The sequence below is a fragment of the Astyanax mexicanus genome, unplaced genomic scaffold (assembly GCF_023375975.1).
Source record: "Astyanax mexicanus isolate ESR-SI-001 unplaced genomic scaffold, AstMex3_surface scaffold_39, whole genome shotgun sequence".
NCBI lineage: Eukaryota > Metazoa > Chordata > Actinopteri > Characiformes > Acestrorhamphidae > Astyanax > Astyanax mexicanus.
The window spans coordinates 682,077-826,255 of NW_026040049.1; the positions used below are offsets into that span (position 1 = coordinate 682,077).

The 144,179-nt window shown below is 38.8% G+C and overlaps 11 protein-coding genes and 1 long non-coding RNA gene across 16 annotated transcripts in view; 3 read left to right on the top strand and 9 right to left on the bottom strand.

Annotated features, from left to right (window-relative positions):
- Positions 1–21,053: 21,053 nt before the first annotated feature.
- On the top strand, positions 21,054–22,166 carry LOC125794087 (probable serine/threonine-protein kinase clkA; the record flags this gene model as incomplete). The annotated part of the gene is made up of 1 exon (XM_049473556.1): positions 21,054–22,166. A coding segment is annotated over one exon (1,113 nt), but the record flags the coding sequence as incomplete, so codon positions are not given.
- Positions 22,167–22,901: 735 nt separating this feature from the next.
- On the top strand, positions 22,902–29,139 carry LOC111197019 (MYC binding protein). Its single transcript, XM_022686422.2, has 5 exons — positions 22,902–23,026; positions 24,926–24,998; positions 25,608–25,656; positions 27,089–27,218; positions 28,877–29,139. The coding sequence occupies exons 1-5, from the start codon at positions 23,012–23,014 to the stop codon at positions 28,919–28,921; spliced, it is 312 nt and encodes a 103-aa protein (XP_022542143.1). The 5' UTR covers positions 22,902–23,011; the 3' UTR covers positions 28,922–29,139.
- Positions 29,140–29,591: 452 nt separating this feature from the next.
- LOC103044288 (gap junction alpha-9 protein-like) lies at positions 29,592–35,647 on the bottom strand. Of its 4 annotated transcripts, XM_049473534.1 has the most exons (3): positions 35,479–35,647; positions 33,173–33,432; positions 29,592–31,566 (listed from the first exon to the last, which is right to left on the bottom strand). In XM_049473534.1, the coding sequence occupies exons 2-3, from the start codon at positions 33,413–33,415 to the stop codon at positions 30,313–30,315; spliced, it is 1,497 nt and encodes a 498-aa protein (XP_049329491.1). In that variant the 5' UTR covers positions 33,416–33,432; positions 35,479–35,647; the 3' UTR covers positions 29,592–30,312. The 4 variants fall into 4 exon arrangements, with proteins under 4 accessions (XP_049329491.1, XP_049329492.1, XP_049329494.1 ...); XM_049473535.1 differs by lacking the exons at positions 33,173–33,432; positions 35,479–35,647 and adding an exon at positions 32,893–33,070; XM_049473537.1 differs by lacking the exons at positions 33,173–33,432; positions 35,479–35,647 and adding an exon at positions 32,353–32,581.
- Positions 35,648–40,306: 4,659 nt separating this feature from the next.
- Positions 40,307–47,162, bottom strand: LOC103044580 (serine/arginine-rich splicing factor 10). The gene is made up of 6 exons (XM_007241263.4): positions 46,972–47,162; positions 44,649–44,753; positions 43,917–44,020; positions 43,565–43,718; positions 42,914–42,964; positions 40,307–42,008 (listed from the first exon to the last, which is right to left on the bottom strand). Exons 1-6 carry the CDS (start codon positions 47,034–47,036, stop codon positions 41,642–41,644), a joined length of 846 nt encoding a protein of 281 aa, XP_007241325.3. The 5' UTR covers positions 47,037–47,162; the 3' UTR covers positions 40,307–41,641.
- A 509-nt stretch (positions 47,163–47,671) lies between these two features.
- fabp10b (fatty acid binding protein 10b, liver basic) lies at positions 47,672–52,571 on the bottom strand. Its single transcript, XM_022686424.2, has 4 exons — positions 52,398–52,571; positions 51,258–51,430; positions 50,887–50,976; positions 47,672–47,912 (listed from the first exon to the last, which is right to left on the bottom strand). The coding sequence occupies exons 1-4, from the start codon at positions 52,468–52,470 to the stop codon at positions 47,862–47,864; spliced, it is 387 nt and encodes a 128-aa protein (XP_022542145.2). The 5' UTR covers positions 52,471–52,571; the 3' UTR covers positions 47,672–47,861.
- A 361-nt stretch (positions 52,572–52,932) lies between these two features.
- LOC111197018 (4-galactosyl-N-acetylglucosaminide 3-alpha-L-fucosyltransferase 9-like) lies at positions 52,933–55,981 on the bottom strand. Its single transcript, XM_049473543.1, has 2 exons — positions 55,463–55,981; positions 52,933–55,236 (listed from the first exon to the last, which is right to left on the bottom strand). Exon 2 carries the CDS (start codon positions 55,226–55,228, stop codon positions 54,137–54,139), a length of 1,092 nt encoding a protein of 363 aa, XP_049329500.1. The 5' UTR covers positions 55,229–55,236; positions 55,463–55,981; the 3' UTR covers positions 52,933–54,136.
- A 933-nt stretch (positions 55,982–56,914) lies between these two features.
- slc9a1b (solute carrier family 9 member A1b) lies at positions 56,915–78,348 on the bottom strand. Its single transcript, XM_049473526.1, has 12 exons — positions 77,352–78,348; positions 69,078–69,541; positions 68,659–68,909; positions 67,453–67,670; positions 67,135–67,337; positions 65,879–65,968; positions 65,485–65,555; positions 62,400–62,576; positions 61,654–61,750; positions 59,544–59,645; positions 58,341–58,413; positions 56,915–58,192 (listed from the first exon to the last, which is right to left on the bottom strand). The coding sequence occupies exons 1-12, from the start codon at positions 77,605–77,607 to the stop codon at positions 57,888–57,890; spliced, it is 2,307 nt and encodes a 768-aa protein (XP_049329483.1). The 5' UTR covers positions 77,608–78,348; the 3' UTR covers positions 56,915–57,887.
- Positions 78,349–82,199: 3,851 nt separating this feature from the next.
- Positions 82,200–84,064, bottom strand: LOC103045213 (uncharacterized). Its single transcript, XR_453929.3, has 3 exons — positions 83,852–84,064; positions 83,285–83,341; positions 82,200–82,968 (listed from the first exon to the last, which is right to left on the bottom strand). It is a non-coding gene; the product is annotated as an uncharacterized LOC103045213 (long non-coding RNA).
- A 418-nt stretch (positions 84,065–84,482) lies between these two features.
- On the top strand, positions 84,483–90,819 carry ctss1 (cathepsin S, ortholog 1). Its single transcript, XM_007241265.4, has 8 exons — positions 84,483–84,610; positions 86,532–86,650; positions 86,745–86,867; positions 87,353–87,511; positions 88,254–88,478; positions 89,166–89,328; positions 89,669–89,774; positions 90,542–90,819. Exons 2-8 carry the CDS (start codon positions 86,534–86,536, stop codon positions 90,636–90,638), a joined length of 990 nt encoding a protein of 329 aa, XP_007241327.2. The 5' UTR covers positions 84,483–84,610; positions 86,532–86,533; the 3' UTR covers positions 90,639–90,819.
- gpd1c (glycerol-3-phosphate dehydrogenase 1c) lies at positions 90,744–103,719 on the bottom strand. The gene is made up of 8 exons (XM_049473544.1): positions 103,594–103,719; positions 102,899–103,076; positions 100,592–100,732; positions 98,986–99,124; positions 98,377–98,489; positions 97,511–97,744; positions 95,243–95,349; positions 90,744–93,818 (listed from the first exon to the last, which is right to left on the bottom strand). The coding sequence occupies exons 1-8, from the start codon at positions 103,632–103,634 to the stop codon at positions 93,722–93,724; spliced, it is 1,050 nt and encodes a 349-aa protein (XP_049329501.1). The 5' UTR covers positions 103,635–103,719; the 3' UTR covers positions 90,744–93,721.
- Positions 103,720–108,442: 4,723 nt separating this feature from the next.
- On the bottom strand, positions 108,443–115,198 carry golph3l (golgi phosphoprotein 3-like). 2 transcript variants are annotated; one of them, XM_049473547.1, is made up of 6 exons: positions 115,042–115,198; positions 113,757–113,947; positions 111,040–111,171; positions 110,813–110,927; positions 109,518–109,699; positions 108,443–109,391 (listed from the first exon to the last, which is right to left on the bottom strand). In XM_049473547.1, exons 2-6 carry the CDS (start codon positions 113,934–113,936, stop codon positions 109,140–109,142), a joined length of 861 nt encoding a protein of 286 aa, XP_049329504.1. In that variant the 5' UTR covers positions 113,937–113,947; positions 115,042–115,198; the 3' UTR covers positions 108,443–109,139. The 2 variants fall into 2 exon arrangements, with proteins under 2 accessions (XP_049329504.1, XP_049329503.1); XM_049473546.1 differs by having other exon boundaries at positions 113,757–113,953.
- Positions 115,199–139,944: 24,746 nt separating this feature from the next.
- Positions 139,945–144,179, bottom strand: part of LOC125794076 (induced myeloid leukemia cell differentiation protein Mcl-1 homolog) — a 16,954-nt gene continuing 12,719 nt past the window's right edge. Inside the window, exons 2-3 of the mRNA XM_049473549.1 lie at positions 140,577–140,827; positions 139,945–140,096 (exon numbers count right to left, since the gene is read on the bottom strand). Coding sequence (XP_049329506.1) covers positions 139,983–140,096; positions 140,577–140,827 — 365 coding nt within the window. The 3' untranslated portion in view covers positions 139,945–139,982. The remainder of the gene's footprint in view (positions 140,097–140,576; positions 140,828–144,179) is intronic.

Below are 144,179 nucleotides of genomic sequence, written 5' to 3' on the forward strand. Positions count from 1 at the left end.
CCTAGAACAACGTCCACAACAGATTCAACTTCAACTATAACGTCTAAAAGTACTAGAGCTCCTCCTACACATAGACCTAGAACAACCTCCACAACGGATTTAACTTCAACTACAACGTCTAAAAGTACTAGAGCTCCTCCAACACATAGACCTAGAACAACCTCCACAACAGATTCAACTACAACGTCTAAAAGTACTAGAGCTCCTCCAACACATAGACCTAGAACAACCTCCACAACGGATTTAACTTCAACTACAACGTCTAAAAGTACTAGAGCTCCTCCAACACATAGACCTAGAACAACCTCCACAACAGATTCAACTTCAACTACAATGCCTAAAGGTACTAGAGCTCCTCCAACACATAGACCTAGAACAACCTCCACAACAGATTCAACTTCAACTACAACGTCTAAAAGTACTAGAGCTCCTCCAACACATAGACCCAGAACAACCTCCACAACAGATTCAACTTCAACTACAACGTCTAAAAGTACTAGAGCTCCTCCAACACATAGACCTAGAACAACCTCCACAACAGATTACACTTCAACTACAATGTCTAAAAGTACTAGAGCTCCTCCAACACATAGACCTAGAACAACGTCCACAACAGATTCAACTTCAACTATAACGTCTAAAAGTACTAGAGCTCCTCCTACACATCGACCTAGAACAACCTCCACAACAGATTCAACTACAACGTCTAAAAGTACTAGAGCTCCTCCAACACATAGACCTAGAACAACCTCCACAACGGATTTAACTTCAACTACAACGTCTAAAAGTACTAGAGCTCCTCCAACACATAGACCAAGAACAACCTCCACAACAGATTCAACTTCAACTACAACGCCTAAAGGTACTAGAGCTCCTCCAACAGATAGACCTAGAACAACCTCCACAACAGATTCAACTTCAACTACAATGTCTAAAAGTACTAGAGCTCCTCCAACACATAGACCCAGAACAACCTCCACAACAGATTCAACTTCAACTACAACGTCTAAAAGTACTAGAGCTCCTCCAACACATAGACCTAGAACAACCTCCACAACAGATTCAACTACAACGTCTAAAAGTACTAGAGCTCCTCCAACACATAGACCTAGAACAACCTCCACAACGGATTTAACTTCAACTACAACGTCTAAAAGTACTAGAGCTCCTCCAACACATAGACCTAGAACAACCTCCACAACAGATTCAACTACAACGTCTAAAAATACTAGAGCTCCTCCAACACATAGACCTAGAACAACCTCCACAACAGATTCAACTTCAACTACAAGGTCTAAAAGTACTAGAGCTCCTCCAACACATAGACCCAGAACAACCTCCACAACAGATTCAACTTCAACTACAACGTCTAAAAGTACTAGAGCTCCTCCAACACATAGACCTAGAACAACCTCCACAACAGATTCAACTTCAACTACAACGTCTAAAAGTACTAGAGCTCCTCCTACACATAGACCTAGAACAACCTCCACAACGGATTTAACTTCAACTACAATGCCTAAAGGTACTAGAGCTCCTCCAACACATAGACCTAGAACAACCTCCACAACAGATTCAACTACAACACCTAAAAGTACTAGAGCTCCTCCAACACATAGACCTAGAACAACCTCCACAACAGATTCAACTTCAACTACAATGCCTAAAGGTACTAGAGCTCCTCCAACACATAGACCTAGAACAACCTCCACAACAGATTCAACTTCAACTACAACGTCTAAAAGTACTAGAGCTCCTCCAACACATAGACCCAGAACAACCTCCACAACAGATTCAACTTCAACTACAACGTCTAAAAGTACTAGAGCTCCTCCAACACATAGACCTAGAACAACCTCCACAACAGATTCAACTTCAACTACAATGTCTAAAAGTACTAGAGCTCCTCCAACACATAGACCTAGAACAACGTCCACAACAGATTCAACTTCAACTATAACGTCTAAAAGTACTAGAGCTCCTCCTACACATAGACCTAGAACAACCTCCACAACGGATTTAACTTCAACTACAACGTCTAAAAGTACTAGAGCTCCTCCAACACATAGACCTAGAACAACCTCCACAACAGATTCAACTACAACGTCTAAAAGTACTAGAGCTCCTCCAACACATAGACCTAGAACAACCTCCACAACGGATTTAACTTCAACTACAACGTCTAAAAGTACTAGAGCTCCTCCAACACATAGACCTAGAACAACCTCCACAACAGATTCAACTTCAACTACAATGCCTAAAGGTAGTAGAGCTCCTCCAACACATAGACCTAGAACAACCTCCACAACAGATTCAACTTCAACTACAACGTCTAAAAGAACTAGAGCTCCTCCAACACATAGACCCAGAACAACTTCCACAACAGATTCAACTTCAACTACAACGTCTAAAAGTACTAGAGCTCCTCCAACACATAGACCTAGAACAACCTCCACAACAGATTCAACTACAACGTCTAAAAGTACTAGAGCTCCTCCAACACATAGACCTAGAACAACCTCCACAACAGATTCAACTACAACGTCTAAAAGTACTAGAGCTCCTCCAACACATAGACCTAGAACAACCTCCACAACAGATTTAACTTCAACTACAAAGTCTAAAAGTACTAGAGCTCCTCCAACACATAGACCTAGAACAACCTCCACAACAGATTCAACTACAACGTCTAAAAGTACTAGAGCTCCTCCAACACATAGACCTAGAACAACCTCCACAACAGATTCAACTTCAACTACAATGTCTAAAAGTACTAGAGCTCCTCCTACACATAGACCTAGAACAACCTCCACAACAGATTCAACTACAACGTCTAAAAGTACTAGAGCTCCTCCAACACATAGACCTAGAACAACCTCCACAACGGAGTTAACTTCAACTACAACGTCTAAAAGTACTAGAGCTCCTCCAACACATAGACCTAGAACAACCTCCACAACAGATTCAACTTCAACTACAACGTCTAAAAGTACTAGAGCTCCTCCAACACATAGACCCAGAACAACCTCCACAACAGATTCAACTTCAACTACAACGTCTAAAAGTACTAGAGCTCCTCCAACACATAGACCTAGAACAACCTCCACAACAGATTCAACTACAACGTCTAAAAGTACTAGAGCTCCTCCAACACATAGACCTAGAACAACCTCCACAACAGATTTAACTTCAACTACCACGTCTAAAAGTACTAGAGCTCCTCCAACACATAGACCTAGAACAACCTCCACAACAGATTCAACTTCAACTACAATGTCTAAAAGTACTAGAGCTCCTCCAACACATAGACCTAAAACAAAGTCCACAACAGATTCAACTTCAACTATAACGTCTAAAAGTACTAGAGCTCCTCCAACACATAGACCTAGAACAACCTCCACAACAGATTCAACTTCAACTACAATGTCTAAAAGTACTAGAGCTCCTCCAACACATAGACCTAAAACAAAGTCCACAACAGATTCAACTTCAACTATAACGTCTAAAAGTACTAGAGCTCCTCCAACACATAGACCTAGAACAACCTCCACAACAGATTCAACTACAACGTCTAAAAGTACTAGAGCTCCTCCAACACATAGACCTAGAACAACCACCACAACAGATTCAACTACAACATCTAAAAGTACTAGAGCTCCTCCAACACATAGACCTAGAACAACCTCCACAACAGATTTAACTTCAACTACAACGTCTAAAAGTACTAGAGCTCCTCCAACACATAGACCTAGAACAACCTCCACAACAGATTTAACTTCAACTACAACGTCTAAAGGTACTAGAGCTCCTCCAACACATAGACCTAGAACAACCTCCACAACAGATTCAACTTCAACTACAACGCCTAAAGGTACTAGAGCTCCTTCAACAAATAGACCTAGAACAACCTCCACAACAGATTCAACTACAACATCTAAAAGTTCTAGAGCTCCTCCAACACATAGACCTAGAACAACCTCCACAACAGATTCAACTACAACGTCTAAAAGTACTAGAGCTCCTCCAACACATAGACCTAGAACAACCTCCACAAGAGATTCAACTTCAACTACAACGTCTAAAAGTACTAGAGCTCCTCCAACACATAGACCTAGAACAACCCCCACAACAGATTCAACTTCAACTACAACGTCTAAAACTACTAGAGCTCCTCCAACACACAGACCTAGAACAACCTCCACAACAGATTCAACTACAACGTCTAAAAGTACTAGAGCTCCTCCAACACATAGACCTAGAACAACCTCCACAACAGATTCAACTTCAACTACAACGCCTAAAGGTACTAGAGCTCCTCCAACACATAGACCTAGAACAACCTCCACAACAGATTCAACTTCAACTACAACGTCTAAAAGTACTAGAGCTCCTCCAACACATAGACCTAGAACAACCTCCACAACAGATTCAACTTCAACTACAACGTCTAAAAGTACTAGATCTCCTCCAACACGTAGACCTAGAACAACCTCCACAACAGATTCAACTTCAACCGCCACAACAGACTCAACTTCAACTATAAAGTCTAAGAGTACTAGAACTCCTCCAACACATAGACCTAGAACAACCTCCACAACAGATTCAACTACAATGTCTAAAAGTACTAGAGCTCCTCCAACACATAGACCTAGAACAACCTCCACAACAGATTCAACTTCAACTACAACGCCTAAAGGTACTAGAGCTCAAACACATAGACCCAGAACAACCTCCACAACAGATTCAACTTCAACTACAACGTCTAAAAGTACTAGAGCTCCTCCAACACATAGACCTAGAACAACCTCCACAACAGATTCAACTTCAACTACAACGCCTAAAGGTACTAGAGCTCAAACACATAGACCCAGAACAACCTCCACAACAGATTCAACTTCAACTACAACGTCTAAAAGTACTAGAGCTCCTCCAACACATAGACCTAGAACAACCTCCTCAACAGATTCAACTACAACGTCTAAAAGTACTAGAGCTCCTCCAACACATAGACCTAGAACAACCGCCACAACAGACTCAACTTCAACTATAAAGTCTAAGAGTACTAGAACTCCTCCAACACATAGACCTAGAACAACCTCCACAACAGGTTCAACTTCAACTACAACGTCTAGGAGTACTAGAGCTCCTCCAACACATAGACCTGGAACAACCTCCACAACAGATTCAACTTCAACGTCTAAAAGTACTAGAGCTCCTCCAAGAGATAGACCTAGAACAACCACCACAACAGATTCAACTTCAACTATAAAGTCTAAGAGTACTAGAACTCCTCCAACACATAGACCCAGAACAACCTCCACAACAGATTCAACTACCATGTCTAAAAGTACTAGAGCTCCTCCAAGAGATAGACCTAGAACAACCACCACAACAGACTCAACTTCAACTACAACGTCTAAAAGTACTAGAACTCCTCCAACACATAGACCTAGAACAACCTCCTCAACAGATTCAACTTCAACTATAAAGTCTAAGAGTACTAGAACTCCTCCAACACATAGACCTAGAACAACCTCCACAACAGATTTTTCTTCAACTACAACGTCTAAAAGTACTAGAGCTCCTCCAACACATAGACCTAGAACAACCTCCACAACAGATTTAACTTCAACTACAACGTCTAAAGGTACTAGAGCTCCTCCAACACATAGACCTAGAACAACCTCCACAACAGATTCAACTTCAACTACAACGCCTAAAGGTACTAGAGCTCCTTCAACAAATAGACCTAGAACAACCTCCACAACAGATTCAACTACAACATCTAAAAGTTCTAGAGCTCCTCCAACACATAGACCTAGAACAACCTCCACAACAGATTCAACTACAACGTCTAAAAGTACTAGAGCTCCTCCAACACATAGACCTAGAACAACCTCCACAAGAGATTCAACTTCAACTACAATGTCTAAAAGTACTAGAGCTCCTCCAACACATAGACCTAGAACAACCCCCACAACAGATTCAACTTCAACTACAACGTCTAAAACTACTAGAGCTCCTCCAACACACAGACCTAGAACAACCTCCACAACAGATTCAACTTCAACTACAACGCCTAAAGGTACTAGAGCTCCTCCAACACATAGACCTAGAACAACCTCCACAACAGATTCAACTTCAACTACAACGTCTAAAAGTACTAGAGCTCCTCCAACACATAGACCTAGAACAACCTCCACAACAGATTCAACTTCAACTACAACGTCTAAAAGTACTAGATCTCCTCCAACACGTAGACCTAGAACAACCTCCACAACAGATTCAACTTCAACCGCCACAACAGACTCAACTTCAACTATAAAGTCTAAGAGTACTAGATCTCCTCCAACACATAGACCTAGAACAACCTCCACAACAGATTCAACTACAATGTCTAAAAGTACTAGAGCTCCTCCAACACATAGACCTAGAACAACCTCCACAACAGATTCAACTTCAACTACAACGCCTAAAGGTACTAGAGCTCAAACACATAGACCCAGAACAACCTCCACAACAGATTCAACTTCAACTACAACGTCTAAAAGTACTAGAGCTCCTCCAACACATAGACCTAGAACAACCTCCACAACAGATTCAACTTCAACTACAACGCCTAAAGGTACTAGAGCTCAAACACATAGACCCAGAACAACCTCCACAACAGATTCAACTTCAACTACAACGTCTAAAAGTACTAGAGCTCCTCCAACACATAGACCTAGAACAACCTCCTCAACAGATTCAACTACAACGTCTAAAAGTACTAGAGCTCCTCCAACACATAGACCTAGAACAACCGCCACAACAGACTCAACTTCAACTATAAAGTCTAAGAGTACTAGAACTCCTCCAACACATAGACCTAGAACAACCTCCACAACAGGTTCAACTTCAACTACAACGTCTAGGAGTACTAGAGCTCCTCCAACACATAGACCTAGAACAACCTCCACAACAGATTCAACTTCAACGTCTAAAAGTACTAGAGCTCCTCCAAGAGATAGACCTAGAACAACCACCACAACAGATTCAACTTCAACTATAAAGTCTAAGAGTACTAGAACTCCTCCAACACATAGACCCAGAACAACCTCCACAACAGATTCAACTACAATGTCTAAAAGTACTAGAGCTCCTCCAAGAGATAGACCTAGAACAACCACCACAACAGACTCAACTTCAACTACAACGTCTAAAAGTACTAGAACTCCTCCAACACATAGACCTAGAACAACCTCCTCAACAGATTCAACTTCAACTATAAAGTCTAAGAGTACTAGAACTCCTCCAACACATAGACCTAGAACAACCTCCACAACAGACTCAACTTCAACTATAAAGTCTAAGAGTACTAGAACTCCTCCAACACATAGACCTAGAACAACCTCCACAACAGATTCAACTTCAACTATAAAGTCTAAGAATACCAGAGCTCCTCCAACACATAGACCTGTAACTAAAGCTGAAAGCGGCGAATTACATGATCCAAGCAGCAGAGAGCAGAAGGCTTCAACTACAACGTCTAAACGTACTAGAGCTCCTCCAACACATAGACCAAGAACAACCTCCACAACAGATTCAACTTCAACTATAAAGTCTAAGAGTACTAGAACTCCTCCAACACATAGACCAAGAACAACCTCCACAACAGATTCAACTTCAACTACAACGTCTAAACGTACTAGAGCTCCTCCAACACATAGACCAAGAACAACCTCCACAACAGATTCAACTTCAACTATAAAGTCTAAGAATACCAGAGCTCCTCAAAAACATACACCTGTAACTAAAGCTGAAAGCGGCGAATTACATAATCCAAGCAGCAGAGAGCAGAAGGCTTCAACTACAACGTCTAAACGTACCAGAGCTCCTCAAAAACATACACCTGCAACTAAAGCTGAAAGCAGCGAATTACATGATCCAAGCAGCAGAGAGCAAAAGGCTTCAACTACAACGTCTAAACGTACTAGAGCTCCTCCAACACATAGACCTAGAACAACCTCCACAACAGATTCAACTTCAACTACAACGTCTAAAAGTACTAGAGCTCCTCCAACACATAGACCTAGAACAACCGCCACAACAGACTCAACTTCAACTATAAAGTCTAAGAGTACTAGAACTCCTCCAACACATAGACCTAGAACAACCTCCACAACAGATTCAACTTCAACTATAAAGTCTAAGAATACCAGAGCTCCTCCAACACATAGACCTGTAACTAAAGCTGAAAGCGGCGAATTACATGATCCAAGCAGCAGAGAGCAGAGTGCTTCAACTACAACGTCTAAACGTACTAGAGCTCCTCCAACACATAGACCTAGAACAACCTCCACAACAGACTCAACTTCAACTATAAAGTCTAAGAGTACTAGAACTCCTCCAACACATAGACCAAGAACAACCTCCACAACAGATTCAACTTCAACTACAACGTCTAAACGTACTAGAGCTCCTCCAACACATAGAACTAGAACAACCTCCACAACAGATTCAACTTCAACTACAACGTCTAAACTTACCAGAGCTCCTCAAAAACATACACCTGTAACTAAAGCTGAAAGCGGCGAATTACATAATCCAAGCAGCAGAGAGCAGAGTGCTTCAACTACAACGTCTAAACGTACCAGAGCTCCTCAAAAACATACACCTGTAACTAAAGCTGAAAGCGGCAAATTACATGATCCAAGCAGCAGAGAGCAGAAGGCTTCAACTACAACGTCTAAACGTACCAGAGCTCCTCAAAAACATACACCTGTAACTAAAGCTGAAAGTGGCGAATCACATGATCCAAGCAGCAGAGAGCAGAGGGCTTCAACTACAACGTCTAAGCGTACTAGAGCTCCTCCAACACATAGAACTAGAACAACCTCCACAACAGATTCAACTTCAACTACAACGCCTAAACGTACCAGAGCTCCTCAAAAACATACACCTGTAACAAAAGCCGAAAGCGGCGAATTACATGATCCAAGCAGCAGAGAGCAGAAGGCTTCAACTACAACGTCTAAACGTACCAGAGCTCCTCAAAAACATACACCTGTAACAAAAGCCGAAAGCGGCGAATTACATGATCCAAGCAGCAGAGAGCAGAGTGCTTCAACTACAACGTCTAAACGTACCAGAGCTCCTCAAAAACATACACCTGTAACTAAAGCTGAAAGCGGCGAATTACATGATCCAAGCAGCAGAGAGCAGAAGGCTTCAACTACAACGTCTAAACGTACCAGAGCTCCTCAAAAACATACACCTGTAACTAAAGCTGAAAGTGGCGAATCACATGATCCAAGCAGCAGAGAGCAGAGGGCTTCAACTACAACGTCTAAGCGTACTAGAGCTCCTCCAACACATAGAACTAGAACAACCTCCACAACAGATTCAACTTCAACTACAACGCCTAAACGTACCAGAGCTCCTCAAAAACATACACCTGTAACAAAAGCCGAAAGCGGCGAATTACATGATCCAAGCAGCAGAGAGCAGAAGGCTTCAACTACAACGTCTAAGCGTACTAGAGCTCCTCCAACACATAGACCTAGAACAACCTCCACAACAGCTTCAAGTTCAACTATAAAGTCTAAGAGTACTAGAACTCCTCCAACACATAGACCTAGAACAACCTCCACAACAGCTTCAACTTCAACTATAAAGTCTAAGAGTACTAGAGCTCCTCCAAAACATACACCTGTAACTAAAGCTGAAAGCGGCGAATTACATGATCCAAGCAGCAGAGAGCAGAGTGCTTCAACTACAACGTCTAAACGTACTAGAGCTCCTCCAACACATAGACCTAGAACAACCTCCACAACAGATTCAACTTCAACTACAACGTCTAAACGTACTAGAGCTCCTCCAACACATAGACCAAGAACAACCTCCACAACAGACTCAACTTCAACTACAACGTCTAAACGTACCAGAGCTCCTCAAAAACATACACCTGTAACTAAAGCTGAAAGCGGCGAATTACATGATCCAAGCAGCAGAGAGCAGAGTGCTTCAACTACAACGTCTAAACGTACTAGAGCTCCTCCAACACATAGACCTAGAACAACCTCCACAACAGACTCAACTTCAACTATAAAGTCTAAGAGTACTAGAGCTCCTCCAACACATAGACCTAGAACAACCTCCACAACAGACTCAACTTCAACTACAACGCCTAAACGTACCAGAGCTCCTCAAAAACATACACCTGTAACTACAGCTGAAAGCGGCGAATTACATGATCCGAGCAGCAGAGAGCAGAAGGCTTCAACTACAACGTCTAAACATACTAGAGCATCTCCAACACATAAACCTAGAACAACCTCCACAACAGACTCAACTTCAACTACAACGTCTAAACGTACCAGAGCTCCTCAAAAACATACACCTGTAACTACAGCTGAAAGCGGCGAATTACATGATCCGAGCAGCAGAGAGCAGAAGGCTTCAACTACAACGTCTAAACGTACTAGAGCTCCTCCAACACATAGACCTAGAACAACCTCCACAACAGACTCAACTTCAACTATAAAGTCTAAGAGTACTAGAACTCCTCCAACACATAGACCTAGAACAACCTCCACAACAGATTCAACTTCAACTACAACGTCTAAACGTACCAGAGCTCCTCAAAAACATACACCTGTAACTAAAGTCGAAAGCGGCGAATTACATGATCCAAGCAGCAGAGAGCAGAAGGCTTCAACTACAACGTCTAAACGTACCAGAGCTCCTCAAAAACATACACCTGTAACTAAAGCTGAAAGCGGCGAATCACATGATCCAAGCAGCAGAGAGCAGAAGGCTTCAACTACAACGTCTAAACGTACCAGAGCTCCTCAAAAACATACACCTGTAACTAAAGCCGAAAGCGGCGAATCACATGATCCAAGCAGCAGAGAGCAGAAGGCTTCAACTACAACGTCTAAACGTACCAGAGCTCCTCAAAAACATACACCTGTAACTAAAGCTGAAAGCGGCGAATTACATAATCCAAGCAGCAGAGAGCAGAGTGCTTCAACTACAACGTCTAAACGTACTAGAGCTCCTCCAACACATAGACCAAGAACAACCTCCACAACAGATTCAACTTCAACTACAACGTCTAAACGTACCAGAGCTCCTCAAAAACATACACCTGTAACTAAAGCTGAAAGCGGCGAATCACATGATCCAAGCAGCAGAGAGCAGAAGGCTTCAACTACAACGTCTAAACGTACCAGAGCTCCTCAAAAACATACACCTGTAACTAAAGCTGAAAGCGGCGAATCACATGATCCAAGCAGCAGAGAGCAGAAGGCTTCAACTACAACGTCTAAACGTACTAGAGCTCCTCCAACACATAGACCTAGAACAACCTCCACAACAGATTCAACTTCAACTACAACGTCTAAACGTACCAGAGCTCCTCAAAAACATACACCTGTAACTAAAGCTGAAAGCGGCGAATCACATGATCCAAGCAGCAGAGAGCAGAAGGCTTCGACTACAACGTCTAAACGTACCAGAGCTCCTCAAAAACATACACCTGTAACTAAAGCTGAAAGCGGCGAATTACATAATCCAAGCAGCAGAGAGCAGAAGGCTTCAACTACAACGTCTAAACGTACCAGAGCTCCTGAAAAACATACACCTGTAACTAAAGCTGAAAGTGGCGAATCACATGATCCAAGCAGCAGAGAGCAGAGTGCTTCAACTACAACGTCTAAACGTACTAGAGCTCCTCCAACACATAGACCTAGAACAACCCCCACAACAGATTCAACTTCAACTACAACGTCTAAACGTACCAGAGCTCCTCAAAAACATACACCTGTAACTAAAGCTGAAAGTGGCGAATCACATGATCCAAGCAGCAGAGAGCAGAAGGCTTCAACTACAATGTCTAAACATACTAGAGCTCCTCCAACACATAGACCTAGAACAACCTCCACAACAGATTCAACTTTAACTATAAAGTCTAAGAGTACTAGAACTCCTCCAACACATAGACCAAGAACAACCTCCACAACAGACTCAACTTCAACTATAAAGTCTAAGAGTACTAGAACTCCTCCAACACATAGACCTAGAACAACCTCCACAACAGCTTCAACTTCAACTATAAAGTCTAAGAGTACTAGAGCTCCTCCAAAACATACACCTGTAACTAAAGCTGAAAGCGGCGAATTACATGATCCAAGCAGCAGAGAGCAGAGTGCTTCAACTACAACGTCTAAACGTACTAGAGCTCCTCCAACACATAGACCTAGAACAACCTCCACAACAGATTCAACTTCAACTACAACGTCTAAACGTACTAGAGCTCCTCCAACACATAGACCAAGAACAACCTCCACAACAGACTCAACTTCAACTACAACGTCTAAACGTACCAGAGCTCCTCAAAAACATACACCTGTAACTAAAGCTGAAAGCGGCGAATTACATGATCCAAGCAGCAGAGAGCAGAGTGCTTCAACTACAACGTCTAAACGTACTAGAGCTCCTCCAACACATAGACCTAGAACAACCTCCACAACAGACTCAACTTCAACTATAAAGTCTAAGAGTACTAGAGCTCCTCCAACACATAAACCTAGAACAACCTCCACAACAGACTCAACTTCAACTACAACGTCTAAACGTACCAGAGCTCCTCAAAAACATACACCTGTAACTACAGCTGAAAGCGGCGAATTACATGATCCGAGCAGCAGAGAGCAGAAGGCTTCAACTACAACGTCTAAACGTACTAGAGCTCCTCCAACACATAGACCTAGAACAACCTCCACAACAGACTCAACTTCAACTATAAAGTCTAAGAGTACTAGAACTCCTCCAACACATAGACCAAGAACAACCTCCACAACAGATTCAACTTCAACTACAACGTCTAAACGTACCAGAGCTCCTCAAAAACATACACCTGTAACTAAAGTCGAAAGCGGCGAATTACATGATCCAAGCAGCAGAGAGCAGAAGGCTTCAACTACAACGTCTAAACGTACCAGAGCTCCTCAAAAACATACACCTGTAACTAAAGCTGAAAGCGGCGAATCACATGATCCAAGCAGCAGAGAGCAGAAGGCTTCAACTACAACGTCTAAACGTACCAGAGCTCCTCAAAAACATACACCTGTAACTAAAGCTGAAAGCGGTGAATCACATGATCCAAGCAGCAGAGAGCAGAAGGCTTCAACTACAACGTCTAAACGTACCAGAGCTCCTCAAAAACATACACCTGTAACTAAAGCCGAAAGCGGCGAATCACATGATCCAAGCAGCAGAGAGCAGAAGGCTTCAACTACAACGTCTAAACGTACCAGAGCTCCTCAAAAACATACACCTGTAACTAAAGCTGAAAGCGGCGAATTACATAATCCAAGCAGCAGAGAGCAGAGTGCTTCAACTACAACGTCTAAACGTACTAGAGCTCCTCCAACACATAGACCAAGAACAACCTCCACAACAGATTCAACTTCAACTACAACGTCTAAACGTACCAGAGCTCCTCAAAAACATACACCTGTAACTAAAGCTGAAAGCGGCGAATCACATGATCCAAGCAGCAGAGAGCAGAAGGCTTCAACTACAACGTCTAAACGTACCAGAGCTCCTCAAAAACATACACCTGTAACTAAAGCTGAAAGCGGCGAATCACATGATCCAAGCAGCAGAGAGCAGAAGGCTTCAACTACAACGTCTAAACGTACTAGAGCTCCTCCAACACATAGACCTAGAACAACCTCCACAACAGATTCAACTTCAACTATAAAGTCTAAGAGTACTAGAACTCCTCCAACACATAGACCTAGAACAACCTCCACAACAGATTCAACTTCAACTACAACGTCTAAACGTACCAGAGCTCCTCAAAAACATACACCTGTAACTAAAGCTGAAAGCGGCGAATCACATGATCCAAGCAGCAGAGAGCAGAAGGCTTCAACTACAACGTCTAAACGTACCAGAGCTCCTCCAACACATAGACCTGTAACTAAAGCCGAAAGCGGCGAATCACATGATCCAAGCAGCAGAGAGCAGAAGGCTTCAACTACAACGTCTAAACGTACCAGAGCTCCTCAAAAACATACACCTGTAACTAAAGCTGAAAGCGGCGAATTACATAATCCAAGCAGCAGAGAGCAGAAGGCTTCAACTACAACGTCTAAACGTACCAGAGCTCCTGAAAAACATACACCTGTAACTAAAGCTGAAAGTGGCGAATCACATGATCCAAGCAGCAGAGAGCAGAGTGCTTCAACTACAACGTCTAAACGTACTAGAGCTCCTCCAACACATAGACCTAGAACAACCTCCACAACAGATTCAACTTCAACTACAACGCCTAAACGTACCAGAGCTCCTCAAAAACATACACCTGTAACTAAAGCTGAAAGCGGCGAATCACATGATCCAAGCAGCAGAGAGCAGAAGGCTTCAACTACAACGTCTAAACGTACCAGAGCTCCTCAAAAACATACACCTGTAACTAAAGCTGAAAGCGGCGAATCACATGATCCAAGCAGCAGAGAGCAGAAGGCTTCAACTACAACGTCTAAACGTACTAGAGCTCCTCCAACACATAGACCTAGAACAACCTCCACAACAGATTCAACTTCAACTATAAAGTCTAAGAGTACTAGAACTCCTCCAACACATAGACCTAGAACAACCTCCACAACAGATTCAACTTCAACTACAACGTCTAAACATACCAGAGCTCCTCAAAAACATACACCTGTAACTAAAGCTGAAAGCGGCGAATCACATGATCCAAGCAGCAGAGAGCAGAAGGCTTCAACTACAACGTCTAAACGTACCAGAGCTCCTCCAACACATAGACCTGTAACTAAAGCCGAAAGCGGCGAATCACATGATCCAAGCAGCAGAGAGCAGAAGGCTTCAACTACAACGTCTAAACGTACCAGAGCTCCTCAAAAACATACACCTGTAACTAAAGCTGAAAGTGGCGAATCACATGATCCAAGCAGCAGAGAGCAGAGTGCTTCAACTACAACGTCTAAACGTACTAGAGCTCCTCCAACACATAGACCAAGAACAACCTCCACAACAGATTCAACTTCAACTATAAAGTCTAAGAGTACTAGAGCTCCTCAAAAACATACACCTGTAAATAAAGCCGAAAGCGGCGAATTACATGATCCAAGCAGCAGAGAGCAGAAGGCTTCAACTACAACGTCTAAACGTACTAGAGCTCCTCCAACACATAGACCCAGAACAACCTCCACAACAGATTCAACTTCAACTACAACGTCTAAACGTACCAGAGCTCCTCAAAAACATACACCTGTAACTAAAGCTGAAAGTGGCGAATCACATGATCCAAGCAGCAGAGAGCAGAAGGCTTCAACTACAATGTCTAAACGTACCAGAGCTCCTCAAAAACATACACCTGTAACTAAAGCTGAAAGTGGCGAATTACATGATCCAAGCAGCAGAGAGCAGAAGGCTTCAACTACAATGTCTAAACATACTAGAACTCCTCCAACACATAGACCAAGAACAACCTCCACAACAGATTCAACTTCAACTATAAAGTCTAAGAGTACTAGAACTCCTCCAACACATAGACCAAGAACAACCTCCACAACAGACTCAACTTCAACTATAAAGTCTAAGAGTACTAGAACTCCTCCAACACATAGACCTAGAACAACCTCCACAACAGCTTCAACTTCAACTACAACGTCTAAAAGTACTAGAGCTCCTCCAAAACATAGAACAGTAACTAAAGCTTGATTTCCTGTTTTAGTGCCCCCTAGAGGCCAATCCATTTAAAACTAGATAATAGAAGTTCCCTAGATACCTATAGTGTGTACATATCATAATGATTGGTGAATCTTTAGCCTGTCAAAATCCAGCTGTACTGGGTGTACAAATTTGCAGAGAAATCTACAGGAAAGTTTACATCATAATTATACCGACCCGTATTGTACAACTCAAATGAAACTTTACAGGCAAGCTCAGAGTCTACTTCTTAACACATCTGTGAAGTTTCAGTTAATTTTTTTGGAGTATGTCTTCTTGAGTTTTAGATTTAAAAAAAAAAAATATCGATATGTGTTCATTTGCATTTTATAGCTAATTGGCATGCAAATCACAAAATTTTTAATTTAATTATTGACAATGAGCCTCTCTTGAATTGCATATTGATTTTTACAAGACAATTTCTCAAAAGTAGGTTTAGAACATTATGGTAATTAGCCAAAATCGTAGACGGAGCCTAGTGGTTCTATGACCTTTTTGATTTGTCATGACCCAGGGAACAATAAAAAAAAGGTTTAAAAAATGAGAAAATTTTTGTTTCCGAGATTTTTACGCAAACACGTTTCCACGCGCTATAGCGCCCCTTGAGGCCGATCGATCTCATTTCAAGCACCTGAGTAGCGGGAGGGAGTACTACCAGATGGTTTCATGCCTCTAGGCCTTACAGTTTAGCTGTGTTATCAGTTTTATGGCAGAAAAAGTATACTACTACTAATAATAATAATAATAATAATAATAATAATAAAAATCAGAACAAATACAATAGAGTTCCAGCACTTCGTGCTCAGACCCCTAATCACCTGCTCCAACTTCAACAACAACGTCTGCAAGTACTACAGTACTACACCTCTACAACAGCTGCTACAAGTTCGAGATCAACTACATCTATACCCATCATATCAACCACAGCAAGAACATCTACATCTTCTCAAACAACAACAACTGTTTAAATTTAATTACATAAAATTAGCCTTTTGTACTTAAACTCATTTTGTTGAAATAATAAACAATTCAATTTCTTTCTGTTCTCATGTTTCTTTAACTGAATTTACAATGAATAAATACTGAAATGAAGCCGAGCATTTACAAGAGCAGAGACTGACATGCCAATAAAAATTTAAAAACTATTTTTAATCATTTGAAATTAAAAGAAAATTTTATATAACAGTGAATAAAGATTAAAATAGGTAAAAACTAATCTTGCTATTTAATTGACACTAATAACAACTAGGGTAACATCTAGGGGGGAAAGTTTGATAAAGAACTTCAGGCTTGGAAAAGCGAAAGTTCTATGAGTATACCGATCATCACAGTTCTAACAACAAAAAAAATGCTTGAAATTTTTGATAGAAATGGATCCCTTCAGGGGACGTGTAATTTAGTTTAAAAGTGAAAAATTGACTTTTTTCCAAGGGTTGAAAAGACGTTGGTTTAAAGACTAAACGTCTAATTTAGGCTGACACTAAAAGGTGAAAAGACATTTTTCCAGTGGTTGAAAAGATGAATGTAGACACACATTATTTTTTGGTTAATTAACAGTAAAAACATATTTCATGTAGAAATGTCAATTGTTTATTTTATGTTTAATGATCTTTAAATTTTTATTTAATGCCACTTGTGTATGAAAACCTTTCACCCCCCCCCCCCCCCCCCCCCCCCCCAACAACCTACTGTTGCATAAGAAATTATTTGTAAGCTTATAGCTCTTAACTTTAAAATTTTAAGACATCCATGCTGTCCGTGCCACAACCCCGGACAACACACAAACCTTTCACAAATTGTAACCATGGAAAGTTTTTAAACTTAATGAAAAAAAATATTTATGATTAAAGAACCTTCTCGCTATCTAGTTAGCTAGGTTATCTAGTGTTAAACATGCAACAGTGAGGTTAAAATAGCTTTCACATGTCACCACATTTCAATATTTCAATAAGATCTAAAGAAGTTTCATAAACTTTTATCATACAATTTAAATCTAAACGATGAAACAAAAAAAAAATAACTATATACCATTTGCACTGATCATTCCTCACGGTCGGCCAAACAACTGGCTTTTTAACCTAACCAATCTATGCTAACTAGCTTAATGCTAGTTAACTCGGGCTCAGACTCCAACAAGGGTCCTATTTAACCTGGTTTGGTAGTAATAAAATGACACAAGTTACACAATAAAACTCAAAAATTGCAGAGTGGTGTTTTTTTTTAAACTTTACCTCATCTTAGCCTTATCAGCTAACCAAGCTAAGCTAACTAACCGGGCTAGTGTTAAGCTAGTTTAGTTACCTCAGGCTCTGGATCCACCACAAGTTCTGTTTAACTTAGTTTCATAATAAAAAATAAAATATATCTAGCTAAAGTTACACAGTAAAACCCAATCAATTGTCTTTTTTCCTCACAGTTACACAAAGTGTTGGTTTATTTTATTGGTTTATAACTATAATCTTGGTATCTTGGTATTAGACTTATCAGCTAACTAGGCTAAGCTAACTCGCTAACCGGGCTAGCGTTAAGCTAGTTCAGTTACCTCAGGCTCTAAATCCACCACAAGTTCTGTTTAACTTAGTTTCATAATAAAAAATAAAATATATCTAGCTAAAGTTACACAGTAAAACCCAATCAATTGTCTTTTTTTCTCACAGTTACACAAAGTGTTAGTTTATTTTATTGGTTTATAACTTTGTAATCTTGGTATCTTGGTATTAGACTTATCAGCTAACTAGGCTAAGCTAACTCGCTAACCGGGCTAGTGTTAAGCTAGTTCAGTTACCTCAGTTACCACAAGTTCTGTTTAACCCAGTTTTTTAATAAAAAATAAAATACAGCTAGCAAAAGTTGCACCATAAAACCAGGGAATGCGCTCTTTGCACAACTACTTCCCCATTCTCATCAGTGCTGCTCCAGCGTTTCCTGTTTGGCTTTTCCAATACACTCCTTATGGCAGTATTTTCAGCTGGTGTTTACAAGAGCTTCTAAAAATTAACCTCAACGTCCAGGAGACCAGTAAAGCCCACCACTAGTCTAATAATAATAATAATAATAATAATAATAATAATAATAATAATAATAATAATAATAATAATAATAATAATAATAACATTTATTAGACAAATACTAGCTATAATAATAAAAATGCTGGCTATAATAATGCCAACTATTATAATAATGATAGTAAAAATAATAATAATCACTATAAAAAGAATCATATACATGCTAGCAATAATAATATTAATAACAATAAAAATACTACCTACAATAATAATAATAATAATAATATTAATAACAAAAATAAAAATAGTCAAAATAATAATAATATCTAGCTACAATAATGATAATAATAATAATAATAATAATAATAACAATAATAATAATAACAATAATAATAAATATCTATAATAATAATAAATATCTATAATAATAATAATAATAAATATCTATAATAATAATAATAATAATAAATATCTATAATAATAATAATAATAATGATAATAATAATAATAATAATAATAATAATAATAATAATAATAATAATAATAATAATAAAAATATCTAGCTATAATAAAAATGCTAGGTGGTGGATCATTCAGGCAAGTACGTTTAGCTGATCTCCTCTCCAAATCACGTGGAGCCTGGGTGCTGTCACGTTAATTATTCCATTTAAAAAGCAGTGGCACTGCATGCTTTGCCAGTCGTCTCCAAGCTTCTGACGTTTTTGGTTTAACCAGGTAGTCTGGTATTAAATGTTTGCTACAGACCTTTCATACGGCGAAATGGTGAAGTGGTCCTGACTGATGTTCATCAGTCACTGTTTATTAGATCACTCTGAGCAGGGAAGCTATGAAAGCCTAAAGCTTCCATAAAACTTAGCAGACGCCGTGCAAAAAGGAACACAGCAGTGCTGAAAACGGCTTGAAAACCTCACGCTGGATACTCATTTTGACCTCTTGCTAGTACAAAATGTACGTTTTGCCTATACAGGCGAATGTAAACAATACAACCGGAAACGTCCGAGCCGCAACTTCTGCTACAACCTCAACTACAGGTCCAACAACCACAACCACACCTCCAACGACCTCAACCCCAGCTCCAACATCCTCAACTACAGGTCCAATAACCACAACTACAGCTCCAACAACCTCAACCCCAGCTCCAACAGCCTCAACTACACCTCCAATAACCACAACTTCAGCTCCAACAACCTCAACCCCAGCTCCAACAGCCTCAACTACACCTCCAATAACCACAACTACAGCTCCAACAACCTCAACCCCAGCTCCAACAGCCTCAACTACAGGTCCAATAACCACAACTACAGCTCCAACAACCTCAACCCCAGCTCCAACAGCCTCAACTACAGGTCCAATAACCACAACTACAGCTCCAACAACCTCAACCCCAGCTCCAACAGCCTCAACTACAGGTCCAACAACCACAACTACAGCTCCAACAACCTCAACCCCAGCTCCAACAGCCTCAACTACAGGTCCAATAACCACAACCACACCTCCAACAACCTCAACCTCAGCTCCAATAGCCTCAACTACAGGTCCAATAACCACAACTACAGCTCCAACAACCTCAACCCCAGCTCCAACAGCCTCAACTACAGGTCCAATAACCACAACTACAGCTCCAACAACCTCAACCCCAGCTCCAACAGCCTCAACTACACCTCCAATAACCACAACTTCAGCTCCAACAGCCTCAACTACACCTCCAATAACCACAACTTCAGCTCCAACAACCTTAACCCCAGCTCCAACAGCCTCAACTACAGGTCCAATAACCACAACTACAGCTCCAACAACCTCAACCCCAGCTCCAACAGCCTCAACTACAGGTCCAATAACCACAACTACAGCTCCAACAACCTCAACCCCAGCTCCAACAGCCTCAACTACAGGTCCAACAACCACAACCACACCTCCAACGACCTCAACCTCAGCTCCAACAGCCTCAACTACACCTCCAATAACCACAACCACACCTCCAACAACCTCAACCCCAGCTCCAACAGCCTCAAATACACCTCCAATAACCACAACCACACCTCCAACAACCTCAACCCCAGCTCCAACAGCCTCAAATACACCTCCAATAACCACAACTACAGCTCCAACAACCTCAACCCCAGCTCCAACAGCCTCAAATACACCTCCAATAACCACAACTACAGCTCCAACAACCTCAACCCCAGCTCCAACAGCCTCAAATACACCTCCAATAACCACAACTACAGCTCCAACAACCTCAACCCCAGCTCCAACAGCCTCAACTACACCTCCAATAACCCCAACTACAGCTCCAACGACCTCAACCCCAGCTCCAACAGCCTCAACTACACCTCCAATAACCACAAATACAGCTCCAACAACCTCAACCCCAGCTCCAACAGCCTCAACTACACCTCCAATAACCACAACTACAGCTCCAACAACCTCAACCCCAGGTCCAACAGCCTCAACTACACCTCCAATAACCACAAATACAGCTCCAACAACCTCAACCCCAGCTCCAACAGCCTCAACTACACCTCCAATAACCACAACTACAGCTCCAACGACCTCAACCCCAGCTCCAACAGCCTCAACTACACCTCCAATAACCACAACTACAGCTCCAATGACCTCAACCCCAGGTCCAACAGCCTCAGCTACACCTCCAATAACCACAACTACAGCTCCAACAACCTTAACCCCAGCTCCAACAGCCTCAACTACAGGTCCAATAACCACAACTACAGCTCCAACAACCTCAACCCCAGCTCCAACAGCCTCAACTACAGGTCCAATAACCACAACTACAGCTCCAACAACCTCAACCCCAGCTCCAACAGCCTCAACTACACCTCCAATAACCACAACTACAGCTCCAACAACCTCAACCCCAGGTCCAACAGCCTCAACTACACCTCCAATAACCACAAATACAGCTCCAACAACCTCAACCCCAGCTCCAACAGCCTCAACTACACCTCCAATAACCACAACTACAGCTCCAACGACCTCAACCCCAGCTCCAACAGCCTCAACTACACCTCCAATAACCACAACTACAGCTCCAATGACCTCAACCCCAGGTCCAACAGCCTCAGCTACACCTCCAATAACCACAACTACAGCTCCAACGACCTCAACCCCAGCTCCAACAGCCTCAACTACACCTCCAATAACCACAACTACAGCTCCAACGACCTCAACCCCAGCTCCAACAGCCTCAACTACACCTCCAATAACCACAACTACAGCTCCAACAACCTCAACCCCAGCTCCAACAGCCTCAAATACACCTCCAATAACCACAACTACAGCTCCAACTACATAAACTACAACTACAATCACAGCAACAACTACAGCTGTATCCACTACAACAACCATGCAAGAACAGATCCAGTTCTACCATGAGATTAATTCAAATCCTTAACTACAACTGATACAAGTGTAGACCGTGTTGGTGTGGTATTGAGTACAGTGTGGTTACTGTAGACCGTGTTGGTGTGGTTTTGAGTACAGCATGGTTACTGTAGACCGTGTTGGTGTGGTATTGAGTACAGTGTGGTTACTGTAGACCGTGTTGGTGTGGTATTGAGTACAGTGTGGTTACTGTAGACCAAACACCAACACCAGAAATGAAAACATTGACTGAAGTGACATTGCAGCAACGTTAGAGGAATGTTTAAATACGTTAAAACGATAACGCCGGCTGAACCTTCGACTATGCCTGCTTTACCTCCGAACACATCTGCTGCAACTTTAACTTTTTTTTTTTTCTTTACCTCAGTGTACTGGTTTAAAGTTACTGGTTTAGGAATAATTCATTGCATTTCACAATTATAATTTCATAATTTTTATTTATTTATTTATTTATTTATTTATGATTTATATTATATGAAATAATATTATATTATATTGTAATTAAATTATAATCTTTTTATGTACTATTTATTTATTTTGATTTATATTTCATAATTTCTATATTTTATGTGTTGTTTTATATATAGTTTTTTTATTTTTATATATTTTTTTATTTTGTTAAGCTATGTATTTATTATTTTATTGTATTCTTTTTTACATTAACATATATAATTTGTTGTGAGTGTATGTGGGCGGTTCTTGGTTGCCAGGGCGACGGTGTGTCGTGTTCCGGTGTTTGGCGCGGTGGGGTAGCGCGCATGCGCGGGCTTGGAAGGTAAGTTAGAAGGTTAGCAGCGGAGCTGAACTCCTGAACTCTGAGAGGAATTAAACCCGGAATGGCGCATTACAGGGTGAGTACCGGTCCAAACAGCACCGAACAGAACCGCACAGCGGTACACAGCCCGCCCGGACCCGAACAGCCGCGGAGTTTAGGGGAATTTATGGTATTTATGGTAGTTAATACCGGCGGAGAGATGCAGGAAGCTAAAGCTAATAATTTACCTCAGAACCGCCGCGGGTTCCGACCCAGCTCACAGCTCTTCCCTTCTCCAGAACACCCTCACAGCTCCCGAACCGCGGCCCACAGGTTCCGACCCAGCTAATATACCAGAACCGTCGCGGGTTCCGACCCAATGCAGCCCGTTTTACAGCTCCAGAACCCAGCTCAACTCTACCGACCACCTTAACCAGTTTAATTACTACTAATTACCTGTCCAGATACTAATTACCAGTGTAGATACTAATTTCCAGTTTAGATACTAATTTCCAGTGTAGATACTAATTACCAGTTTAGATTAGGGGTGGGCGACATGGCTCTAAAATAATATCACGATATTTCAGGGTATTTTTGCAATAACGATATACTTGGTGATATAGGAAAACAGAAATAATTTGTTAATTTTAGTAATATAGTATAATAGTATAACAGTATAATCATAATGTGGCAAAATAAATAATATAGCATAAAATAATATAATCCAGCAAATAATATAGCAGAATATTTAGTGCATGCATATAAACTGCAAACTAAAACAATTATACAATAAATACACCTAAAGCTTCACAGTAAATAATAGACTACTTTTAAGACAGAACAGCCCTGTTATCACGATATGGATTTTTATATCATGATATTTCTGTGTCACGATATATTTTATACGATGTAATATTGCCCACCCATAGTTTAGATAGTAAATTTCAGTTCAGATGCTAATTACCTTTGTATATAGTGATTACAAGTGTAAATACTAAATACCAGTGTAGTGTAGATACTAATTACTTTAAATACTAAGGACCCATTAGGGGTGGGCAATATTATGTCGTATACAATATACCCTAAATTTCCTTCGGGATAAATAAAGTATCTATCTATCTAGTGACAGAAATATCATGATATTAAAAATCCATATCGTGATAATAGGGCTGTTCTGTTTTAAAAGTAGTCTATTATTTACTGTGAAGCTTTAGGTGTATTTATTGTATAATTGTTTTAGTTTGCAGTTTATATGCATGCACTAAATATTCTGCAATATTATTTGCTGCATTATATTATTTTATGCTATATTATTTATTTTTATCAGATCTTTACCTGCCTGTATAACCAGACCCCTCCCCCCACTGCACACCTGTGTCTGAGCCAGCTCACCTGATCCCACGATAAGTGATGATTATCTGACCAGTCCTTCACCTGCGCCTTTATTTTTTTTTTCTAACTGCGTTTTGTGTGTAGAAGTGCTGAGTGAAATAAATATAAATAAAGAATTCTGGTCTGATGCTGTTATACACATTTATAACTTAAAGAGAGACTACACACACCGGTACAACTTTATAACTTTATCAATTTATTGAAAATATATTAAAATTAGCTTAAATCAATGCATTTCACATATACATATAGTTATACATAGTTTTTTTTCCCAGATTATCAAACAAACATGAAGATAATCTGAGTAAATATAGGAATCACTTTTAAAATGATAATTTCATTTATTATGGGAAAAAAACAGGCCTGATAACTGCCAGAACTGCACTATCAAGAGATCACTTCATGTCTGGGTATCTGTTCGTGACCTCAAGCTCAGGAGTACTTGGGTTCTGCAGCAGGACAATGAACCAAATCACACAAACAGCAAGTTCACTGTCTCTGAATGGATTAATAAACTAAATGAAGGTTCTGGAGGGTTAAAGTCTGATTGAGATTGAGTATTATTGTTAATTTATGTATTTATTATATGAATGATGTGTTTCAGGCTGCAGAGTCGAAGCGTGAGCAGTTCAGGAGGTACCTGGAGAAAGCTGGAGTTCTGGACAGTCTCACTAATGGTGTGTTCTGCTCTATACAGCTCTATCTGTTATAGTTATAGATGTATACAGCTCTGAAAAAAAATAAGATTCCACTTATGATGATGATCACAAACCATCAAACCACCAAACTGAACTGCTTGAATTTTTGCACCAGGAGTAAAGCAGCATAAAGTTATCCAAAAGCAGTGTGTAAGACTGGTGGAGGAGGAGAACATGATGCCAAGATGCATGAAAAAAACTGTGATTAAAAACCAGGATTATTCCACCAAATATTGATTATTTCTGAACTCTTAAAACTTTATGAATATGAACTTGTTTTCTTTGCATTATTTGAGGTCTGAAAGCTCTGCATCTTTTTTGTTATTTCAGTCATTTCTCATTTTCTGTAAATAAATGCTCTAAATGAGAATATTTTTATTTGTAATTTGGGAGAAATGTTGTCTGTAGTTTATAGAATAAAACAACAATGTTCATTTTACTCAAACATAAACCTATAAATAGCAAAATCAGAGAAACTGATTCAGAAACTGAAGAAGAGCTCTCTATTATAGAGAGCTTTGTATAATACTATATTCCGTATATTTTTGTAGAGTGTTCCGTCACTAATCATTTCCCCTTTTCTAACAGTGCTGGTGGCTCTGTACGAGGAGACGGATAAACCCAACAATGCTCTGGAGTATCCTTTATCCTCTGCTGGGTTACATGTAGAGCTTTATATCACAATTACATTGTTTTACTCAATACTATATAAATAAAGGGCACACCTTAACAAATTCACTTTTAAATGAAATTATCCAACATCTCTGCTGGATTTTCTCAGTCAGTTTTATGAGGTAGAGTCACCTGGAATTCAGGCTTTCAGTTAACAGCTGTGCTGAACTCATCAAGAGTTAATTACTTGAATTTCTTGTCTCTTAATAAAGTGTTTGAGAGCATCAGTTAAAGTAAAGTAGTTAAGAGGTAGAGTTACAGGTATACAGTGAATAGTGAATATTTGAGTAATGTTCTAATCCAGATTATGAGAAGCAACAACTACTCAACTAAATAAAGAATAAATTACGTTAAGAAGAAATGAAGGTCAGTCATTTAAAAAAAAAGAAGAATTTCAACAACTGATAATGATGAAACTGGCACTTATCAGGACTGTATATGAAAGGAAGAGCGAGAGTTTCCTCTGTTGTACAGGATAAGTTTATCAGAGTTTAATCTAAATACTTCACAGAGTATTTTGGTTTGTTTAACACTATTTTTAAGTTACTACATGATTCATTATGTGTTCCTTCATAATCTGATACATCACTTTACTATTCATTTACTGTGTAGGAAAGCTGTGTCCAAACTTTTGACTTGAGTAAAGTATCTGTACATTACTCTAGTTTCCAGTTATTAATATCAGAACTCTGGAATTAATGCACTCCTCAGAGATACGATAAATACAGATATCCAATTATTGTCCAGTTCTATTCAGATGGTTGTTAGATAAGGTAGTATGGAGTTAAATTAGTGCTAAATCTATGCAAATAAAGAAAACATATTCTGTAAATATTATACTACCTGCAATGATACACAACACATGTTATATTTCTTTAAGAGCAATGTATTAGAAAAACTGAACGCTGTGTATTTATTTAAAGGTTGCATATATATATATATTTATATGTTTACATATATATTTGTAAAACACACCCTGTGTGTTAGATAGTTGTGTTTTATATTTGTAAAGCGAGTTGTGTTTGTTTGCAAGTAGTATAATATTTAAAAATAAGTTTTCTTTATTTGCGTAGTTTTAGCACTAATTTAGCTTCATAAGGTCAATCAATCAATCTTTATTTTAACTCGGATGTACATTGAGGAAAACCCTCATTTTTAATGTAGCCGAGCATTTACAGAAACAGGGATGGCAGAGAAAATAAGAGCAAAATGTAATTATTTTAAAATAACGGTATATAGTGTGTAAAAATAGATACAAAAATAAAAATGTAATTAGAATAAAATACAAATAATAATTAAAAGGTAGTGTTGGCAGGGTGTGATGTCTGTAATTGTGAGCGGGCAGGTACCTGAGTTCCCGAGAGAAGCGTTGTGGTCCTGAGTCAGATCTCCCGCAGGTTTATACGGCTGCACCTGAGCACAGGTGAGCCGGACTCCGGCGACGTGGAGACGCTGTGTCTGGAGCTGACGGAGCTGCAGCAGAAATACGACGCTCTGCTGGAGGAGAACCGAGACCTGAAGAACCGGGTAAAGCTGATTATACACTAGATAACTTCAAACAGACTCCGAAAAAAGACGTTAAAAGACTAAGTTCTGATTCTCATTCACATCTAAAGACTAACGCTACGTTCACATTAGCAGGCTAAAGTGACTCAAATCTGATTTTTTCACGGTTGTGTGAACATGCCAATTATGATTTCTTTTTTTCTTTTTTTTCACAAATCAGAATTAAGTCACTTTAGCTACATTCACATTAACAGGCTAATGTGACTTAGATCTGATTTTCTGATTCATGGTTGTGTGAATGTCACTTTGACTACGTTCACATTACCAGGATTAAATTGACTCAAATCAGATTTTTTAATAATAATAATAGGCTCAGGTCTAATTTTTTTTCACGGTTGTGTGAACGTACCAAATCTGTTTTTTTTTTCTTCAAGTCATTTTGACTTTACCAAGATAAAGTGATTTTTTGATCAATGTGGATCAGATCTGATTTTTTTCCATGACTGTGTGAATGTTCCAAATCTGATTTTTTCAACTCAGATTTGAGTCCCTTCGGCTACGTTCACATTAGCAGGCTAAAGTGACTTTTTTCACAGTTGTGTCAATGCACCAAATCCAATTAGTTATAACTATTATTTCCAAATCAGATGAGAGTTATTTGGCTACATTCACATTACAAGGCTGCAAAAAAGAAAATTATCATGTAAAAAGTGATTTTTTTATATTTAATCAGGTTATATTTGTTCGATTAAAGTTCTGATTTTGTTTGATAATCAAAAAAATATCAAGTATGACAAAAAAAAAGCAAAGGCCAAAGAAATCTGTAAGGGGCCAATACTTTTTCCACACCTTTACTGTGTATACTTAAAATTATAATTTTAAAAAATAATGTCCTGTAATATCTTCAAGAATATCATTATCACAAAAAATCATTTTGATTTATCAGATTTATAGACTATAGTAATCAGAGTGTGCTGCTTACATCACAGAACAATTTTATAGACTTTACTCTGATCTCAGAATAATCCGATTTTGCTGTTTACACAACTAATAGAATAAGCGTATAGCTGCATAAATCTGATTATAATTGGATGTCTGATTACATGTGAAGAAACAAAGAGCCCTATCTGGATGGGATTAGTTTTTTAGGCGGTTCTGGGTAATTTTCTCTATTTTATGTTTTTTTTTTTTATCCTCTGTGATTTTATTCCCGTCCAGAACGATCATGTTTGTGTTTTTCTCAGACGTCCTCTGAGAAAATTACAGGCTGAATTATCTACTGTTTTTCTCTGAACTCCGTGCTCCTCCGGTAATTTTAGTCCTGTCCGGACGCACATCTCTGAGTTTCGTCTCCTCGCCTTTAATAAAATAGATATTTATCCACTGCCGCGCACCGTAATTACACTTTGGGTGCGCCACGGTTTCCATGGAGATCCACGTTAAAAACACAACAGCGACTGGAAATGGAGGAGCTACTGAACACCGATGATGTCATGTGATCGAGAAAGATTAAAGCCTAAAAACTCACTGGTCCTCCTGTTTTTACAATTGCATTCCGAATTCAGAAGTTGTATCACAGAGTAGAAGTGTGAAATATTTTACACAGACTCCGCTTTTGGATAATTTTGATATTAAGGTTCTAATGTTCTGATGGTTCTGTGTGGTTCTGTCTCCTGCAGCTGCTGCAGTACGAGCCGCCGGTGGAGGATGGAGCAGCAGAATGAGGATCAGGAGGATCTGGGTTTAGTTATTGAGTTTATAGAGTTTATAATTAACGCTGTGTGAAGAATGAGGGGGTAATATTTCAGTTTTTTGATTCCTGCACTTTTATATTACGTTTTTTACAAAACTGGGAATGGTGAATTTTTGTTTGTAAAACGAATGTGGTATTGAATTTAGTTTCCTAAACACCTACACTAAATATATTATTGTTTCTGCATCACTTCCTGTGTCTGAGACTCGTTTCTGTTCCTTAAAGAAGAAAAACTAGAATAGGAGAACCTCTGTCTTACACTATACACAAGGCACTCGTGGTTCAAATAGAAATAAAAAACACTTCATGCTTCCTATACTTTTATTGAGATGCTGATTTCATTTTCCAGCAGGACTTGGCACACTGCCAAAAGAACCAATTGGTCTTAAATAATATTCTAATATTCTGGCTGTAAGATATAGTCATCAACAATAAAATAAATAAACGCTTAAAATACATCACTCTGTGTTTAATACATCTATATAATGTATGACTTTCACATTTTCAACTGAATTACTGAAATAAAAAGTCACATTTCAATGATTTCAAATATTAATTTTTTTGAGATGCATTAGTATTGTGTGTGTGTGTATATATATATATATATAGTGTGATCAACATAACAAAGTGTACAAAAGTGTACAAAACCAATTTCATTATTACGCACAAACTTTTCCTATTTGTTTAAAAATGAATGTGTTGTTCACAAGATGCTGCTGTGAGTCACTACATGATGTGGTGTTTTTTCTTTTGAGAAATTAAATTATTATCTGAAAACAAAGAGAAAAAACTTTAGCATTATATATTCTAAATATAACAACATGCATCACAAAATCCACTGATGAATATTACTGATGAACCCAGGCTAATAATAAGTTAATTCCAGTCATTTCGTTATTAAAGCAAAGTTTCTAGAGTTGAAACACAACCCTTAAAACCTGAATCCAGGTGTTTGATTTAGTCCCATTATCACAGGTGTATAAAATACAGACCCTACAAGTGAAAGAGAGGGGGCGGAGCTAAGAAGGATGACACTGGGTCGGAAACCGAAGTTGATGTGCTTGTTAGATTGTATTCTGTACGTTATTTAATCCGGTTACTTTCGGTTATAAGTCTGAACTGTCCAAAAAAGTGTTTACTCTGCAAACCAACCAGACTATTGATCGGTAGATAACATTTTTCCGATCAAATTTTTGTCCTTTGGTCCAGACGGTGGTCTGAAAATTAAAAATCTCTGGACTGATCAATAAGTGTTCCGAAACGGTAGTCAGAGCTGCCATCAAAACAGCTTCTGTAGGTGGAACGTGGAGACGTCTCAGAACTTGTCCCTGGGTTAGATAATGCTTTAGGGCAGGATTTTTTTCAGATCTGCAGGTCTGTGGCAGCTCTCCTGCTGCTGACACTGCTGGCCGGCGATGTCCTGCGGTTAGCAGATAGAGCAGGACTGTGGCGTGAGTCCGAGCTCCTGTCCGCTGCAGAATCTGGCGTCTGTGGTCGACTGGACCTTCTGGAGTCCAGTTTAGGGAAGGACCGGCAGTGGACTACAGGTTGACCAACTCGTGGGTGAATTCCTGCGCCCGCTAAGCTGCTGCAGGACTCTTCGCTGTCGGAAGCGTTGCCTTCCATCACAGTACTGCAGTTCCATGGACCGCTGACCTTGCGGGCTCTGCGGGTGGTGTTAGTTGGACAGGTGGTGGGACAGGAGGCGGATTCAGTTACCAGAAGCGTTGGGTACTCTGAACTTTCGGTCTCAAGCTCCTGGGAGTCCTCAAGGAGTTGTTCGGGTTTGTCCGCACGAGAGCGAGCCTCGTTGCTGGTGTTGTTGGAGTTGCTGTTGTGTTCTGTGGGACTTGGACCGCTGGTCTTGGGGTCCTTCTGACCATCTGATCCTGGTCTTCCTCCGGCATGACTCTCCAGCTTGACAGGCTGGAATACAGAAGACCCGCTAACCAGAGGTGGGTAAGCCGGTCCGTTGGCTTGCTTCTCGTGCAGCAGCGTGTATCCACTCGGTGCGGTCGGGATCGTCGATTTGCGCCCTTGGCTGATGCACACTTGGTGCACCACTGAGTTCTTTTTGGACTTGGCACCGTAGCAGTCATCTAGATCATCCTTTAAGTGCGGGTAGAACTCGAGAATTCCCTTCTTGATCTTCTTGTACGCAAGGTGCAAGATCTCCAGCAGGCTGAGGAAAAGGGAAACAGCGGCGATGATCTGCATGAACACCATGAATACGCTTTTCTCGGTTGGACGAGAGACGAAGCAGTCCACCACGTCCGGGCACGGCTCGCGCTCGCACTTATACAGCGGCTGCAGCTGGTTCCCGTACAGGAGTTGCTGGCCGAGCATGAACCCGACCTCCACCACGGACCGGGTCACTATGTGAGCGATGTAGGTCCTCAGTAACGACCCCCGTAGAGGAGCCTTGTTCAGTTTTCCCTGCTCTATCTGCCTCATCTCCCTCTCTATCCTCTTACGAGCCTCGGCATGATCCGGGTCCAGTCCCTCCAGCTCCCGCCGCAGCGCCACCTTCTTGCAGTGCCGCTCTTTCTCCAGGGCTCTCAGCTGGTAGATGGCGTGGCCCATGTAGACAAGCGAGGGCGACGAGACGAAGATCACCTGTAACACAAACTTATAATTAGTCAGACAAATTTAGCTAGTGCTAAACTGTTACTCAAACATTATTCTAATATTTGACATTTAGTTTATTTGTAATCCAGCAGTTCACATTACTGGTCCTGACTGCTCTGCTCCAACACACCGAAATATACACAGGAATGGAACTCAGGATAACCTAAGGACCACCTATCTACGGTTCCTCTTCCATTGCAGGGCTGGAAGGTTCTGTGGACAATGTAGAATTTGTTAGTAAGTTGGTTGGTTGATTGGTTTTATAGTTAGTTTGTTGGTTGGTTGGAATATTGGTTGGTTGTTTAGTTAGTTGGTTGGTTGGTTAGATGGTTACTGACCTGCAGGACCCAGTAGCGGATCAGGGAGATGGTTGATTAGTTAATTAGTTAATTGGTTGGTTGATTGGTTAGATGGTTTCTGACCTGCAGGACCCAGTAGGGGATCAGGGAGATGGTTGATTGGTTAGTTAGTTAATTAATTGGTTGGTTGGTTAGATGGTTTCTGACGTGCAGGACCCAGTAGCGGATCAGGGAGATGATTGGTTAGTTAGTTGGTTGATTGGTTAGTTAGTTGGTTGGTTGGTTAGATGGTTACTGACCTGCAGGACCCAGTAGCGGATCAGGGAGATGGTTGATTGGTTAATTAGTTACTTGGTTGGTTGATTGGTGAGATGGTTACTGACCTGCAGGACCCAGTAGCGGATCAGGGAGATGGTTGATTGGTTAGTTAGTTAATTAGTTACTTGGTTGGTTGATTGGTTAGATGGTTACTGACCTGCAGGACCCAGTAGCGGATCAGGGAGATGGTTGATTAGTTAATTAGTTAATTGGTTGGTTGATTGGTTAGATGGTTTCTGACCTGCAGGACCCAGTAGGGGATCAGGGAGATGGTTGATTGGTTAGTTAGTTAATTAATTGGTTGGTTGGTTAGATGGTTTCTGACGTGCAGGACCCAGTAGCGGATCAGGGAGATGATTGGTTAGTTAGTTGGTTGATTGGTTAGTTAGTTGGTTGGTTGGTTGGTTAGATGGTTACTGACCTGCAGGACCCAGTAGTGGATCAGGGAGATGGTTGATTGGTTAGTTAGTTAATTAGTTACTTGGTTGGTTGATTGGTTAGATGGTTACTGACCTGCAGGACCCAGTAGCGGATCAGGGAGATGGTTGATTGGTTAGTTAGTTAATTAGTAACTTGGTTGGTTGATTGGTTAGATGGTTACTGACCTGCAGGACCCAGTAGCGGATCAGGGAGATGGTTGATTGGTTAGTTAGGTAATTAGTTTATTGGTTGGTTGATTGGTTAGATGATTACTGACCTGCAGGACCCAGTAGCGGATCAGGGAGATGGTTGATTGGTTAGTTAGGTAATTAGTTTATTGGTTGGTTGATTGGTTAGATGATTACTGACCTGCAGGACCCAGTAGCAAATCAGGGAGATGATTAGTTAGTTAGTTGGTTGATTGGTTAATTGGTTGGTTGATTGATTGGTTAGATGGTTACTGACCTGCAGGACCCAGTAGCGGATCAGGGAGATGGTTGATTGGTTAGTTAGTTAATTAGTTACTTGGTTGGTTGATTGGTTAGATGGTTACTGACCTGCAGGACCCAGTAGCGGATCAGGGAGATGGGAAAGGCCCGGTCGTAGCAGACGTTTCGGCAGCCCGGTTGCTTGGTGTTGCAGATGAAGTCGGCCTGCTCGTCGTTCCACACGTCCTCGGCGGCCACGCCCAGAACCAGCATACGGAAGATGAAGAGTATGGTCAGCCAGATCTTCCCCACCATGGTGGAGTGAATGTGCACCTCCTCGAGGATCCCGCCCAGGAAGTTCCAATCCCCCATCTTCACTTACATCACCACTGTAGGGGGAGGAGTCACAGCGGCACAAATCATATCGCTTAATAATAATAAACAACACTAAAATACTATACATTATCAGATCCACCTTAAAGGAGAACTACGGTGTGAAATGGACTTGGGTTACAGTGAAACAGGATAACGAGTGTGAACTTTTGTGGAATAGCCCTCCTCCACAATGCTAGTGATAGGGGCATAGAGCTACTCGTGAGAAGAAATCACTATTTTTACACCATTAACAAACTCAAAGAAGCTCCAAACTTTATTGGTAGAATTCTGAGGTCCTGATATTTAAAACGAGGCACTGAGCACTACTTTGAATTTGTTAACGGTGTACCTCTATGCCCCTATCACTAGCAACAAAAGTTCATACTCGTAATCATGATTCACTAAAACAAAACTCCATTTCACACTGGATTTCTCCTTTAAGATGAAAATACAGAACCAGTCAAAAGTTTGAACACTCCCCTCTCATGCATATTTTTGTAACAGTATAATTTTCTATTTAACTGTAGATAAATACTATTATTCTTATTACCTAATTCACACGATTCAAGTTATTCACCTAATTGAGTCAACTGATTCATCTAATTTACCTGGTTAACCAAATTCTACCTGATTATATCTTGTGCAGTGTTTAACTTTATCATTTTCTAATTAATTGTAGATTAATAATATTATTCCATATCTGTTCCTTCGTAGTTCTGATACCTTCAGTATAAATCTGCAGTGTATACAGTAATACAAATATAAATGAAAACAGTGCACACATTGTGGTGTCTAAACTTGACTGGTGCTATAAAAAAATAATGTTTATATAAACTTCACAGCATTTTTATTTGCATATGTTTACAGTTTAAATAAGAATATAATCAGGATTGTTTTGGTTACTGGATTCAGCTGGAGTAGATAAAGCTGCTGATCCAGGAGAAAACATTCTGTACACTGGTAAACACACACTGCTCAATCAGCTGGGATTACTATAGTGTTACAGAGACTTTATACATACTGTATATCTACTAGTGCATCTCAGAAATTTACAATATTATTAAAAAGTTACTTTATTTCAGTAATTCAGTTGAAAACGTGAAACTCATATTATATAGATGTATTAACACACAGAATGATCAATTTTAAGCGTTTATTTCTTTTATTGTTTATAATTATGGATTACAGCCAATTAAAACCCCAAAATCATTGTCTCCGAAAATCTGAGTATCATATAATACTAATTGATACCTTTGGCAGTGTCGGCAGTGTGCCAAGTCCTGCTGGAAAATGAAATCCACATCTCCATAAAAGTTGCAAGCAAAACTTAAGTACCTATTGGCCTTATTAGAGAGCACTTAAAAATGATGAGTTTCTTTGATTTTACCAAATTAAAAACCTCTGGAATATAATCAAGAGGAAGATGGATGATCACAAACCATCAAACCACCAAACTGAACTGCTTGATTTTTTACACCAGGAGTAAAGCAGCATAAAGTTATCCAAAAGCAGTGTGTAAGACTGGTGGAGGAGAACATGATGCCAAGATGCATAAAAAAACTGTGATTAAAAACCAACCAGGGTTATTCCACCAAATATTGATTATTTCTGAACTCTTAAAACTTTATGAATATGAACTTGTTTTCTTTGCATTATTTGAGGTCTGAAAGTTCTGCATCTTTTTTGTTATTTCAGTCATTTCTCATTTTCTGTAAATAAATGCTCTAAATGAGAATATTTTTATTTGGAATTTGGGAGAAATGTTGTCTGTAGTTTATAGAATAAAACAACAATGTTCATTTTACATTACAGTATAAATATAATTACAATAACCAAAGCAGCACACTATATGGTTTGATGGTTTGTGATCCTCCATCTTCCTCTTGATTATATTCCAGAGGTTTTTAATTTGGTAAAATCAAAGAAAATCATCATTTTTAAGTGCTCTCTTGTTTTTCCAAAGCTGTATATATACATTTTTATACATTTGGTCTAGTTGTTCTGGTGTAACTCTACCTGCTGGACAGTAACAAATATTAATACTGAGATTATTTACTCACCTCAAGATTCAACAGTGAAGAGCGAGAACTGATCAGTGCTGAATGGTGTTGGAGGAAGTCATAATACTCTAATCCACTGGAGCTCATCCTGGAGGAGATAACGATCAGTCCGGTCTGAGAATAATACACTGTGGAGATGTAGAGCTGTAGAGATATAGAGCTGTGGAGATGTAGAGCTGTGATGTGGAGATGTAGAGCTGTGATGTGATTCTCTGATGCTGTGAAGATGTAGAGCTGTGATCTGATGCTGTGAAGATGTAGAGATAGAGCTGTGGAGATGTAGAGCTGTGGAGATGTAGAGCTGTGATCTGATGCTGTGAAGATGTAGAGATAGAGCTGTGGAGATGTAGAGCTGTCGAGATGTAGAGCTGTGATCTGATGCTCTGATGCTGTGAAGATGTAGAGATAGAGCTGTGGAGATGTAGAAACGTAGAGCTGTGATGTGGAGATGTAGAGCTGTAGAGATATAGAGCTGTGGAGATGTAGAGCTGTGATCTGATGCTCTGATGCTGTGAAGATGTAGAGATAGAGCTGTGGAGATGTAGAAACGTAGAGCTGTGATGTTGTGGAGATGTAAAGCTGTGGAGATGTTGAGCTGTAGAGATGTAGAGCTCTGATGCTGTAGAGCTGTGGAGATGTAGAAACGTAGAGCTGTGATGTGGAGATGAACAGCTGTGAAGATTTTGAGCTGTAGAGATGTAGAACTGTAGAATTGTAGAGCTGTAAAGCTGTGATGCTGTAGAGTTGTGGAGATGGTGTGTAGATGTAGAGCTGTAGAGTTGTAGAGCTGTGTAGATGTAGAACTGTGATGCTGTGATGATGTTGTGCAGATGTGAAGCTGTGGAGATGTAGAGCTGTGATGCTCTGATGTTGTGATGCTGTGATGATGCTGTGTAGATGTGAAGCTGTGTTGGGGTCAGCGCTGGTTTTATACCGGGTCTGGTGGATCAATAGAGCTCAGTGTAGCAGGGAAACCCGCGGCTCGTCCAGCAGAAACACCAGGATCTTCACTCTTTACTCCCTCAACACATTTAATCCAGCGCTGTTTACCTTTATTACATCTACACCATAGCAACACTACAGAAACCTCTAATAAACACATTTTGGCAACCGCCTTAGCAACAAACTCCTATACTTTAGCAACATTTACTTTGAAACTCTGACACCTTTGAAACCACCATACCAACCACTAAGCAACACCTTAGCTACCCCCTACTAACATCTTAATAACCAACAGCTGAAGTGTAGGAAGACCATTAAATTCTTGTTAACAGCATAGCGACCTTCAATCAACACACCTAAGCATGTCATTTCTACACTGTAGCAACACCCTAGCAACCACCTAGCAGCACCTAAGAAACCAACTCCTATACTTCAGCATAAACTTAGTGACACCTTAGCAACCATCTTACCAACACCTTACCAACTACCAAATAACATTTGCAACTACCTTACCAACAACCTGTTAAGTAGCAAATAACATTGTAGTAGCCAACATCTACACCATAGCAACACCTTAGGTACCACCTAATAACATCTTAGTAACCAACACCATAGCAACCAATAGCGAAAGTATAGGAAGACCTTCAACTACTTGTTAACAGCATAGTGACCTCCAATCAACCCACCTTGGCAACTACATGGCAACACCTAAGCAACAAATTTCTACACTGTAGCAACACCCTAGCAACCACCTAGCAGCCCCTTAGCAACCAACTCCTATACTTCAGCAACACTTAGTGACACCTTTGCAACCATCTTACCAAAAACTTGTTAACTAGCAAATAACATTGTAGTAGCCAACATCTACACCACAGCAATACCTTAGCTACCACCACATCTTAGTAACAGACATCTACACCACACCGTAGCAACCAACAGCTAAAGTATATGAACTGCTTAGCAAATGCTTGTTGACATCTTGACCACCAACTGAAAACACCTAAGCAACCACCTTCTATACTTTAGCATCATAATGATACCTTAGAAACCACTCAGAAACACCTCAGCAGCCAACCCCTACATCACAGCAACAGTCTATACAGTTACCTGTAATTTTTTTATGAACTACCTGGAACCTGCGGCAGTTTAGCCCCGCCCATTCTACCTACAACAATTTAGCTCCGCCCACACACCCAGCCCATGTGCAGTGTGCAGAACTGCATTACAGATTAATCTGCTGTTAATAAAACACGCTATTGATTATTATTTACAGTTTGCTTTGATGTGATAATTACTTAAGTAACTAAATTAAAGACAAAGTGTGTTTTTGATTAGTTTTTCTGATAATAAATAATTCTGTTTTTAGTCTGTAAGTGGTGTGAGCTCAGCAGCAGTAAATAATAATAATAATAATAATAATAAATAATCACAGTGCTCACATGCAGAAACCCCGCCCCCCAAACTCACCAATCAATACCCTCATCAATCGGTCACGTCCGATTTCACACATGAGCTCCCCCTCTGATTACAGTCCGATCAATACACGGCACATCTCTCTACAGCACCAGCCGCCGGCGATCAATCAACCCGGCACGAGATCAAACCCCCTCACTCTGTTATACAACACATATAACCTCCACATATAACCTCACTTATATACAGAGGCGGGAAAAATATATAACCTCTTTATTTCTGCATTTTTATCATACTAACATTTTTCAGATTATTAAATAAACTAATATCAGACAAATATAACCTGAGTAAATATAAAAATCACTTTTTAAATGATAATTTCATTGTTTAAAGAAACAATCTATCCAAAACTATCTAGCGCTGTGAAAAAAAAGGTATTTAAGGTGGAATATAAAGAGGTGATGATCATAAACTAGAACTTCATAAACTAGAGCATCTCATATAAACCTCTATTCCACGATAAGAAAGGTAATGGAGCTGTTATAGAAAAACAGTAGCTATATTTAAGGTGGAATTAAAAATAATTTAGCACCTCATATAAACTTTCTGTTCCACCTTAAATATTTTACCAGTTGTAGCGTAACCACAAGGTGAAATATAAACAGACAAAGACAATAGAGAACATCAGCTTCTAATATAAACTTCTCATTCCACCTTAAATGATGCAGACGTTATAGTATTACAGCAGTAGTGCTTAAGGTGGAATATGAAGAGAACAAGTTGATCAAGAACTTAAGCACCTCATATAAACGACCTATTCCACCTTAAATATTTCACCAGTTGAAGTATAAGAGATGCAGTCCATAAGGTGGAATATAAAGAGAACACAATAAAAAAACCTTTTTGCCTCTCACATTCATTTCTTATTCCACCTTAAATGCAACACTAGTTGTCGCGTAGCAGCAGAATTTAAGGTGGAATATAAGCAGAAACATTTTGCTTAAAATTGTGAAGCAGTTGTACATTTAAGGTGGAATATAAAGACACGTCAATTACTTTAGCACCTCGTGTACACTTACTATTCCACCTTAAATGGTGCAAAAGTTATAGTATAACAGCAGAAGTAGTTACGGTGGAATATAAAAAGAAATAGATGAACTTACGAACTTTAGCACCTTATAGAAACTGCCCGCTCCACCTTAAATGGTACAGAAGTTATTGTAGAACAGAAGCAGTATTTAAGGTGGAATATAAAAAAAAAAGAAGTGTATGAATACGAACTTCAGCACCTTAAACAAACTTCATATTCTACCTTAAATGGTGTTGAAGCTGTAGCGGTACAGGTGCAAAATTTAAGGTGGAATATAAAAAGTGGGTGGACAAACTTCAACTTCAAATAAACTTCTCATTCCACCTTAAAAGAGTTGCACCAGTTGTAGTGTAACAACAGCAGTATTTAAGGTGGAACATAAAAAGAAGATAAACAAGAACCCCTTACAAAAACTTCTCATTCCACCTTAAATACTGCAACAGTTTTAACAGAACAGCAGCAGTATTTAAGGTGGAATATAAAGGGAGGACAATGAACATGAACTTGAACACCTTAAACTAATTTCCCATTCCACCTTAAATGCTGCACTAGTTGTCGGAATTCAAATTGGGATTACAAAACAGAGGACGGTCAACATGAACTTTAGCAACTTTTATAAGTTCTTATTCCACCTTAAATAGTGAAGCGGTTCTCGTATAACAGCAGCAGCATTTAAGGTGGAATATAGGGACGTCTATAACTTACTAGATTTTCAGCACCTTACTTACACTTAGCATTTCACCTTAAATTGTGCAATAGTTATAGTGTAACAGCAGCAGTATTTAAGGTGGAATATAAAGCTGCCAGAGGTGGTTCAGCTGGTTCACTCTCAGTGTATCTATGGCTGTATATCAATGTTGTGATTAGAGGCGCCTGTTATCAGTAACAGCATTATTAAAGACATAACGTTCTGATTCAGGGACAAAACAAGTTCATCAAGTTCTCTCACACGCTCTATTCTTACCAGCTTCAGTCTCTTTCAGAATGAGTCATGTCCCTTTTATGCAAATAAGCTGTTCCTGGCCACGCCCCATGTTAGCTTGTGCTAAAGGGCAAAACACAAACGTTATTTCATGCTTAACTGCCATAGAGGCACAAAACTATATCAATATTTGAAATTTGAAAGTAGGTACAGATCCCTCCCTCAGACAAAGTCTGCTGGCTAATACTGCTGTATACTACAGTCTGAGGTTCTCAACCAGCAGACCAAAATAGAAACATTTGTTCAACTGATAAAACTGATTAAATTAAATGTTGAATTTAATCTTATCTTATCAAAACATAATTCACCGTTGTTATTTGATTGACCTTCTCATGACGAATCAGACGTGAGTAAACTATTAGCATCTGGAATCTTCACGGATATGAGAGTCGACTCTGGTGTATCTGAAAACGCTTTCGTTTATTTCTCGGCATCAATGTAAAAAGCTCTTATTCACAGATAAAACATCATCTGAGCTTCGACAACAAAATTAGAAAAGTTACAGTAAGAAAGTGAAATCTCAGAACCATCCCAACACGGTTACGATGTAAAAATAAGACATTTCGCCCCAAAATCCTCGCTCTGACCTTCGCACACATTTCGGAAACCTCCTGACTCCATCGCTCTGTCCGTTGTCCGTGGAATCCGTTGGAACACACATGAACAAGTTCACAGCAACAGCTTTCGTTTCCTAATTTAATTCAGGATTTTTTTTACATCGTATCGTAAAAACGTTACTCCATGCACATTTGAACTGCAGCTCTACATAAATAGAAAGTAAACAAACACCAAAATGTGTTACTCCTACAGCTCAGATCAGGACGACATTCATGATTTTCAGAGTTACGCCAAAAAACAAACTTCACGCGAGGAAGAGAACGCAACCGTACGTCAGTGTACAAAATCGTACATTATTGCGATGGTTAAAACACTCAGTAGCCAGGGGGCGATAGAGGACACATAAATCATAGTGCTTACAAACTGTATAAGAAGGTTATGTACATGAGAGAAGAACTAAAATAGTAACATTGCTTTAGCGCCCCCTTTTGGCAAACCTCAGAATGCAGCTCCCCCTTACAAATTTCATTGTGACATTCTTCACTGTTTAGCTTTAGGCGTTTGCGTCCCTGCGTGAAGTACGTTTTAGGGTTTTACTTTTTATTACGTTTTATTTCACTCCAGCTCCTCCCACTCAGTTGGAGAGGTAACTTCCAGAAGCAATGAAACGTATTCCTTATCCATTCCTTGTAAGAAAACAAAAAACAACCTAAACAATATTCAAACAAAACCATATCTAACAAACGGAAATAGAGTTAACCTCCAGCTCCGCCTTACTGAGCTTCAACAAAGCAGGAGGAAACCCACGACCTCCACGTTCACATTGACGCTTAAAACGATAGTTCGCTAATTCTCAGATTCCCCCAGTTACCCCCATGTAACCTGCATCACACTGCACGGAGGTGTTTAGTGATCTCTAACGGAATTTATTTTGTGGTTTTATGACACTGAATAATACACAATTGCTGTACCATGCAAACTGAAGAGGTGGAGGGTTATAATGAGTTATTAGCTACATATTAGCCTCGTCGCTCCAGCAGTGTAAAACCGAACCAGCACCCCTCAGCAGATCCACCACTACCTCAGGCAAGGATTACAGTGAGGGAAAACTGGGGGGATTCTGACAGAACTATCGCTTTAAAGAGATGCATCAGCTACTTCAGACCTGGCAGAGTTCCTCAGGACTGTCGCCGGGCCCAGGATCTGGAGCGCGATCTTGAGCGGGACAGCGAGCGAGAGGCTGAGCGAGAGCGTGAACGCGAGCGTGGGTGGGGTGGAGAGTGGGCGTTGGAGTTTGTGTGAGGGTGAGCGTTTGATGGAGACTGCGTCTCCTGAGCTTCTGAGTCCTGGGCGTCCGGTCGAGTGTCCGCAGATTCTGCCTGCTCCGGTGGACTCGGGGACCTGGAGCCCGAGTGGGCGTGGGCACGGGAGCGGTTCTCGCCCGACTCCCGGCGGTCGGTCCGCTTGGGGCGGGGCTCAGATGGGGAGGCCGAACGACTGTGGCTGTCTGGGCGAGATCGGTGGCGATCCCGAGACGATCGGCGTCTGTAGAGACAAGAACACAAACACAGAGTCGGTAACTACACAAGTCTGTCGGCGTAACAGGAGTTAACGTAAGTATGGTACAACGTATTGGCACCGGCCATGGTCGGTCCAGGGACAGAAGTGATCTGGAATCAGTTGTAGATAGCCTCTGGTTGGTAGGGTAGTAGGGCTGTAACTAAATCCTGAACTTTAGGGACCCACTACTATTATTGGTTGCAGCTAGTCGCAGGTTAATAGGGTTCATCCAGTAGGATTACCAGTAGCTAGTCACTGGATAGTATGGTCCCACCTTCGGGATTTGTGGTTGTCAGATCCTGGAAAGAAGGGAGCCACTGGGGATATTTTTGTTGCTAGGGTCCTATGCCAGGATTGACTGTAACTTAGCTCCTGGACATTAGGACCCACTGCTGGGATTGGCTGTAGCAAGTCCCTGGATTGTATGCTTATACCAGAGGTATTTTTGCAGCTAGTCCCTGGATAGTACAGCCCTGTGCATGAGACTGGTTGTAGCTAGCCCCTGGACATCAGGATGCTGGGAATTGGACATTAGCCCCTGGACATTAGAGACTTACTGCTGAAAATGGCTATTGCTATCCCCTGGACATTAGGAACGCAATGCTGGGACTGGCTGTAGTTGGTACCTGGATAGTAGGGTCCCACTGGAGAAATTAGCTATAGCTAGACCCTGGATAGTAGGGTTCCTGCAGGAGGATTGGCTTTAGCTAGACCCTGGATAGTAGGGTCCCTCCCAGTGTAATATAAGTGATATGTACTTGTCCCTGCATTGTATCATCCCACCAGTCAGGACAGTGGTGGCTAGTCCCTGGACATTAGGGACTGACGCAGCAAGAACTGCTATGGATGGTCTCTGATAAAAAACGTAAATATTTCAACCAACAACCCACCGTTCATAATCTCTACTCCTGCTGCGCCTGCTGTACCGCCGTCCCCTCGACCTGCACCAAAACACAAACAGTTTTAATTTACCTTATTACAGAAACATCCTTCAAGTTTAGAGAAACTACAGCTACTGTAAAGTTCACTGCTGCTAGTAGATTCACATCAATAGCATTGAATATTAATCAGAGCAATGTTACTCAGAATGTTGGCAAGGAGAAACAATAAACGGAAAGTTTAAGTTCTTTTTTATTCTTTATTACTCTTCTACTCTCATAAATTAAAATAAGTAAAGCCTTCAGGATCAGGTTTTACTCTCTGTAGTAATTTACTACCTCTCAAATAACGGCCTATTTTCCAGCTGAAGGATACAAGCTGTACAGGGCTAGGATAGTCATTTGATAGTCATCGTAGTAAAACTGTCTGGTTTCTCGGTGTAAATTTTACCCAGAGTCCTGAAGTGCTTCCTGCGCTGACCCATGAGCCATGACCATTGTGGATCTTTGGACGTGAAAATATGACCTCAACTTTACATTAAGTTTATGACCTTGACTTTTTATTTTAGCGTTTCTATTCTTTTCAAGCTGAAATACTCCGTTTAGAGGGCGCTGGTGAGCAAGCTGCTCGTCTTTGCTGAAATGTACAGTTATGGATCTTACTCTCGGGGGCTGCGAGACCTCCTGTGGCGCCCCCTGCTGGACGGACTGTGGGAGCCCCGCCGGTCGTAACTGCGGCTGCGGGAGCGCCGGCGGCGGCCGTCTTCATGCCGGGAGGAGGGAGAGTGGCGCTCTTTAGCCTTCATCTGACCTGGAGCTGAAATAAAAACACACACAGTGAAGATGAACGAAATGCTTCTCTCAATAAACAAAACTAGTTCTTAGGAATGCTATGATAAATAAATAAAAAATATATGTTTGTTTTTAAAAACAAGTGTACAAAAATCTTTTACCAGAATAAAACTATATGTATTATCTAAAAAAATATATGCGTATGAGGCTGTGAGAGACTCACTCTTTCGGTCTCCCTGTGCGAACTGGATCTCGATCTGGCGTCCGCAGACCCACTTCCTGTCCAGGCTGTGCATGGCGTCCTCAGCATCCCGCACATCCTCAAACCTGCTCAGCTGTTAAGGAACCTGAACCCACCTACAACACTACACTACCCATAATGCCCCAGTACACATCAGTCATGGCGCACACACATATTTTGAATATTTGAGGAGTTTTTTTTTAAAAGTTTATCTAATAGTGCTCCACCTTTACAAGAAAATCTAAATCGAAACTGTAAAAATGCACCGATTCCAAAACTACAAAACTGTTACATCACAGTCTTCACTCATTATATATACACAAACATATATACAGTAACCCCCTTAGTCAATACAGTGTTGTTGATACTGGAGAGAAGCTCATCTCCTCCAGATTCCAGGTCATGTGTCTCATAATGCTAAAGCTAAAGCTAGCGATGCTACAAACTGGACTTCTACAGCTAAAACAAACTGTGGTGTTAAACTCACATCAGATAGAAAATACTGGAATATTTTTATACCGCTAAGACTCGACATAGACAAGACTGGTATATTACTTGGCGCGTGGCTAAGAGCTAACAAGCTTCAGCTTCTTTAGCATGCTAACGGCACATTGCGCTTACTATAAACATAAATAACAAACAAACAACTGAAAACACTGAACAACAAATATTACTGTAGATTTTAATAACGCAGTAGAGTGCAGTAAAGGATATTGGACGTAGGCGAATCCCCGGGGGCGACGGGAGTGAAAGTCCAGGGGAATGTAGACGTCTGTAATCGGACCGTACCGACCGAACTCTCTCCGCAGGTCCTCCGGTCTACATTCAGATACAACGTTTAATTAAAACACACAAATACTACCCAATAACATTAATAATATCCTGTAAAAGGGGCCAGTTTAGAACCACTATGTGTATGATTATTATAGCACTGCTGAAGTACATGTATGATTAGAATAGCACTTCTGAGGTAAATGCATAATTAGAATAGCACTGCCGAAGTACATGTATCATTAGCATAGCACAGCTGAGGTAAATGCGTGATAAAAATAGCACTGCTGGGGTAAATGTTTAATTAGCATAGCATTACTGAGGTAAATGTATGATTAAAATAGCTATGCTGAGATAAATGTATGATTAGAATAGCATTGTTAAGGTAAATGTATGATTAGTATAGCAGTGCTGAGGTAAATGTATGACTAGACTAGCACTGCTGAGGTAAATGTATGAGTAGAATAGCACTGCTGGGGTAAATGTATGAGTAGAATAGCACTGCTGAGGTAAATGTGTGATTAGAATAGCTTTACTGATGTATATTTATAAGAGGGATAGCAATCCTGAGGAAACGGTGTGATTAGGATAGCAATGATGAGGTAAATGTGTGATTAGAAAAGCACTGCCAAGGTTAATGTATGATTAGAATAGCACTGCTGAGGTAAATGTATGAGTAGAATAGCACTGCTGAGGTAAAAGTATCTTTAGAATAGCAATATTGAAAAACAATTGATTAGAATAGCACTGCTAAAGTACAAGTATCATCAGCATAGCACAGCCGAGGTAAAGGTGTGATTAGAATAGAACTGCTCAGGTAAATGTATCATTAGAATAGCAATATTGAAGTAAATGTATTATTAGAATTGCCCTGCTGAGGTAAATGTATGATTAGAACAGCACTACTGAGGTACATTGTTTGAGTAGAATAGCACTGCTGAAGTAAATGTATAATTGGCACTGTAATACAATGTTAAGTGTAATTTACATTGTAATAAATGTTTTTAATTGTTTTGTTTTGTAATTTATTTAGTTCAATAACCAACAAAAACATACTTTTAAGCTATTTAATACATTTAAAAAATATATTTTATTTTTATTTCTGACAAAAAGTGTATTTTATTATTATATGTAAATATTAGAGTTTCTCAGGTAAATGATGAGTTGCTGCAGCTCCAATCTAAATATACCTGAACACTGGATAATAAGAGACTATGGATGAATGTCAAATAGCTTCTTACACCCTACCTAGTGCACTACATATCCACTGACTTTATCTATTCGCTTAGTGTAAAACCTGCTGTTAGTGACTGAAAGAAATATATTATTTCCTTATAATGCTTTGTAGTGCCAGCAAAACTGTATTTCCCAGCAACAATATAGTTTTAGCATAAATTCTTCCCTTTTATTTTTAATATCTATTCATTATTTACTGAACAGTTTTAAACCTTTTGTTCCTAATCACCATCAGAAAGCCTGTGACTGTTTTAAATAAAGTAATACTTTATCTTATTATTATTTGTTCTTACTTTTTATTCGTGTTCATTTTTTTATTATTATGATTTTAGCTTATTATTATTCGTTTTACTATTTCTTATCACTCATTATTTTATAATTTACTTTTACTATCATTTTTTAATATATTTTATTAATCTATATCAAATGTAATTTAAATTTACAGAGTGTATTTCTTTTATTTAATATTATTTTTTAGCTATATTTAATTTCTTATTTAATGTTTCCAATCCTTTTTATACTGGAAATGGGGTTCATCCAATGTATTCCTGAGTTGAAATAAAGGTTGATTTATTGTTTTTAATCTGTTTCAACATACTTTTAAATATTGTATATCGCAATTCGCAATTTCATTTACAGAATTAAAACTTTTTTAGAGGAAACTTTTACTTTAAAAAAAAGTCGTTTAGAACTCGGTCCCTCGGTTAGTGTAGTGCACTCTGTAGGGAGCATGGGGCTGTTTGGAACGCGCCCCGCTAGTGTTTAGCAATGCTAGGTTAGGGTTAGTATAGAATATAAAGGAATATAGTGGAGTACAGAGGAGTATAGTGGAGTAATAAAGCTGCGCTGCGCTGTTCAGTGTTAATTAACCTCAGCGCGTGTTAATAAGCGCAGTTATAACGGGTTTATAGCGGTAATTAACGCTGTAATCAGTATTTATATCTGTGTCTATGAGCCCGCGCGCTGCTAGCGGCGCTGTGCTATGCTAAGCTAAGATAGCCCCGGGCCCGGTTCGGGTTCGGTTCCGTACCTGGAGTCGTCGGAGATGTTCCGGATGAACAGCGAGCTGTTCTGCGCTCTCATGTACTTCGCCATGCCTGATCAATAACCCCCAGCCCGCCGATACTAATCAATACTGATCAGATTATTAATCCCGCGCTGCTCACGCGCTGCAGCTCCAGCAGCCCCGCGCGCTCACTCCCACACCGCCCCCCGGCGGCCGCGCGCTCAACTGCAGCCACACTTCACAGTAAAAGTCCATCAAAAGACTTTTATTTTTATATAAAAGAATAATCCCACAACTCTAACTAACATAAACACAGATCACACTCTCTTTATTTAATTACTTTTCATAAAATATATACAGCAATAAATAACAGTCTATCACTATATTCATATATCTATCATTTTATGAATTATTTTACAGTACACTATATTAATATAAACAATAAACAACATTTTTTATATAATCTAAATATTATATAGCTGTTTATAATATTAATATTATGTAGACAATATACATCATGTTATAATATATTTTTGTTTTTAAAATCTTTTAAATTTTGCATTTTATTTACAAATTTAATCATGGAAATAATGTAATTAATATGCACAACATTTTGTTTCTTCAACAAAGATCACACCTTATTTATACTGATGTTAACAATTATATAAATGTTACACCATATGTATTTTGCAGGGAATAATTGTAAATAATAATAAACAACAAATTTTTCTTTCAGCGTGTTTTATTTTATTTTTGTTTAGAAGTCATAAACAAATTAAACATTTTAATCTGTATAATTATTATGCTTACCTGCTGAACTACAGTGATCTACAATTCAACACAAACATGTAAAACTCTTATATTGTAATGTAAACGTGGTTTAGTTTCATTAATTTATTTTTTTAAGGTGAATTTCAGGCTCTCCTGCTTTTCCTGATGAGGGTCGCAGAGCCAGCCGTCATAGTCTGGAGATCAAAAAGGAAGAGAGAGAGAGTATACTGAGTATAGTGAGTATAATGAGTGTAGTGAGAATGGTAATAGAGTAAGCAGAGCTTGTATATAGAGTATGAGTATAGTAAGAAAAAGCAGTTCTAAATCAGGTCTCTGGCTTCCTCTCCCAGAATGACCTTCTGGACCAGAACCAATCTGGGTTCAAAAAAGGACACTCTACCGAGACGGCTCTGTTGTCTGTGACTGAAGCGTTGAAAACTGCCAGAGCTGCAGGTCAGTCCTCAGTGCTCATTCTGCTGGACCTCTCGGCCGCCTTCGACACGGTCAACCACGACTTCCTCCTAACTATACTCTCAAACATGGGGATCGCAGACAATGTGCTGTCATGGTTCAGATCATACCACACTGGGCGCTCGTTCAAGGTGTCGTGGCAAGGACGGCTGTCCTCAGCCCGCTCCTTATCCACTGGGGTTCCCCAGGGTTCGGTACTGGGACCCCTTCTCTTCTCCATATTCACCACCTCTCTTGGTCAGGTTGTCCGCTCACACAGATTTTCCTACCATTGCTTTGCTGATGACACCCAGCTATACCTGTCGTTCTCACCTGAAGATAACTCAATCTCTGCACGGATATCGCAGTGTCTCTCTGACATATCCTCATGGATGAAGGAGCATCACCTTCAATTAAATCTCTCAAAGACTGAACTTCTGGTTATACCAGCAAAACCATCTTTTCAACACAACCTCTCTATAAGTATCGACTCTCTCTCTCTCTCACCCACAAAGGTTGCTAGGAACCTGGGTGTTATGGTTGATGACCAACTCTCCTTCACGCACCATGTGGCCTCAGTTGCTCGATCCTGCTGCTTTGCGCTCTATAACATCCGAAAAATTAGACCGTTCTTGACGCAACAGGCCACCCAACTCCTGGTACAAGCAGTCGTCATCTCACGCCTCGACTACTGCAATGCCCTGCTAACTGGCCTCCCGTCCTGTGTAGTAAAACCACTCCAGATGATCCAGAATGCAGCAGCACGTCTGGTCTTCAACCAGCCAAAATGGGCACATGTCACCCCGCTGCTCATTGAGCTCCACTGGCTACCAGTTGATGCTCGCATCAAATTCAAAGCTCTTACAATCACCTACAAGGTGATGACAGAACAGCTCTTTCCTACCTGCACTCACTCCTGAAGACTTACGCTACCTCCCCCCCCCTGCGCTCCTCCAATGAACGTCGCCTCGCTTTACCAAACATTCACACAAAGCAATCCAGACTGTTCTCATACAGAGTTCCCCAATGGTGGAACAAACTACCTTCCACTACCAGATCAGGAGAATCTCTCACTATCTTTAATAAACTCCTGAAGACAGAGCTCTTCAAAGAGCACTTACTCTCCTAACACCTCTAACTAACTACCTTCTACTACCAGATCAGGAGAATCTCTCACTATCTTTAATAAACTCCTGAAGACAGAGCTCTTCAAAGAGCACTTACTCTCCTAACACCTCTAACTAACTACCTTCTACTACCAGATCAGGAGAATCTCTCACTATCTTTAATAAACTCCTGAAGACAGAGCTCTTCAAAGAGCACTTACTCTCCTAACACCTCTAACTAACTACCTTCCACTACCAGATCAGGAGAATCTCTCACTATCTTTAATAAACTCCTGAAGACAGAGCTCTTCAAAGAGCACTTACTCTCCTAACACCTCTAACTAACTACCTTCTACTACCAGATCAGGAGAATCTCTCACTATCTTTAATAAACTCCTGAAGACAGAGCTCTTCAAAGAGCACTTACTCTCCTAACACCTCTAACTAACTACCTTCTACTACCAGATCAGGAGAATCTCTCACTATCTTTAATAAACACCTGAAGACAGAGCTCTTCAAAGAGCACTTACTCTCCTAACACCTCTAACTAACTACCTTCTACTACCAGATCAGGAGAATCTCTCACTATCTTTAATAAACTCCTGAAGACTGAGCTCTTCAAAGAGCACTTACTCTCCTAACACCTCTAACTAACTACCTTCTACTACCAGATCAGGAGAATCTCTCACTATCTTTAATAAACTCCTGAAGACAGAGCTCTTCAAAGAGCACTTACTCTCCTAACACCTCTAACTAACTACCTTCTACTACCAGATCAGGAGAATCTCTCACTATCTTTAATAAACTCCTGAAGACAGAGCTCTTCAAAGAGCACTTACTCTCCTAACACCTCTAACACACTAACTACTTCTAACCTCATTTCCTTCTTCCCCTCCTTCACTCCTCTATCCTATTATTCCCCTTTGACCTCCTTTTATCCCTATCCAAAGATGTTTTACCTTTAAACTTATTTTACATTGTACTTGACTATTGTAAGTCGCTTTGGACAAAAGCGTCTGCCAAATGTAATGTAATGTAATGTAATGTAAAAAAATGGTGAGTAATGTGTGTATAATTAGTATAGCAAGTAGAGTGAGTATAACGAGTATACTTAGTATAATGAGTATAGTGGGTATTATGAGTATTATAAGTATAATGAATATATAGAGTATAGTGAGTATTCATATAGTGAGTATACTGGTATAGTGAGTATTATGTGTATAATTAGTATAGCGAGTATAATAAATATAGTGAGTATAGTAAGTATGGAGAGTATTGTGAGTACAGTGAGTATGATGAATATAGTGAGATTAGTTAGTATAATAAGTATACAGAGTATTGTGAGTATAGTGAATATGCTTAGTGTGTATAATGAGTATAGAGAGAACTATTGCTTAAATCAGGATGCATTGATTTTGCTTTTAATAAAAAAAGCATTTATAAAACTAACAATTAATGTATTTGTATTGAACACACAGTTATTGAACACTGAACATTTATTTCTTCTATGAATTTAGATTATTCCATCTTTTCAATGTTTTTTTTTTTTTTTTCAGATGAATAATTTCAGAAGTGATAATTCAGTGCCTCCCCAGCGCTTATGATTACTGACCTCCACCATGTCCTCTCCCTGGATCTCCCTCACGATGGTGAGTTTATCTGTCTCTATAATCATCTTCCCATCAACCAGCCGAGGCGTCGCCTGTAGATCAGAGAGAAAACAGGAGAATTCAGCACCTAAAAGTACTAAAATTACTCACATCATCTGAGTACTGCGCTTTTCATTTCAAAAAGTGTGATTACATCACAAAACACGGCTATTTACACCTATTATACCTTTAACACATTCAGCCTACTGCAGTTAAGCCCCGCCCACTCATACGGTCTACTGCAGTTAAGCCCCGCCCACTCACACAACCTACTGCAGTTAAGCCACACCCACTCACCAGAAAGCTGATTAGCCCGACCGATTTCATTGGTTACCTTGAACTTCATGCCGTTCATGGTGGTAAACTCCGCCTCCTGGCCGATGGTGAACGAGTTGGTGTTGGTGCGAAGCGGAGTTTTAACGGAAACCTCAAACTTTTCTCCGTCCTGCTTTATAACGGTAACGGGTTTCACTTCCTTCATCATCTTCACCATCAGATCAGGAGCAGCTGGAAGACACGCCCCCTTCATCAACCACTGGCCACTTTATCAGAAACACCTACCGTCTACATCCATCCACTGGCCACTTTATCAGAAACACCTACCGTCTACATCCATCCACTGGCCACTTTATCAGAAACACATACCTTCTACATTCAACCACTGGCCACTTTATCAGAAACACATACTTACTACATCCAATCACTGGCCACTTTATCAGAAACACATACCTTCTACATTCAACCACTGGCCACTTTATCAGAAACACCTACCGTCTACATCCATCCACTGGCCACTTTATCAGAAACACCTACTGTACCTTCTACATTCAACCACTGGACACTTTATCAGAAACACCTACTGTACCTTCTACATTCAATCACTGGCCACTTTATAAGAAACACCTACGTTCTACATCCAACCACTACCCACCTTATCTATCTATCTATCTATCTATCTATCTATCTATCTGTCTGTCTGTCTGTCTGTCTGTCTGTCTGTCTGTCTGTCTGTCTGTCTGTCTGTCTGGCTGGCTGGCTGGCTGGCTGGCCACTTTAAGAAACATCAACCTTCTACATCCAACCACTGGCCAATTTATCTACATCTATCTATCTATCTATCTATCTATCTATCTATCTATCTGTCTGTCTGTCTGTCTGTCTGTCTGTCTGTCTGTCTGTCTGTCTGTCTGTCTGTCTGTCTGTCTGGCCACTTTAAGAAACATCAACCTTCTACATCCAACCACTGGCCAATTTATCTACATCTATCTATCTATCTATCTATCTATCTATCTATCTATCTATCTGTCTGTCTGTCTGTCTGTCTGTCTGTCTGTCTGTCTGTCTGTCTGTCTGGCTGGCCACTTTAAGAAACATCAACCTTCTACATCCAACCACTGGCCACTTTATCAGAAACACCTGTCGCTACAGTCTGACGGTGAGCAGGAGGTGGAGACGAGGTGTTGGAGGAACTCACCGATGGCTTTGAGGAATTCTCCCGGGTCGCTCTGCTCATAGATCTCCCACTTTCCACTGAAATCCACCTCCATCTTCAGAACCTCAGCAGCAGCAGAACCTCAGCAGCAGCAGAACCCGAATCAGATCCCGAGCCGTGTCTCGTATCACTCTGCTCTCTGCAGTCTGATGGAAGAGTGTGTTTGTGGAAGGGTCGGACGTGTCGTTACTAACTGTATCGTTAACAGGAAGCTAATTAGTTCCTGTGAGACGGTGCGGCTCCCCTGTTCACCTGTCGCTGCTGTGTTTACAGGTGCACACCTGGGTGACGACCCCCAAACCATTACGTAAACACCCACAGCGGGATACACACTCTGCTAAAGAAGCTTCTGACAACACGTTCATCTGCATAACAACAGAAAACATTCCTGACCTTTAATGATTATTGCAGCAAAACTGGGAATTAACTTAAAATAACTAAATAATGCATCCTGGATTACTGCAAACGAGGGAATACAGTTCTGTCTCAGGTAGATATGTAAATGTACACAGGTGTGGTCTGATTAGACTCTGGGTGTAAAGTGCTTCCCCTGCTTCACAATGAAAAGGCTTTTAAAGAGGACTTCTGGGTAGGGTGTCTCTTGACTAAGACAGTTTGTCCAGTTGACATCAATCTACCCAGATAACATCACTAATTGGCCCAAAAAGACTCGAGCCAAATGTGTTTTATGCTTGGTAACCAGGTTACTGGCAAAAGTGTCACTGGCAGACTACCATGCTGTACTAAGTAACCAGGGTGATTGCACAAGCAGAATTCAGCTTGGATATAAGTCGAGTATTTGGGCCACAATCAGGTATAGAATCAAACCAAAGAGAACTTCAAAGAGTGCTTTTCCACCGATGTAAAACCAGCACTTTTCTGGTTTTTGCGAACCTAATTTTGAACCGTTTGTCACGTTTCCACCAACAAAAGTAGGTCCTGGAACCAGGAACATTTGTTCACAGCGTGAACCAAAGAGTACTAGGTTCTTTTGTGTGAACCGTGACCGCTATTGTTCACCGTCACTGCTGATGACATATGATGGGACGTTTTGACAGCTCCACTAAAACCGTTGGAAACGTGGGTTGGTTCGCTGAAAAGCACCACGGTTCTTGTAAGCCTCAACGGAACTGGTTAAAGAACCAGAGTTTGTTTGGTGGAAAAGCGCTGCAAGAGGACAATCCATCAATTAGCCATCAACGCATCAACGAGTCTTGAGCTAGAAACAATTCTAGTTCTAGATGTTATTCTTCAATCACAAATAATAGGAGGTCAAAGTTTTAATCAATCTTAAATTGGTTTATTCATATTTAAAAATAAGTGTTTTAAAAGACCCTAATTTAAAATAAACCTAAAACAAAAAATCACTGATTATCTCTGCAACCTAATAACAAACACTTGGTATAGTGTGGAAATCGTTTCTGCACTGTAGAATCTGACAGGAATAGAAAAGGAACCTATTAATAACACTATTCTAAGAAGGAACCGATGAAGAGAACTCTACAAACAACAAGGATTATTGTAGTAACGGTTGTATTGGTTAGCAACACCGCATCAAATGCTTGGAATGAAAAAAGAACCTTTAAGCTGTGCCATTTTATACTCAGGTTACTCTATGCTAGCTTACCCCAGTACCATTTATTAAGGTTTTTAAACACACTGTAGACCTTATTTCGCCTTATATGATCACAGATACGACAGGCATGCTCCAAACCAAAAATTTAAGTCTTTGGAACAAAGTGCTTTCTCCAGGAGAAGTACCGTTCATACATCTCCTGGTTCTGGTCCACAAGTTTGAGATGTTCTGCCAGTTCTTTTGATGTTTTGAAGTCGTGAATGTGGATGAAGGAATCTGCTGGTAGATACTCCTCGTAGTTCTCCCTGGGAGGACCGAGAACCACAGGAACTGTACCGAACTTTAGTGGGTTGAAGACCTTCTCTGTGATGTAGTCTTTATGAATAGAGTTCTCAAACGACAGGTAGAACTTGCAGCTGGAGATCACGCTAAAGTAATTATTATCGTCAACATGCCTTCCGAAGTGGTTTCCGTACCCCTCCACTTTGATGTGTTGGCTGAATTCAGTAAAGTATTTCACTCTCCAGAGCCTGTTCTCCCAGTGGCTGACAATCCAGCAGACCAGCTTGTCTTTAGTTGGGATTTGGAAGGGCTCGTCCTCTTCAGAAATTCCCACCAATTGTCCATAGGGAACCCAGATGTCTGAGTCTCTGCGGTAACTGGAAGTCAGATTAAACAGGTTATCCATACTGGGAACGCTTGCCGAAAAGTCTGGAGACTCCATGTTCATCCAAACCCATCTCTGCAGCGGAGGTCGTTCCATCACCAGAAGGCTTGACACATCTCTGTAAATGTCCCTGTGATGGAACATGACCGCATGGGCTCGGCCATAGGCGCTTCTGTCATCTGTTAAATGACAACCTGTGATGCCGTACGTTGGACCACAGGACTCAGAATTGAAACGGAACCCAAAAGACCACGGCCAAACCAAAACGATGGTGTTGGGACTGGAGGCGTTCTCTTCCACAACTGCTGCCTCTTTTGGTGATAATTGATTCCTCTCTGAAGTGCAGTTCAGGGCACTGGTGAGGTTCAGCCTCTCGAAGTCTTCAGTCTGGAGGACGTTGAGGCATGCATCTGTACAAACTTCATGAACCGGCACTGCTGCAACCTTGGTGCATGTTAACCAGCTCACAGTCGGATTGTAGTACACAATAAATATTCCTACAAAACAGAGCAGAAGAAGAAGGATCCCCAGAAGGTTCTGAAAGGGTCCCAGGGTGGTTTTGGGGATCATCCTTTATCCTAAAACGAGAAACAAGAAGATTATAATGAAGAAACTGGAGCAGAAGATGTCAAAAACATGGAATACTGTTTCAAATAAAACTCCAAACATGGTGTATAAAGTTTCACACACTGTCTCTGTAACACAGACCCAGCACAACTGATGATTTGGACACAGGTGGATCATAATTGGATAAAAATAAAATCTAGTTAAATGTGACGTGGTTGATATTTGCTAAGATCTTACCTTTAAGCAGACTGAAGTGCTGTCCAAAGCTCCTGACCTTCTCAGGGTCTTTCAAGTGCAAAATGTAATTGTCAAACTCGTCCAGACTGTCCAAAAAAGCTCTTGGATGTTCCTTAGCTGGGGAACCCACCTCATAGTTCTACTACTTCCATTTACTAGCCATTTTATTATCAACCCTGACTTTAACCTACTGGGCTACTATTTGCAACTGAAATCCAGTGGCATCATTTAGTCTGAAGGTGAGCAGGAGCTTTTAGGAACGTCCAGTTCACACTGCTCATAAATTTCCCATTTTTCTGAAATCCACCTTCATCTCCTGAACCCCAGCAGAACCAGAACCCAGATCAGATCCAGATGAGTGTCTCGTATCTCTCTGACACTCTGCAGTGTGAGCAGAGAGTGTGTTTATGGGGAGAGTCTCAGAGCACTCTGAACAGAGAGAGTGTTCTTGGAAGGACTGGTGATACTGTGCCGTGAACATGATGGTAATTGGGTCTTGTGGGGATGCTGTGGTTCCTATGCTCACCTGCTGCTGTGATGTTTACAGATGTACCCCTGGGACATGACCTGCTTTCACACCTATTTTTGTTTGGTCTGGACCTTCAGGATTTTTAGTTTCGGTCCAAACCAAAACAGCAGATGTGAAAGGTCTAGGGTCCGGTTGCTTTGCAGTGTAAAACTGTTTTTTGGACGGTTCAGACCTTCAGACCAATTACAAGAAGGGCTTTTTCACACCTGTAGTTGGTTTCTCTGGTCTAAATCAGTTAATGAGTTTGTTTACTTAGACTGTTACTGTCTCAGTTTGGTTTGGTTTCAAACTCGTTTTTTTAATGGTACGTGGTACGCTCAGATGAGTCACACTACCATGAGCAGAGAACGCAGCACTTTCAGTGATCAGTGTGTAAACAGTTTAGTGTGGAGCAGCAGAAACAGTGTTTTTTTTATAGCTATGGTAATAATCTGGCTAATAATTCAGGTTATTGCTGCACCTGAACAGCAGTTTAGCTCAAATAAAATGAGTATATTTGATAGTTTGGTCGGATCAAGGTTGAATCCTATTTGGAACCGGTCCGAGACAACCTCCTCTAGCGGGTCTCAGTCCGGTTGATTGGGTCCGAAACAGAGTTTAGGCGATCAGTCACTAAACTGCAGTATGAAACCAAAACTAAATGTAATAAATACAGAACCGAATACAATGTAACACAAACATCAACCTTGGTTCAGACTTTCAGGTGCAAAAATGCCCTTTTTCGCTGTGTGGAAGCAGACCTTCTTAGGGTACGCTGGGTTGAACGAGGGTGTGGTGCTCTGTCCAGGGGTTCTCCTTCGTCCCTTGGCCTTAATTATTCCGGTAGATTTGTGGACACACCACAACCCTGACCAGAACAAAGTGGATAAGAAGATCTGATGGTTGGTTTAAAAGTAAAGAAACAGGATCAAAGTAAACCTCAGGAAGAGCCAAAGAGATTCTTTATTTAATAAAAAAAATACACAAATATCAAACACAACTGCTGATCAAACACTCTGCAAACTCCACACTTAACAATAAATACTGTTAACCTGAGTATAATCATGTGATAACAGCACATGACCACTTATAATATACACAAATAATAGAGCTCATATTTTATATACTGCCCAAACCCACCCGTGCTCCTACACCAGGGTTTATATGGCATGCCGATGATGAAAATACATCGGAAAAACATCTACTACAGTTTTCTTTAGGAACTACTTTTTGTGAGGAACTCTCTGCATGTATCCCTCCACCATGAATTAAAATTAATGATTAAAATTAATTATTAAAAAAAAGAAACTATCAAAAAAATATATATATATCTTTTAGAATAAAAGAGAGTGTTCTTGTGACTGTGCTTTTAAGAGTGATGATGTAAGTTAATGAACTTTGTTCTGATTGGCTGTCCTTAATTGAGTGCAGTCTGAGATAAAACACTCTTTATAACTTAACTGTGAATGAGCGGAGCTAAAGTGTTACAACATCAATTGGTGGGGGAATGCTGCTATTTGCTGAATAGGTGTAGGCTAGATAAATGGGTGGAGCTACACTGCCATGCACTAAATAAATGGGTGGAGCTACACTGCCGTAGACTGAATAAATGGGTGGAGCTACACTGCCGTAGACTGAATTAATGGGTGGAGCTAAACTGCTGTACACTGAGGTAAAAGGTGGGACTAAAATGCAGTAGACTGAATTAAAGGGTGGGGCTAAACTGTTGAAGGCTCAGTAGGTGGGGATAAGTGCCTGGGCCCGCATTCTCCACCAATGTGAGCAAATCTGACTCTGTAAATTTCTCCAGAACTGTAAGGCAAAGTGCTTTTTAAAAAAACAAAGTCCACAATAGTCCTCACAGTTTCAGTGAGTTTATGTACGAATATTGTCCGAACTTTTTAAGATGTCATTATTTTACACCTCCCACTCTCTGTGCTCTTCGTCCTCCTCGTCTATTTTATTGGGGCCGGGGTCGCTCAAACATCGCGGCAGCTTCTGCTCATCCACGTCCAGAGCAAAAGTTACGCTGGGTTTACGACCTTTCCCCCGGCCGGATCCCGCCAGAGACTTTAGAGCGCCCCCTACAGTCTGCGGAGGACTGTCTGCGGTCTTGTCCGGAGACATCCCTGAGTCTGCAGGAGCTGAGGGAGGGACCGACTCCACACTGACGATAGGTACACTGACTGCTGCGCTGGGTCTGGACTCCTTCACCTGGTTACCTGGTAAAAAAAAGACAGAAAAGAACCATCAACACAAATAAACCCAATCCTACATATTAACCTATACATATATGGTCATGTCTCAAAGCAAAAAAGTACAAATTACACATAAAAACACATTTATAAAGAAGGAAATAAAAGAGCTCACCGGACTCAGTCTTCGCTCTTCTCAAAGGGGGCGACTCCTGCCAGTTAGCCGGAACAGTCAAATAGTGACTCATCTGCAACACAACCAAACAATTAGAATATAATCTCAACATGTGGAGTATAATCTAAACTGGTGGAGTATAATATGAACAGATGCAGTATATTCTGTACAGTCTGATATAATCTGAGATATTGAGCTATAATCTGAACAGTTGGAGTATAATCTGAAAATGTGGACTATAATATAAAATGGTGGAGTATAATCTGAACAGTATATTCTGTACAGTCTGATATATATATGAGATATGTATATATGTATGATATATGAGACATTGAGCTATAATCTGAACAGGTGGTCTATAATATGAACAGTACAACAGTACAATTTTATCAGATGGGGAATAATCTAAACAGATGCAGTATATTTTGTACAGTCTGTTTTAATCTGAAAAACTAAAGTATAATCTGAATAGTTTGAGTATAATCTGAACAGGTGGAGTATAAACTGAATAGTTGGAGTAAAATCTAACCAGATGGAGAACAATCTAAACAGATGTACAGTAGTATATTCTGTACAGTCTGATATAATCTGAGAAACTGAAGTATAATCTGAGTATCTGGTAATCTGATAATCTCTTGGAGTATAATATGAACAGGTGAAGTATCATCTGACCAGGTGAGGTATAGTCTGAACAAGTGGAGTGTAATCTGATCAAATGGACCGTAATCTGAAAAATTGGAGTATAATCTGAACAGGTACAGTATAATCTGAATAGTTGGAGCGCAGTCTAAATAGGTGGAGTATGATCTAAACAGATTGAGTACAATCTGAACAGAAGGAGTATAATCCAAACTGTCAAAGTATAATCTGAACAGTTGGAGTATAATCTGAGTAGTAGGGGTATAGTCTGAACAGAGTACAATATGAACAGAAGGAGTATAATCTAAACTGTAAAGTATAATCTGAATATATGGAGTATAATCTAAACAAAAGGAGTATAATCTGAACATATGGAGAACATTCTGAACAGAAGGAATTTAATCTGAAAAACTGAAGTATAATCTAAACAGAAGGAGTATAATCTGAAACGTTGGTGTTTAATCTAAATTGTTGAAGTATAATCTGAGTAGTTGGAGTATAGTCTGAACAGATGGAGTATAGTTGGAGTATAATCTGTAATTTGTAAATCTGATTGAGTCTTACCCTCCGGCCCATCTCTAATCTTTGCTTCTGGAGTTTCATTTCGTTCCAGTCGTCCTCTTCTTCTTCCTCCAGAAATAGTGCATGTCTGCTGTACGAGCGCAGCTGCAGAAATCACTGTGATTAATCACCATAATCTGCACAAATCACTGTGATTAATCACCATAATCTGCACAAATCACTGTGATTAATCACCATAATCTGCACAAATCACTGTGATTAATCACCATAATCTGCACAAATCACTGTGATTAATCACCATAATCTGCACAAATCACTGTGATTAATCACCATAATCTGCACATATCACTGTGATTAATCATCATAATCTGCACAAATCACTGTGATTAATCACCATAATCTGCACAAATCACTGTGATTAATCACCATAATCTGCACATATCACTGTGATTAATCACCATAATCTGCACAAATCACTGTGATTAATCACCATAATCTGCACAAATCACTGTGATTAATCACCATAATCTGCACAAATCACTGTGATTAATCATCATAATCTGCACAAATCACTGTGATTAATCATCATAATCTGCACAAATCACTGTGATTAATCACCATAATCTGCACAAATCACTGTGATTAATCACCATAATCTGCACATATCACTGTGATTAATCACCATAATCTGCACAAATCACTGTGATTAATCATCATAATCTGCACAAATCACTGTGATTAATCACCATAATCTACACAAATCACTGTGATTAATCATCATAATCTGCACAAATCACTGTGATTAATCACCATAATCTGCACAAATCACTGTGATTAATCACCATAATCTGCACAAATCACTGTGATTAATCACCATAATCTGCACAAATCACTGTGATTAATCACCATAATCTGCACATATCACTGTGATTAATCATCATAATCTGCACAAATCACTGTGATTAATCACCATAATCTGCACATATCACTGTAATTAATCATCATAATCTGCACAAATCACTGTGATTAATCACCATAATCTGCACATATCACTGTGATTAATCACCATAATCTGCACAAATCACTGTGATTAATCATCATAATCTGCACAAATCACTGTGATTAATCACCATAATCTGCACAAATCACTGTTATTAATCACCATAATCTGCACAAATCACTGTGATTAATCACCATAATCTGCACAAATCACTGTGATTAATCACCATAATCTGCACATATCACTGTGATTAATCATCATAATCTGCACAAATCACTGTGATTAATCACCATAATCTGCACATATCACTGTAATTAATCATCATAATCTGCACAAATCACTGTGATTAATCACCATAATCTGCACATATCACTGTGATTAATCACCATAATCTGCACAAATCACTGTGATTAATCACCATAATCTGCACAAATCGCTGTGATTAATCACCATAATCTGCACATATCACTGTGATTAATCACCCTAATCTGCACAAATAACTGTAATTAATCACCATAATCTGCACATATCACTGTGATTAATCACCATAATCTGCACAAATCACTGTGATTAATCACCCTAATCTGCACAAATCACTGTAATTAATCATCATAATCTGCACAAATCACTGTGATTAATCACCATAATCTGCACATATCACTGTGATTAATCACCATAATCTGCACATATCACTGTGATTAATCACCATAATCTGCACAAATCACTGTGATTAATCACCCTAATCTGCACAAATCACTGTGATTAATCACCATAATCTGCACAAATCACTGTGATTAATCATCATAATCTGCACAAATCTTTGTGATTAATCACCATAATCTGCACAAATCACTGTGATTAATCACCATAATCTGCACATATCACTGTGATTAATCACCATAATCTGCACAAATCACTGTGATTAATCACCATAATCTGCACATATCACTGTGATTAATCACCCTAATCTGCACAAATCACTGTGATTAATCACCATAATCTGCACATATCACTGTGATTAATCATCATAATCTGCACAAATCACTGTGATTAATCACCATAATCTGCACAAATCACTGTGATTAATCATCATAATCTGCACAAATCTTTGTGATTAATAACAAGAAATAACAATGAATTGTGTGTTTTTACCCTCTGGCTTGTTTTTTGTAGGTTTGCTCTGAGAATCTTCCGGATTCGCTGCTCTCGCTCTTTAGAGACATTCATCACCGACTTCTGCTTCTCAGCACTGCAACACACACACACACACACACACACACACACACACACACACACACACAGATACACAAACATACACACAAACATGTAAAATGAATTGTGTTATTTGTATTTTCTGCTTAGATCTTTAAAACAAACTTTTTAAACACATTATAGACCCCATTTTAGTGAGCTATAGGCATTAATTGTTCACTGATTAATAACTCATCATTGCTCATCATTCTCTTTAAGAGTAGATCAGGTGAGCTCTGACTTTGGTGGATTGCTATTGTAACGGTGCAGCTACCTGGACGTGTTCAACAAACTCTTCTCAGCAGAGGAAACTGAGCTGCTGGTTGACGCTGTGAAGGAGCTCCAGCAGCTCATTTACGGGAACAGCAATGTTATTTTATTTACTATTCTGTTTATTGTTGATGTAAAAGTTGGGTTTGTGCTGCTGTGTGTTCATGTGTGTGTAATAAGTGGGGGTGTACGCTCGGCTCGGCACAGCGCCTGTGTTACCGAGATAGCGATGAACGTCTGACTGTTGGCGTCTGTCTAGGTTGTATTCAGTCAGTGGAGCTCCTGTGTTTTCTGTTACCAAGATAAACAAGATAAAACTCCAGAACTCCTGAGCTAAAGGTCACTGGGTTCCCAGGATGAACAGTTCCGGTACTCACAGCAGGGAGGCGCTAGAGGGCAGTGCCGGGGTCAGCCTGCCCGCAGTTCCACTCTCCGCCACCAGGAGCGCCTGTTCCAGCTCCAGCCTGTTATAGAAGGAGATCAACTGGGGCTCCTGAGATCTTTCACCCACAATCAGCCACCGCCTCAGATAACTCGCATTCAACCTGCCCAACCTGAGAGAGAGACAGACAGAGAGAGAGACAGATCTTACGCTAGACACCAAACAACACTGCGCGGCTATATTTATCGACCTTGCAAAGGCCTTTGACACGGTTGACCATCCCACCCTCATCCGTAGGTTGAATAGTATTGGGGTATTGGGTCACTCGCTGGCTTGGTTCTCGCACTATCTCTCTCATCGAGTGCAACGCGTAAGGTTTGATAATTCACTCTCTCACCCCCTCTTGGTTACAAAGGGTGTTCCTCAGGGTTCTATACTTGGCCCATTGTTGTTTTCCATCTACATCAATAATATTCCCCTAACTGCTGGCAATTCACATATTCATCTTTATGCTGATGACACAATTTTATATGCCTCTGGTCCTTCTCCGTCTTCTGTCCAATCCACGCTTCAGGATAGTTTTCTTCAGGTACAACATGCCTTTTCACAATTGAAATTGTCCCTCAATGCAACCAAGACAAAAGTCATGTGGTTTCATAGGAAGGGTGTTCCCTCTCCGTCTCCCCTAAACATCTCAACCTGCGAGGGGGAAATTTTGGAGGAAGTCTCTACCTACAAATACCTGGGTATTTGGCTAGACTCTACATTGTGTTTCTCACATCACATCTCTCAGTTACAGTCCAAGGTGCGGGCCAAACTTGGTTTCCTTTACCGCCACCGTCACGCTTTTACTTTCTCTTCTAAACTCACGCTTATAAAAATGACTATTCTTCCCACACTTGATTTTGGAGATACTATCTATAGAACTGCCTCTAAAGGCACTCTTGCTAAACTGGACACACTCTATCATTCTGCCATTCGTTTTGCTACAAATGCCCCCCTACATACTCATCATTGCAGTCTTTACTCTCTGGTAAATTGGCCATCGCTTCATACTCGTCGTCATATTCACTGGCTCACTCTTATCTATAAGACCATTCTTAATCAGACACCCCCTTATTTGTCTCGTCTATTGCACCGTTTACCTACCATGTATAACACTCGGTCCTCTCTTCGTATTTTGCTAACAATTCCTCAAACCAGATCTATACTTGGCCGTGCATCATTCCAGTCAGCTGCTGCCACAGACTGGAATGCACTACAAACTCACCTCAAACTGGTTACTTTTATCTCCGTCCCAGCCTTCAAACGTTTTATTTCCCACCATCTCACGGATCCCTGCAAATGTTTCCCCTCCATCTAATCCTTCAGTTTAGTTTCCTGCCTCTATACCTAGGCCTGCTGATTTAATGTTTTTTAATGTTTTTTCTTATCCTGTTTTTATGTTTTTGTTTGTTGTTTTTTTTTTTAAGTGTTACTTATTTGTGTTTTATGTCAGGCCATCACTGTAAATAAGAACTTGTTCTTAATGATCTGCCTGGTTAAATAAAGAAGAAAAAAAAAAAAAAAAAAAAAAGATCATTCACATTCAACCTGCCCAACCTGAGAGAGAGACAGACAGAGAGAGAGACAGATAACTCGCATTCAACCTGCCCAACCTGAGAGAGAGAAAGACAGAGAGAGAGACAGATAACTCGCATTCAACCTGCCCAACCTGAGAGAGAGACAGACAGAGAGAGAGACAGATAACTCACATTCAACCTGCCCAACCTGAGAGAGAGAAAGACAGAGAGAGAGACAGATAACTCGCATTCAACCTGCCCAACCTGAGAGAGAGACAGACAGAGAGAGAGACAGATCATTCACATTCAACCTGCCCAACCTGAGAGAGAGAAAGACAGAGAGAGAGACAGATAACTCGCATTCAACCTGCCCAACCTGAGAGAGAGACAGACAGAGAGAGAGACAGATAACTCACATTCAACCTGCCCAACCTGAGAGAGAGAAAGACAGAGAGAGAGACAGATAACTCGCATTCAACCTGCCCAACCTGAGAGAGAGACAGACAGAGAGAGAGACAGATCATTCACATTCAACCTGCCCAACCTGAGAGAGAGAAAGACAGAGAGAGAGACAGATAACTCGCATTCAACCTGCCCAACCTGAGAGAGAGACAGACAGAGAGAGAGACAGATAACTCACATTCAACCTGCCCAACCTGAGAGAGAGAAAGACAGAGAGAGAGACAGATAACTCGCATTCAACCTGCCCAACCTGAGAGAGAGACAGACAGAGAGAGAGACAGATAACTCGCATTCAACCTGCCCAACCTGAGAGAGAGAAAGACAGAGAGAGAGACAGATCATTCATATTTAACCTGCCCAACCTGAGAGAGAGAAAGACAGAGAGAGAGACAGATAACTCGCATTCAACCTGCCCAACCTGAGAGAGAGACAGACAGAGAGAGAGACAGATAACTCGCATTCAACCTGCCCAACCTGAGAGAGAGACAGACAGAGAGAAATAAGCAGGTATAGAGAAACAGGTAGAGGCAGGTATAGAAAGGGGTGGTTTTAAAGGGGATTATAATCAGATTTGTGTAGATGTGACTCAAACCGGACATTCAGATTCAATGTGTCTTTTGCATCACCTGATCAATAAATCACACTGTAATCAGATTAAAATCAGACTTGTGGTTATACTGTAATCAGACTGTGATCAGATTGAGATTAGACTGTAATCAGATTATGATTATGCTGTAATCAGATTGAGATTAGACTGTGATCAGATTATGATTATACTGTAATCAGACTGTGATCAGACTGAGATTAGACTGTAATCAGATTACGATTATACTGTAATCATACTGTTATCAGATTGAGATTAGACTGTAATCAGATTACGATTATACTGTAATCATACTGTTATCAGATTGAGATTAGACTGTAGTCAGACTGAGATCAGATTGAGATCAGACTGAGATTAGACTGTAATCAGACTAAAATCAGACTAAGATCAGACTAAAATCAGTCAGAATGAGATCAGACTGATTGAATTTAATGTAGGTGTTTTATCCTTACTTATCCTTCCAGTGACGATGACCATAATGACCACAGACCCCCTCGATCCCCACCAACACATGCTCTAAAAACTGCAAACAAACAAACAAACAAACAACCATAAACCAATCATAAATAATTTTACAAAACACACAAACACCAATTAGCACTACAGCGATGATGCTAATGTAGCTAACAGCTAATGTAAGCATATACCCCACCAATTAGCCCTACAGCGATGATGCTAATGTAGCTAACAGCTAATGTAAGCATATACCCCACCAATTAGCCCTACAGCGATGATGCTAATGTAGCTAACAGCTAATGTAAGCATATACCCCACCAATTAGCCCTACAGCGATGATGCTAATGTACAGCTAAGTAAGATGAAGGTTTGAAGATGACAGTAACTGACCTGGGTGTGAATCTCTTCGTTTATTGTAAACTTGGTCTCTTTTTTCTTCTTTACAGCCAGAAGGTCGACCAGAGGTCGTATGGTCATTCCCTGCAGATACAGTGTTTACATCACAACACGGATACGCACAACCCTCACATCTCCACATCTCCCATCAGATCCATCAAACCAAACGCTGTTTATACAGGTTTAACATTAACACCTTTACTCTCATCACAACCTGAACTCTTCTGATTCCTGATACTGTATCAGAGATTAATCTGTAATGATTTACGATATGACATCAGATCCAATACAATCGCCATGGTAATGATCATATCGTTGATGATTTAAACTGTATTTATAATGATTTGGGATGGGAACCGTATCGGTAATGATTATATCAGTGATTATTAAAGATGAGAACTGTATCGGTAATGATTATATCAGTGATTATTAAAGATGGAAACTGTATCGGTAATGATTATATCAGTAATGATTAATGATGGGAACTGTATAGGTAATTATTTTATCGGTAACGATTAGGCACGGAAACTATATCAATAATTATATTGGTAATAATTAAGGACGGGAACTGTATCGGTTATGATTTGGGATTGGATCTGTATCGGTAATGATTGTATTGTACTGATTTAGGATGGGAAGTATATCAGTAAAGTTTGTGTCGGTAATGATGTAGGACGGTAAGCATATCTGATACACCGACCTGGACGAAGACGGTGAAGAAGATGATGGTAATGATTGCTTCGGTAATGATTTGCTATGGTAGCTGTATCAGTAATGAGTGTGTCGGTATTGATTGTGTTGTAATTATTTGGGATGGGAACTATATCGGTAAAGGTTGTGTTGGTAATTATTTGCTATGGTAACTGTATCAGTAATGAGTGTATCAGTAATGATTGTATTGTGATTATTTGGGATGGGAACTATTTCTGTAAAGATTGTGTCAGTAATGATGTTGGGCGGTAAGCGTATCTGTCACACTGACCTGGACGAAGAGGGTGAAGAAGACAATGGTAATGATTGTATCGGTAATGATTGTATTGTAATGATTTGGGATGGTAACTGTATTAGGAATAAGTGTGTCGGTAATGATTTGCTGTGGTAGCTGTTTCAGTAAAGATTGGTGTTGGTAATGATTTGCGATAGGAAGTATATTGGTAATTATTGTATCGGTAATGATTGTATTTTAATGATTTGGGTTGGTAACTGTCTCGGTAATGATGTTGAATGGTAAGCGTGTCTGTCACACTGACCTGGACGAAGACGGTGAAGAAGACGACAGTGATGATGGCGGTAAGGAACAGGTTCTTCATGGGGAAATGCTCGGCCGACAGCAGAAATGCCAGAGAGAAGGCGATTGCCCCTCGCAGGCCACCGTACGCCACGATGAACTGGTCCTTCCCCGTCAGCTTCACCATTCGGAACTTGTTGATGAAGAAGGTCAGTCCCGCCACTCCTGCTCCACACACAGGCGGCCAGTTTATCGGAAACTCAACGGACAACTTTACTCAAGAAATATAACGTTAATGCATCATTCCCCTTTTCCCAGAATTCCCTGTTCTTTAACTCACCAAGCACGCGGGACAGCAGGCAGAGGACGATGGTGGCGGAGACGAAGGTCCAGTTCCAGGTGTGAGGTCCGGCGACGGTGGACACGCCCAGGAAGATGAAGATGAGCGTTTCACTCAGACTGCTCCACATCTTCAGGAAGTACTTTATGGTGGTGTAGGACTTGTGGGAAATGTTGGCTTCCACGTACGGACGCATCACCACGCCGCAAGCTATCAGCCTGCAGAGCGACGGGGCAGTTCACGCGTCAGGACACTGCTACTGCTTTAGCACTGCTAGCGCAGTTCTAGATATAACAGTGTTCTAGATAACAGTGAGTCTCATAGTGTCAGAAAACACATTAGCAAGTCTACTAGAGCTTACCGAACAGTTAGAGGATTGCATGATAAGTTAGCTCCACTGATTAGCACCACGGTAATTGGAGGGTTAGCTTCATTGCTACAGAGTAAAAATTTGAGTATCATATTGTTCGTAATATAAGGAGCATCGGATTATAAGCAACACTACTAAGAATGCCTATATCGAAGTCAACAAGGATGTTGCCATGTTTACCTTCTAACGGGGAATCTGGAGAAAGTGCCTCAATAAACAAAACTGTAATTCTTTAAAACAACATTTTCTTTTAAAGTTAAATGAGCCCCAAATGTTTATCTACACAGATTTCTCTCCTGATAACTGTCTATTTGGGTAAGTAAAACACTTCTGTTTATTTACAGTAAGCTTAGATTTCCAATATTTTGTCTCAAGGTGAGTTTCCTGTAAAGTTTCTTCAGCATTAAGGCTGAGTGCAGCAGCATTAGCATTAGCATTAGCCACTAGACAGAGGAACCCTGAGTGTTCTGGTAACCTTGGGTGATATTAGCTAGTGGTTCGTCCCACATAGCTTGTTTTAAGACGGTAAACACATAGACTACAGTCCGATATACTCCCCTCTGAACAAACAATGAAATAGTTAGCCATGCAGTTTGTGGCTAATGCTAATGCTGCTGCACCCAGCCTTATTGCTGGAGAAACTTCACTGAAATCTGAAGCTTTACTGCTCCTTAATACCTGACTGGTAGAATTCATACATAAGGTGCTTTTAAGGCAATTAAGGTGATTTTAAGTGCACCTTTTAGTCCAAATAATACAGTATTACCAAACATGCCCTAAATAATGGACTATATTTTACAGTAATTGTGGCGAACAGAGTCCGACGAATCACTTACGCCATGATGCCGGACAGGTGGAAGACCTCGGCGGACAGGTACGCCATGTAGCTGTAGAGGAAGACGAAGAGCGGTTCGATGACGCGAGTGTGCGAGGTGAAGCGGGAGGTGATGGCTGCCAGCAGCCCATAAACTGCCCCAACCAGGACGCCCCCTAGTGCCACCACGAAGAAACACAACACGCCCAGAAACACATCAACCAGGGTCACCTCGCCCATCATCGCAAACTCCTCAAACAGGTGGTATAGCACCTGGAGAACGAGACGACCAAAAGAAACAGTAAAGGAACTGCGTCCGTAATGATCTATGTATAGGTGTATGTGGTTGGTGAAAGAAGGGGAGGGGCTAAACGGCTGTTGGCTGAGTAAAGGGGCGGGGCTAAACTGCTGTATGCTGAATAAATGGCTGTGGTCACTCACCACAGTGACGGCGTCGTTGAGCAGCGACTCTCCGAACACCAGGATGTGCAGGAGCTCGTGGATGTGGATCTCCTCGAAGACGGCGAGGACGGCGACGGGGTCGACGGCGGATGCGATGGAGCTGAACAGCAGGCAGGCCAGCAGGTCCACCCCGGCTAGCTGCGAGGACCCCTCCAGCAGACACACCCCGTACAGGACCACGCCCATGAAGAAGGAGTTCCACAGCGTTCCCACCACCGCAAACACCAGGATGGTGCCCAGGTTCTCGCCGAAGGGCCGGATGGGCAGGAAGTACCCGGCGTCCAGGATGATGGGGGGCAGCAGGACCAGGAAGAAGAGCTGAGTGTCCAGAACTGGGAGGGTCTCTCCCAGCAGCTTTATCAAAGCCCCCACCAGTAAACCCACCATTATCAGAACACAGCTCTCTGGAACCACGCTGGAGAACCGAGGGATGATGTGGAACCCTGAAACACAGAGAGAGAGAGAAACCTTAAATACTTTATATTAAAATGTTCTGTATTGTAGATTAATAATATGTCATTCATACTATAAAGAAAAACATGAAATTATTTAATAAACCAAAAAAGTGTTAAACAAAGCAGAATATGTTTCATATTTTACATTCTTCAAAGTAGCTCCTCTTGTTTAATTGGTCGAGTAGTTAACTGACTGACTGATGATCAGTTTTGAACATCCTGCTGGATATGGAATCATTTTCTCAGTTAGTTTTATGAGGTAGAGTCTCCTGGAATTCAGGCTTTCAGTTAACAGCTGTGCTGAACTCATCAAGAGTTAATTACTTGAATTTCTTGTCTCTTAATGTAAAGTTTGAGAGCATCAGTTAAAGTAAAGTAGTGAAGAGGTAGAGTTACAGGTATACAGTGAATAGTGAATATTTGAGTAATGTTCGAATCCAGATTATGAGAAGCAACAACTACTCAACTTAATAAAGATAAAAATACTGTACGATAAAATGAAGGTCAGTCAATCTAAAAAGAAGAATTTCAAGAACTTTGAAAGTTTCCTCAAGTGCAGTCACCGCAAAGCCATCAAAAAATGCTATAATGATGAAACTGGGACTCATCAGGACTGCCTTATACTTTTTTAAGAACACCTGTCAAGCAAGAACCTGTCTCTTACAATAGATTTAATTTGTGCAGAGCTACATAAGCTTTTAGAAATCAATATTTGGTGGAATAACCCTGGTTGGTTTTTAATCACAGTTTTTTTTTCATGCATCTTGGCATCATGTTCTCCTCCTCCACCAGTCTTACACACTGCTTTTGGATAACTTTATGCTGCTTTACTCCTGGTGCAAAAATTCAAGCAGTTCAGTTTGGTGGTTTGATGGTTTGTGATCATCCATCTTCCTCTTGATTATATTCCAGAGGTTTTATATTTGGTAAAATTAAAGATACTCATCATTTTTAAGTGGAATCTTATTTTTTAATAGCTGTATATAAGCAATGTTATTAGTGTATCTACGAAAATAATAACATTATCTACAGTAATGTGCAGAAACAGAACATGAATGGGCCTAAACTAAGCCCTGAGGAATTACACAATATATAAATTATTTTGGAATAAACTGGTTCTATGTGTTTATGGTGGTCTTGGTTTAACAGGTGCTGGTGTGGAATTCTGGGAGCTACAATATTACAGTATAAAATAATTTCCTGTATAGTTTGATGAGCTGTGATAAATATTGATAAATATAGTTATGTTGTTATTAATGCTGTTATTACACTGTTATTAATAGAGAAGAGCAGTCTGAACTGGAGAGCTCTGAGATAAGCCCCGCCCCTCTGTTTATCTGTTATCTCTATACACCACTGGGTGTAGTGTTCTCTCTGATAGGGGAAACTCAGGGCTGACCACACCCACTCAGCGGGGGCGGACTTTAACACAGCACGTTTTAAAATGTCCCTCATTAGGGTGAATACACTCTATATTAATAACACTCTAAATGTAGGTATAGTGATATTATGCATTGATAAATTATTATTTATATATATATATATTAGTATCAGTGGCCAGTCTTTATTTATGTATTAGGGAAATAACAGTAATAATAACAGTAATAATAAAAGCAATAATAACAGTAATAATAACAGTAACAATAACAGTAATAATAACAGTAATAATAACAGTAAAAACAAAAGCAATAATAACAGCAATAATAATAATAATAATAATAATAATAATAACATTCTTAATAACAATAATAACATTAATAATAACAGTAATAATGACATTAATAATAACAGTAATAATAACAACATTAATAACAACAGTAATAACAACAGTAATAATAAGGGTAATAACAACAGTAAAAACAACAGTAATACTAAGAGTAATAACAACAGTTATAATAATAGTAATAACAACAGTAATAACAACAGTAATAATAAGAGTAATTATAACCACAATAACGGATGTTCTTTAATGTTTAGTGATATTTAGTGATGTTCTGTGATGTTTAGTGATGTTTAGTGATGTTTAGTGATGTTCTGTGATGTTCTGTGATGTTTAGTGATGTTCTGTGATGTTCTGTGATGTTTAGTGATGTTCTGTGATGTTCTGTGATGTTTAGTGATGTTCTGTGATATTTAGTGATGTTCTGTGATGTTTAGTGATGTTTAGTGATGTTCTGTGATGTTCTGTGATGTTTAGTGATGTTCTGTGATGTTCTGTGATGTTTAGTGATGTTCTGTGATGTTCTGTGATATTTAGTGATGTTTAGTGATGTTCTGTGATGTTTAGTGATGTTCTGTGATGTTTAGTGATGTTCTGTGATATTTAGTGATGTTTAGTGATGTTTAGTGATGTTCTGTGATGTTTAGTGATGTTCTGTGATGTTTAGTGATGTTCTGTGATGTTCTGTGATGTTCTGTGATGTTTAGTGATGTTCTGTGATGTTCTGTGATGTTCTGTGATGTTTAGTGATGTTCTGTGATGTTTAGTGATGTTCTGTGATATTTAGTGATGTTCTGTGATGTTTAGTGATGTTCTGTGATATTTAGTGATGTTCTGTGTTGTTTAGTGATGTTCTGTGATGTTCTGTGATATTTAGTGATGTTCTGTGATGTTTAATGATGTTCTGTGATGTTCTTTAATGTTTAGTGATGTTCCGTGATGTTCTGTGATGTTTAGTGATGTTCTGTGATGTTTAGTGATGTTCTGTGATGTTCTTTAATGTTTAGTGATGTTCTGTGATGTTCTGTGATGTTTAGTGATGTTCTGTGATGTTCTGTGATGTTCTGTGATGTTTAGTGATGTTTAGTGATGTTCTGTGATGTTTAGTGATGTTTAGTGATGTTCTGTGATGTTCTGTGATATTTAGTGATGTTCTGTGATGTTTAGTGATGTTCTGTGATATTTAGTGATGTTCTGTGTTGTTTAGTGATGTTCTGTGATGTTTAGTGATGTTCTGTGATGTTTAGTGATGTTCTGTGATGTTTAGTGATGTTCTGTGATGTTTAGTGATGTTCTGTGATGTTCTGTGTTGTTTAGTGATGTTCTGTGATGTTTAGTGATGTTCTGTGATGTTTAATGATGTTCTGTGATGTTCTGTGATATTTAGTGATGTTCTGTGATGTTCTGTGATATTTAGTGATGTTCTGTGATGTTCTGTGATGTTCTGTGATGTTCTGTGATGTTTAGTGATGTTCTGTGATGTTTAGTGATGTTCTGTGATGTTTAGTGATGTTCTGTGATGTTTAGTGATGTTTAATTATGTTCTGTGATGTTTAGTGATGTTTAGTGATGTTTAATTATGTTCTGTGATGTTCTGTGATGTTTAGTGATGTTCTGTGATGTTTAGTGATGTTCTGTTATGTTTAGTGATGTTCTGTGATGTTTAATTATGTTCTGTGATGTTTAGTGATGTTTAATTATGTTCTGTGATGTTCTGTGATGTTTAGTGATGTTCTGTGATGTTTAGTGATGTTCTGTGATGTTTAATTATGTTCTGTGATGTTTAGTGATGTTCTGTGATGTTCTGTGATGTTTAATTATGTTCTGTGATGTTTAGTGATGTTTAGTGATGTTTAATTATGTTCTGTGATGTTCTGTGATGTTTAGTGATGTTCTGTGATGTTTAGTGATGTTCTGTGATGTTTAGTGATGTTCTGTGATGTTTAGTGATGTTTAATTATGTTCTGTGATGTTTAGTGATGTTCTGTGATGTTTAGTGATGTTCTGTGATGTTTAGTGATGTTCTGTGATGTTTAGTGATGTTTAGTGATGTTCTGTGATGTTTAGTGATGTTCTGTGATGTTTAGTGATGTTCTGTGATGTTCTTTAATGTTTAGTGATGTTCTGTGATGTTTAGTGATGTTTAATTATGTTCTGTGATGTTCTGTGATGTTCTGTGATGTTTAATTATGTTCTGTGATGTTTAGTGATGTTTAGTGATGTTCTGTGATGTTTAGTGATGTTTAGTGATGTTCTGTGATGTTTAGTGATGTTCTGTGATGTTTAGTGATGTTCTGTGATGTTTAGTGATGTTCTGTGATGTTTAGTGATGTTCTGTGATGTTTAGTGATGTTTAGTGATGTTCTGTGATGTTTAGTGATGTTCTGTGATGTTTAGTGATGTTCTGTGATGTTCTTTAATGTTTAGTGATGTTCTGTGATGTTTAGTGATGTTTAGTGATGTTCTGTGATGTTTAGTGATGTTTAGTGATGTTCTGTGATGTTCTGTGATATTTAGTGATGTTCTGTGATGTTTAGTGATGTTCTGTGATATTTAGTGATGTTCTGTGTTGTTTAGTGATGTTCTGTGATGTTTAGTGATGTTCTGTGATGTTTAGTGATGTTCTGTGATGTTTAGTGATGTTCTGTGATGTTCTGTGATGTTTAGTGATGTTCTGTGATGTTCTGTGTTGTTTAGTGATGTTCTGTGATGTTTAGTGATGTTCTGTGATGTTTAATGATGTTCTGTGATGTTCTGTGATATTTAGTGATGTTCTGTGATGTTCTGTGATGTTCTGTGATATTTAGTGATGTTCTGTGATGTTCTGTGATGTTCTGTGATGTTCTGTGATGTTCTGTGATGTTTAGTGATGTTCTGTGATGTTTAGTGATGTTCTGTGATGTTTAGTGATGTTTAATTATGTTCTGTGATGTTTAGTGATGTTCTGTGTTGTTTAGTGATGTTCTGTGATGTTTAGTGATGTTCTGTGATGTTTAGTGATGTTTAATTATGTTCTGTGATGTTTAGTGATGTTTAGTGATGTTTAATTATGTTCTGTGATGTTCTGTGATGTTTAGTGATGTTCTGTGATGTTTAGTGATGTTCTGTTATGTTTAGTGATGTTCTGTGATGTTTAATTATGTTCTGTGATGTTTAGTGATGTTTAGTGATGTTTAATTATGTTCTGTGATGTTCTGTGATGTTTAGTGATGTTCTGTGATGTTTAGTGATGTTCTGTGATGTTTAATTATGTTCTGTGATGTTTAGTGATGTTTAGTGATGTTTAATTATGTTCTGTGATGTTCTGTGATGTTTAGTGATGTTCTGTGATGTTTAGTGATGTTCTGTGATGTTTAATTATGTTCTGTGATGTTCTGTGATGTTTAGTGATGTTCTGTGATGTTTAGTGATGTTCTGTGATGTTTAATTATGTTCTGTGATGTTTAGTGATGTTTAGTGATGTTTAATTATGTTCTGTGATGTTCTGTGATGTTTAGTGATGTTCTGTGATGTTTAGTGATGTTCTGTGATGTTTAGTGATGTTCTGTGATGTTTAATTATGTTCTGTGATGTTTAGTGATGTTCTGTGATGTTTAGTGATGTTCTGTGATGTTTAATTATGGTCTGTGATGTTCTGTGATGTTTAGTGATGTTCTGTGATGTTTAATTATGTTCTGTGATGTTTAGTGATGTTCTGTGATGTTCTGTGATGTTTAATTATGTTCTGTGATGTTCTGTGATGTTCTGTGATGTTTAATTATGTTCTGTGATGTTTAGTGATGTTCTGTGATGTTTAGTGATGTTCTGTGATGTTTAATTATGTTCTGTGATGTTCTGTGATGTTTAGTGATGTTCTGTGATGTTTAATTATGTTCTGTGATGTTTAGTGATGTTCTGTAATGTTCTGTGATGTTTAGTGATGTTCTGTGTTGTTTAGTGATGTTTAGTGATGTTTAATTATGTTCTGTGATGTTTAGTGATGTTCTGTGATATTTAGTGATGTTCTGTGATGTTTAGTGATGTTCTGTGATGTTCTGTGATGTTTAGTGATGTTCTGTGTTGTTTAGTGATGTTTAGTGATGTTTAATTATGTTCTGTGATGTTCTGTGATGTTTAGTGATGTTCTGTGATATTTAGTGATGTTCTGTGATATTTAGTGATGTTCTGTGATGTTTAGTGATGTTTAGTGATGTTCTGTGATGTTCTGTGATGTTTAGTGATGTTCTGTGATGTTTAGTGATGTTCTGTGATGTTTAGTGATGTTCTGTGATGTTTAGTGATGTTCTGTGATGCTCTGTGATGTTTAGTGATGTTCTGTGATGTTTAGTGATGTTCTGTGATATTTAGTGATGTTCTGTGATGTTTAGTGATGTTCTGTGATGTTCTGTGATGTTTAGTGATGTTCTGTGATGTTTAGTGATGTTCTGTGATGTTTAGTGATGTTCTGTGATGTTTAGTGATGTTCTGTGATATTTATTGATGTTCTGTGATGTTCTGTGATGTTCTGTGATGTTTAGTGATGTTCTGTGATGTTTAATGATGTTCTGTGATGTTTAGTGATGTTTAGTGATGTTTAGTGATGTTTAGTGATGTTCTGTGATGTTTAGTGATGTTCTGTGATGTTCTGTGTTGTTTAGTGATGTTCTGTGATGTTCTGTGATGTTCTGTGATGTTTAATGATGTTCTGTGATGTTTAGTGATGTTTAGTGATGTTCTGTGATGTTTAGTGATGTTCTGTGATGTTCTGTGATGTTCTGTGATGTTTAGTGATGTTTAGTGATGTTCTGTGATGTTCTGTTATGTTTAGTGATGTTCTGTGATGTTTAGTGATGTTCTGTGATGTTCTGTGATGTTTAGTGATGTTCTGTGATATTTAGTGATGTTTAATGATGTTCTGTGATGTTTAGTGATGTTCTGTGATGTTCTGTGATGTTTAGTGATGTTCTGTGATGTTCTGTTATGTTTAGTGATGTTCTGTGATGTTTAGTGATGTTCTGTGATGTTCTGTTATGTTTAGTGATGTTTAGTGATATTTAGTGATGTTCTGTGATGTTCTGTGATGTTTAATTATGTTCTGTGATGTTTAGTGATGTTCTGTGATGTTTAATGATGTTCTGTGATGTTCTGTGATGTTTAGTGATGTTCTGTGATGTTTAGTGATGTTCTGTGATGTTCTGTGATGTTTAGTGATGTTCTGTGATGAGTCTCTGGCTCAGTGCTCTGATCAAAGTCACAGGAAATGATTAAGGGGAATATTGTAATGAAATCAGCCAGCAGGCATGCACACACACACACACACTGTACACACACACACACTGTACACACATACACACTATACACACACACTGTACACACATACACACTATACACACACACCCACAGTGATTTTAAACCCATTGATTAATCCAGTAACAGTGGCAGCTGCTTTATTTATCTCTGGAGAGTTTTAATGTTAAGACAGACTGATCTACTGACTGACTATTTAACTGACTGACTGATCAACTGACCGACTGGTAAAGTAACTGACCGGTCAACTGACTGATCAAATGATCAGTCTGATCAATTGAGTGATCAGCTGACTGATCACTGATTGTCTTGTAGAGTGACTGATCAACTGACTGACTGGTAAAATAACTGACTGATCTGATCAACTGACTGACTGGTCAACTGACAGACCTCCTGATCACGTGACTGGCCACCTGAGTGTTCAACTCAAGTCAAGTCAAGTCAAGTAGTTTTATTGTCAATACTGTATATTTACAGGACATACAGAGAATTGAAATTATGTTAATCTCCGACTAATAGATTGATTGAACAACTAACTTCAGCTAATTGTTCAATGGTCAATTGACTGATCAATTGACTGATCAACTGACTGATTAACTGACTGATAGACAATCTGATCAAATGATGCCCTCGCAGAGATAATCTTAACATTCAACATAACGATCAGCTGACTCTTTATCCTAGTGTTCCCCTGATTGATCTCTTGATTGTTTACCAGATTGAGCAAATGATCAACTGATTGTTTAATATCATAATAAATATAAATATTGATATTAAACGTATGTATCTTACCGAGCTTCAGCAGTGACGCCAGGAGAATCCAGAGGGCGCTCTCGAAGGGTTTCCGTACGGTCTGGAACTGCACCGTGAGCACGGGGAAGGTGCGGCGGGGAGTGTGAGGGGGGGTATGTTGGGGAGTGTGAGGATCCCGTGGTGGATCTGGATGAAGATCTGGATCAGGATCAGAACCTGCATCACTGCCTACAGGAACCGAGCCGAACACCAGGAACACCAACAGCACTGACCACAACAACCAGTTCATACCCATAATGCACTACTAACAGCTAAACCACCAGAGTAACCAAGGTCAATCCACAGCAACCACGTTCAAACCACAGAAACCATGTCCAAACCACAGGTGAACTACAGTAACCATGGTTAACCCACAGTAACTAGGTCAATTCCATGGCTACCACCAGAAAACCAGTGTAACCAAGGTCAAACCACACCAACCACCAGAAAAACAGAGTAATCTCTGTCAATCCACAGCAACCACTGCAAATATGGCCAAACCACAGTCAAACCACAGGTAAACTACAGTAACCACAGCAAATTTACAGAAACCACGGCTAAATCACAGCAACCAGAGCTAATCCACAGTAACTACAGCCAACCCACAGTAACTATGTAAAAACCATGTCAACCACCAGAAAACCAGAGTAAACACACACAGTCAAAACCACAGCAACCACAGCCAAAATACAGCAACTACAATCAAACCACAGTAACTATGACCAAACCACAGTAACTATGGTCAAACCACAGTGACCACAGCCAAACTACATTAACCACTGTCAAACTACAGCAACCACGGCCAAACCACAGCAACCACAGCCAAACCACAGTAACCACTATCACACTACAGTAACCACAGTCAAACCCCAGCATTCACAGCCAAACCACAATAATCACTATTAAACTACAGCAACAATGGTCAAACAACAGTAACCACAGTGTCAAACTACAGCAGTCAAGGCCAAACCACAGCAACCACAGTGTCAAACTACAGCAACCACCACAACAGCAAGACTCTCTGGTGTTGCCTGGTAAAATTAACTATAGATATCAGATTAGATAATATTCAGATTAGATAAGATCCATATTAACACAAATCAACAATAATATCAGAGTAGAGCTTTTAATACAGATACTGTACATATATTATATATTTTAATATGTATTAACACTGTAAATATATATGTTAGTTATTATAGGTTTGTAATATATATGTGCACACACACAAAGATCTACTCATAAAACTTCAGCTACAGTGAGTTCTGATCCGGTGATGCTCCTCCTCCAAAACATCCACAGTTCAAAAAAATAATCTTCAATCCTCCCAAAAATCACTGAAATAATCCAAAAATCTGCATAATAATATATCCATTATTGAAACTGATCCTCTCAGTCCAGCCCAGAACTCTCTCTCTCCCTCTATAAACTTCTCTCTCTCTCTGTCCTCCTCTTTCAGCCCCTCCTTTCTCAATATAACTCCTCCCCCTGCTCGCTTGCCCCGCCCACAGGCGGGGTTTGAGTTGTAAACTGGGAGGGAGGAAAAGTGTGTGTTAGATGTGTAAAATGTGTAAAATATTATACAGAGACAGTAAATTACACCCCAAGAACTGCAGAACCCTGAGGGACCAGCAGGGGGAGACAGTGATTCCCCTGCAGCCTGAAGCTCAGCTATAACAAGCTCTTTATCATTAATCACTGACTTTATTATTAATATTTTATTTATTATTATCTATTATTATAAATGCTGTTTTTTCACATATTAATGCTATTAAATATAATATGTAATATAATAATTGTCCTTCTGCATTTTATTACATGTCTAATGTCATTAACTTCCTTTAAGTTAAACTGAAAAGATAGATATTAGATATATATCTGCGCCTAATCATCCTTACATTCAGTACTGACAGTAGTGGAACAGCATTGACCCCTCCATTTAGTGTAAATAACAAAGGAATGTTAGTAAATGGAGTGAAGTGAATGCTCATTGCTATCTTCCACCCCACCAACAGTGTATTTTCACTTCTTCCTCCTGCCTGGTTTAAACAGCAGCAGAGCTTCTGAATATATCTACACTGATGGGCGTGGTGTTCTGGAAATGAGGTGTGTTCAGGTACATTTCTGGAGTTTTATCTTGTTTATCTTGGTAACAGAAAACACAGGAGCTCCACTGACTGAATACAACCTAGACAGACGCCAACAGTCAGACGCTCATCGCTATCTCGGTAACACAGGCGCCGTGCCGAGCCGAGCGTACACCCCCACTTATTACACACACATGAACACACAGCAGCACAAACCCAACTTTTACATCAACAATAAACAGAATAGTAAATAAAATAACATTGCTGTTCCCGTAAATGAGCTGCTGGAGCTCCTTCACAGCGTCAACCAGCAGCTCAGTTTCCTCTGCTGAGAAGAGTCTGTTGGACACGTCCAGGTAGCTGCACCGTTACAATAGCAATCCACCAAAGTCAGAGCTCACCTGATCTACTCTTAAAGAGAACGATGAGCCAGAGACACTCTGATTGGTTTATTTTACGATTCGCCCCAAATTAAACACACCAATGATTAATTAAGAGAGTGCCTCATTCAAGCCACGCAAGGTGTACTTTTCCTGTCGTTACGATAGCAAAGACACACTGACACCTTAAATGAAGCTGCACAGTGCATGATTAACTGCTTATCTATACTCAGCAGTGTTGAGCTCTGCTCTACTTTCGACTACAGTCAGTCTGCAGTAAAACCCTCTGAGTCCGGCTGTATTCAGTCTGTGCAGCCGACTGTAACCATAACAATACCAGCTCTACAGGGAGCCCTTTCACACCAGCAACCCCATTCACACCACCGGCTCCCGGTTACAACACTGGCTCTGCGCTAACACCGGGAGATCACCGTCAGTAATACCGGAGAATCAACAGGGCTTTAGTCTGAAACTGAGCTCCACTCTACAGAATTATATCCACTCATTTCCACAGAGAATCTCCATCACTGACGGTTGGCTAGGGCATCACCGGGGAATTGTACCATGTGATCTTTTATTGTACCAACATACGGTACTTTACAAAAACAACACTCACACAGTTACTTACAGCACGATGTGAACTTTATTTATCAAATACAAAAACAAACAAACAAACAAACATGGTGTACAGTGTGTACTCTCAAGTACAAAAGTGTTAGCACAGATCACACCTGTACTATTAGTGCAATTCCCAAACATATAAGTGCTTCATACACAATATCTCTAAAATATTATATCTGTTACAATATTACACTCATACTGAGAACTTTTAAAATAAAGTATAAGTTTTTGTTATAAAAAATGAAGATGTGTAGTTTCTTAAATTATATGAAGTGCATCTGATTATGACTATAAATATGGTGCGATTCCAATATTTTTCTACTTAAAGTGCAATTATTTATTTATTTAGTTATTTTCTAATTTTACATATTTTTTCACAAAATTTAGAAGACAGTTAGCCAAGCCCCACAATCTCCCTTTAGTTAGGCTGTTATATCAGATCAGATATCTTATAATGTTACATAGTAATTCAAATGTCTTTACCTTTCTCTGAGTTATTGACGACCTATCAGTGTGATGGTAGAGTGAATTTTTAGTTCTGACTCAATTATTTATTCATTTATACTAATCAAACAGAGTTAGTACAGAACCTATACAAATATATTTGTTTTAATTAGATTTAAATTGTTGAATATCCTGTAATGTGGTCGATTCCCTTCAGACAACCACTCAAAACCTTTATGACATCACAACTATCATATTCACATCTTCATATTTCACCATCGGATACACTTTCAAAATCCTTCAGACATACTAAAGTACTCTCTTAAACTCCGCCCACAACTTGCCCTTTAACCACACCCCCTTAGATAATGCACACTGTCTCCAACTTCACAACATTTTCTCAACAAGCTCCATGTGCCCTACCGAGTGTACTTCCTCCCTATGACCCTAGTGGACATAAATACTGTAGTGATGCGTCCACTGTAAAACTGTAACAGAATACTGTATCAAAGTACACATACTAAAGTACTTAAATACACACACTAAAGTACTAAAGTAAACATACTAAAATACTGAAGTACACATACTAAAGTACAGATACTAAAGTACTAAAGTACAGATACTAAAGTACTAAAGTACAGATACTAAAGTACTGAAGTACACATACTAAAGTACTAAAGTAAACATACTAAAATACTGAAGTACACATACTAAAGTACTGATACTTAAGTACTAAAGTACAGATACTAAAGTACTAAAGTGCACACACTAAAGTACTAAAGTACAGATACTAAAGTACTAAAGTGCACATACTAAAGTACTGAAGTACACATACTAAAGTACTTAAATACACATACTAAAGTACTTAAGTAAACATACTAAAGTACTAAAGTACAGATACTAAAGTACTAAAGTGCACATACTAAAGTACTAAAGTACAGATACTAAAGTACTAAAGTGCACATACTAAAGTACTGAAGTACACATACTAAAGTACTTAAATACACACACTAAAGTACTGAAGTACACATACTAAAGTACTAAAGTACAGATACTAAAGTACTAAAGTGCACATACTAAAGTACTAAAGTACAGATACTAAAGTACTAAAGTACAGATACTAAAGTACTAAAGTGCACATACTAAAATACTAAAGTACAGATACTAAAGTACTAAAGTAAACATACTAAAATACTGAAGTACACATACTAAAGTACTGATACTAAAGTACAGATACTTAAGTACTAAAGTGCACATACTAAAGTACTAAAGTACAGATACTAAAGTACTGAAGTACACATACTAAAGTACTTAAATACACATACTAAAGTACTTAAGTAAACATACTAAAATACTGAAGTACACATACTAAAGTACTACAGTACACATACTAAAGTACTAAAGGACACATACTAAAGTAATAAAAGTACAGATACAAAAGTACTAAAGTGCACATACTAAAATACTAAAGTACACATACTAAAGTACTAAAGTACAGATACTAAAGTAGAAATACTAAAGTGCTAAAGTACACATAATAATGGTCTAAGTTACAGACACTAAAGTACCAAAGTACAGATACTAAAGTAGTAAAGTACAGCTGTTAATTACTGCCCATGATGACTTTGGGTTAACAGTGCACGGTACAGGGAACACAGAACCAGAGTGGTTCTCTGGTTCTGCTCAGTTGTTTCTCTGGCACCTGTAACTTGGCTCTCCAGATGTGTTAGCATGTTCAGTTCGGTTTTCTGGTACTATTGGAAAGGTTCTCTGGTTCTGCAACGGTGGCTCTCCAGTTGTGTTAATGTAGTTCTTTGGCTGCTTCAGAATGGATCTCTGGTTCTGTTAGTGTGGTTCTCCAGGTCTGTAGCACAGAACTGAGGTTATCCGGATCTATAGCACAGTACTGAGGTTCTGTTAGTGTGGTTCTTCGGGTCTTTAGTGCAGCTTGTGTTGGACCTGCTGATGACCCATCTGCCTGGCGCTGTAGAACGACATGCCCACACCAACCATCGCCATCGCCATGGCAACATGATTGACAGGTCCAAACTTCGGCTGCACCTGAACCTCACCTGACATCTGTGTCTACAGAAAGAGATAGATACTGTAACACAGAGTAACACATACTGTAACAGATACTGTAACACACAGCGTAACACATACTGTAACAGATACTGTAACACACAGCGTAACACATACTGTAACAGATACTGTAACACACAGCGTAACACATAATGTAACACAATGAAACAGATAGCGTAACACACAATGTAACACTTTAACACACAGTATAACACATACTGTAACACAGCGTAACTCATACTGTAACACATAGTAACACATTCTTTAACACACTGTAACACCTACTGAAATACACTTTTTAACATGCTGAATTGCACACCTGCAGAAGTTTGAAGTATCCAGGAGTAAGTCGACCCAGCCTGATGATCATACTGACCTAAACAAAACAAAACACACACACATATAAATATAAAATTAATAACATTTATATTTAACTGAAATTCAGTCCCTAATTCTTATATACAGTAACTATACTAATAGTAATGTCTGCCCTGTGTTAATGATCTTTATCTTTTAATAAACATTGTTATTGTAAGAATTGTTCTGGTATTTTTTATTCTATTGGTTTAAGCTACCTCTAAACACTACTGTAATACTCAACAGTAATACTCAACAAACCAGAGTAATGTGCAATAAGTTTTACTGTAACATTCACAGTAATACTCAGAGATCTGCAGATTAATCTGTAAATGAATGTTCTCTCAGTGCTAAATCCCTTTAGTTAGATCTTTACAACTCTTCTGGAAATATCATCCACATCTACACTGTTCCATTACTCCAGCAAACACAGTGTCCAGTACCTTCAGTACCACCAGTACCTACAGTACCTACAATACCTTTAGTACCATCAGTGCCTACAGAACCTACAGGTTCAGCAGCTTCATACCTGCTCGTGAGTTCTGTTCTGCAGATCCCAGTTCAGCTCCAGTCGGGGTTCTGCTTAGTGTTTCTGATGTACTCAGTGTGTTCTGGGTTGGGGAGGTGGAGTGTTGCATGCTTCACGCTTGGAGGAACATGTGTGTTAATGCACTGCAGTCCGTTACGCAACTGCAGACCCCGCGAGACGCAGCGACCGATACCGTACTACAGTATACTCTCAGCACCAACAAACATACAGATTAATGCGTCAGCATGCACTCAAATATCTGTTTACAATTAGATTAATACTACAGTTATCTGATTATTTGAGTAGTGAGTAATGTGTATAAATCTGATTAAGATTAAATATATAAAGAGAGCTAAGCAATAAAAAAGGCCAGTTTAAAAATAATGTCCATCAGTTCTGGACCATTTGTAATGTAATTTAAAGGTAGAAAACAAACACTTAACCAATTACGTACTCTTTGTATGTTGTATAGTGCTGTTATTTAGTGTTGAAATACTGAAACTGTGTGTCCTTACATCCTCTCTCTCTCTCTGTTACTGATCAGATTTCTGCTTCTGTAACTAATCTAATTGTATTCTCATGACAGGAGAGAGAGAGAGAGAGAGAGAGAGAGAGAGATACAGGCGTAGAGAGAGAGAAAGAAAGAGAGAGATAGAGCTATAGTTAGAGAAGGAAACTGTTTACTTCCTCTTTCAGAGTTTTAAGGGGGGAACTACAACTACAACCTGCTCACATTCGTTTGTCTACCGTCACACTCAGGTAAGAGACTTAAATACAGGCGTGTGAGTGTGTGTGTGTTTCTGATCATTTACACTAGATCACCAAAGTACACACCGCTGTGAGCAGAGGTCTGACCTCATTTACGATATTAATAATTCTAATCTATATTACTAGTACTATGCTAGACTATACTATACTGTAGTACACAGTACTATACTATTTTATTTTACACCACATTGTACTTTAATGCACTGTACTACACTGTGCCTTACTGTATTATACTACATTATACTATATTATGTGTGTCAATGTAATGATGATATACAGAATTTATTATGCAATATTACACTGAAAGTATAGGTTTAGTGTTAATGTTCCTCCTATCACTACTAGGGGTGAACAACTGTTACTGTATGAGATGATCCTCACTGGCAGTTTACAGTGTGAACTCTTCAGTCCAGGTCAAAGACAGAAATGAAGATCATCACCACGAGCCTCCAAACTCAAACCTGAACGTTATCTAAAATCCACAGCAGTCCAGGTTTCTTGTACACCACTATAAACGAAGGCAGTGTAGATTGTACAGTTGCTTTTCTACAGTCCAGCTCTCTCTCTCTCTGGGCGAGAGTGTGAAGAGTTTCTGTGGCTGGACGTTAGAGGAAGTAGTTAAGATCTGTGGTGTTGTCACACTGCTGCAGCTGTTAAACATCTTTTGAAATGTGTGTGTTTGTGTGTGTCAGTAGCTGAGAAATAACGATTATACATATATAAGATACTAAATATAATCAGGTGAGGTTAGAACACAAAACGAACCCAAAGGTACTGAATTCTTCATCAGTATGATCAGTGATTGCATTTCCAGATTTGGATTTATTGCATGAAGACCATTTTCTGAGCCTTAGAGCAGCAAATCAAAACTCTCACCTCTTTTTCAAAGCAGGGCTTTGGTTTAGTTTGTTTTCACATAGGAAAAAAACTAAATTAACCAAAATGCTCCCAAAACAAACCATGCAATGGCATTGTCTCCTCTAACTGTGTTTCAGTCTAGCATGTATTCACACATCATATTAATGCAGTGTAAAGCTGCTTTAACACTGTGAAACGTAAAAAATAAAATTCACTGCAAACACAGTGTTTTGCATATACATATGCATGTACATATACAGTGTTTAGTGTGTAAAAACGTTCAACAAGGTGATTAGCATTGGTAAATAACTGCCATAATTTTTATCTGGATAATTAATCAGGTTAAACTGCAACTGAACAGAAGTTTAGCTCAAATAAATATATATTTGATATCTGGGTCAGATCAAGACGGGATGACCATGTTCTCACCACAAACAGAACTGCTACAGAGTTGGATTATTACCAGACCAAGACCTCATCGAACTCTAAATGTGTGCGATAACTGTTTTCACAACTGCTCAGTTGAACCGCGCTAAGAGTACAAACAAAGCATAGTCCATTTTAATCAAACCAAATAGTTCTGGTGTGAAAACTCCCCAATCACTCCAGGTTTAAGATGCTAACTCTGCTGGAAAAACCCAAAATCAGCCTGGTTTGCAAGTGTATCAGGCCCAATTGTGTTTGTTTATGGAATTTAAGCACCCGTTGCTAACACGGATGAGCAAATGCACACACAGCTTGTCTAGTCCCTGTAGTAGAGAAAAAAGTACTGCCAATTTAATAGAAACAGGACTCAATGAAACAGATAAACTAACATGAACCTTTTGGCTCTGTGTCTAATTCCAAACTATTGAGCGTTAAAGGGATGTTAACCCCCTGTACTGGGCTGTGGACAAATGGAAGGAATGTGGAATTGTCTGGAATAAGTTGGGGATGAGGGAGAGAGGCAACGCAAATCCTCACAGCAATGCTGTAGAAAGTAAGATGTCCTCTAAGGACAGTAGAGACAGAGTAAACTCTGTAAATAAATCTAAAGGTGTGTGTTTTTCTGCAGGTATGACACTGGGTGTGGTGTGTGTTATTCTCCTGCTGGTTCCGGTCCAGGGTGAGCTGGATTGGAACATCTACTGGAATTCCTGGAAGGTCGAGTTCAATAAAACCTACAGCAATGTGGTGAGAATATGAGAACCCACACTGAAATGTATAGCTAACGACTTACACACCATAAACATGACAGTCTGAGGATGTGTGTGTGTGTGTGTTTCAGAGTGAGGAGGTGTTTAGATCAGCCGTCTGGAAGCAAAATTACTTGGACGTGATGAAGCACAACAAAGCGGCGTCATCAGGACATCACAGTTACACCCTGGGGATAAACCACCTCTCAGACATGGTACAGTATACTAATTCTTGTTGGTGATTGCCATGATTGCTTTGCTACTACAAACATACTGTATTGGTATGGGGTTGCTGTGGTGTTGGACTGATTACTAGGTTATTAGGTTGCTATGTCGTTTAAAGGCCAGTTTATGCTTCTAAATCAAATCTAAGACAAAGCCTTTGCATTTTCCCTATGCGTAGCCCAATACCCTACGCTATATCCCTAAAAATGTAATTCATTACATGTTGCATTGATGCATTACATTGCATGATTACATTTTTTTGTAAATCATTTGGAAAACAATGCATCAAGCTGGGGTGAGACTAACCTAGGATGTTCTAAAATATTTAACGGTATCTATATGAATCCTCGTCATCGCAATACACAGACACAGAGGTCATTTTTGCTCAGTGGTTGCAAGGTGGTTGTATTTTTCAACAGTTGCTAGGGGACGTTCACACCCACAGCAATGTGTATTAGTGTGTGTGTGTATGTAGACGGCAGACGAGGTGAACTACCAGATGAACGGTCTGATGGTGGAGGCCGGTCCTCGTCTCGAAGTGAACGACAGTATCTGGTTCCTCAGTGAATCTTCTCCGCCGCTGCCACGAGTGGACTGGACCGAGAAGGGACTAGTCAGCCCCATTCAGAACCAGGCGAGTGTGTGCTCTCTGTCTCCCCCCTGTGGGAAAAGTATGGTAATACACATAAAGGTAAACGATACGGTGTTCTGATCCAGAGCTATGATATTTGTTGTAAAGAGGCAATGCTGTTTGTGTGTTGCATGTTTGAAAGTAAAATACAACCAGAATAAAAATCTTACCATTGTTAGGGGTATAAATAAACGCTAGTCTAGACAGACACACTAGTTTTGTAAGTTTATGTATTTATACTGGTTTATAATTTCTGCATTTATATTTACATTACATTAATGGCATTTATCTGATGCTCTTAAAGGTTATTTGTATTACAGAGTTGGGTAAATACAAAAATTAACCTTTACCTTGCGCTGTTTCTGAAGCTTAACTGTGCGTTGGCCATCCAAGTTATAAACTCTTCTTCTTCGGCTGCTTAAATCTCTTTATTCCAAGGCGGACATGTGTGAAGTAAACACACAAACCTGCGGTAAACTTCACTTATGCTTATGAAGCAAGTTTACCAAGTAGCAAGTGAATATTTAGCCAATGAGCTAGCTAATGCTAACTAATGAGCTGCTTAGCTATCCAGCAACAAACCACATCTATAAAAACAGTGGAAACACATATTTAGACACAATGACTACACCTCAAACAGTTTGAAACGCATTTATTCACTGAGAAATGCTATAGAGAATGAGTTAGCGTGGCTAGCTCATTAGCGACTGTGCTCTAACTGAATCCCGGTTCATGTCCGATGCAGGGTCCCTGTGGCTCCTGCTGGGCCTTCAGTTCGGTCGGGGCTCTGGAGGGACAGATGAAGAAGAGAACCGGACGCCTGGTTCCGCTGAGTCCGCAGAACCTGGTGGACTGCAGCGTTACCGTCGGCAACCACGGCTGCAGAGGAGGATACCTCAGCAAGTCCTTCATCTACGTCATCCGCAACAAGGGCATCGACTCCGACAGCTTCTACCCTTACGAACACAAGGTACACGCACATTCTCAACCCGGCCACTTTATCAGAAACACACACAGTACTACAGTCACAGCTTTGCTACATAGTAAACGAATAGTAAAGTGATCTATCAGATTATGAAGGAACACGTAAGGAATCATGTAGTAACTTAAAAACAGCGTTAAACAAACCAAATCTGGGGTGCTGTTAACTTGTGGTTTCTGAGGCTTCTTTTCCATCCTTTCCTAGAGTGGTCCTGATGAGTGCCAGTTCCATCATCATAACGTTTTTAATGGTCTTTTCTGTCACTGCATTTGAGGATACTGTCAAAGTTCTTAAACTTTTCTTAAACTATTTGTTTCTTTAGTTGAGTAGTTGTTGCTTCTCATAATCTGGATTAGAACATTACTCAAATATTCACTATTCACTGTATACCTGTAACTCTACCTCTTCACAAGAAATTGAAGTAATTAACTCTTGATGAGTTCAGCACAGCTGTTAACTGAAAGCCTGAATTCCAGGTGACTCTACCTCATAAAACTGACTGAGAAAATCCAGCAGAGATGTGTAAAACCTTTATAGTTTGGATGAGTTTAGTATTAATCTATAGTGCAAAACATTGAAAAGTCATGAAAAAAACACTGAATTTAAGGATTGTTCAATTTTTTACTGGTACTGTAACACAGTTTGTGTGTGTATGGTATGTGTGTGTGTGTGTAGGACGGTGTGTGTCGGTATGCAGTGGGGGGTAGAGCTGGTTACTGCTCCAGTTTTCAGGTTCTCCCGCAGAGTGAGGAGGCACTGATCCGCGCCGTCTCCGCCGTCGGACCCGTTTCTGTCGGAATAAACGCCAAACTACCGTCCTTCCACAGATACAAGAGCGGTGAGACACTCACACACACACACACACAACCACACACAGACACACACAGACACACACAGACACACACACATGCTGAGGACATCCCAACTTTATAAGAGCTTCATAAGAGTAACACATGCTTCCTTTAAGACCTTTACAGGGACATCAATTCACTTTTCAAATTTCACTAAAATTTCAGACATTCCCTAAGATTTTCACTACGATACTTACACTAACATTTCACTGCAACTTTCACTGATATTTATTAGGGTTGTACTTTTATCGCGTACATTTAGCCTTAATATTATTTAATAAAATCATATATTTTATAAAGTGTGTGTGTGTGTGTGTGTGTGTGCAGGTATATATGATGACCCGGGGTGTAACCCCCGGATGGTGAATCACGCTGTGCTGGTGGTCGGATACGGAACTGAGGGAGGACAGGACTACTGGCTGCTCAAAAACAGGTTAACACACACACACACATTACATTAACACACTGCTCTATGTTGACTGCATTAGATATTGTGAGCTGAGATCTCTATTCTGAAGCTCTGGCGGCATCTAGTGGTCAGAATTAGAACTGACTCCACCCTTTTCTAATGTATTATAATTATACCAGGTTTTATCTCTCCACATTTCAGCAGTTTAACAGACAGTGGGTGGAGCTCTATTAGCCTCATGCATTTGCATTTCACCAGTTAACCAAACCCAAAGCATCAAACATAGCAACACCCTAGCAACCACTCAGTGTCATTGCAGCAAACAACAGCTAAAGTGTAGCAGCACCCTAACCACCACCGTTAAGCAACAACCAAGCAGTGCCTTACCAACCAACCATATAGAAACAGCTTAGCAACCTTTAAATAAAGCTTAGCAACAACCAAGCAGCACCTTATCAACCAGTATCTATACCCTAGCAGCACCTTACAAACCATGTAGCAACACCTTAGCAGCAACAACTAATTAAAAAACCAATTAAGAAATCTACAACTAAAGCTTAACAACGACCAAGTAGCACCTTATCAACCAGTATCTATACTACAGCATCACCTTAGCAACCATGTAGCAACAATTAAGCATGCTACAACTAAACTATAGCTAAACCTTAGCAACCACCTAGCATTATCACTGCTGAGCTGCTACACATTAGTTAATTGTCTAATTGTATTTGTATGTATATAAAACATAAATTATTATTTAATTTAATTATTTCTCTCTCTCTCTCTCTCAGTTGGGGGTTGATGTGGGGGGAGAAGGGTTTTTTCCGGATGGCCCGAAACAAAAACCAGTGTGGAATCTCCAACTTCGCCATTTACCCCACTATCTGAACACACACACATTACACACACACAAACACACACACATTATACACATACACACCTTTAACACACACACAGTGTTTGTAATGAAATAAGGAGAAATGGAGGCAGTGATGTTTCTTATATTCTGGATTTATTTAAGCTTTATTATTACATTTATTTTAATAAAAAACGTTTGATTATAAAAGCAGCTCAGACTCGTTTGTGCGTCTTTCTGAGGACCGAACCCTCGTAGTGTTGCCTGAGCGCGGTGCACCATACTACACTACTACAGTACTACAATACTACAATACTACACTACTACAGTACTACAATACTACAGTACTACACTACTACAATACTACACTACTACAGTACTACAATACTACAACACTACACTACTACAGCACTACAATACTACAGTACTACAATACTACAATACTACAGCACCACAATACTACAATACTACAGTACTACAGCACTACAATACTACAGTACTACAGTACTACACTACTACAGTACTACAGTACTACAATACTACAGTACTACACTACTACAATACTACACTACTACAGTACTACAATACTACAATACTACACTACTACAGCACTACAATACTACAGTACTACAATACTACACTACTACAGTACTACACTACTACAGTACTACAGTACTACAATACTACAGTACTACACTACTACAATACTACACTACTACAGTACTACAATACTACACTACTACAATACTACACTACTACAGTACTACAGTACTACAATACTACAGCACTACAATACTACAGCACTACAATACTACACTACTACAGTACTACAGTACTACAATACTACAGTACTACACTACTACAATACTACAGTACTACAGCACTACAATACTACAGTACTACAATACTACACTACTACAGTACTACAGCACTACACTACTACAATACTACACTACTACAGTACTACAGCACTACACTACTACAGTACTACACTACTACAATACTACAGTACTACAGTACTACAATACTACAGCACTACAATACTACAGCACTACAATACTACACTACTACAGTACTACAGCACTACACTACTACAGTACTACAGCACTACACTACTACAGTACTACACTACTACAATACTACAGTACTACACTACTACAATACTACACTACTACAATACTACACTACTACAATACTACAATACTACAGTACTACAATACTACACTACTACAGTACTACAGCACTACAATACTACAGCACTACAATACTACACTACTACAGTACTACAGCACTACACTACTACAATACTACACTACTACAGTACTACAGCACTACACTACTACAGTACTACACTACTACAATACTACAGTACTACACTACTACAATACTACACTACTACAATACTACAGTACTACACTACTACAGTACTACAATACTACAGTACTACATTACTACATTACTATAATACTACAATACTACAATACTACAATACTACAGTACTACATTACTACAGTACTATAATACTACAATACTACAATACTACAGTACTACATTACTACATTACTATAATACTACAATACTACAATACTACAATACTACAGTACTACATTACTACAGTACTATAATACTACAGTACTACACTACTACAATACTACAGTACTACAATACTACAGTACTACATTACTACATTACTATAATACTACAATACTACAATACTACAATACTACAGTACTACATTACTACATTACTATAATACTACAATACTACAATACTACAATACTACAGTACTACATTACTACAGTACTATAATACTACAGTACTACACTACTACAGTACTACACTACTACAATACTACAGTACTACACTACTACAATACTACACTACTACAATACTACAGTACTACACTACTACAGTACTACAATACTACACTACTACAATACTACAGTACTACAATACTACAGTGCTACAATACTACAATACTACAGTACTACAGTACTACATTACTACAGTACTATAATACTACAATACTACAATACTACACCCATGATTTATTAAGACAATTAGTACATGACTTTTGCCTTTGTGTTTCAAGGCGGGCAAGCTGTACTTTTCCCGTTGTTATGACAGCAAAGACACTCTGACACGCCCTAAATAAAACTGCACGGTGTTTGAGAATTCAAATCATAAATACGAGTTTCAGAGGAAGACCTGAAGGCAGCATCAGATCCCGTTAACATAACGTTCTATACACCTGGGTGATGTGATTCTACCTGTGCATTATACAGGTAAATACAGGTGTGAACAGGTGTGAGTATAGTAGTGCTTTTTCTGCTGTAGTTAAATCAAACGCAGCTCATTAAAGAAAGAAGAAGAACGTTAATTATGCGCATATCATTTCGGAGTGTGCGTGATTTGGGAAAGTGCGTCCCAGTCCTAAAATAAAAGCTTTCCACAGGACTGTTTTCGTAAACAAAATACGTAAAAATAAAGCCTGAAAAGCAATTATAAAGACAATTAAAAATTAAAGTAATTACTGCTTTGGTCTTTAGTAAGTTATTCGGTGTCTGAAGAAGCTCTGCAGCCATAAATTTAATATTTTATTTACGGATGTAAATAATATAAACAATATAAAAGAATTCTGGAATCTCCTGAAAATTATTTCAGCATTTTCTGGATTAATATACTGTAAATGTATGTGCAGAAGTTTTGGGTGGGGCTAAACCACTGTAGGCTGAATTAGTGGGTGGAGCTAAACTGCTGTAGAGGTAATCAGGGTAGTGATTATATAACTGTATTAAGCCAAAACCAGAGCTGGGTGTGGAATATTTTCCCGCTTCTTCAGAAGGTACCTGAAGGTTTCTAAAGGTTCCGGGTGGTTCTGGGTGGTTAGTCGTGGTTCTGGGTGGTTAGTCGTGGTTCTGGGTGGTTAGTCGTGGTTCTGGGTGGTTAGTCGTGGTTCTGGGTGGTTAGTCGTGGTTCTGGGTGGCTACATGTGCTGCGGGTGGTTCTGGGTGGTTAGTCGTGGTTCTGGGTGGTTAGTCGTGGTTCTGGGTGGTTAGTCGTGGTTCTGGGTGGTTAGTCGTGGTTCTGGGTGGTTAGTCGTGGTTCTGGGTGGCTACATGTGCTGCGGGTGGTTCTGGAGGCATCTGATGAATTCTTTCACATCTTTTCCCTCGAAACAGATCTGATACACCGATACGAACAGGGGGAACCTACACACACACATAATAATAAAAAAATTACCAGACGTTTTAGGGGTCAATTACTTTTGCACCTTCCATATTTATTTTTTTTAAGCTTGTTTTTTTTTTAAAGTAAGTAATCAGAAGGTGTGCATTAGAGTATAGAATATTATATAACATCTAAATAAGTAAATAAAGTCTATACAGGGATAACTCTACACTTTTATTTCTGTTTATATTACAAATCATGTTTGTTCTTTATAAGGTAAGGTATAGTGATTAAGGTGAGGCGATGATAGTAACAGTGATGAAGGCGATAGTGATATTATTGAAGGTAAGGTGATTGTGATAGTGATAAAGGTTAGGTGATGATTGTGATGATGTGATAATGGTGATAATGAAGGTGAGGGTGATAATGGTGAGGTTTTGAAGGTAAGGTGATGTGATAATGATGGTAATAGTGTTGATGGTGATAATGGTGAAAAAGGTAAGCTGATGTGATGGTGACGTTGATGAAGATGAGTTGATGGTGATAGTGATGATGATAGTATTGAAGGTGAGTTTATGTGATGGTGATGATGATAGTGATATGGGTGAGCTGATGGTGATAGTATTGAAGGTGAGTTAATGTGATGGTGACAGTAATAGTGATGAAGGTGAGCTGATGGTGAAAGTATTGATGGTAAGGTGATGGTGACGGTGATGAAAGTGAGTTTATGTGATGGTGATGATGATAGTGATATGGGTGAGCTGATGGTGATAGTATTGAAGGTGAGTTAATGTGATGGTGACAGTAATAGTGATGATGGTGAGTTTATGGTGATAGTAATGATGGTAAGGTGATGGTGATAGTGATGAAAGTGAGTTTATGTGATGGTGACAGTAATAGTGATGAAGGTGAGCTGATGGTGAAAGTAATAATGGTAAGGTGATGGTGACGGTGATGAAAGTGAGTTTATGTGATGGTGATGATGATAGTGATATGGGTGAGCTGATGGTGATAGTATTGAAGCTGAGTTAATATGATGGTGACAGTAATAGTGATGAAGGTGAGCTGAAGGTGAAAGTATTGATGGTAAGGTGATGGTGATGAAAGTGAGTTTATGTGATGGTGATGATGATAGTGATGAAGGTGAGTTAATATGATGGTGACAGTAATAGTGATGAAGGTGAGCTGAAGGTGAAAGTATTGATGGTAAGGTGATGGTGATGAAAGTGAGTTTATGTGATGGTGATGATGATAGTGATGAAGGTGAGTTAATATGATGGTGACAGTAATAGTGATGAAGGTGAGCTGAAGGTGAAAGTATTGATGGTAAGGTGATGGTGATAGTGATGAAAGTGAGTTTATGTGATGGTGATGATGATAGTGATGAAGGTGAGCTGATGGTGATAGTGATGACAGTAAATTTATTTTGATGGTGATAGTGATAATGGTGATGATGGTGACGTACTTGTCCACCATGTTCTTCTTCTGGAGGATCTTGTAGACTTCAGCAGACGTTTGAGGACCTTGAAGCTTCTGACCATTCAACATCTCAGCTTCCAGCTCCGCAATCGACTACACACACACACACACACACACACACACACACTTATTTCAGCAGATATAAACAGTGTTATCTATTGAACAGTAGCTGTTAGATTAGATTAACTCCAGTAATCAGACTGATATCAGATCTGGCGGCTCGGTATCACTCTCATCCTGGTAAACGAAGGTTCCTGAGATATTTTAACGATTGTGGTCAGATTACTGTGAGCTGAATCCAATATTCAAGCTTTATAAAACACTGTGATCTTTTCATATGCTGGTAAGACAGGCAAACCCAAAACCCCTGTAATGAAGGTGAGAACCTGCAGACTGGTTCCTCTGAGTGCTGAAGGAGGAGGAACACTGTTCTACTGTAGGACTGCTTACATTAACTTAATAAACACAGTTATAAGAAGAACGCCTACAACACACTAAACATACTGAACCTGGTTCTGCATTATTTAACACCAAATAATTAATATGTAATTCATACTGAACTTATATGTGGGTACTGGAAAATAAATATATACTGACTATTTGCTACATACTTAATCATTAGGAATTACCCTGGAACACACCTGAAAACCCACCACCACTGGAAACACACATAAAAACACACCTGAAAACCCCCAACCACTGGAAACACACATAAAAACACACCTGAAAACCCACCTAGAACACAAATGGAAACACAACTAACACACCTGAAAACTGGCCTTAAACACACCTAAAACACACCTGGAACACAGTTGTAAACTCATTTAACACACCTCTGGAAACACTATTTTTAAGGGTGTTAAGAGTTACAGGGTGCAGTAGTGTAACCTGTATGTATGGGGGTTCTGACCTTGCGGGAGGTTGAGCAGTGTAAGTGTATGGGGGTTCTGACCTTGCGGGAGGTTGAGCAGTGTAAGTGTATGGGGGTTCTGACCTTGCGGGAGGTTGAGCAGTGTAAGTGTATGGGGGTTCTGACCTTGCGGGAGGTTGAGCAGTGTAAGTGTATGGGGGTTCTGACCTTGCGGGAGGTTGAGCAGTGTAAGTGTATGGGGGTTCTGACCTTGCGGGAGGTTGAGCAGTGTAAGTGTATGGGGGTTCTGACCTTGCGGGAGGTTGAGCAGTGTAAGTGTATGGGGGTTCTGGCCTTGCGGGAGGTTGAGCAGTGTAAGTGTATGGGGGTTCTGACCTTGCGGGAGGTTGAGCAGTGTAAGTGTATGGGGGTTCTGACCTTGCGGGAGGTTGAGCAGTGTAAGTGTATGGGGGTTCTGACCTTGCGGGAGGTTGAGCAGTGTAAGTGTATGGGGGTTCTGACCTTGCGGGAGGTTGAGCAGTGTAAGTGTATGGGGGTTCTGACCTTGCGGGAGGTTGAGCAGTGTAAGTGTATGGGGGTTCTGACCTTGCGGGAGGTTGAGCAGTGTAAGTGTATGGGGGTTCTGACCTTGCGGGAGGTTGAGCAGTGTAAGTGTATGGGGGTTCTGACCTTGCGGGAGGTTGAGCAGTGTAAGTGTATGGGGGTTCTGACCTTGCGGGAGGTTGAGCAGTGTAAGTGTATGGGGGTTCTGACCTTGCGGGAGGTTGAGCAGTGTAAGTGTATGGCGGTTCTGACCTTGCGGGAGGTTGAGCAGTGTAAGTGTATGGGGGTTCTGACCTTGCGGGAGGTTGAGCAGTGTAAGTGTATGGCGGTTCTGACCTTGCGGGAGGTTGAGCAGTGTAAGTGTATGGGGGTTCTGACCTTGCGGGAGGTTGAGCAGTGTAAGTGTATGGGGGTTCTGACCTTGCGGGAGGTTGAGCAGTGCAAGTGTATGGGGGTTCTGACCTTGCGGGAGGTTGAGCAGTGTAAGTGTATGGGGGTTCTGACCTTGCGGGAGGTTGAGCAGTGTAAGTGTATGGGGGTTCTGACCTTGCGGGAGGTTGAGCAGTGTAAGTGTATGGGGGTTCTGACCTTGCGGGAGGTTGAGCAGTGCAAGTGTATGGGGGTTCTGACCTTGCGGGAGGTTGAGCAGTGTAAGTGTATGGGGGTTCTGACCTTGCGGGAGGTTGAGCAGTGTAAGTGTATGGGGGTTCTGACCTTGCGGGAGGTTGAGCAGTGTAAGTGTATGGGGGTTCTGACCTTGCGGGAGGTTGAGCAGTGTAAGTGTATGGGGGTTCTGACCTTGTGGGAGGTTGAGCAGTGTAAGTGTATGGGGGTTCTGACCTTGTGGGAGGTAACGAAGGCCTCGGCGACGCGGCGGTTGCGTCCCCCGTAGCAGGTGGTGATGAGGTCGGCGACGCCGCAGCTCTCCAGGAAGGTGGAGGAACTGACCGGGTTCTTACAGAAGATCCTGGAGAACGCCACCATCTCCATCAGCCCCAACCGGATAACCGCCGCCTTAGTGTTATCCCCGAACCCCAGCCCGTCACAGAACCCGGCACCCACCGCCACGATGTTCTACACACACACACACGCACACACACATTCCTTTAGAACCTCATAACTATAAGAGTACATGAAATCTGTACTTTTACCTTTTTATTTATTTTATTAAGTTAGCTAATAATCCTTTTTTTAATTATTATTATTCTCGCCACTTTCTATAAACTATAAAGTTTTCTCCTACAGTTTTAAAGCTACAATCACCAAACTTCACTGGATGGTAGAACTTTGGACCACCAGGTGGCGATTGGTGGTCAATAAATCTGACTTTTTCTATAAAGTCCCATTCAAGGTGTCCAAACTTGAATTTTTAGCTAGAACCTCTGTATTACTCCTCCTCAGTACTGTACGGAGGAGCTCATGGACAAACCAGCTTATGTTCTGCTATTTACACTAATGTTTTTCTCTATATATATTTTTCTCTCCATCTCTGTCTATTTCTCTCTTTTTCTGTGCTTGTGTCTCTCTCTCTATCTTTATTTCTTTCTCTCAATACACAGACTGACCACTGACCACTCCCAGTTTCCTACATGGCCACTGATTGGTCCAGCACAGAGACTAAAAATGAGGTTTGCTCACAATGTTCTTCTGAATCAAAATAAAGATTGATTGATTGACTGATTGATTGATTGATTGATCTGCAATACCTTCAGGGCTCCACACAGCTCCACGGTGTCGCTCTCTGAAACCACAGTGATGCGGAAGTTTGGCGTCTGCATCAGCTCTTTAAACAGGTGACCGTTCTGCTCATTAGTGGCTCCTATAAAAAACACACTAATTACAATCAAATCCTCACAGCAATGCTCTAAACGTTCTACTATAAAAAAAAACATGTGGGATAACGTAGAAACAGTTACTCCAACAAAAGCAGAATAAACTTTTTTACTACCGCTGATTTCAGAAGAAATAATGAATAATAATGAGTAAACGCAGGTAAGTGTTCTAATACTTTTGACAATACTGAGTTTAATGAAATCACCTGGTTTAAACATCACCTACTTAATATAGATCAGTATAGAATCAAAAGTATTAGGACACCAGAAGCTCCTGTCCTCAGTTCTGCCTGATGAATTTGAAGAAGATCAAGCTTTCAGATTTTCCCATGTTCTTTATCTGGTGTAGAATGAGTAACATCAAAAACAATGTGATCAAAAGTATTAGGACACCAGAAGCTGCTGTGATTGGTCAGTTGAACAGTTGTGAGAGTTGTGAGTGTTAGTGTAGGAACAGTGTAGAACAGGGTTAGCTTCTCGTACCGATGGTCGTCTCGCAGAACTTCTCGTCCGCTACTTCGTTAGCGATGTTCGCTCCCATCAGAACGCTAACGTCGATCTCCAGCTTATTCCGGATTATATCTGAGATCAGAGTCAGACCCGCCGGACCCTCGTCTACTCCCTACAGAGAGATTAATAACAGGATTAATAACACTGTTTCTGATTGGCTCTGACCTTAACGAGTAAGAATCCTAGAACTGTGATTGGATGTAGGTTTAATGATTGATATTCTAATAGCTCTGATTGTATCTACGTCTACTTTAAGAAGATTCCGTTTACACTTGTCATTAAAATGTATAATTATCCTCCAGACTGATCAGATTAGATCAGATTTTCCTTTCTTACGAAAAAAAAAAAACAGTAACGTTCTTTCCGTTTACATCCTGTAAACAACAATAAGTAAGATCCACATATTTACATATCTGAGATATCTGATTACAGAAAATGCATTCTTTCTTCACTCGTATTAAATCTGATCATAATGCAACTTTGGGTTATTAGATTGATGAAAATCTTAGTAAGACAGATTCTGAAAACTAAGATTGGGGAATATTTTAATGAGCAAGATTTCAAGAAGTGTGATTGGTGCAAAACCTTAATAAGTAAGATTCCAAAAAGTGAGATTGGTGAAAGATCTTAATGGGTATAATTCTGTGATTGGCTCTGATCTGAATGATTGAGATTCTGAAGGCTGTGATTGGTTCTGATCTGAATGATTGAGATTCTGAGGGCTGTGATTGGCTCTGATTTGAATGATTGAGATTCTGAAGGCTGTGATTGGCTCTGATCTGAATGATTGAGATTCTGAGGGCTGTGATTGGCTCTGATCTGAATGATTGAGATTCTGAGGGCTGTAATTGGCTCTGATCTGAATGATTGAGATTCTGAGGGCTGTGATTGGCTCTGATCTGAATGATTGAGATTCTGAAGGCTGTGATTGGTTCTGATCTGAATGATTGAGATTCTGAAGGCTGTGATTGGTTCTGATCTGAATGATTGAGATTCTGAAGGCTATGATTGGTTCTGATCTGAATGATTGAGATTCTGAGGGCTGTGGTTGGCTCTGATCTGAATGATTGAGATTCTGAGGGCTGTAATTGGCTCTGATCTGAATGATTGAGATTCTGAGGGCTGTGATTGGCTCTGATCTGAATGATTGAGATTCTGAGGGCTGTGATTGGCTCTGATCTGAATGATTGAGATTCTGAGGGCTGTAATTGGCTCTGATCTGAATGATTGAGATTCTGAGGGCTGTGATTGGCTCTGATCTGAATGATTGAGATTCTGAAGGCTGTGATTGGCTCTGATATGAATGATTGAGGTTCTGATGGCTGTAATTGGCTCTGATTTGAATGATTGAGATTCTGAAGGCTGTGATTGGTTCTGATCTGAATGATTGAGATTCTGATGGCTGTGATTGGCTCTGATCTGAATGATTGAGATTCTGAAGGCTGTGATTGGTTCTGATCTGAATGATTGAGATTCTGAAGGCTGTGATTGGCTCTGATCTGAATGATTGAGATTCTGAAGGCTGTGATTGTTTCTGATTTGAATGATTGAGATTCTGAAGGCTGTGATTGGCTCTGACCTTGATGAGGGAGATTCCGATGGCTCCAGGTTTGATGTGAGGCTTCATCTGGTCGCAGATTTTAACGATGAATTGATGCGGGATGACGAAGATGAGGATATCAGCTCCCGCTGCCGCTTCCGTCACGTCAGGAACCGCAACCTGTAGAGAAATATATTTAATCTTGTGCACCAGGAGCTCTAAAAAAGAATTATTAATATAATTAGTGTTATTAAAGTTTATGTTATTTGATGTTATTAATCACCACGTATGTGGGTATGTGAGTCATAACTGAACAAACATTCAGTTTTAATCCTAGACATGATTAATAACTGACACACACACACTTAACACACACACTTAACAAACACACACGCACAATGTTGGCCAGTTTTATCTTGTTGTCTGAACGCTGAACCGTCAGGACAGGCACACACTTGCAATAAAAGTGATGAAATTAGTTGCATAATTGATGTGCACACACCCTACACACTCTATACACACACACACACTCTTCGCACACACATTTAACACATTTATTTAGGCCTACAATTTAAAATACTAAATTAAAAGACCCAAATCATCTTTTTAAATGCATACGTCATCTTAACAGATGGGCTAGTCTTGTAGAGATGTATGTCCATTCAAAATCTGGTACCCCTAAGCCACCAACCCGCCTCTGACAGAAGATAAAGTCCCGTGTTGTATGTGTATTTAGGCCAAACCAGCTTCTCACAGCCTGTACAGTTCTATTGTTCAGGTCCCGTAGAACCTTCCGAGGTATATGAACATTGGCAAAGAAATGTCGCACTTTAGATAGAGCAATCTGTGTGATTGCTTCCACCTTCATCATCACAGGCAGAGGAGCATGGCTGATTCTTTCCAACCTGTCTGAATATTCAGAGATCACTTCAATCACCTGCTCTTTCCATTCTCCTGCTACATTGATTCTATGTCCCAAATATGCATATGTTTCATGCCTTGCGTATACTCTTATTGGTTTACTATTTATGGCAAATTGTGGTTTTTGATCAGATTTTGAATGATACCATCGTATACATTCTTTATCAGGTCAATAAAAACCTGGGGTAGATGTATTTCCTCCAGAGCTCTTATCATTACATTATGAGGAAGAGTTCCAAACGCATCACGAAAATCCAAAAACACAGAGTAAAACCTTGCAGACTCATGTTTAAAGTCATCAATTCCCGTTTTAAAACAAAATACATGTTCATCCATTCCTGGTCTTTCAATAAAGGCTTTCTGCTTAGAGGACAAAATATTAGCATCCACTAGCCATAGCATCCACTCTCTAGCTACTCCCAACTGCCACAGGCTAGCTGCCACTCTCCAGCTACTGCCACAGACTAGCTGCCACTCTCCAGCTACTGCCAACTGCCATTGGCTAGCTGCAGCTGTCCAGCTACTGCCACCTGCCACGGGCAAGCTGCCTCTCTGCAGCGTTCGTATAGTTCTCTATCTTTTACACGGCGTCTAAGAAATCATAATTTTCCAAATGCTGTCATTTTTTTTTATTTTTAGTTATTACCAATGCCATTAACTATCATTATTACTTTCATTACTTATATGACCAATATTACATTTATATCATAACTTCTGATTATCACAAAACATCAGTTGAAAAATGACATATAAATAAAACGTAAATTCAAGTACAGTCAAAATAAGTGAAACTGACATGTAAAGCAATTTCTAGATATTAGCTGGATTTCTAATTTATTTAACAAATATTATTTGTTAACTTAAAACGACCAATTTATCAAAACTGAAATCCTTTAAGTACGAAATATCAGCACATGCATCTCTTTCCTGACCAAGACTGCAAGAAACTAAGAGCTACATAATATAAACAGATACAGACAAGAAACACCTGGGGAAGATAACGAGGGGGCTGGGTAACAAACGAGACACAGGTGGGGACACTAATCAATAGGCGGGGCTAGGGCGGAGACGAGGGTGGAATTAATACATAAACAGAACCAGAAAAGGGACAAAAGCATGACAGGGTTCTAGATAGTAGATAGATATGACAGGGTTCAAGTACTAAATAAATATTTAGTGTAATTCGATGGTCTAATGGCCAGATCAGGATATTACAATAGATATTAAAATAATTGGACAATAATTTCAGACAATATGAAAGATAATTCAAAGACTATCTATAGAAAACTAGATTCCAGTATTCTGCAGGTTGTAGATATCAACCGATGTGTCACAGTGTATACATTCGGTGCAATCTATAAAGTATCTGCAGATAGATCGATACACAGAACCAGAACGAGAGAGGTTCTACTGACGGACTCTTACCACGTTCTTGGGCAGTTTGTGGCCGGGTAGGTACTTGACGTTCTCGTGTTCGGTGTTGATGATCTCGGTCAGCTTCCTCCCGTTCACCGTCTCCTCAAACACCCACATGTTCACCATCGGCTCGAAGCGATTGGAGGCTTTTACATTGTGACCGATGATCTTAGCGATGGCGGAACCCCTTAAGGAACAACAGTGATCAGAATACGGTTCCCTCAGAACATGGTTCCATAACTCAGATCATGATTCTTCAGCTCAGAACACGGTTCTACACATCAGAACATGGTTCTACATCCCAAAACATGGTTCCACAGCTCAGAACATAGTTCTACAGTTCAGATCATGATTCTTAAACTCAGAACACAATTCTACAGCTTACAACGATGCAAACTAAGGAAATAAAGAAAAAGAAAGTTCCATATATTACTGAACAATGGTACTCTCTCTCTCTCTCTCTCTCTCAGACTCTGGCTGCTGATGGAGAAACAGCAGCATGATCTACTGTACTCTCTCTCTCTCTCTCTCTCTCTCTCAGACTCTGGCTGCTGATGGAGAAACAGCAGCATGATCTACTGTACTCTCTCTCTCTCTCAGACTCCAGGTGCTTGTCCCTCAGGACAGTATAGTTCAGACAGGGCAGGACTTACGCTTTAATCTGAATTAAAGTTATAGTGTAGTGTAGTGTAATAAACACTCACCAGTTCCCAGAACCGATAATACACACTTTCTTCCCCGGCATTCTGTACCGATACACTCCGGTCCGATCTCAGTGCACCCTGTTCCTGTCTGAGCTCGGAATGTGTGTGTGTGTGTGTGTGTGTGAGAGAGAATGTTCAGACTTCCTGACACGCCCCTCTCAGAGCTGTAGGCATGTGTGTGTGTAGTGAATAGTGTGTGTGTGTGTGTTTGTGTGTTGGTGTGTGTAGTGTGTGTGTAGTGTGTAGTGTGTATGTATAGTGTGTGTGTTGGTGTGTGTAGTGTGTGTGTGTGTGTGTTGGTGTCTGTAGTGTGTGTGTGTGTGTGCCAGGCCTTTGTATTTTTTTTACAGTTGCCCACCAGAGAGGAGCAGCTGTACACACAATAAGATCAAGTTACACATTAAAGCGATACTTTATTTATCACTTTAATTTACCCTGAAATGCAGTAATGTAGCTAAAATATAATGGAATCACTGAAGCTTTGATGCTAATGTAGCTAATCAAAAAGGAAAGCTTATACCCCACCAGTTAGCACTGAAGAAATCATTTTACTGAGATTATATATACAACAGTTAGCACTGGAGCTATGTGGCCTATGAAGCTATCCAGTAATGGAAGTTTATACCCCACCAAGTAGCACTAGAGCTATGAAGCTAATGTTGCTAACAGATAAAAGAAGCTTATACTGCACCAATCAGCACTGGAGCTATGAAGCTAATGTAGCTACCCCGTAAGGAAAGCTTACACCCCACCAATTAGCACTGGAGCTATAAGGCTAATATAGCTAATTGGTAAGAGAAGCTTATACCCCAATAATTAGCACTGAAGCTATGATGCTAATGTAGTTAACATACAAGGAAAACTTATACCCCACCAATTAGCACTGAGGCTATGTGGCTAATGAAGCTATCCAGTAATGGAAGCTTATATCAAACCAATTAGCACTGGAGCTATAATGCTAATGTACCTACCAAGAAATAAAAACGTATACTCCACCAACAAGCATTGGATCTTCGATGCTAATGTAGCTAACAAGAAATAAAAGCTTAGACCCCACCAATTAGCACTGGAGCTTTGAGACTAATGTAGCTAACCAGTAAGGAAATCTTACATCCCAATCAAGTAGCACTTAATCTAAGAGTATAATGTAGCTAATAAGCAATGTAAGCCTATAACCCACCAATTAGCACAAGAGCTATACGGCTATTGTACCTAACATATAATGGAAGTTTATATCCTACCAATTAGCATTGGAGCTATGAATCTATTGTAGCTAACATGTAAAAAAATGCTTTAATCCCACCAATTAGCACAAGAGCTATGAGGATAATGGAGCTATCAAGAAATAAAAGCTTATACCCCACTATTTAGCACTGAAGATATGGATTAACTAATATCATATATACACACCAAAGCTTACACCCCAACAATGAGCACCAGAGCTGTGAGACTAATGCAGCTAACCAGTAATGAAAGCTTACACCCCATAAATTAGCACTGGAGCTATGAAGTATAGTTTCAGTTAGTTAAATTAGCCTCATAGCTCCAGTGCTAATCGGTGGAGTATTAGCCTAAGTTAGTATTAGGCGAAGTATCGCTTTAATGTAAAAACAAGTATGGAAGATTGTAGAGATTAATACTGCAGTAAAACCGTCTCATTACAGCGATAGTGCAGAGACACACCTACACTGGGAATGTGTGTGTATAAGAGTGTGTGTGTGTGTGTGTGTGTGTGTGTGTGTGTTAGGGTCAGACAGGTCCTGATTTGTTCCTCAGGTCTGTCTGGTCTTGAGGTAATATTCTGTAGTCAGTCTGGTTCCACCCACGGTTCTGTTATATAAACACAGTATTTACTGCCAGACCTTTAGAAGAGTGGAATATCACACTATGATTCCTTTAATAAATAAAATTATCATTTAATATTTAATAAATAAATAAATTTTATATTTATATATAATAATATAATAATAATAATAATAATAATAATAATAATAATAATAATAATAATAATAATAATAATAATATATATGTCTGATATTAATGTTTGTTTAATAATCAGAAAAAATATTAGATTGACAAAAAAGCAAAAACAAGAGAAATTTGTTGGGGCAAATGTTTTTCACGTCACTGTACATATATAAATGGGTAGTGTACCTCCTACTGAGAGATCATTGACTGCTAGGCAATGCTTTCAAACACTAGACAGTTTGCCAGTTATCAAACTTTTGATCATAAGTTCTTCATCTAGAATTCTAAGTTCTGTGTGAGATCCGATGATATTCAGTTTTAAATCTAAAGGTCTCATGTTGACATTTCAATCATTCAAGTCTTTGCCCTGGACTGAAGAGTTCACACTGTAAACTGCAGGTGTGGACTGAAGAGTTCACACTGTAAACTGCAGGTGTGGACTGAAGAGTTCACACTGTAAACTGCAGGTGTGGACTGAAGAGTTCACACTGTAAACTGCAGGTGTGATTGATGATCTGAGGAGCATCTCATACAATGAGTGTCGGTCACTCCTAGTAGTGATAGGAGGAACATTACTAACAGTGATCTCAGTGATCTGTTCAGAACATCCTGCAGATCCATGTGTTGCTGATTTCTCTCCTGCAGAACTTCCAGCTGATAGCAGCAGCATTTTTCAGCAGGATAATGTTCACCCACACACAGCAAGGGTTTCCCAGGAACACAGTCTCCACCAGATTACAGCACTTCCTCGTCCTGCAGATCTCCAGATTTATCACCAATCCAGCATTTATGGAGCAGCTGGGACTCAACCTACGAGTGTAGAGCTACAGGATCTACAGGCCCAGCTGTAGCAACATCTGTGGGTAAATGTGCTGCAGGATCCATACAGAACCTGTAGAACCTCCAAACCCAACCCTCTCAATCTCATCTTATATCCAGGATAGAGGAACCAACAGAGTCCTAGACAGAACCTACTTTAACTTAAAAATATATCCGTGTAAAAAGGAGGATACTGAGGATGTGTTATATAATATCAGAGGATTAAAATCTATATCTGCAGCACTGAGGAGATCTGGTTCTGTAATATGAGCAAGCAGATCATTATTGTACATATTGCTTACTTTTTTGATCTTATCAATCCCTTAGATGTTAGAATGTAACATTTTATTTGTTTATTGTTTATTGTATCAAGAACAAATTGAGGTGATGGTTACATATCTTCATTTAAAACAAATTGGACCAATAAAGTTAATGTACAACTGAAAAAGGTTCTGTAAGGTATATGATGGAACTGATTTAATTGCTATGTAGAACCGTTTTTTAAAGTCTGCAGCATCAAAGGAAATAACAATACTTGAACATGAAGTTTAATGAAACCATCTGGACAAAAGTGGAAGTGGCTGAATATCATGTTATTTTTACAGTCTCCAGCTGCAGACCCTAGAACTGCTTAATAGCTCCTGGGATGGTGAAAAAGACGAAACCAAAACTTCCCATGAAGCACAGCTCTTTAGATGATGAGCGTCAATTTAGGATCTTTAACTGTTCAGAGCGATGTCAGATACAGATCACATTAAAACAAAAAATTAGATTTGTGATGCATCCACCTGCTGTGTAAACAAAGTCTTAATACCAGTAGTAGCACTAGACTTTGTCTCCAAAAGATCTACCCTTTAATTTCCCATGTTGAAAAGCTTAAACCGAAGAGCTGCAGTAGAGTCTGGGCAGTGGAAGTGCTGATTCAGTGCTGTGGTTGTTCTGGGGGCTGTTGCTTCATGGTGGTTAGCTGCTATCCTGTGACCATGTTTCCTCATTATTGCTGCAGAAGGTTTACATGATGTTTAGAACACTTTGTTTTTCAGAGCGTTGCTTCTGCATTTTGAGTTTGGTAAATACTTGGTTACCTTAGCAGCTTCCATCTTCCAGCTGACCATCTTTCTGAACAACCAGGACCAATCTTCTGACAATTAGCACAAGACTAGTAAATACGCATTATCAGATAACTGGTCCTGCTTGTTTAGAAGAATGGTGCTAAATGTCACAAGATTGGCCAGTCATGTCCAGCTATTGACCAATCATGACCAGTCTTTGACCAATCAGATGTAGCATTCTGACCAATGAGGATAAGTATTCTGACCAGTCATAACCAGTCTTTTAACCAATCAGGTGTACCATTCTGACCAATCAGGACAAGTTTTCTAACCAGTCATAACCAGTGTTTTGACCAATTAGGTCCAGCATTGTGGCCAGTCATAACCAGTCTTGTGTCCAATCAGGTGTAGCATTCTAACCAAATAGGACCAGTCTTCTAACCAATCATGCCTAATCTTTTATCCAGTCATCACCAGTCTTTTGACCAGTCAGGAACAACCTTCTATCCAGTCAGGACAAGTCTTCTGACCAATCATGTCCAACCAAGACATGCCTAATAACAGTCCGATAGTGTATTCATGATCATTTGGTGTAATAAATTCAGAATTCTGCTTCTGTTCTCCACCCCTCTCCACGGTTCTAACAGGGAAACAATATCTAGAACCTGCTCACTCACAATTACTCTGTTTACAGCTTAACTGCTGTAATATTTCTGCAACATTCCGCTTTAAATATTGGCATTAAGCTTTGTCTAAACCAGTCCTAATGATGTTGAAATGGGTGTGAACTGGGTAAACTGGTCTGACTGGTCTAATGCAAACTTTGCTTAAGACAGTGGTTCTCCTTTTAGACCTTTAGATCTCTCATGTGTATTATTATTATTATTATTATTATTGCTGCTCTTATTATTATACCACTTTAGTTTTTTCATGTTTTTGTTTTGTGTTTTGTTACTTTTTGTCGCCACCTTGTGGTGAGGAGGTGGAACAGTACAAGAAAGACAAACCAGGAGAGTTTATTCATCATTTAATTTCATCATCAGTACCCTATACGACACATGTGATACACATGTGTTTCACAGATGATACACGGGTGATACACAGGTTGACACGTGTTATACACAGGAGATACACGGGTAAAACACATGTGATATTTATGTCGTACACATGTGACACATGTGATGTAAACATAGGTGATACCCCGGTGGTACAAAGGTGTTAACACAGGTAAAACACAGTTGATGCACAGGTGATGTACAGGGGATACTGTCCAGTTTCTTCATTTAAAACATCACAATAACTTCTAAAGTGCAACACACCTTCAGTAAACATTAATATAAAAATCCAGGTACAAGGTACAGCAGGTGTTTCTAATAAACTGGCCAGTGAGTGGAAGCACAAGGTAGTAGGTAGGTGTTTCTACTAAAGTGGCCACAGTGAGGGGCAGTAAAAGTTAGGAAGGTGTTTCTAATAAATTGGCCAATGAGAGGAAACACAGGGTAGTAGGTAGGTGTTTCTAACAAAGTGGCCATTGTGAGGGTCAGTAAAAGTTAGGAAAGTGTTTCTAATAAAGTGGCCGTATCTAAGGCACTTTATTACGAGCAGTCTGTGGGTTCCTTCAGTTCTCTGTTGAACATTACATTTGAATCTGCTTCATTAACAGGCGTGAGATGAGTCCGTCATTTGGTGGCGCTGTTTGGCTGATTATCAGCCTCGGTTGACGGCGGCGAGTACGGCCCAGATGATCTCCTCGGTGGGGTTGGTGGCCTTTCCGCTGTGTTGGTTGGCGTTGGTCTCCAGCATGTCCCGAGCTCGCTGGCCAGCGGTTACGTACTGGGCGTCAGGCAGTGCGGCCAGAGCTTTTTCCAGAACGTCGCCGCCGTGGGCCAGAACCAGCAGGGCGAGGGTCCGGCGGGGCAGCCGGTGCGGGTCATTCGTCCAGCGATCCAAAAGACTGGCCTGTAGGAAAGTTCAGAAATACTGGTCTTTGTGTTCGCTTCAAACAAACTACTTTTTTCTGATTTCAGGATGCACTAATAAAGGACTACGGTCTGTAAACAGTGTGTGCTGTAGGGTAATACTGACCTGCAGTTTTTGGAGCAGTCGTTCTTTCTCCTTCTCGTTGGCAAGGGGGTGGGTGGTCATGTCGAACAGGAAGAAGTTCTGCTTGTCGGTGGTCAGGACGCCCTTCTCCACCAAACTCTTCGCCAGGCGCTCGCGAACCTGCGGCAGCTGGAAGTGCATCTTCATAGGATTCCACGTTTCACCTTAACAACAAAACAACATACATGATACACACTCACGGTGAACTTTAACACACATTTCACATATCTGTGTTCAGGTTGCTATATAATTGTCATTATTATCATTATTGTATTCTAAATAACATGTTAGAAGTACAGGGGATGGACAATGAAACTGAAACACCTGTCATCATGTTAGTGTGGGATTTTAGGTTTCATGTCTAAATTGGAGCAGCCTGGTGTCCAATCTTCATTAATTGCACATTGCACCAGTAAGAGCAGAGAGTGAAGGTTCAATTAGCAGGGTAAGAGCACAGTTTTGGTGCACTCCTTTGTGATGCATGAAGAGCCACGGTATCCAGGGTAATGTCAGCATACCACCAAGAAGGACCAACCACATCCAACAGGATTAACTGTGGACGCTGTAAGAGGAAGCTGTCTGAAAGGGATGTTCGGGTGCTAACCCGGATTGTATCCAAAAAACATAAAACCACGGCTGATCAAATCACGCAGAATTCAATGTGCACCTCAACTCTCCTGTTTCCACCAGAACTGTCCGTCACCACAATCAATTATTGTGCTCTAAAACCAGGTGTTTCAGTTTCATTCTCCAACCCCTGTACATATGCAATACAACAGAGGGAAGAAGCAGTGTTCATTTTGTTCATATTGGTGCATGTTCTCTTATAGGTTTGGTTTAGTTTTGAGTTTGGTTTGGTTCAGTTGGTTTAGTTTAAATAGAGTTGGTTCAGTTCAGATAGTCCCAACCTAACTGGTGGTTCGGTTTGGATTGGGATTTGGATGGTTTGGAATGGAATCCATCCCATCTATTTCCAAAACAACCAAATCCCAACTCAACCAAATCCAACCAAATCCCAACCCTGGGTTCAGTTAGTTTGGGATTTGGTAGGGCTGGGTTGGAATGGGATCTGTCCCATCTGTTCTGAACCTAACCAAATCCCAACCCAATTCCAGTCCAATCCCAGTGGTTTGTTTTGGGATTGGCTTGGCTTGGTTTAGCTTGGCTTGATTAGGTTTGGCCTGGCTTGGCCTGCTTAGCCATACTTACTGTTAAGCATTAATAAACTTTTAATGTTTTAGTGTTTGGGTGGAAATGGACAGTAATTGCTGAGTTACCTGTGAGCAGGTCGATCCAGCTAGACACTGTTTCTGCAGGCTGAGTGTTCTTAATGTGCTTCAGTGCTTCATCCAGCAGAGTATCACCTGTAGGAGCATCTGATTTAACCATCACCTAAAAACACACACACACACATAGAGGTTTTACACGGAATCAAATTTATTTGACACTAGAGCCTCCTTTCAGTTAAAGAACAGTTTTACCTGATAACTGTAGGTGTGTTTACCTTGCGCTCCAGCAGGGGTTTCCTCCTCATGCTCTGGGGCTGCAGGTGTATTCTACCTCTCAGAGCCAGTTCCACCAGCATCGCACCTCTCAGAGCAGACGAGATACAGTCGTTCCAGAACGACGTATAACCCTGTAACACACACACACACACACACAGACACACACACACTCCTTACACATCTCCAGCGCTCAGTCAGTTCAGTTCAGTCAATTAAACAGTAACCAGGATGTTTACTCTGTACACAGCAAGAGTCTGACGACACCCGGCGGACACTCACGTCTGATCAGAAACAGCATCCTGTACACTTTCTCAATCACACAACCTCACCTGCACACACCTGTCCAGACCTGCCACCTGTTCCCCCGGGACAGTACCGTCCCACAGCCCTGATCACACTCTGCTGACCATCAGCAGCATTTACTGACCCTCAGTCAGTGGCTCTGAAACACACCGCCGCAGAATACTCACAAGATTCAACTTAATACATCTTTACTGATTTAAACAGCAGCAGAGCTTCTGAATATATCTACACTGATGGGCGTGGTGTTCTGGAAATGAGGTGTGTTCAGATACATTTCTGGAGTTTTTCTTGTTTATCTTGGTAACAGAAAACACAGGAGCTCCACTGACTGAATACAACCTAGACAGACGCCAACAGTCAGACGTTCATCGCTATCTCGGTAACACAGGCGCCGTGCCGAGCCGAGCGTACACCCCCACTTATTACACACACATGAACACACAGCAGCACAAACCCAACTTTCACATCAACAATAAACAGAATAGTAAATAAAATAACATTGCTGTTCCCGTAAATGAGCTGCTGGAGCTCCTTCACAGCGTCAACCAGCAGCTCAGTTTCCTCTGCTGAGAAGAGTTTGTTGAACACGTCCAGGTAGCTGCACCGTTAAAATAGCAATCCACCAAAGACAGAGCTCACCTGATCTACTCTTAGAGAGAATGATGAGCAAGAGACACTCTGATTGGTTTATTTTTTAACATTATGCCCAAAATTAAACACCCATGATTAATAAAAGGAATTAATGTATAAGTTTTGCGCTTTGTCGAGCCGCACACGGTGTACTTTTCCCGTCGTTACGATAGCAAAGACATACTGATTACGCCCTAAATCAAGCTGCTCGGTGCACGGCTCAACTATAGATCACTAAAGTAGGGTCCATGTACTGAGTACTGAGTACTGTTCTCCTCGTGTAATAGCCTTTGCCCTGGTGTCTCCGCCCGGCTCCTGAGGCTGTGCTGGGAGACACTCAAACCTTATGGCAGCAGGTTGTATAGATTGTGACATCCTGGAGAAGCTGGAAATACTTGTGCAAATACTTGTGCATCTGAAAGGGCTGTAGGTACTGCTGCCTCGTGCTGCCAGTAGTGATCAAGACAATAGAAAATCACAGAACTAGAGAAGAATCAGTGACCAGTGAGAATTAGTTATACTGTGAGAATTAAGTTTTCCCTTTATTTTTTTACAGAATAATTTTTGCCATATACTTGTTTGCAGGACTTGTTTGTGCTATAGGCTTGTGTTTGCTGTTGACCTCTTTGTTATAGACTTAGTATGGCCATATAATCATTTCTGCTATATACTAATTTCTGTTACAGATTCTTTCTGGTATAGTCGTGTTACTGTTATAGACAAGCTTCTGCTATATACTGATTTCTGTTATAGACTTGTTTCTGCTATAGACTAAATTCTACTATAGACTCATTTCTATTATAGACTTGTTTCTGCTATAGAATCATTCCTGTTACAGACTAGTTTCTGTAATAGACTTGTTTCTACTATATACTGATTTCTGTTATAGACTTGTTTCTGTAATAGACTTGTTTCTACTATATACTCTTTTCTGTTATAGACTTGTTTCTACTATAGACATAATTATCTTATATACTTGTTTCTGCTATAGACTAATTTCTGTTATAGACTCATTTCTATTATAGACATGTTTCTGTTATATATTGATTTCTGTTATATACCTGTTTCTGCTATAGGATCATATCTTTTATAAAATTGTTTCTGTAATACACTTGTTTCTGCTATAGACTAATTTATGTTATAGACTTTCTTATATAGACTTGTTTCTACTTTATACTCATTACTGTTACACTTTTTTCTACTATAGACATAATTCTCTAATAGACTTGTTTCTGCTATTGACTCATTTCTTTTATAGACTCTTTCTGCTATAGACTTGTTTCTGTTATAGATTCATTTCTTTCATAGACTCTTTCTGCTATAGATTGTTTCTGTTATAGAAGTGTTTTTGTAATAGACTCATCTCTTTCTGCCATAGACTTGTTTATGTTACAGATTTGTTTCTGCTATGGACTTGTGTTTGCCATTGAATTGTTTCTACTATATACTCATTTCTGTTATAGACTTGTTTCTGCTATAGACTCGTTTCTATAGTAGACTCCTTCTGTTATAGACTTGTTTCTGCTATAGAAATGTTTCTGTTATACACTTGTGTTTGCCATATACTAGTTGTTACTGAATTGTTATTGCTATATACCCTTTTTTAATGACTTGTATTTGCTCTATACAAGTTTCTGCAATTGACTTATTTGTCCTATACACTTGTTTTAGATATAATGTTTTCGGCAATATACTTGTTTCTGTTAGATTCATTTTTTATATAGATTTGTTTCTGATATAAATGTATTCTTCTAGTATTATATAGTTTTTAGTGTTTATATACCTCTTTGTCCTTCAGTCCCAGCAGCAGTATTTCCTCCATCAGAGTGAGTCTCAGTTCTTTACCATCTCCATCCTCCTCTTCATCTGTCCCTCTACCCTTCTGTTTCTCCTCCTCCTCATCCTGACTCCGCCTCTCAGTGGGCGTGTCTACACGCCGACTCCGCTTCGTCAGAGTGGTCATCCCACTGCTCTCTGATCCTAATACAGATCAATAATAAAACTATTACTCTATAAACACTCTTAATAAACACTCCTACACACTAGAATAGGATATATTAGACTATAAACACCCTCAATAAACACTCCTACACACTAGAATAGGATATATTAGACTATAAACACCCTCAATAAACACTCCTATACACTAGAATAGGAGATATTAGTCTATAAACACCCTCAATAAACACTCCTATACACTAGAATATGAGATATTAGTCTATGAACACCCTCAATAAACACTCCTATACACTAGAATAGGAGATATTAGACTATGAACACCCTCAATAAACACTCCTATACACTAGAATAGGAGATATTACTCTATAAACACCCTCAATAAACACTCCTACACACTAGAATAGGATATATTAGACTATAAACACCCTCAATAAACACTCCTATACACTAGAATAGGAGATATTAGTCTATAAACACGCTCAATAAACACTCCTATACACTAGAATAGGAGATATTAGTCTCTAAACACCCTCAATAAACACTCCTATACACTAGAATAGGAGATATTACTCTATAAACACCCTCAATAAACACTCCTATACACTAGAATAGGAGATATTACTCTATAAACACCCTCAATAAACACTCCTATACACTAGAATAGGAGATATTAGACTATAAACACCCTCAATAAACACTCCTATACACTAGAATAGGAGATATTAGTCTATAAACACGCCCAATAAACACTCCTATACACTAGAATAGGAGATATTAATCTATAAACACCCTCAATAAACACTCCTATACACAAGAATAGGAGATATTAGTAAATAAACACCCTCTATAAACACTTCTATACACTAAAACAGGAGATATTAGTGCATAAACACCCTCAATAAACACTCCTATACACAAGAATAGGAGATATTAGTAAATAAACACCCTCTATAAACACTCCTATACACTAGAATAGGAGATATTAGTACATAAACACCCTCTATAAACACTTCTATACACTAGAATAGGAGATATTAGTCTATAAACACCATCAATAAACACTCCTATACACTAGAATAGGAGATATTAGTCCATTAAGAACGTATTACCTGAGCTCCAGCAGTAAATCAGCAGTCTGTTCTTTACTGGCTGGTAAAGATCTGAGCACCTGTAGGAGGACCTGTCTGTCTGACGTCGCCGGGGTTCCGTCAGTAAATAATGTACCTGGTTCTACCTGTTTTTCTTCTTCTTCTTTTTCTTTGTAAGATCTGATCAGATCTGCTGCTCTGAATGGTGTAAATCTGCTTCAGGGAACCTGTTTGTGTGGTTTAAAAGGTTTAGTGGGCGGAGTCCACACCTTACCCCACATACTTACACAAAACTCAGGTAAGCTGCTCACCTGGAACACATGCAGATATCCTACTCACCTGTGAAATATATACACAAACTCTGCTCACCTGTACAGACACAGGTAATATTCTCACCTGTAAAAACACAGGTAATATGCTAACCTATAAAGACACAGGTAATATGCTAACCTAAAAAGACACAGGTAATATTCTCACCTGTACAGACACAGGTAATATTCTCACCTTTAAACACACAGGAAAAAGTCTCATCTATAAAGACACAGGTAATTTTCTCATCTATAAAGGCACAGGTAATATTATCACCTGTAAAGACAAAGGTAATATTTTCACCTATAAAGACACAGGTAATATTTTCACCTATAAAGACACAGGTAATTTTATCACCTGTAAAGACACAGGTAATATTATCACCTGTAAAGACACAGGTAATATTTTCACCTCTAAAGACACAGGCTATTTGCTTATCTGTAAACACACAGGTATTATTCTTACCTCTAAAGGCACAGGTAATATTCTCACCTGTAAAGACACAGGTAATATTCTCACATTTTCTAATAATGTAATTAATCATTGTATTATAATGTAAAATCTGTTAATCTGTAGAAAGAGATACCTGTATTACAGGTGATTACAGGTAAATCAGGTATTGTTTCAGGTAGAAGAGCGCCCCCATGGGGCAGTTCCACTGAAGCACTAATTCAGCACTGACCCTCAGCTGATATTAACTTTTTATTCTTTCATCTCCATTCATCTGTAGTTCCTCCACCCACCCCACTATTCCTCCATTCATTCATCTGTTTCTACAATCACGTGTCCACATCTTTAGTCCTCTGTTCCTTTATCAGTCTACTCTTCTGTTCCCCCATTTATTAATCTATCTATCTATCTATCTATCTATCTATCTGTCTGTCTGTCTGTCTGTCTGTCTGTCTGTCTGTCTGTCTGTCTGTCTGTCTGATATCACCTATATAACGCTCATATCTTTAGTATTTCTATTTAAGCATAACATTAAAAAGTTTACTGCTTGATAAGAATCGTAACTGGGAATTCTAAGTGTAATAATTACAGAATTCGGCTTTATGCTGTAGTGAGGGGGCGGAGCCTGGATCACGCTTAACACTGAATTAGCATGTGCTCGCTGTGTTATTACACTAATAAAATATTTCTAAAGCATGTTAACATTGTGTTTTTAATTTCTTTAAATCTTCAAAATGTGTTGGAATTTAATACTAAAACTGTTATAAATGCTGCTACTATTACTACTAATACTAATATTAATATAACTGAACTATTAAAGGTAAAGGTGTTTATTCTGGTTATTGATAGATCAGGGGTGGGTTTCCCGAAAGCTTCGTAATGCTAAGAACTTCGTTAACTCGTACTTAAGATTGATCGTTAATTAAAGAGTGTTTCCCAAACCCGTGCGTAACTAAAGTACTACGTAAACTCGCTCGCAGATTAACGAGTGCCCTCACCCTGTCGTTATTCTTAACGTTCTACTTAAAGAGCTTTCTGCTTGCAGTTCACCAACTTAAACACCAGGGACCGCCAATTTTGAGGAAGAAAAATGATCATTTCCGCGGTTGAAGCAATTATATTGTGTTACTATTAATTATAATAAATGATATTATTATATAATTATTATTATATTATATTATATTATAATGCCAACTTTGTCTGTGGCTTGTAGTCTAACTGGGCATATTGGAAATGAACAATCAAACCCACGAATACATTATTAAAATCCAGATTCCTGCAGATGATGCTCACGGTTTAAACAAAGCTGCAAAGTCTCCATGTTCGTGGATTCTGTAATCAGGCTGTTACTGTACCATTCACACACTTATATACACTTCCCACCAGCCCGGGAATTACAGCACAATACAATATATTTCCATGCTATTGGTAAAATCCCTGGTACTGTAGGTCCGGTGCAGGGACGCCTGCGGTGTCTTTAATCACACCTACACGTACTGTAAAGGGTATCGGTGAATGTGCAGGTAATATTTAATATTATTCCTTATTCAGGCAAACTCTGGGGTGTGTCAGCTCACAAATATATAAATACCAGTCAAAAGTTGGACACGTCTCATTCAATGTTTTTATTTTTATTTTTTTTAATGTACTTTACATTGTAGATTAATATTAAACCCATGAAAACTATTAATTGACGCATATGGAATTATCTAGTAAATAAAAAGGTGCATGGCCTACACAATCCCCTGACCTAAACCCAACTCAGATGGTGATTTAGGATGAGCTGGAGCTTTACAGAGTGTATAAAGTATAAAACATACTCCTGTTGGTTTTAATATATATATATATATATATATATATATATATATATATTAACATACATATATGTATTATTATATTATTTTTATATTATTAATAATTATAATAATAATAAAATAATATTACTATTAATAATATTAGTATAATATCTATTAATATAATATATATTAACAATAATATTTTTAAAGAAGTAATAAAAAAATAATGTTTTAAAATAGATTAGATTTTCGAGTATTTATTTAGTCATATGTATCTTTAGGAGTATTTTATTAATGCCAAAGTACATCCTTTTGTAATTTAAATTTCAGAATATGTATAATGTTGATGATTAAAACACATTTCTACGTTTTTAGGGTGTAATAGTGAATAAATACTGCATATTGTCAGTGTTGAATCGATATTTGTGGATCGATTGAGCGCGCTGTTTCGGGGGAGGAGTCAACAAAGACGTTCTTTAACCTTGTTCGTTAATTTTCACTTTGCGAAGCTCTTTGGGAAACACTCGCAGAACTGGCTCGTTCTTTACTCACGTCATTCGTTAGTTCGTCCGTTATTCGCTAAATGATACTTTGGACCAACCTAAAAAAAACTCTATTTTTTTTACATCTAAATACATTAGTTGTTTTACTTAAATTTAGGATTTACTTAGAAATTATATACATATTTTTTATTTATATCTATGATTTAGTTAGAATCCAACATTATGATTCAAAATAAATTATTATATTATTTAACCCAAGTACCAAAAAACTATAAAACAAATAAAAAAGATGATTTATAATAAATACCCTTTTTTTTTTTTTACACTTTTTTAAATCTGGAAAACCCTATTAATTTTAAATAAAGTCATGTATAGTTTTACCCTTGAATAAATTAATGAAATCAATTACCTTACCTTTAATTCTGTTTTTTTATAAACATTTTATAAACATTCTATAATTTCCTTTTCAACCAAAATGCATTATTTATGTATATATTTTCACATATATAGTCACAATTACAAAACCCATTAAACTAGGTTAAAATAACTTAAAATAACTTAATATTAATATTCTAATGTTGAGTAAAGATTTAAGATGAAAATGCGTTTTTTAAAAGTTAAGTTTCTAATCAGACTTTTATTCTGTAATTCACAACTGTGAACACTGCAACACTAAACAGTAAATAAAACAGTAACTTGCTCTTACAGCCTACAACACTGCATACAAGCATTTAGCTTTTATATAAAACTTCCCTCAGTATCTATAAGAGACCCTGAGGAGAACATCTTCACAATGATGGTGAGAGAGGAGGCCACGCCCCTTTACGTTCAATAGTGGACGGGATTGGATTTGCTTTTATGCAAACTGAGAAAAACAGGTTTAAACCAGAAATCATAATTTTTCATTAGACCAACATAAAAATGCACTTTAAATCAATTACATGATCGTTACACTTTTTTCAGTGTATTGTGGGTAATAAGATGATAAGTATCAGGAGAGTATTATTACTCTGAAATATCTCACAGGATCCAGGTATTAAACAGGTACAGGAGTTGGAGAATGAAACTGAAACACCTGTCATCATTTTAGTGTGGGATTTTAGGTTTCATGTCTAAATTGGAGCAGCCTGGTGTTCAATCTTCATTAATTACACATTGCACCAGTAAGAGCAGAGTGTGAAGGTTCAGTTAGCAGGGTAAGAGCACAGTTCTGCTCTAAATATTACAATGCACACATCATTATGGGAGACATACCAGAGTTCAAAAGAGGACAAATTGTTGGTGCACGTCTTGCTGGAGCATCTGTGACCAAGACAGCAAGTCTTTGTGATGCATCAAGAGCGGTTCTAAACATGATCAAGCTCTGTGTATCTCTTGATCCTAGTCTACAAACTAGCTCTGGATATTTGAAGGAACATCGAAGCTCTGCTGCAAGTCGCTCTGGATAAGGGCGTCTGCTAAATACTTTAAATGTAATTTTAAATGATGATATTTTTGAGCAGCCGTATGTCTTCTGGAGTAAAAGAGATCAGGGCATGTGTCTGTCTGATTACTGATAGACCTTCTCTCCCTATTTCTGTGTATTTATCTAGATCCTTTTTATTCTATTCTATTCTAATCTATTTTATTTTATCTTTCTATTTATATTGATCTATTTTAATAACAGCGCTTGGGTGTAAACTGGATTGTGAGATAACAGTTTTGTTCTACCTCATGTACCACATGTGATGTAAAATGACACTAATTTTAAAGCAGAAACACATTCTGGTTATAGCTGCATTTTCTCTTCCTCTAAATCCTTCCCTGACCACTTCATCCTGTGCTCTTATTAAAGCAGCAAGGTTGGATTACTTAACTTTTTAAAGAAGTGAAATTACAGCTTGAAACTCACTGCAGCGCTACAGCGGAAACTTACAGCGGAAACTTACAGCGGAAAACAACCAACTCTCGCGAGAACTGCGACCTGCTTTCTGACCTTTAGTTCTAATGAAACATTTATTATGTAACCCACTCAAATTATTAACAATCAAATAAGTGTAATTCACTCAAAAAAATAAATTTATTATAAAATAATAAAATAATAATTAGAAAATTATAATTAATTAACAATTAAATAAACACTACAAATCAAGCTAGTATTACCCTCCTCAGAAACTTATAGTAAACGACATTCATTAAAAAGAAAATAAATAAATGAATAATAATTATAATTAAATAAATAAAAATAAAAAAAGAGGAGGGGGGTCTTTTATGCTGTTGCACCACACTGCAGCACATGCTCAGTGAGTAACGTGATTTACGTTCCATTTTTTTTTTTCCCTTCTTCAATATATATATTTTTTTACCTGCAGTTAATTTAATTTTTTTTTAGAAAGGCCTAAAGACTATTTTTTTTATTCCAGTGCAAAAGGACTGCACTAAGGTGAACCCCAAACACTATTATTTATCAGACAATAAGAAGAATAAGTTCTTCAGTGGGATTTTTTTTATATTGTAAATGTGTGATTCTTATGTTGAAGGATGCATCCTGGGAAAAAGAAATAATAATAATTTGTTAAGTTGAAAAAGAATTAATTCTTGCATTGCTACGTGGAAAATAAGAATTCCTGTCACGGTATGCTCAGGCCTGGTAGTACATTGCTATCTGACCCACAGAAAACAAATTTCTCATTATTACTTGGTTGCATGCACAAGGTGATTTGAGTGTTCCTTGTGGACCAGGTTACAATTACACTCTGCAACCGTAGGGGGAGCCCACGAGCACAAAATCTCAATCCTACCTAGTGGAGCTTTAACTGCAGTTAGTCTGTCTCATAGCATCAGGTGTAAAAACCAAACAAACACAAACATAATCTGTGCATTTAGGATGGACGCAACCACACTGAATTCCACAGTAAGTGAGTGTGTGTGTGTGTGTACCTGAACGTGTTTATCAGAACTGAAAACAAGTGAAGGGAAAAGCACAAAAAACACACAAACACTTACTTACAGCAGTATTTTGTATAATTTACACTTTTTGAGTGTTTAAGAACGGTTGTAAAATTTTTACAATAATTTAAGTAATTCAATTCAATTCAATTTTATTTCTATAGCGCTTTTTACAACAAAGGTTGTCACAAAGCAGCTTTACAGGAAAAACAGGTCCACGCCTCTTATGAGCAGCACCACAGAGATGCTGATTTTATGGTGACACAGTGGCAAAAACACTCCCTTTAAGAGGAAGAAACCTTGGAAGGAACCAAGACTCAGTCCGAGGAACCCATCCTACTCGGGTCGACCCGCTCAGTACAAACAAACAACAAACAAATAACAGAACAAAACAGTACAGAGAATTAATGTGAACTATGGCTAATATAACAGGTACTAATTTATGAATATAAGAATGTGATGGGCACAAACTATAGAGCTATGGCTAATACAGAAACAGATACTGAGTGTGTTAATGGTAATCAGTGCAGGGCTGCAGAGCCGGAGAACAACACAGCGGGCAGTGGAGAGCCAGGCTGGGAACATCAGGAACAGCATCTCCATACATGTAAAAGAGATAGATAGAGAAAACAGGAAGGAAAGAGAGAGAAACAAAAAGCAGAAGTTAGAAGGGTTGTGTAATAATTCTGATGAGTAGAAGGACAGGGCTGATTCCTGAAAGCTGGAACCACAGTAATGAAGTTGACCTTTGTTTCATTTGATTTAGCTAAGAGCCGTAAACTTCAGTGTCCTGTACACTTTCAGCTTTCCCCAGTTATGTAATAAAAACTCTTTCTTACTAGATATCATCTACAATCACCGGCCACTTTAATAGGTACACCTGTCCAACTGCTCATTAACTATTAAATATTAAATAAGCCAATCACACAGCAGCAACTCAATGCATCTAGGCATGTAGACATGGCCGAGACGATCTGCTGCAGTTCAAACCTTCAGAGCATCAGAATGGAGAAGAAAGGTGATTTTGAACGTAGCATGGTTGGTTGTTGGGTTTTTGGTGTCAGACGGGCTGATCTGAGTATGTCAGAAACTGCTGATCTACTGGGATTTTAACCCTCAATCTCTAGAGTTTACAGAGATTGATCAGAAAAAGAGAAAATATCCAGTGAGCTGCAGTTCAGTTCTGTGGAAGTAAATGATGCCAGAGGTCAGAGGAGAACAACCAGACTGGTTCCAGTTGATAGAAGGACAACAGTAACTCAAATAATCACTCGTTACAACCGAGGTCTGCAGAAGAGCATCTCTGAATCAACAGCTGGTTCAGGCTGGTAGTGGTGAGTACCAATTGAGCATCGTGTCACATCAACACCACAGTCTACCTGAGTATTGTTACTGACCATGTCCGTTCCTTTATGACCACAGTGTACCTGTATCTTCTGATGCTACTTCCAGCAGGATAATGCTCCATGCGAATCATTTCAGACTGGTTTCTTGAATTCTGAGATACTGGAATCTCCTCCAAAGTCTCCAGATCTCAGTCCAGTAAAGCAGCTTTGGGATGTGGTGGAATTGTGGAAGATTCTCATCATGGATGTGCAGCTGATGAATCTGCAGTAACTGCGTGATGCTCTCATGTTAATATGGATGTAGAATATAGAATCTCTGAGGAATGTTTCCAGTATCTTGTTAAATCTAAACCATGAAGGATTAAGCAAGATCTTAAGGCCACTTAAAATTTATTTTACCAAGTTTTACCATAACATTCATCACACAAACAGGTATTAAACAATGAATTAAAACTAAGAAACACAGTGTTTTTATAATACTGAGTGAAATTAATCTCAGTTTGCTACGCTAGCCGAGCTAGTTTAGAGTCTATGTGTAGCTGAGCAGCTTCATAGCCTCGCCTCTCTTACTGAGGAGGATCCAGCGTGAGACCGAGAGACTGCCAGAAAAACTTGAATGTTTTAGTGTTTAGGTTGGCTGAAAGAGAATGAGCAGGATTAATTCATAAGCCCTTATGTTTTTAGTTTGGAGGCTGTGAAAGACACGCACCATTCATTGTCGAAGGTGCATGACACGCTGTGAATTCCTGTTCGGTGTCCAGTTTACAGTGTTTAAAATGGTGAAACTAATAAACTAACAAACATTAAAAAGATAGTTTAAGGAGATTTTATTGTCGTTTCACATCACATGTGGTACATGTGGGGGAAAGAAATTGTATTCTCACAATCCAGTTTAGACCCAAAAGAGCAATTGTTATAATATAAAGAGTAGGAAAGTAGCAGCAACATGAAGTCCAAAGTGCAGATTGCTATAGCAGCATGATGATTGAACAGATATCAGTGACATGAAAGTGAAAAGTGGTAAAGAGTGATTAAGTGTCTTAGTGTGGTTTAAAGTGTCAGTGCAGTGTGTTGTTAAGTGGAGTTTAAGAGTCTTACAGCTTCCGGAATGAAATGAGCTTCCGGTCTCAGCCTCCTGAGGAAGTAGAGCCGCTGATGTGCTTCCTGACCAGAGTGGAAGTGTTGTTGCTCCAGGTGAGGTTGCTGCTCAGGTGCACACCCAAGTACCTGTAGCTGTCGACCACTTCCACCGCAGATCCTCCAATGTGCAGGGGGAGGTGGGCATGCTGGCCCCTTCTGAAGTCCACAATCATCTCCTTTGTCTTTTTTACATTGATGCAGAGGTTGTTCTCTCTGCACCAATCCTCCAGGTGTTCCACCTCCTGCCTGTAGCTGGACTCATCTCTGTTTGTGATGCATCCAACCACTGCTGTGTCGTCCGCAAACTTCACAATATGACAGCCTGGATGGAGAGGTGAGCAGTCATATGTGAGCAGTGTGAACAGGAGGGGGCTCAGCACACAGCCCTGAGGGAAGCCAGTGCTGAGGATTATGGTGGGGGAGGAGATGTTGTGAATCCTCACAGACTGCGGCCTGTTGGTCAGGAAGTCTAGGACCCAGTTGCACAGGGAAGAGCTCAGTCCAAGTGAGGAGAGTTTGGTTATCAGTGTCTGAGGAATCATGGTGTTGAAAGCAGATGTGAAGTCCACAAAGAGCATCCGAACGTAGGAATCCTTCTGCTCCAGGTGGGTGAGGGCAGATGGTGGACCACCGCCACCATCATCCCGGTCCCCAAGAGCTCCGCAGTGACAGGTCTGAATGACTACCAGCCAGTGGCCCTCACTCCGATAGTCACAAAGTGCTTTGAAAGACTGGTTCAGACCCACATCAAAGCCACCATCAACATCACTGTGGATCCGAACCAGTCTTTCAAAGCACTTTGTGACTATCGGAGTGAGGGCCACTGGCTGGTAGTCATTAAGACCTGTCACTGCGGAGCTCTTGGGGACCGGGATGATGGTGGCGATCTTCAGGCAAGTGGGGACAGCTGCCTGGATGAGGGAAGCGTTGAAAATGCAGAAAATGCAGCAGCTTTCCGGGGGTTAATCCTCCTCCAACTTCTTTTGTTTTAAAGAGTTGTGTAGCTGATAGAGCTGATAGTTTTTAAACACTGCTAATGTTGCATATTTTAATTTTTTTTAATAAATTTTGGTTAAATATTTATATAATCATGTACTCAAAATATTTTTTTAATGACGGGTTTTGGGGCTAGTCAAAACAATACAAAATGTTTACAGTTTTCTAAACTGAACCATCACGTTTTTTTAAATAATAATTGTATACTCCACCACATACTATTGTATCATTGTAATGTTTCATTTACTGCATTTTTTATATAAAAAAATAAAAAATATTTTGATAAATGCTGTATAGGTCTACACTATATATGTATTGGGCAGAACCGAGCGAAGTATGTTAGTCTGGCTCCCTAAAAGCAGACTAACCAGACTTTTTATAAAGCCAATCATCAGCCAGAGTTAGCTGGCCATCATTTAGTACTGCAGCCAATGTCATGTAGGCTTACACGGTATTCGTCGTCCTGTTTTAGTATGAAAATGATTGACAAGGACCTCCTGTGGTCGATTGGCTGAAGAAAAAAAATGACAACAAAAGTCTAGTATCTGAGTGGCTGCAATTATGGGATACCGAAAATGTTTGACATATGCTCCGCCCTTCACTCACTGGAAATCCCCACGCTGCTGCTGCAATATAAGCGCTCCGACCAGCGGGACTCTCTCTTCACTCAGGCCGAGCAGAGGTTCACCCGATCCCGCAGCAGAGATGAACCCAACCGCGATCAGCCTCCTGTGTGACGGAGCGAGCCCGGTTCTCTACAGAACCGAGAAAGAGGAGAAGCTGCCCCGGGCGGAGCGGCCGGAACGCGGCCTGGAGGGGCTTCAGTCCGCTAAAGGAGCCTCCATGGGCGGCGGGTCTCTGCCCGACTCCCCGCGGGCGGACAGAGACTTCATGCGGCAAGTACAAGGTATATTAATTGTTGTTTACTGAAAATAATGTATTGTGTTGAAACAGTGAGACTTGGTCTGTTTACAAAATAAATCTTTGAGATTATGTAAATATTTTAATGTGTGTATTTTTTAGGTTATATTGTATAAATGAAGTAAATGTAATTAGGTAACGTTAATTTTATATGCAGAAATTAAGTAACGTTTACTAAAAGAAAGGATTGATTCAGTAAAAATAAATGAAGTAAAGTTTACTAAAAGAAAGGATTGATTCAGTAAAAATAAATGTAGTAAAGTTTACTAAAAGAAAGGATTTATTCAGTAAAAATAAATGTAGTAAAGTTTACTAAAAGAAAGGATTGATTCAGTAAAAATAAATGAAGTAAAGTTTACTAAAAGAAAGGATTTATTCAGTAAAAATAAATGAAGTAAAGTTTACTAAAAGAAAGGATTGATTCAGTAAAAATAAATGTAGTAAAGTTTACTAAAAGAAAGGATTGATTCAGTAAAAATAAATGAAGTAACGTTTACTAAAAGAAAGGATTGATTCAGTAAAAATAAATGTAGTAAAGTTTACTAAAAGAAAGGATTTATTCAGTAAAAATAAATGAAGTAAAGTTTACTAAAATAAAGGATTGATTCAGTAAAAATAAATGAAGTAAAGTTTACTAAAAGAAAGGATTGATTCAGTAAAAATAAATGAAGTAAAGTTTACTAAAAGAAAGGATTGATTCAGTAAAAATAAATGAAGTAAAGTTTACTAAAAGGAAGGATTGATTCAGTAAAAATAAATGAAGTAAAGTTAACTAAAAGAAAGGATTGATTCAGTAAAAATAAATGAAGTAAAGTTTACTAGAAGAAAGGATTGATTCAGTAAAAATAAATGAAGTAAAGTTTACTAGAAGAAAGGATTGATTCAGTAAAAATAAATGAAGTAAAGTTTACTAAAAGAAAGGATTGATTCAGTAAAAATAAATGAAGTAAAGTTTAATAAAAGAAAGGATTGATTCAGTAAAAATAAATGAAGTAAAGTTTACTAAAAGAAAGGATTGATTCAGTAAAAATAAATGAAGTAAAGTTTACTAAAAGAAAGGATTGATTCAGTAAAAATAAATGAAGTAAAGTTTACTAAAAGAAAGGATTGATTCAGTAAAAATAAATGAAGTAAAGTTTACTAGAAGAAAGGATTGATTCAGTAAAAATAAATGAAGTAAAGTTTACTAGAAGAAAGGATTGATTCAGTAAAAATAAATGTAGTAAAGTTTACTAAAAGAAAGGATTGATTCAGTAAAAATAAATGAAGTAAAGTTTAATAAAAGAAAGGATTGATTCAGTAAAAATAAATGAAGTACAGTTTACTAAAAGAAAGGATTGATTCAGTAAAAATAAATGAAGTAAAGTTTACTAAAAGAAAGGATTGATTCAGTAAAAATAAATGAAGTAAAGTTTACTAAAAGAAAGGATTGATTCAGTAAAAATAAATGAAGTAGAGTTTACTAAAAGAAAGGATTGATTCAGTAAAAATAAATGAAGTAAAGTTTACTAAAAGAAAGGATTGATTCAGTAAAAATAAATGAAGTAAAGTTTACTAAAAGAAAGGATTGATTCAGTAAAAATAAATGAAGTACAGTTTACTAAAAGAAAGGATTGATTCAGTAAAAATAAATGAAGTAAAGTTTACTAAAAGAAAGGATTGATTCAGTAAAAATAAATGAAGTAAAGTTTAATAAAAGAAAGGATTGATTCAGTTAAAATAAATGAAGTAAAGTTTAATAAAAGAAAGGATTGATTCAGTAAAAATAAATGAAGTAAAGTTTAATAAAAGAAAGGATTGATTCAGTAAAAATAAATGAAGTAAAGTTTACTAAAAGAAAGGATTGATTCAGTAAAAATAAATGAAGTAAAGTTTACTAAAAGAAAGGATTGATTCAGTAAAAATAAATGAAGTAAAGTTACTAAAAGAAAGGATTGATTCAGTAAAAATAAATGAAGTAAAGTTTAATAAAAGAAAGGATTGATTCAGTAAAAATAAATGAAGTAAAGTTTACTAAAAGAAAGGATTGATTCAGTAAAAATAAATGAAGTAAAGTTTACTAAAAGAAAGGATTGATTCAGTAAAAATAAATGAAGTAAAGTTTACTAAAAGAAAGGATTGATTCAGTAAAAATAAATGAAGTAAAGTTTACTAAAAGAAAGGATTGATTCAGTAAAAATAAATGAAGTAAAGTTTACTAAAAGGAAGGATTGATTCAGTAAAAATAAATGAAGTAAAGTTAACTAAAAGAAAGGATTGATTCAGTAAAAATAAATGAAGTAAAGTTTACTAGAAGAAAGGATTGATTCAGTAAAAATAAATGAAGTAAAGTTTACTAGAAGAAAGGATTGATTCAGTAAAAATAAATGAAGTAAAGTTTACTAAAAGAAAGGATTGATTCAGTAAAAATAAATGAAGTAAAGTTTAATAAAAGAAAGGATTGATTCAGTAAAAATAAATGAAGTAAAGTTTACTAAAAGAAAGGATTGATTCAGTAAAAATAAATGAAGTAAAGTTTACTAAAAGAAAGGATTGATTCAGTAAAAATAAATGAAGTAAAGTTTACTAAAAGAAAGGATTGATTCAGTAAAAATAAATGAAGTAAAGTTTACTAGAAGAAAGGATTGATTCAGTAAAAATAAATGAAGTAAAGTTTACTAGAAGAAAGGATTGATTCAGTAAAAATAAATGTAGTAAAGTTTACTAAAAGAAAGGATTGATTCAGTAAAAATAAATGAAGTAAAGTTTAATAAAAGAAAGGATTGATTCAGTAAAAATAAATGAAGTACAGTTTACTAAAAGAAAGGATTGATTCAGTAAAAATAAATGAAGTAAAGTTTACTAAAAGAAAGGATTGATTCAGTAAAAATAAATGAAGTAAAGTTTACTAAAAGAAAGGATTGATTCAGTAAAAATAAATGAAGTAGAGTTTACTAAAAGAAAGGATTGATTCAGTAAAAATAAATGAAGTAAAGTTTACTAAAAGAAAGGATTGATTCAGTAAAAATAAATGAAGTAAAGTTTACTAAAAGAAAGGATTGATTCAGTAAAAATAAATGAAGTACAGTTTACTAAAAGAAAGGATTGATTCAGTAAAAATAAATGAAGTAAAGTTTACTAAAAGAAAGGATTGATTCAGTAAAAATAAATGAAGTAAAGTTTACTAAAAGAAAGGATTGATTCAGTAAAAATAAATGAAGTAAAGTTTACTAAAAGAAAGGATTGATTCAGTAAAAATAAATGAAGTAAAGTTTACTAGAAGAAAGGATTGATTCAGTAAAAATAAATGAAGTAAAGTTTACTAAAAGAAATGATTGATTCAGTAAAAATAAATGAAGTAAAGTTTACTAAAAGAAAGGATTGATTCAGTAAAAATAAATGAAGTAAAGTTTACTAAAAGAAAGGATTGATTCAGTAAAAATAAATGAAGTAAAGTTTAATAAAAGAAAGGATTGATTCAGTAAAAATAAATGAAGTAAAGTTTACTAAAAGAAAGGATTGAATCAGTAAAAATAAATGAAGTAAAGTTTAATAAAAGAAAGGATTGATTCAGTAAAAATAAATGAAGTAAAGTTTACTAAAAGAAAGGATTGATTCAGTAAAAATAAATGAAGTAAAGTTTACTAAAAGAAAGGATTGACTGAAGTTCAGTTCACTTATTTACTCTGTGTAACATTTAAGTCTTAAAACTGAGTTGAAGTTACTTAAATTTATCTGAAATTAAATTTACTTAAAAAAAGCAAATGCAGCTAAACTTGTTTTAAGTAAATTGTACTCAATTTGTTTTTCAGTGTGGTTTTTCGTTATATACAGTTAATATGAGCTTGCTTTGGGTTATATACAGTGTTAAGCCCTGGATTTAGGTTATAAACAGTATTATATGCTGATACTAGATTATAGCCAGTTATTGTATGTGTATACTAGTTTATATACAGTTATATATATATATATACAGTTGAGGACGATATTATTAGCCCCCTTACAAAATAGTCCTTGTTTTCTAAGGATTTTCCAAGTGATATTAACCAGAGCAAAATAAACTAAACACAGCTTTTTTTAGACATCGTAGTTTTATTTTGGATGCTTACACTATATTGTATTCCACTCAGAAATGAAGATATTACACAAAACACAAAAACTATCAGGGTCAAAATTATTAGCCCCCCACATCCTAATAGTTAATTGTGTATTATTTTTGCTGGATTGCTTCCTGCAGACGTTTGTTGTAGTTTACAACAAGTCTCTCACACTTCATTTGAGGAATCCTGGCCCATTCTTCTTTGGCAAATCTCTCAAGTTCCTCTAGATTCGATGGTTGTCTTGCATGGACATTTTTCTTTAGGTCACCCCACAGATTTTCTATTGGATTTAAGTCAGGGCTTTGTGCAGGCCATTCAATGACATTCACTTTGGTCATCTGGAGATAGTTCTTCAGCAGGAGGGATGTGTGTTTAGGATCATTGTCATGTTGGAAAATGAAGTGACGTCTCAGACCCAGTTTCACAGCTGACTGCTTAAGGTTCTCTTTCAAAATAGTCACATATTTTTCTTTATTCATGATTCCATCCACCTTGACAAGATTTCCAGTTCCAGATGCACTGAAGCATCCCCATAGCATAATACTCCCACCACCATGCTTCACTGTGGGGATGGTGTTCTTTGGGTTGAATGCCTGTCCTTTTTTCTCCAAACATAAGCAGTGTCCCTGTGGCCAAAGAGCTCTAGTTTAGTCTCATCAGACCATAAGACACGCTTCCAGTATGAATATTTTTTCTCCAGGTTGTCCCGAGCATACTTAAGTCTTGCTTGAAGGTGCCTCTTCCTCAAAAGTGGAGTTTTTCTTGGTCTGCACGCTCGCAGGTCATTCCTGTGCAGAGCTCTAGTGATGGTCTTCTTAGAGACTATGATTCCTGATGTGGCCAAGTCATTTGCCAGTGCCTTGGAAGTTAATCTGGGGTCTCTAGACACATTTCTCACTAGTATTATTTCCAGTCTCTCTGAAATCTTTCTCTTTCTACCTCTGCCAGGCTTGTTCTGCACTGTGTTGCTGTCTTTGAATCTCTGAATGATGCCTCTCACTCCAGTTCTTGACACTTGGAAACGCTTGGATATCTTTGTATATCCCTCTCCTGCTTTGTGTGCATCAATAATTCTTTTTCTCAGGTCCAAACTGATTTCCTTTGTTTTTGGCATGTTGCTTCAACTGCCAGCTCCATAATGAGGCTTTTATATGTTTTAACTTAAATGAGTTAATTAACTTAACTTAATTGAGTGCAGTCATCTGTTTCACCTGTTCACCTTTATGCACATCACCTGAGAAGGTAAAGCACATCACTGCACAAAAGTGGCTTGTGTGATGACTTAATAAATGTTAATTTCTTAAAGGGGGCTAATAATAATGTCCCTGGTCATTTTAGCTTATTCTTACATAATAATATTTTGGTGCACAAATATAAATATTTTGGTCCTTCTAATGAAAAATTGTATGTTCAGAAATGCTCTGTTAGAACTGCCTTGCTCTGCTAAAAAGGATCTTGCCAGAATCTTGAGGAGACTTAAAATTTCATAGGGGGGCTAATAATATCGTCCTCAACTGTATATATAACTACAGTAGAAAATGATATTGTTAATAAAAGAGTATATTTTAATATCAGTATCAGGATCTGTGATCAATCAGTATTTGTAATGTGGGTTAATAATAGATAAATGCAGCACTTTTACCTGAACTCACCTGTTCTCTTTATTCTCCTCCACAGCCAATAGGAGAGAAGCTGATGATGAGAATAGAGAGAAACAGAGCGCTGGAAGAAGCAGCAGTTTACAAGAATACATTAATTTCTGTGGTGAGTTTACTCTGGAGGTTCTTCAGATTTATTATTATTGTTGTGTAGAAACTCCTGATTCTCCTGATTCTCCTGATAACAGTGTGTTGATCATGTTTCTGTACGTCTCCAGGTGTTCTTTCAGGTAGAAGCAGGTCAGGTGACTGAATCTGGAAGCTGGATTCTGCTGAGAGCTTCCACTGCTCCTCTGTGTAGAGAAGCGTTTTCTAGATTCTTTTGGAAACTTTATAGTAGATCTATAGGCACAGGAAACAGAAACGTTCCTGTACTGAACTGAAGAATAGAGGTTTTCAGACCTTGTTTTCAGAGTTTAAGGACTGAGCTAAGCCAGTGAGATACAGTGTGGGAGACTGGGGTTCAATTCCAGGTCTGGGTGACTGAATACTGAATGCTGCTCTACACCAATAAGAGTCCCTGGGCTAGACTCCCAACTCTACACTGTGTATAGCTGGACAGAGCATCGTCTCTCTAAAGTGAAGCCACCACAGGTCGGGCGCCCCCTGCTGTTCGGTTTCAGAAAGCTGTGTAACTCCACCCATCCCCATAGGTTTCAATGGCAAAACAGAACAACTTTCAATCACGTTTTTTTCTAATATACTGTAATTCTACCTCCATTATTTAAATGCAGCAGCTAGTGTAACCTCTGCTTATATTGTTACATTTTTATATCCCCACAGAATTCGTTTTTTAAAACGTTATTCAGCTCTATTTAAAAAGGTGTGGTTATTGTAAAAGGGCTGGTTATGGGCGGGACCAATAACAGACCGTCAGCTCCGCTCCGCAGCCTGTGACCTCGAGGCAGCCCTCAGGGGTCACGTCCATCTTTTTTTACAGTCTCTTGTACGTAAATATAACCTGATCCTCACAGTGTAAATCTCTGACACTGCCACGTTTTAGGACCAGTGATTTCATAAGTGATTTCAAGTGTGTGTTTATCATTATGAGCTACATATAAAGTCCTTGGTCAACCACGACTAGTATTATTGGTCTAATATAAAGTATTTTTTGATATCTTGTATATTGTGTCATTTATCAATCTTTTGCTCTGCTTCCTTTCTTTCACCTGAAGACTTTTATTGTGAAAAACTATTTTGATGTGAGGAGGATTACCAGGGAATAGATCATTGAAGCAGTTTTTCTCTTGTTTATGAGGATGGACTATTGGTGAAGTTGTGGACTGTAACTGAAACCAAATGAGACCAATGTATTTTGTGTTTTGCACCCTGTCAAATGTTTTTGTTGGAGATTTTTTTGGATTTTGTTGGAATTATCTTTTTGTTTTTTTTTGTGGGAAATTTTAAAAGGATTTTGGGACCATTGTTTTTTGGAAGTGATCTATTTTTTATGGATCTTGGACACTTTGGGATTCTAACTAGTTTTTGGATAGCAAAATGTTTTGTAAAAAAGTTTATAAGAAAAATATTTATTTTTGTGACTAAAATGTATAAGAGGAAAAAATCTTATTTGTTTGTGTTCTTGTCATTTCTATTAATTTACTACATATAAAAGGTACATTATACATTAATTATGCAATGTGTAAATAAATCTTACATTTTAATGCAGCATTAGAAATGCACTAAAATATATATTTAACATTGACTTCCATTCAAATCTAAGACCATTTGTCCCTCCCCTGAAAAGATAATTTTGGAGAATAATGCAGCAGAATAATGAAATATACTGTATACTTTATTTGTGATGGTAAATCTGCTTGGTGGTATAATTTTAAATATCTCATTTCATCTTTTATTCGTTCATTTTTAAATGTCTAGTTGTGTCTCTAGTGTGAATGAATCCTACGTGAGCTGATTTTAGTGGAAAAACGTGCTCTGGTGATCCACTATAACACTGCTTTAGTCTGGCTGAGGATTATTATTTATCACATTATTTTAAAATGCTAGAGTAATATCACTTAATATTTATAACACTATTTCTACAGAAACTGTTCTTTAGGGATTTTATGGTGTCATTTGATACGTTTAATTTCATGTTTTATAGGACTTTAAAGTCTTGTCTTAACAGAACCCAAATCTGCCTCCCATCAATTCAGATTATTTCATTAATATTATTAGTGTGAATATATTTAGTAAATACTGTGTATCAGATAATTAATGCTTCAGAATTAAAGAAGATATGATGAGTGTTTACAGCACTGTGTACTAACTGCACCCAGGTATAAGTGTCAGTGTGTACTCTTACTGAAAATAAATATTTATATTAAAGTCTATGTAAAAAGCTTTTGTTTCAAGTTTCATCACGTTCTTTTGGTCCATTCTTAATTTCATTTTTAGCGCAATTAAACTATTTATAACTATTTCCAGATGTAAAAATGTAAGACTATAATAACTGAGATACAAGGCTTTTACTTTGGCTTTGACTATATTGGCGATCTACATTGTTAAATCTCTATTTTGCTCATGTGCTGAAGTTCTCCTACTTAGAAATATCTGTAATTTTTATCATAGGTTCACTTAATCTTTGAGAGACTAAATCCAGGAAATCACATTGTCTGATTTTTAAAGAATGTATTTATAAATTATGGTGGAAAATAAGTTTTTGATCAATAATAAGAGTATTATTCAGTACTTTGTAATGTAAGGTTTGTTGGTAATGAAAGAGATCCGGGTCAGAGGTCAGTGTTTCCTGTCTTCAGCAGGTTTGTGTGATGGAGCTGAAGAACAAGGTTTAGATGTTTAATAATCACTGTAGATTTATAGGAGCTTACTGATCAATACTTGTGTGATGTGATTGATTAAGTTAAGTTTCAGTTTCTCTTTGGTACAACTCATTTACAGGCATTTACAGAGTGACCGTACACTTCACTCATGCTCTATTAGCCCCTCCCCCTTTTCTAAAACTAAATTAATTATTTCACTGGAACTGAAAAATAGATGTGTTACCTACAATAAGATACAACTGTGCCTCACATCTGAAATATTAATATGCATGAATAAATCTTAGATATTAACCGTCAAAGAAATAATAGGAAAACAAACAAATATTGAGTTTTGTTAATTACAAATGCAGTTTACATTACAAAAACATTTCATGTATTTCCCTGAAAATGTTGTCCTGTGTTTTATTGTCATCATAAACATGATTAATTATTCAAGGAAAACTTACAAAATAATTAAATAATAATGACAAATTCAAGTTTTGATGATGCATGCACTTAATAAATTATGATGCATTGCTCTCCTCTACACAACAGTAGATAGTAGTAGTAAAAAGTATTGGTATTGGATCCATATAAAATGGTGCAGTATCACACACTCAAAAAAAAAAAAAAAAGATACAGAATTTTAGAGTGACATAGCGCCCTCTGCTGTCCCTTTCTTCTTTATGAAGTAAAGGATTTTATTAATAAAGCAGATAATCCCTGTAACTTTTCTGTAGACTAATTATTTACAGATCTTTACTGTTAATTTCTTTCTAATCAACAATTACTGGGTAACACTGATTTTTAACTCCTTCCACACATTTTCTATGATGTTTAGGGTCTGGAGATGGGCTAGGCCACTCCAGGGCGTTGAAAGGTTTTTTATGGAGCTACTGCTTTGATGCCCGGGCTGTGTTTGGGGTCATTGTCATGCTGGAAGATCCAGACACGCTCAATCTTCAGTGCTCTCACTGATGGAAGAAGGTTTTGACCTTGAATCTCATGATACACGATCAGTCATCCTGTCTGATTTGCAGAAAAACGGTGATAAAGCATAAAGCTTCCACCCCCATGCTTCACAGTAGGTATGGTGTTTAACTCTTCAAGCATTTTTCTTCCTCCAAACACGACCAGTTGAGATTTTACCAATCAAGTTCTATTTAGTTTTAATATATTAATCAGGGGGTCGCAAAGCAGGGGTATGTACAAGGAACTAGGGAACACGGAGCTAAACAAGAAACTAGAGATAAACAAAGGACAAGGGCTAAAGCTAAGAAACGAGGGCTAGGCTAGAAAACACGAGAAGACAAAAAAACAACAGAGGAAGATGCAAAGACCGACGGAGACAAAGTGCCACATGGGATCTATTTAAAGAAACAGGAAACACACTAGAATTAGAAACACCTGGGGAAGGGGCGGAGCTACAAATGAGACACAGGTGGAAAAGTACTGAGACGGGAGACACAGGGGAGCACAGGTCACGTGGGGAAGACACACAGAGACACGAGACGAGGCCAAGACGTGACAGTGAAGTAAAGGTTCTAGAAATAAATTCTTGAAAATATAAGAGAAGGGTTCTAGCTAAAAAATCTTGGACTGCTAATTGAAGAGTTCTAGCACTAAATGTTTGGACCGCTATAAGAAGGGTTCTAGAACTAAATTTGCGAACAGATGGGTTCTAGCAATACATGTTTGTACCACTAAGAAAAGGGTTCAATCTCAATATTATTAGACTGTTAACAGAAGGGTTGTAGCTCTATATTAATAAAATCATAAGAGAAGGGTTCTAGTAATAAATTATTGGACCATTAAGAGAAAGGTTCTAGTACTGAATTCTTAGATCACTAAATGAAGGGGTCTCGCACCAAATGCTTGAACCGCAGTGGGACAGTAGGGTTCTAGAAATAAATGTTTGGACCGCTAAGAAAAGGGTTCTAGCTCAATATTCTTGGACTGCTAATTGAAGGGTTCTAACACTAAATGATTGGACCACTAAAAGATGGGTTCTAGAACTAAATACTTGGACTCCTAAGAGAAGGGTTCTATTACTAAATTATTGGACCACTAGCAGTAAATGCTTACAACCATTAGAGAAGGGTTCTAGCTCAATATTATCGGACTGCTAATTAAAGGGTTCTAGAACTAAATGCTTGGACCATTAACAGTATGGGTTCTAGCACTAAATTACTACATTCGGTAATGAAAGGGTTCTAGCTCTAAATTCTGTAATAGAACGGTTCCAGTATGTTTGAAGCTTTAGTGCGGTTTCTCTGAAACAGACCTTTTCTCTAACAAGCCTGAGCTCTTATCTAGCTCCGCCCCTCACGTGCTGATTGGTTGTGCTTCGTGTTGCCCCGCCCCCTGCAGTGTGTAAACAGCCTTCAGGTGTTGCTGGAAACAATATAACTGAAACAAATTCTAAGATCCCCTTCAAAACACGTGTAAAGAAGTATTTGGGGAAGGTTTATTGTCTTTTTTAGTTTGTTATTCATGTATTATTCTACATTATCTGTGACAATGTCTATTTTTTGTGTGTTCTTTTGTTGTGTTCTTTTCTTGTTTAAGCCTTTGTAGGTGGACTTGATGTAACTTTGATAGAATTATTTATTGTTATTGCTATAGGCATTGTGTTTTACTGTTGTAGTTGTTATTGTTATTATTATTGTTATCATTATTATTATTTTCAGCAGGACCCCAGGAAGAATAGCAGGGCATCTGCTCAAGCTAATGGGGATCCAGTAAATAAATAAATAAATAAAAATAAAACCTCTTAACACGCCCTGGTCCGCCGGCGGGCCAGAAATATGTCATAATTAATATCTGGCTGTGTTTATGAATAATTATAGACACCCAATATGCCATTTTAAAGCTTAGAATCTCTGCCTTTCAGTTATCTAGCCTATTTAGCTGTATCTCCTTTCAGAAAATAAACATTTAGGGCGAAATATGCCTTGTTTATTAGAATTATGATTCATAATTACCATATTTGCGTTTTTTGTACGTGTTATATTAAGTGTTGGGCACGTTACTCCAAAAAGAGTTACTAACGGAGTTACTCCACTACAAAAGTAACTAGTTACCAGTAAAAGTAACTATTGCCTTACTTTTATGTTATTCGCCTCGTAAAAAAAAGAACAAAAGAAAATACATTTTGTAATTACTATTATTATTAGAAAAATAACAAGCGAAAAGAAACCCAAAATGTTGACAAAAATATAATCTAACGAATAAAAAAAAAAGAAACGAAAATCTCCACAGGACCAAAGAAAATTACTAAAACTTGTAATACTGAAAAAAAACGGAAAAAGCAAATTCGCGTCTGGGGATGAAATTAAACCAAGCCACACTCAAAGGAAATATGTATATATAAACAAAACAAAACAATGGACAAAAACAACAATGGTATTAATATAACAGTGTAACAGCTGGATTAAACAGCTTCACCAAGGAGGAAAAGAGAAAACAGCAGCACCACAGAAACCAGAAAATACCATTCCAAGTTTAAATCTCTATAATATCTAACCAGTGAAAGGGAACAGTTTAAAATTATACATGGTGATTCTTTATGGATCTGATAATAAAAAATAAATAAATAGAAAATCAGAAAAGCGCCTAAAAAATCCTGTTTGTTTACCATATGTTTATTTTATTTATTTATTTGCACCAATAAAAACAATAAACACAAACTGGAAATAGCAATAAACAAAATAGTGCAGGTAGAGGCAAAAACCTAACATGGGCTTAAAAAATGCCTCTACCTAAATGATATCAAAATCTATTATAACAAATATAACATCAAAACAAAAAAACTAAACAAAAAAATCACAATTTAAACATGTAACAAAAAAAATATATTCACAATACATTCATCAGATGATCTTTTAAACATCTTTTATAATGTTTTACAGATGTACATTTTTTTGCCAAATGATTAAAATTATTCCACAGTTTTGTGCCCCTATATCTTATTGAATACTGACCTCTACAAGAGAGAAATTTAGGAAGATGGAGATCTAAAGACTGACGGGTTGAATACTTATGTATTTCTGCATTTGTAATAAAATAATTTATAAATTGTTCTGGAACATTTTCCTGATTCGAATAAATTTTAAAAATAAAGATACATATTTGGAATATATTAATATTATAAATAGAGAGAATTTGAAGTTTCTGAAATAAAGGAGCAGATGAAGTGTTTAGATGTGATCGTGTTGCAATACGGACAAATCGTTTCTGAAGAACCAGAATTTTACTAAGACTAGTAGAATATGTACTCCCCCAAACTATATTACAATATGAAAGATATGGATAAATAAGACTATTACATTACATGTTCAATTAAATAATTGTTTAATTGTTTAAATAAGTGTTTTCAATAAATTTTGTAAAGGCTTCTAAGTAATATTAATTCATAAAATAAATTTTTACCTTTTAAATCTTTATCTGATTTAAATTTGAATGAAACCTGTTTAAGTGAAGGGTGTTCTGTTACTTATATGCAATAAGAAGGCATTGTAATATCTAGCTGCTGTTTCATTTATTCAAATTCCTGCTCCATGGAAAAAGTGGGCTGGATCTGGGCATAAAACTCCCGGCCTGAAAAAGGGCCCACTCCGGCCCTGCTCGGCCCTGTTACTCTCAAGTGCATCATATACGGGGGTGAGTGGTGTTTAAACATATATATTTCATTTAATTTATAGATTAATTTTATATATATATTTATATCTGCTTTGGGTTAAAACAGTGTATGAATGTATGTATAGTATAAGTTAGTATGTATTTACAGTATGCTGTATTATTATTATTATTATTATTGTGTCTAGTTTATAGTATTAAATAGTATACAATCAGTTTATATAAAAACTCTAAACAGAACATTAATGTGAGTATAATGAGCTTTATTATGTAAATAAATTGGTTAATATTTTATAGATATATTAATGAATGAATTGTGAGGAACTACGGTATACACCTCTATAACTAAACGTAGCTTGGACCAAAAATTAAAGGGTTCTAGTACTAAGTGCTTGAACCTCTAATAGTTGGGTTCTAGCTTCTAGTTGGCTTCTAACACTAATTACCTGGACCATTAAAATAGGATTTTTACATTAATTATTTGGACCATTAACAGTAGATTTCTAGAATTAAATGTTTGAAATAAATTATTGGACCAATAACAGTAGGGTTCTAGCACTACATTCTTAGACCTCCTAAGAGAAGTGTTATAGAACTAAATTCTTAGGCCACTAAAAGCTAACATTAGAGATCTAGAACTAAATTCTTAGACCACCAACAGCTAACAGTAGGGTTCTAACAATAAATGCTTGGAGCACTAAGAGCTAACAGTAGGGTTCTAGCACTACATTCTTAGACCTCCGAAGAGAAGTGTTCTAGAACTAAATTCTTTGACCCTTAAGAGAAGGGTTCTAGAACTAAATTCTTAGACCACTAAAAGCTAACATTAGGGTTCTAGAACTAAATTCTTAGACCACCAACAGCTAACAGTAGGGTTCTAACAATAAATGCTTGGAGCACTAAGAGCTAACAGTAGGGTTCTAGCACTAAAAGCTTGAAACACTAACAGTAGGGTTCTAGTACTAAATTATTGGACTACTAAGAGAAGGGTTCTAGAACAAAATTCTTAGACCCTTAAGAAAAGAGTTCTAATACTAAATTTGTAGACCACTAAGAGAAGGGTTCTAGAACAAAATTTTTGAACCCTTAAGAGAAGGGTTCTAGCACTAAATTCTTAGACCCTTAAGAGAAGGGTTCTAGTATTAAATTTCTAGACCCTTAAGAGAAGGGTTCTAGAACTAAATTCTTAGACCCTTACTACGAGAAGTGTTCTAGAACTAAATAGCACTAAAAGCTTGAAACACTAACAGTGGGGTTCTAGCACTAAAAGCTTAAAACACTAACAGTGGGGTTCTAGTACTAAATTATTGGACTACTAAGAGAAGGGTTCTAGTGCTAAATTCTTAGTTCAGCCTTTCGCAGCACTATTCTTTAGCACAAACATGTGCCATTTATCATAATGAGTTTGGTCACTGTGCTCAGCCCCGCCCCCATCATCAAATCAGTAGTGCTAGCCCCGCCCCCAGCCAGGCAAATCCAGCGTAGGCCATCAGGGCTTTTCGGACTGGTGAGTCTGAGTCGTCCTCGCGGAAGAATTCCACGAATCCGTCCTGAAAGACGAAAAGAAAGACAAAAATACAGAATATTAACAATCAATTTCTAATTCTAACAGATTCCACAAATTAACCACAAAGACGCGCCATCAAGAGTTATACAGGGTTTAATACTTCAGTAAACGAGTACATAATCATTTGATTCATCCGATGAGCGATAGTTAATTAATTAACGAACGTGAGAACTCATTGAGTCATTGAGTACTCGGATCACATGACCGCACCTCTCTCAGGTGTGACCAATCGTGCGCATAAACACACACCTGGCTGCATAATTAACGAGAGGAAAAAGTGAGCTCAGTGCGTCTACGGTTACGAGAACCCGGATCAATGGAGGGCGAGCCGCCAGTCATTCATACATCACAGCAGGGCATTGTGGGATAATCCTCGTTAACAGCCTCGTTATGAATCGCTCGTTAAGCAGGTGAGTCAGGACTAATTGGCTCTAGAGGGGGTGTTTGAGTGTTTGGTCCTCACCCAGGCGTTGTTGTTGATGAGCCACTGGTGTTGGTGGGTGTTGAGGTAGGTGGAGATGTGTTGGGCGACGTTCTCCACGCAGTGATCTCGACTCTTCTTCTTCAGATGATCACACACCACCGCGCCGAACGCCACCAGGCTAACGATCCGCCCCCAGTTCGTGGTTCCGTCGCTAAAAATAGTCTCAGCTACGCTGCTAATAATGTTCATACTGTCGTCCTGCTCCTCCAAATTCAGCTTCTGGACTATACCTGTAGAAACACACAGGTGTTGGAGTATGAAACTGAAACACCTGGTTTTAGAGCACAATAATTGATTGTGGTGACGGACAGTTCTGGTGGAAACAGGAGAGTTGAGGTGCACATTGAATTCTGCGTGATTTGATCAGCCGTGGTTTTATGTTTTTTGGATACAATCCGGGTTAGCACCCGAACATCCCTTTCAGACAGCTTCCTCTTACAGCGTCCACAGTTAATCCTGTTGGATGTGGTTTCAATTCTGTATATATAGATATAGTTTTATTTTGAAGGCACTGTAATGTCATTGTTCTTGTTAAAGTAACAATGACAAAAAAGATCTAATCTATCTATCTATCTATCTATCTATTTTACTAAAGACACAAAAACAAGGAATCAAACAAGAGAGAAAACAGCAAAAAACAATTGAGAAAATTGTGAAGTACTACATCGAAGCAATTTGTCAGTCCTGAAGAGAGATGGATTTCTACATTCAGTACTTGGCCTGGGAACAGAGAAAGCAAAGGGGTATTTATACTAGTTAGGACAGGTGGAACCAATCAGTAACTGGGGGAGCGGGAACACCGTAGCGTCACATGATCAGTGGAGATCAGAGTCAGGGAAGTCCTGTGTGAGTGCATGCTGGGAAGTGGAGTCTTTGCTGAGCAGTTCAGAGTCCAGAGCAGGCAGACTGACAGCACCAGGACTGACATTTGCTAATTATTTTTTTCAAAAGTAATGTTTACTAAAGACTGATGTAATTTGCTAATTTTTTTAAGTAATATTTACTTAAGACTAAATCGTTAGTTATTTTGCCTAAACGGTAAGATCATTTGATTTATGTCTTTGGGTATCAATTGCACCATGTTCTTCTTTGAATTCAGGTAAAAAGATTAAAATAGAGTAGATTTGCATATAGCTGTAATTTTGACTTAAAGCCCCACTAGGTAGGATTTCCTTGATTATTGATCTTTTTAAAGCAGTAAAATTACAGCTTGAATCTCACTGCAGCGCTGCATTGAGGTGTAATAGGAGGAATAGCGGTGCTCTCGTGTCTGTGCCGGAGCTCCTCTGAGCTCAAACCAGACTCTGTAAGTTTAACTAGGCGGCCGCGACCAACGCTCGCGAGAACTGCGACCTGCTTTCCAGCACTGCAACATGCTTTCAGACTTGTAGTTCTAACAGTTCTACTATTACGACTCCGGAAGCAAATTTAGTTAGTTGAATTATTTAATGTTTGAACAAAATATTTGTAGGCGAAACAAGTACACGTATATGTTCGTGAAAGTCGTATAGAAACAATTTCATGTATTAGAGTCTTTGGCGTAGGCCCGTCATCGGCCCAGGGCTTGATACATCTGGGCTCTGCAGATCCTGTCGTACACTGAAGACAGGGCGGAGCCAACCCCCGGGCAACCAAACGGGACCAACCTGGAGGCGGCGGGGAGGGAGGAGGGGAAGAGCGACCAACAGCGTCTGAAATGCAGCAAGGTACTGAATGAGTGATCGTTATTTAAAGCAGAAGAGAAAATCTGATTGGATAGGTAATTAGGTGACGTAGCATTGGAGTCTATAGTAGAACTTACGCTGCGCTTTCATTTCTACAAGGACTACAAAAACCCGCTGTTAGGAGTTGGTTAATTCTTTACAGAAGTTATCTGGTAGTGATGAGCACAGCAGCTCTTTTAGATGAACTGAATCATTAGAATCCGTTCACTAAAAAGATTCGTTTAAAAGAGTCGTTCATTGGAACGAATCTTTTTTTATGCTGTTCGTCTGTGCTGTACCGGAGAAGCTCCCGTGAGTTCAGATAAGTACCAGATAAAGAGAGATTATAAGTAAATCAGAGGGTATTTCTGTTTTGTACGGAGTTTAAAATGTTAATAAGAGAGTTAAAAGGTTATTAAAACAACCAGAGTGTAAATATGTGAAGTATAAATTGAGTTAAAGTGTTTGTTTTTTAACTGCTAAAGCTGTAGGCTAGCAGGCGGAAGCTAGCAGCGATTAGCATTAGCGATCGGGTTAAATGTGTAAATATATCATATAAAGTGTAAAATATGGCTGTTTGTAAGCTTAGCTTGCAGTAAATTGCTCCAAACTGAAATCTACATTTTACGACAGTGCTGTTTACATTTATTTCACTCTGCAACTGTAGGGGGAGCCCACGAGCACAAAATCTGAATCCTACCTAGTGGAGCTTTAAATTGAGTAAAATATAGTTTAGTTATTGTTTACGGGTAATTCTGGTTTTACAGTATATATGAGGAACATGAACAGTGCGGAGAACCGAAGATAACCGGACTGAACTCACCCCTCAAAGCCATGCTGTGATTCTCGATGAATGATTGGATCTGACTGTTCATTGTCCTCTGGGTTCTGTACTGGGTTCTGTACTGGTTCTGGTTCTGATGGTCTATATAAACCCAGAGAACGTCTCTGATGATTCTGGAGGTCTCCTCCACCAGGGTTCCTCCACCCGCTGGTCTGGGTCTAATCAGAACCGTCACCAGGCCGTCACACAGGCTGATGGAGGTGCAGTCTACTGCTGCTGATGCTGATGCTGCTCATTTCAACTGCAAATAAAACACATATTAAATATATATATAATATAGTGTACGAGGGGATTCTAGAGAAGATCAGCTGCAGAACCGGTGGAACCCAGGAGTTACTGTACCTTCAGTCAGAGCTGGAACTACAGGAGAACCTCCTGCATCGACTGCTGTGTTAACACTGGAAACTCCAGAACCTGCAGAGGAAATAAACAATATAAATAGATATATAAATATATATATAACAATAATACTAACATCTTTCTTCAACTTTAATTATTCTAATATATCTTATTCTTACTAATATATCTTTAACCCAAGCATTAGCTCCTAGTGGTCCAATAATTTAGTTCTAGAACCCTTCTCTTAAGGGTCTAAGAATTTAGTTCTAGAACCCTTCTCTTAGGAGATCTAAGGGTCTAAGCCTTTAACACTAGAAACCTTCTCTTAGTAGTCCAATAATTTAGTTCTAGAACCCTACTGTTAGTGTTTCAAGCTTTTAGTGCTAGAACCCTACTGTTAGCTCTTAGTGCTCCAAGCATTTAGTGTTAGAACCCTACTGTTAGCTTTTAGTGGTCTAAGAATTTAGTTCTAGAACCCTAATGTTAGCTTTTAGTGGCCTAAGAATTTAGTTCTAGAACCCTTCTCTTAAGGGTCTAGAAATTTAGTACTAGAACCCATCTCTTAAGGATCTAAGAATTTAACACAACCCTTCTCTTAAGGGTCTAAGAACTTAGTTCTAGAATACTTCTCTTAGGAGGTCTAAGAATGTAGTGCTAGAACCCTACTCTTAGTGGACTAAGAATTTAACATTAGAA

Coding starts and splice junctions, on each gene's coding strand:
- LOC111197019 (XM_022686422.2), top strand. Junction 24,999..25,607: donor TCTGGACAGTCTCACTAATG/GTGTGTTCTGCT, acceptor CTTTTCTAACAG/TGCTGGTGGCTCTGTACGAG. Junction 25,657..27,088: donor AAACCCAACAATGCTCTGGA/GTATCCTTTATC, acceptor GATCTCCCGCAG/GTTTATACGGCTGCACCTGA.
- LOC103044288 (XM_049473534.1), bottom strand. CDS start 33,415: ATGGGGGATTGGAACTTCCTGGGCGGGATCCTCGAGGAGGTGCACATT. Junction 31,567..33,172: donor TCCGCTACTGGGTCCTGCAG/GTCAGTAACCAT, acceptor TTTGTGTTACAG/GTGATCTTCGTCTCGTCGCC.
- LOC103044580 (XM_007241263.4), bottom strand. CDS start 47,036: ATGGCGAAGTACATGAGAGCGCAGAACAGCTCGCTGTTCATCCGGAAC. Junction 44,754..46,971: donor AACATCTCCGACGACTCCAG/GTACGGAACCGA, acceptor ATCTGAATGTAG/ACCGGAGGACCTGCGGAGAG. Junction 43,719..43,916: donor CGCACAGGGAGACCGAAAGA/GTGAGTCTCTCA, acceptor TTTTTATTTCAG/CTCCAGGTCAGATGAAGGCT.
- fabp10b (XM_022686424.2), bottom strand. CDS start 52,470: ATGGAGGTGGATTTCAGTGGAAAGTGGGAGATCTATGAGCAGAGCGAC. Junction 51,431..52,397: donor AGAATTCCTCAAAGCCATCG/GTGAGTTCCTCC, acceptor CGTGTCTTCCAG/CTGCTCCTGATCTGATGGTG. Junction 47,913..50,886: donor AGGGAGAGGACATGGTGGAG/GTCAGTAATCAT, acceptor TTTGATCTCCAG/ACTATGACGGCTGGCTCTGC.
- LOC111197018 (XM_049473543.1), bottom strand. CDS start 55,228: ATGATCCCCAAAACCACCCTGGGACCCTTTCAGAACCTTCTGGGGATC.
- slc9a1b (XM_049473526.1), bottom strand. CDS start 77,607: ATGGGTATGAACTGGTTGTTGTGGTCAGTGCTGTTGGTGTTCCTGGTG. Junction 59,646..61,653: donor TACAAAAAACAAGCCAGAGG/GTAAAAACACAC, acceptor TGATTTCTGCAG/CTGCGCTCGTACAGCAGACA. Junction 58,414..59,543: donor GATTAGAGATGGGCCGGAGG/GTAAGACTCAAT, acceptor GTTGTGTTGCAG/ATGAGTCACTATTTGACTGT.
- ctss1 (XM_007241265.4), top strand. CDS start 86,534: ATGACACTGGGTGTGGTGTGTGTTATTCTCCTGCTGGTTCCGGTCCAG. Junction 88,479..89,165: donor TCTACCCTTACGAACACAAG/GTACACGCACAT, acceptor GTGTGTGTGTAG/GACGGTGTGTGTCGGTATGC. Junction 89,329..89,668: donor CTTCCACAGATACAAGAGCG/GTGAGACACTCA, acceptor GTGTGTGTGCAG/GTATATATGATGACCCGGGG.
- gpd1c (XM_049473544.1), bottom strand. CDS start 103,634: ATGCCGGGGAAGAAAGTGTGTATTATCGGTTCTGGGAACTG. Junction 95,350..97,510: donor CCTTCGTTACCTCCCACAAG/GTCAGAACCCCC, acceptor GTGTGTGTGTAG/TCGATTGCGGAGCTGGAAGC. Junction 93,819..95,242: donor AAGAAGAACATGGTGGACAA/GTACGTCACCAT, acceptor GTGTGTGTGTAG/GTTCCCCCTGTTCGTATCGG.
- golph3l (XM_049473547.1), bottom strand. CDS start 113,936: ATGACCACTCTGACGAAGCGGAGTCGGCGTGTAGACACGCCCACTGAG. Junction 111,172..113,756: donor TGGGACTGAAGGACAAAGAG/GTATATAAACAC, acceptor TGTGTGTTACAG/GGTTATACGTCGTTCTGGAA. Junction 110,928..111,039: donor AACCCCTGCTGGAGCGCAAG/GTAAACACACCT, acceptor GTGTGTTTTTAG/GTGATGGTTAAATCAGATGC.